The sequence below is a fragment of the Callospermophilus lateralis genome, chromosome 2 (assembly GCF_048772815.1).
Source record: "Callospermophilus lateralis isolate mCalLat2 chromosome 2, mCalLat2.hap1, whole genome shotgun sequence".
NCBI classification, from domain to species: domain Eukaryota; kingdom Metazoa; phylum Chordata; class Mammalia; order Rodentia; family Sciuridae; genus Callospermophilus; species Callospermophilus lateralis.
In genome coordinates, this window is record NC_135306.1 from 208,139,029 (window position 1) to 208,260,924 (window position 121,896).

Genomic DNA, 121,896 nt, shown 5'->3' on the forward strand with positions numbered 1-121,896 from the left:
GCTTCAGGGACACTCTGCAGACTACTGGCTGTGGCCTGGAATCAATGGATCAGTCAGTCTACCGGACAGTGTATAAACAGGTGACACGGTGGGTGCACTGCGCTTTTGAGGGCTGTCGGTTAGAATTTCATACACACACAGTGTTGGACAAACAGAAAGGATCAGAAAAATGATATTTTCAAGGATATTTAGCAATGAGGAAAGTGTTGATAAAGGACAGCCTCAAAAATAGACTCAGTACCTTTTTAGATGACACGTGTATGTCTGTGTTTGATATTAACTGTAGTCTTATAATTACTGTGGTGGAGGAAACATACCAGGTCGACAGCAGTTCAGGGTGGGTTGATGCTGTGTGTGGTGCACTTTTTCCTACAAAAGGCAGTTTAACATCATGGTCTTTGGCACAGGGTGACAGGGTTTTGAACCGCAGCTCAGTCAGTTTCTAGCTGTGTGACATCAAGATATTCACTTAACATCCCTGTGCCTTAGTCTTTCCAAATGATCACAGCAACAAGTGCTTTCAGGAGGCTGGAGGAGTGGGCTCACCTGCTGACAGCAAGAGCAGCTGTCTGGTACCCTTCCGCACTGCCTTGTCCTGCCTGCTCCCCTACCCACACACTCCTGAAGCTCCTTATTGGGCTCATAGCGCTCTGCTTTCTGATCTCAGTAGTGGCTTTGCAGCAGGGAGTGGAGTAGCCAGGGACCAAAGTCTAGTGGTCAGTTGGTGCAGCTTCCAAAATAAGAACTAGGGTGTGCACTGTTGTCCCGGGACTGCCATGACAAATTTCACAAACTTGGAGGGTTAAACTGTAGGAATCTATTATCATGTAATCTGGAGGCCAGAAATCTGCAAAGGTCAGGTGTCGGCAGGGGTCACGTCCCTCTGTGGCTCTACGGACCAGTCCCTCCTTGCCTCTCCCAACTTTGGGTGACTCCCAGCATCTTTGATCTGTGGCCGCGTCCCTCCAGCTCTGCCTGCATGGTCACTAGATGTAGGGCTCACCCAGATAATCCAGGTGAACTCCTCTCAAGATGTTCCCCTACATCTGCAAGGATCTTTTTTTCCAAATAACATTTTCAGTTCCAGGGACTTGAGTAGACATAGCTTCAGGAGATTGCCCTTCGACTCGCTGCAGATTAGGACTGGGAACAGCCCCACTTTCTTCTCAGCTCCCCACACCCCTCAGTTCCCCTGTCCTAAGCAGGCAGCTCACTGAGTCCCTTGGGGGCTGCCTTGGGAATTCAGGTTAATCTCAGGCTCTCTGTGACAGCCCCTGAGCTTCTCAGTGGCTTTCACCTCCGTGCAGGCCTTGTGTGTAGGTGATCTGCCTGCTCAGCACTCGGGTCAGCCGGAGAATCCTGTGGGGGTCAGGGGTGCTCCCCAAACTTCCAGTAAGTCTTGTTCTTTCCCGCCAGATCTGCACGCAGCCTTCAGCATCATATGTGATAATGTGGGGAAAGACTGGAGGAGACTGGCTCGTCACCTTGGAGTTTCTGACGCCAGGATCGATGGAATTGAGGAGCGATACCCCCGCAACCTGGCAGAGCGGGTGCGGGAGTCACTGAGAGTGTGGAAGAGCAGCGAGCGGGAGAAGGCCACAGTGGCCGGCTTGGTCGAGGCGCTCAGGGCCTGTCGGATGAACCTGGTGGCTGACCTCGTGGAGGAGGAGCAGCTGGCCCGGCGGCTCCAAAACGGGAGTGAGGCTGTGTCCCCAGTGCAGTGGGACTCAGACGCTCACAACTCAGAAGCTCCTTGATGGGGCTGCCGTTCTCCTTGGGGATCATGGGACTTGATTCTCTGTACCATGCCCAGCACTGGGCAGTCCCGTCAGGAGCCAGGCAGAGGGCTCCCCCTCAGAGCCATGCTGCAGCTTCACAGTTAAAGCTGCGTTTCCTGAGACCTTCCTCTGCCAGGCGGGGCCTGGAATGCAGGTGAGGAGGGGGCTTCTGACATCTTCACTCAGGGAGTGCCAACCAGAGACTCGCAGCTTTGGGCACAAAGGCACTCGTTCGGACTGCAGTTCTACCTGTTATTCTTCAGGTGAAGAAAGGGGCTGGAGGGAGGTCAGAACCGGGACAGCGCACCTGGCTCCAGAGAACGGCCTCCTAACCAGCGTGTCCCACTGCTGACTCCACCGTGGACAAAAGGCACATTTGGTCCCATTCTTTGAGGCGACAGGGTAGACCTGGACACCAGCAGGAGTGCTGTCCTGGTCCAGGAGTCAGGACACCTGGCTGACCACAGTGACGCCTGTGGGGTGCTCCCAGGAACTGGTGCACAGCCGGGCTCCGCAAGGGTCGGTTCTCGTGAGGAGCTGGTTCCCAGGTCACAGGTGGCTGTTCTGTGTCAGAATTACCATCCACGTGGTCATTGGCCTAGCAAGGGGCAAGACCCTGGACTTCCAAAGCCCTCCACTGAAGCCAGTGCCTTTACCTGGAGCCCTCCAGGCGCCTCTGGAAACCCAGTTAGGTCAAGAGCCTTTTTCCTGAAAAGGTCACGTCACAAAGAGCTCCCACTCCTGCCGATGACTTTCTCTTGTCACGTATTCTGAGGGGTCGGTCCAGCTGGTGTCAGCAGCTCGTCCTGGGCGCTGCCTGTGGAAATGGCGGCAGGATTATCTAATAGCTCGCTCACCACTAGCCAGAGTATTGATCTAAGCAAAAGGTGATCTGCAGAAGGCAGGTCTGCCACCTGTGGGACCTGCCTGCGCCTGCCAGACATTGCTATGGTTCTGGAACGTCCCCCAGGAGCTCACGTTGAAGACTGTTAGCAGTGTCCAGGAGTGGTGCTTTTACCAGGAAGGGGTCGGCCAGGCGTGTGGCGCAGGCCTGTCATCCCAAGGACTTGGTGGCGGAGGCAGGGTTGGAAGCTTGAGACCAGCCTCAGCAACTGAGCAAGGCTCGAAGCAACCTAGGAAGACCCTGTCCTGAACTAAAAGGGTGGGGATGCGGCTTGGTGGTTAAGAACCCCGAGTTTGAGCCCAGTACCAAAAAGAAAAGTGGTGTGGATCATGTGGCTTTAACCTCATCAGTGGATCCATCCCTTGAGCGTGTCTAATGGTTCAGGGGAGAAGGGTGCCCCCAAGCTCCTGTGTGAGACAGTGCAAGGAAGTTCAGAGGTGAGACAGTTGGGTCCTGTGAGTTCTGACCTGATCAGTGTGTTGATCCCCTGACGGGGGTTGACTGGTGACTGTGAACAGGTCGGGTGTGGCAGGACAGGCAGGTCCCTCAGGGTGGGCTCCTGTTTGGCCCTTGGTGAGAGAACTTCTCCCTGCTTCCCGACTGTCCTCTCCTGGGCTGCCGTCCTCCGCCATGTCCTGCCTTACCTCCACCCAGAGCAGTGGGGTCCGCTGTCGTGGACTGAGACCTCCTAACCGTGAGTGCCAAATAAATTTTTCTTCCTCTAGAATCGTTCTCGTCAAATCTTTTGGTTGCAGGGCAAAAGAGCTTGACTGAAACACATTGGTACCGAGAAATGGGTTGTTGCTGTGATTAATTGACCATGTGGTTCAGAAGCTTTGGAGCTTTATGGAATTTGTGGGAGCAATTTGAAAAGTTTAGAGATGCAAACTGGAAAAGTTTTAGATTGTTGTAAGCCAGGCTCAATATGTGGTTCTGGTGGGAGCTCAGAAAACCAGGATGCCAAGAGGCTGCGGGCAGCGAGCCTGCTCAGGAGGTCTCAGAGCAGGAGGAGGACTCTTGGAAATGGGTCTAGAGACCATTCACAGGACGCCCTGGCTAAGAAGACATCAGCATGTGTCCAGTGTCCTGAGACTTGGTGAGGTTGAATTCCATCTGGCAGAAGAAATCTCTAGGCAGCACAGCTTTCATGTGGAGGCGTGAGTATTGCCGGCAGCTTCTAGCCAAGTTTATTGTGAAAATCGGGAACAGAAAGCAAAAAGATTTTAAAAACTTGTAGTTTGGCCAGAAAACTGAGTAAAACCGAGGTCAAGGAAGGTGTGGTTGTTGAACACAATACAGCCGCTAAACACTAAATATTTTACCTAGAAATACTAGGAAAGATGGTTCGAGGGCATCTTAGGAACTGGCAAGATATCACCCATCTGAGGCTCAAGGGTATAAAAATAAAAATTCCTTTGAGACCAATGGGACACCCTGCTTGTACAGGGCCCTGGGAAGTTTTTCAACATGCTCAGCCACCCAGCACTCAGGCTGCTGCAGCCAGGATCCCTGGAGGCTCGGCTGCTGCTTGAGGTGGTGGCAGACCTTGGTGTCAGCACGTGGTGCTGGTTCTGCAGGATGCTGGCGTTGGGGTCCTGCAGGCTTCTGCTGAGCTTGCACGTGGGAGGCCAGGCAAGGTGCCGCAGGTCAGAACCCTGTCACTGTGCAGGGACGAGAGGGAGGCTGTGGAAGTGAAGCCAGCGCTGCAGTGAGGACCCAAGATAGGCCAAGAGTGGGGACTGTCTGCCGAGAAAAGCTGCAGGCAGTGGGTAGAGGCAGCCCAGCAGAGTCCCCACAGGCTGCGCCTGCTAAGGCCAGGAGCCGCGCCGCACCAGCCCTGTGGAGCCCACATCCTGCCGCCACATGCCTGGGTGCCAGGCATGGACTCCAGGGTTCCGCCTTTGCACAGCTGGGCTTCAGGCTCACTTGGTCCCGATCTTTCTCCATCCTCTCTTTTCTTTGGAATAGCATGTCGACTCTGTGCCATTGTGTATTGGGAGCATTTGACATGCTTTTTGATTTTTTCTTTACAGGCTCACAGCCAAGAGTTTGCCTTAAATCTCAGAGATGACTTGGACTTTTCAGCAATGCTGAAACTATTAAGAGTGGGGATTCACCAGATGTCGGGGTGCACACCTACAATCCCAGCAGCTTGGGAGGCTGAGGCAGGAGGAGTGCAAGTTCGAGGCCAACCTCAGCAATTTAGGGAGGCCTTAAGCAGTTTAATGAGACCCTGTCTTACAAAACAAAAAAATCAAAAAGGGCTGGGGATGTGGCTTAGTGCTGAAGTGCCCTGGATTAATCCCTGGTCCTAAAAAGAAAAAATAAAGCAAAAAGACCTAGGATTCATGGGAGTAGACTGATGTTGTGTTTTTTCAGGACAGAGAGAGTGTTACAGTCTGAACCTGGGCTGTTCCCAGATGCTTAGGTGTTGAGAGCTTGGTCCTGGGGCAGCAGTGTTCAGAGGTGGGCTCTTGGGAAGTGACTGGATCCGCGGGCTCTGACCCCGTGGGTGGAATACTCCATGTGATAGATTATGGGGAGGAATGGAAATTGTAGGTGGGTGTAGTGGTGGCTTGGGTGGAGAAGTAGGTCCCTGGAGGTGTGTACTGGGGACTGAGTTTTTTGGTGTTTTATTTCTTTATTGTACTAGGAATTGGACCAGGGGCACTCTACCACTGAGCTACATCCGAGCCCTTTTTATTTTTTGAGACAGGGTCTCACTAAGTTGCTTAGGAACTCACTAGGTTGCTAAGGCTGACCTCAAACTTGGAATCCTCCTGCCTCAGCCTCCCAAGTCACCAGTACGACAGGCATGCGCCCTGAGCCTGGCCTCGGAGACCGTGTCCGTCCCTGGCCCCTTCTCTCGCTTGCTCCCTCCTGCCTCCCTCCCGCCTCCCTCCCGCCTCTCCCCCCAGCTGCCCGGAGCTGAACAGCTTCCCCCAACTGTGCCCTCCCGCCATGGTGTTCCCTCAGGGGCAGGTGTTGGGTCATCATGGTAAAAAGCTGACGGACACAGGTGGTGCACCCTGCAGTCGCAGCAGTCAGTGAGACCCTGTCTCAGGACTGAAAGGTGGGAGCACCCCGGGCACAGTGCAAAAAATTTTAAAAAGCTGAGTGGCCATTCTTTGTCCCAGTTGTCCATGTATGACCTTGGGGAAGCCACATGTGCCATGCTGTGCCACCTTGGCTTTGGAGGGCTGAGATTTCAGCCAAGGTCCTGCCCCACTAAGCTCTGGGCTCCTGCCCTTGCTCTCCGGGCCTCCCAGGATGCAGTTAGCCCAGGGGAGGAGTAGGACTTTGGAGCAGATCCGGGCTCCCTCCTGGCCTTTGGTGACCCGTCTTGTGACTTGAGTCCACCCAGGATGAGGCGTAAGGTGAGTCCCCACACTCAAGTCCTCTGCTGGGCCACACTGCTGTCCACACTCCCAGGACGGGGAGGAGATGGGCCAGCTCCTGGCAGCAGAGCAGGGAGCTTGGTGACGTGGGACGGGCTTGCAGAAGACACTGCCCAGAAGGTGGGACTTAGAGCCAGACGGGAGCTTCCCCTCATGCAGCCACCACCACTGGGTGCTGCACACACAAGGCTGCACTGAAGGTACCCCAGGCACAAGTCCCGGGGAGGGCGAGTGTTAGGACCATGTGGCTCAGTGGCAGAGGCCGGCCTGCCTGCCAGAGGCCGAGGGTCCCTCTCCAGAACGGCCAGGGAAGCCTGGGAGAGTGTAGATGGCGGTGACGCTGCCTGCTACGTTTTCATTCTCTAGAAAGTGCTCCACAGGTGGAGAAATTGGTGACACCTGGCCGGTGTGGGACGGGAGCCGTGGAGCGCATGGCCTGTGGTCTGGCCCGGTTCAGGTCCAGGCTCTGCCCTCGGGGGTCCTAAAGGGCCGCACTAAATAGCATGTTGCTTCCCACAATCTGTACGCCTTGTTTCTCAGACACCTTAAAAACGAGGGGTTGAGGGGGCTGGGTTGTGGCTTAGCCGTGGCACTTGTCTTGCTCGTATAAGGCGCTGGGTTCCATCCTCAGTGTCACATAAAGATAATAAAATAAAGGTACTGTGTCCATCTACAACTAAAAATTAAAAAAAAAAAAAGCAGCGGGGCCTCCCCTGACCCCCGTGGTCAGCCTGGGCAGCTCTGCCTGGTTCTTCAGCCCGCGTCCCCCTCCGTCTGCACCAGCCTCTGACTCACGTGCCACCGTAGCTCTTGTGATTACTTTGAGCATCTGAGTGGCCTGGGATCCTCTCCCCATTTCCACATCCATGACTTTACCCTGCCCCGTCAGGCCGTGCTCACAGGTCCTAGGGACCGGAGCCTGGGCATCGCTGGGGGCCACCAGGCCTCCAACTCCGCCCCTCCCCCCCGGTGCCCAGCCTGTCCCTGACCCCGACCTCACCTGCTGCCCACAGGCCTTCCTCTCCTTGGGCTCACTCGCTTCCCCCTTGGCAGCAGGGACCCTGGACCTGTCCTCATGGTGGCCTTCCCACCTCTCCTGTCCCCACCACCACCCAGTTCCCAGCAGGGCCTCACCCCTACTCCACCGTCTTGGGGAGAGGCCTCCTAACCCTTCTCCAGTCTCTGCTGCCCTCCTCGATTCCCGCTCATCCCCTCTGGTGGCCAGGCTGCAGACCCCTGCCTCGTTCCTGGATGCCCCCCCCGGAAGCCCCCCGCTTCCCAGGCACATCCTAGCTTCCTGTTCCTCTTTCCACGGTCACTGCCGAGCCATCCGGCTGGCCGCTTTCTGACCACATAGTCCCTCTGTGGACCGAGTTTGGAACCAGATGGTAACCGTGACTAGGGTGGCACGTGCATGTGCCACATGGCTGGCCACCCTGCAGCTGCTGACGCGGAGCAGGGCCCGTCCACCGGAGCCTGTGGTGAAGAGCCATTTCACCTGGGAAGCCTTCCTCTGGAGTCGTGCACTCCGTGGAGACCCTGTGGGGAGTCGCAGGTGCCCACCAGAGGAATCACCACCAGCAACGAGGCCAGGCCAGGGAGGAGTGGAGCCTCGCCAAGCAGAAAGCCAAGTGACAGGGTAGCAGTGTGTGTGTGTGGCCGTGTGAGCCCTCTGGACTCCAGGCCTGCCGGTGGCACACAGTGGGTACAAGACTTCGATTCTGTCTCACTAAAATCAGGTCGTGAGCTGGCCCAGGGCACGCTCCCTTGACCCCAGCACCTCAGGAGGCGAGCACCAGGTGGAGCGCTTGAGGCCAGCTGGGCAGCTGAGGGAGACCCCAGTCAGATAAAATACAAAGGCACACGGTTAGCAGGCCCGAGGCCCGGGTGCCCCCTCTGCACCACAGAGAAGAAGTGCAGCACTAGTGGGGATAGCCACGTGGTGACTCGAGTGTGCAGAGCTGGGGACCCGTGCGGAGAGCAGGAGGGTGCAGCATGTCATCTGACACCTTCCACAGGCTCCCTCTGCTGCTGGGTGGCCTTGTTGGTGACCGATGGTTGGCGAGGGCTGAAAGCCTACACCTCCTGGTCTGTCTGCGGTAGTGAGGTGTCATCATTAACAAGCACCTGCTTGTCACCGGAAGCTGGGACCCTGCTGCTCCTTCCAAAGGGCTTCTGGCTGGAGGAGCCGGGCCGCCCAGGCCCCGCGTCCACCCAGATGAGACCCTCAGCCAAGCCCAGCCCCCTGTGCTCGTCCCTGCCGCAGGCTCCTTGCCCCTGCTGCTCCCTGCTCCAAGATGCCGCTGTGGCGCCAGCCTTGCCCGCCCTGCCCAGCTTGAGGCCCTGGGGCCGTGCCCAGTGCTGCAGCAGCCCGGGGAAGGCGCTCTGAGTGCGTGAGGTTCAGCTGGCGGTAAAAAGTTCCTCGGGCGCCGGGGCTGAGCTGCCTTCAGGCAGGAAGAGCAGACGGTGCCCAGCTTTCACTCCTGGCCAGGAGGGCCGGCCCGAGCACATCCCTCAGTGTCTTGGTCCCCAGGGACCACAGTGGCCCAGGTCCAGGGTTTGCCCTCCATGCTGCCCAGCCCCCGTGAGGCACAGCCAGCCACCCCAAGGATCCCACCTTGTAGGTGGCCGTAGCCCCTTGGAGCCACACCCAGGCAGGGGTGCTGCTGCGTGCCCCGCCTCTCATTCATTCCCTAGGTGAACTCTTGGCAGAGGGCACGTGGCCACCTGGCACTGCACCCCTGCCCTCTGGCCGGCCCCACGCTGGGCCCCTGCTCCGGCACCACATTTCCTCGCCTCTCAGCCTCCTCCTCCTCCTCCAGGGCTGCTGTGGAGAGGCCCGGGGTGACCAGCCATGGTGCAGGCCACGCATGTCATCTGAGGGGCTGCAGGTTTAAAACAACTGACCTTCCGCCAGCCGAGTGTGACGTTCTAGGGGCCCAGCTTCACCCCCAGGTCTTGGGAGGTGTCCAATGACTGGGAACCCCCTCCCCTCCCTGAGGAGCCGTGACCAGCTGGCCATGAGTCTGGGGCTTCATAGGGCAGTGGAACAGGCCCCCCGTCACCTGGCCCCAGCAATATCCACAGCTCGGACCATACACCGCAGGCTGTGGCAACAGACCGCGGTAGACTCACCTCCGCACAGATCGGAATTTGTGTAGCCAAAAACCTAGATGGCGGCAGGGGGGCCCCGGGGAGCGGGAAGGGACTGACATGGGTCTCACAGAAGGTGAGCTGGGCTCCGGAACCTACGGCATGGGCGGGTCCAGCCCAGCCAGTCACCTGGGACAGGTGAACTCCAGGACTCACCTGGGGAGGGGCCAGAGAGGACAAGAGAACCTGGGGCCTTTCAGCCCAATGACGCGGGGGCAGGGGAGGGACACGGGGCTTTGGGCCAGGCAGGCGGCTCTGGTGGGCACAGTGCTCGGCCACAGGTGCTTTGCCCTTTGTCCCTGCAGGCCCCGTGGGGGTGAGCGGGCTGGGCCGCCCTCGTGTGTTCCTACCCTGTCAGCAGTGGGGCTCCCCCTGAGCCCCCGGGGCCTCCACTGGAGATGTTTCCATTAGGTCAGTCCCCAAGTGGGGAAAGAGCCTCCTCCCCTCCCTGCCACCAGAGTAGGCTCCAGACGCACACCAGGTGGGTGGGAAAGGAGAAGGCCGTAAGAACCCAATTCCCGCGACTGCTGAGGTTGAGAGGCGGCTGCAGCGGAGCCCTTGCTCTGCACAGCCGAAGCCCTGGGTTCCAGCCCCTGTGCCAAAACCAGAAGGTCACTTGTCAAAATTATTAAGATTAAATTTAAATGAAAGACGACCACCCGTGGAAGGCTTGACCACAGACTTTTCGTTGCCAGATGGGGGCAGGAGATCTCAACAAGCACCTACTAAGTGCCAGGGCTGGAGGTCCTCCAGGGCCACAGGACCTTGTCCCTGTCTCCATGCTGTCTCTGGTCCCCAGGAGAGAGAGACATCACCCTGTAACCACACAGGCAGATGTGTGGTCACCCGTGGGGGGAAGGTGCCCAGGGCTATGGGGAGACCTGGCCAGGGCTGGGAAGGTGCTAGCGCTGAGATGCTAGGGCGGGCAGTGGTAGTGGGCAGAGCTGGGCTGGGCAGGAGGAGGCGCTTTCTTTCTGGTGGAGCTGGGGGTGCCCAACCCTGAGCCAAGCCAGGAGGTAGCAGGACCTCTGAAGGGCCCTCAAGGCTGGGCAGTCTGGGGAGGGGCAGGGTGGCGCTGGCGCAGCAGGCAGAGGCTGGAGGGCCCCTCCACCGGCTTCGGGAGCCCTCCTCCTCCAGGGCTGAGGCAGCCCCCCCCCACGGGCACCTTCTTCCCGCGGGGCGGATGCGCCACCCTGCTTGTGGCCTCTTGTAGCTGGAGTGGCCCAGCCAGAGCCCCAGGCAGGGCTTGAAGTAGTGGTCAGACAAGCTCTTGTCACGGGCTGGCAGCAGAGATGCCCACTGCCCAGGGCAGCACAGCAGAGGTCTCGAGGTGGCATTTGGTGGCCAGCCTCTGTGGCCAGCCTCAGCGCTTGTCCTGAGAGCCACTGGAACCGGGGCAGGCCTCCTGCTCTGCTTCCCCAGGGGGCAGCTGTCGGGCAGGGCTCCGTCCTCGGAGTCAGGTGGGGGCTGCGGAGGCCGCGTGTGAGTCGAAGTTCTGGGCTGAGGAGCGAGGGGCCTGGGGCCTGTGGGAGGCGAGGAGTGGCTGGGTGTGATGGTGGGGAGGCTTGCAATGGGTGTGGGGGCGCCTGGGGCCTCATGGCGGAAGGTGGCAGGACCCAGCCCCCTGCCCTGGCCTGCAAACGACCCAGGGGACTGCAGCCTGGGCGTCTCGGCCTGCTTTGCTCTTCCTTTCCTCCAGGTCGCCTGTTCTGATCCGATCTGGCCCACACCCTCTAGAGGGCGCGCCCCACCCCGGGCAGTGGCAGCCTTCCTGTGGGGACAGGCCCCGGCCCATCCCTCCTGCAGAGGCACTGCACTGGCCGCTGTGCAGACCCCGGCCTTGCCCCATGCCCTCTAGAAATCCTCCAAGTCACTGCAGCCTCTGTGCCAGGGCTGAGGACAGGTGCCCAGGTTCTGGGTGGAGCTGCCCTGGTTAAAGCTCCTCTTGTGCTTCCCACGGTGACCGTTCTGCTCAGCTTTGGGAACAGTGGCCAGACCTGATTTGTTGGATCCCTGGGTCGGGCCTCTGGCCCAGGACTCCGTAACAGTGGCAGGTGAGGACAGAGAGAGTCTGAGCTGCGGCTGGTTCCTGATGCCCGGCGTGTGCAGAGGCCCTGGCTCCTGTGGGAGGTGCCTGGTGGGTGAGGAGGTGCTGGTAGGGGTGCGGAGGGTTTCCCGAGTGCAGGTGGGACTGGAAGAGGCCAGCGGGCAGGGGCCAGGCCTGTGAGGACATGAGGACCAGGGCCTAAGGCAACGAGTGGGGCAGTGGTGACTAGTCCTGCCTGTGCCCTCCCCGTCCCACAGCACACGCACCCAGGTTGCCAAACGTGGAAAGCCTTCTGGAAATATGCTCAGAGATACCCAGTCCCTCCAGAGTGATTCAGTCCTGGGTGGAGCCAGGACAGGTCACCTACCGCCCTGGGCAGAGGGCCATTTCCACGCCTCTGCTGAGCACTAGAACTAATTGTCCTGTGTGGCCTCCCACCACTGCTCAGGCCAGGCCCACCTTTCCCTCTTCCTTCTTCTCAGGTGAGGAGAGGTGCCCATCACGCCTAGGCCACAGGGTGGTCTCCTCCTCAGCAGGGCATGCGTGTGGCTCCAGCAGCCACTCCAGGGAGTGCTGAATGTCCCAGTGAGCCCTGGGTTTCAGCCTGCCTCCTCCAGGGAGGAGCCGTGGGTTGGAGCCCATCTGTCTCAGTCTGCTGGGCGCTGCCTCGATTTGTGAATCCGCATGATTCCCAGTCCCCACGCGGTCTCACAGCCTGCAGCTCCTTGGGGGGCGTGTGCCCCTCTGTGTTCCTGGCAGGCCTGCGGCCTTCACCGGGCTTCCCTGCCCGCCAGAGGGGTGGCACTCTGCTGGCCGTGCTGGTCCTGCCCCCTGCGTCCTGCTGCCTTGGCACGGAGCGAGGGCAGAGCCAGGCAGAGAGAGGAGCCAGGTGGCGGCTGGGGGTACTGGTCTGTGCGTGGTCATGGAGGGTGGGGGCGAGGGGAGGGGCAGGTGGGGCCCCTGACCCCGGGCCCATTCCATCTCCAGGACACCAAACCGCCTTTTTTTTTTTTTTTTAAAGAGAGAGAATTTTTTGATATTTATTTTTTAGTTCTCAGCAGACACAACACCTTTGTATGTGGTGCTGAGGATCCAACCCGGGCCGCACGCATGCCAGACGGGCGCGCTACCGCTTGAGCCACATCCCCAGCCCCCAAACTGCCTTTTTATAGAGGGCCATTGAGTGGGGTTTCACTGTGGGAGCAGGAGTTCTCCAACTGGTCCAGGGCAGGGAGCCGCAAGCCTGGAGGCCAGGGGCGGCCGGCGGGCCAGTGGGAAGGGCTCCAGGCAGGTCCAGGAGAAGGTTTGGAGTGGAGGTGGGGAGGGGTCTGGATCTCATCGTTTAGACAAAGAGGAGCCATAAAGACATTTTAAGCGGCCAGGGACGGTCGGGTGTGCCCATTCTTAAGGGTCCGGTGCGTGTGTTCCTTCTTCAGAAAACGAGGGACCCAGCAGCAGCTTCCCGGGGCTGGGCTCGCCTCCCGCCCAGCCTGGACTCCGGTGTCCTGGGAGGCCGGCCCTGGTGGTGTGGTCCCCAGAGTTCTTGGGGGCTCGCCCCTTGCTGCAGCTGCAGGACCTGGCCCGGTCCTTCAGGAGGCTGTTTCCCCACCCGATGGACACAGCAATGGAGGCCTGCAGGGGTCGGCGGTGGGCACGGAGCCACTGTGGGTCACCTGCACCCTCAGCCAGGCCCATGGCCTTGGGTTCCCAGACAGGCATGGCAGGCCCAGAGCGGGCGCAGCTGGGGAAGGGTCACGGTCCACCCAGGCCACAGTCCTGGAAGCTTCCCATCCCCTCCCGAGGGCCACCCTGGCTCCCACAGCGGGGAGCAGCCTGAAAGCTGGCCGCAGTGTCCGTGTCCAAGGGCATCAGCTCTGGGCGTTGGAGGTCAGCCTGCCTGCAGACCCGCGGCAGCCAGGCAGTCAGGGTGCGGCCGGACACCATGCTGGACCCCGCACCCATCCACCTTGGGAAATGTGCCCCTGCACCGTGGCCGGTGTGGGTGTGGCCCGAGGCCGGCCTCACTCTTTCCCCCGGGTGAGTGCCCGGCACCGTCGGCACCCACACGGAGCAGGTGGCTTTGTGAGCAGTGGGGACGAAGGACGCCTGCAGGTGTCACCGACGTGCACAGACTCATCCAGGCCAGGGGGCTGGGCCGCAGACACCTGGACCCTGTTACCACCACCCCCTGCCTTCAGCCCCTCACAGGCCTGCGCCCCACCGTCCTGTAGGCAGGGCCCTGTCCCACCCTCCTGCCCCCTGAGCTTTCCTGGGTGGCCTGTCCCTGCGTCTCTCCCAAGGCCATGTGCCCAGCCTTCTGGCCTCCCAGGGCCTGCCTGGCTCGGGCGTCCCAGGCTGTCTCTGGACCACCTTGCTTCCTCCTGGGCTCCTGCTGGGGCTCTCCCTCCCAGACCCCCGCCTTCCAGGGACCAGAGAGCTCCTACCAGTGACCCCTGGGCTGGCCCCAACCCGGGCAAGCTGCCCCTGTGCTTCCCAAACCCTGTGAGTGGACAGTCAAGGGGCCACTTTGGCCTGGACCAGGCCCCGCCCAGGCCTTCACTCACGTACTCTCTTCCTTAATCTTATTAATTTAACTCAGGTTTCATGGGGCAAGGACCCAGGTGTCACCCACGCTGCCCAGTGCCGTCCCACTGAGCTCCACCCCGGCCCCAAGTTAAGTTAGAAAAGTAACTAAGTGCTCCATCCCGCAGGGAAGGTGGTAGGGGCAGAGACACCAGTGTCCTGTCCCTGTCCAAGGCTTCCTGCTCCACGCCAGGTCCCCAGGGCTAAGTGGAGCAGACAGCCCCCCAGATCCAAGGGGTGTTCCCAACTTCCCTTCGCAGTGTGGTGTGGCCATTTGACCGAGTTCTAAGTGAGCTGAACTGGTGGTGTGTGGAGTTTCCCAGAAGTGCCCTTAAAGAGAGGGGGTGTGCCCTTCCAAATCCCCTTCTTCCCTTCTACTGGAATGCAAGCATGAAAGCTGGAGCACAGGCAGCTCTGTTGAATAAGGAGGAGGTAAACCAACGAGAAGGAACCTGGCTCCCTAAGAACCACAGAGCCGCTGTCAGCCCTTGAAGGCCATATCAGGACTGAGCTGTGCAGGAGAAGTGCAGTTCTTTTATTGAAGACACTGCCTCTTGCAGATTTCAGATGCTTGCCACAAAGTTGAGCCTGACTGAAACACAGTCTCCCTTGCAGTGAATGTAAAAATAACAATGGTTGTCATGAAAAAGTGGCGTTCTGGAGCCCTCAGGGGCAGCTTGCTCTGTCAGAGGACACAGAGGTCATCCGCCCAGGTGGATTTCCTCAGTTTGTTCTGAGGGACCAGCGGGAAATGGAAAGGTAAAGATGTCCTCACCGTGTGGCTCAAGGTGACAGCGCCAAGCTGCTCACCACACTGCAGCACTGCGCCTGGCGTCCCCGCTCCTAGGCCCTGCTGCCCGCCTCTACCTCCAGCCCCAGCCACCGTGCACCAGTCTCCCTGGGGCAGTAATGAGCGTCCGGCGTCCACCAGCAGATGGTGTTTGTCACCGCGCTCAGCCTCTGGGACTCCGTGGCCGGCTTGTCTCTGCTCCTCACATGGCGCAGCCTCCCTGTGGACCCTGGTCAAGCGCCATGCTCAGGTGGCCGGGGACCGGGCGTGTGAGCGCCTCAGCTGCCCGCTGTCCTCCTCCCTGTGAAGCGGGGGCCGGAGCGCCTTCCTCCAGGGAGTCCACGTGCGTCAGGGCCAGGAGCTGGCCGCCTGCGACTGCTGCTGAAGGAGCCCCAGCCTTGTCCCCTCGTCCAGCAGGTCCCTCCCGGGTCACGGCCTGACTTCCTTGTGGACTGGCCACCCGTGGATTCACCTTCTGCTTCCACACCCCAGCAGGGAGCTGGGCCCCGCTGGGCTCAGGACACCGATCGCGGGAGGTGACGAGTGACAGCAAGACAGGTGACGGGCACCCCCTGCACCCGAGCCACACCCTCGTCTCGGGGTGTGCAGGCTCAGGGCGGGGGACCTGGGACCAGCGCTCCTGCGGCTTCCTGATGCTGGCGTCCTGGGGACAGGCCACACGAGGCTCTGAGCCCCGACCAGGAACGAGGCCTCCTGATTCTGAGCCAGAGGGCCCTGCCCCTGCCCCTGCCCCTGCCCCTGCCCCTGCCCCTGCCCCACAGGCCCCGCGAGAGTCAGTCCCAGCCTGGGCGCCCGCGTGTGCCAAGGCCAGCAGGAGGAGCCGCAGGGCACTCCCGCCACCTGGCCCTCCTGGCCGGCTGTGTGGGCAGGATGGCGTGTTCCTTCCTGGAGCCAGGGAGTGACTAACGCCCTGCAGCAGGACCAGCAGGTAGAGCAGGCCCGTCCCGGGCGGGGCCTCACCGGCTCTCTGCCCTGCGGCCTGGCCGTGCCGCCCCTGTCCCAGCACCCAGGGCCTCAGCGCCTCCCTCGCCAGGCTCCTCCCTGCCCCCCCACCCTGTGACTGGCTGCCTTCCCGCCTGTGACCCTCCCGCGGGCTGCCCTCCTCACCCCTCCTCCTGGGCCTGGCGCAGGCTGTGAGGCCCCGGGCGACTTCCCGAGCCTCTCTGGGCTTCATGTAAGATGCCCCTCAGTCCAGCCCCCTTCAGTGAGTCCCACCAAGTCTGCAGCGTCTCCGGAGGAGCAGTGGGGACGCTTACTTGTCCCTGTCTGTTCTCTTGTACCTTGAAGTGTCCCTCCATGTGTGAGGGGACATTTAGACTTTATTAGGATAATAATGACCAATGAAACGAGACTTCGGAATGGGGAAACCTGTCACCCCAAGCCGTGAGGACGAAGGGTCAGGTGTGGGGCCCGGAAAAAAGGAAGTGCTCACTCAACCCCACCACCTGGGCCGCTGTCCCCGGCTCCTCCAGTGGCCTCCCTGGTCCAGCCTGGCCTCCTGGAGGGCCGAGGCGACCTGCTGCTCCTCACCGCTGCCCACTGTCCGTCCAGCACCCTCCCCTCCGCCCTCTCGCCCACCCCTCCTCCCCCCGCCACCCGCCGTCCTCCCCGTCCATCACCCACACCTCATCTGCCCAGTCACTGCCCGTTGTGCACCTGCTGTGTGCCGGGGGAGGGGGACAGACGTCCCGACCTCCGCCTCATGGAGACCACTTTCAGGTGATGTTCGGTTTCAGATGTGAGTGTCCCCAGAAGCTCCTGTGTGAGACAGCGCGAGGAGGTTCCCGAGCCTCAGCCTGCTCAGTGCCTTGGTGGCTGTCAGGGACGGCCGGCAGCGGTGACTGTGGGCAGGTGGGGTGTGGCTGGAGGAGGCGGGTCACTGGGGACCTGCCTTGGGGTTTCTATTTTGTCCCTGGGGAGCGGAGCGCTCTCTGCGTCCTGGTGGCCGCGGCCTGAGCTGCTTTCCTCCGACACTGTCCACCCCGGCGTTCTGCCCCGCCTTGGGCCCAGAGCACTAGTCGGCCTCTGTGGCCCGAGACCTCTGACCCCAGAGACCCCGTGAGCCTTTCCTCCTCCGCACTCGTTCTGTCGGGTCTTTGGGTGCTGAGCCCCAACGTGGCCGGGGAGGCCCCCAGAGGGCCTCTGCTCCGCAGCGTGCGGCTGTTGCTGGGCTGGACGCCCATGTCGAGGCCCAGGGTGGAGAGGGAGCGACGCGGGGCACGCTCCCCGTGGGCAGGAGGCAGGGTGGCAGGCCAGCCTGGAGCCGGAGCCGAGCAGGGGGAGCCCGGAGGACCTCAAGGTCACGGAGGGAATCTGAACTCGGTCCTAAGCCAGGCGTTGGGGCCTGGCACATTCAGGTGTGGAGGGACCGGGGGACGTGCCCTGTGTGTAAGGCGCTGGGGGAGCCAGCCGGACAGGAGGTGGGTGTGGGGCACCGCGGGCCACAGGCCAGGCCATGGGGGCGGAGGACGCCCCCAGCTGCCGTTAGATTCTGGGGAGACTGCACCCTCCAACAAGCAGCAGGCCGCAGTTTCATCACAGACACAACGCTTGGTCCCTGAGGCCACCGTGTGCCTCCCAAGAATGGGGACGCTTTCCTCCCAGCCACAAAGTGTCACACGTTGGGAATCCAACAGGACAGCATCTGCCCTCTAGCCGCGTGGCTCCCTCTGGCTCCAGGACAGGGGCCGGGGAGGCTGAGGGCAGGGTGGAGGCAGCAGGAGTCTGGTGGCAGTTGGTTCAGTTTGGGCCCCGGTGGTGCAGCCCCCCATGAGCCCTGCTGTGGGGAGAGATCTGGGGGGGTTCTGCAGGAGCCCAGTGGGAGGCAGGGTCTGGCAGGCGGGAGGGGGTCCTGCTGGCTTTCCACGCGCCGACTGCGCCCCAACCAGGAGACTTGCAGCCGGGATCTGCTCTTTCAAATCTGGAGGCGGGTCCCAAATCCTGGAGTGGCAGGCTCCTGCTCCCTGCAGAGGCTCGGGGTCCAGCTGCCTCGTCCACCACTGGCAGCTCTCAGCAGCTCTTGGCAGGCCACTACAACCCCTGCCCCGGTCACAGTGGCCATGGCCTGGTCCCTGTGTGTTTACCTGGTCCTCTTACAAGGTCACCAGTCACCCAGTTAGAACCCACCCCCGTGCAGCATGGCCTCAGCCAAAGCTCTCCCCGCAGACCAGCTCATGTTTGATGCTCCAGGTGGACATCACGTTTGGGGGACACACTCTTCACCCCAGCATAGGGGCCAGCAGCATCTAAATGGTCATGGCCATTCGAGAGAGCAGATGGTGGCAGCCCTCAGCAATGTGTAAGGGGTTGCCAGAGGATTAGGCGCCCCACAGGTCCAGCTGTGGATGCCGAGTAACAGAATCGTGGACCTGGACTCCTGGACCCCAGGCCTCCTGGGGCACCTGTGCCCAGCCTGGCAGCCTCCCGCCTCCCCTGGCCGGCCTCCACTGTGAGCTCAGCTGGCGGCCTCGGCCCCTTCAGGTGTGCCAGACCTTCCCCAGCCAGGCCCAGGTGCCCGCAGGTCCAGCCCACAGCACCCTGCTGGCACTGAGGCCTGTGGTCACTCCTACATCACAGGAGAGAAAACCTGAGGCCCAGGAAGTGGGGGTCCAGGGTCAGACCTGGAGGGCTGGCCCCTGGCTAGTCACCGGGTGGCTCCAGCACCACCGGGGGACATTCAGGCCAGGCCTGGGCTCTGCTCCCGGGCTCCCTGAAGCTGCCCAGTCTGGCCCTGCCTGGGGCCGCTGCCTGCGCTGCCCTCTGCCTCCTGGGACAGAGCAGGTGTGGGCCTGAGCCCTGGGCCGGCGGCAGGAGGTGCCCGCTGGGATGGCCGCCACTGTCTCCTGCCTGGAGCTCTGCCCCTGCGAGGCCCCCAGGCCCAGGAGGTGACCTGCAGGCCGGCCTCGGATGCCCACTGCCCTGCCCTCCCTGGCCCCGAGGCCACGCCCGTCCCGCCCACCACTTGGAGGTTTGCTGCTTTTGGTCTGAGTTTTCCTTAGCGGTCTTCACTGTCCTTCCCAGGAGAGCCTGGACCCATTATTCTTGGGCAAGTCCCTGCGAGGCCAGCGAGGGGCCTGCCAGCTCCGCTCCCACACAGCCCTCCTGAGCTGACGCCACGGGCGGAGACGCCTACCGGTCAGGCCGTGGGAAAGGGGCAGGAGGCCCCACTGTCATGACCTCATTAGGGAAGCCCGGTGGGTGGCGGCTCTCCCCCTGTCCCCTGGTGCCCCAGAGGCCTCAGGCTGCCCCTTAGCAGAGGGGTGGGAGGGATGGCTCCCTTCTTCATTCTTCAGGGCTTTTTGTCTCTGGCTGTGTGAGTCCTGCCCCCAGGTCCTGGGGCCCAGGGACGGGCCTGGCAGCCTCTGGACTGGCTCGGCCAGCACCTGGTCACATGCCCGTCCTGATCCCTCCTCACTGTCTCCCCTTCCAGGAAGACCACCCGCCTCCCCGCCACAGAGAGGGCGCCTCCCACCCCGCGCCCTACCTCTGCGCGTCTTCCTCGAGGGCCACCTGTGTGCTCGGCCCCTGGCCTCACAGACCATCCCATGTAGTGGGACGCGAGAGAACCTGGTCATCAGGTCCGGGCCCTCCACATCTGAGCTCACTGCCCAGGGCCCTGCTTCTCCCTGCCCCACCTGCCCCTGGGCAGGAACACCAGGGAGGGAGGAGGAGGAGCCCGCTGGGGCTGCTGGCAGGGTGGCTCCCGGAGGAGGCCTGGGGACCCACAGGCCGGGAGCCATCAGCTTCACGAAGGCCCGGAAGGGTGCTCTGGGCAGGTAGCGTACAGAGGCCCTGGGCAGGAACAGTGTGGCAAGTTGGAGGGCCACACGGGGCCCACGCACGGAGCTGTGAGCTGCAGATGCCCTCTGCAAGCTCTGGAAGCCGGGAGTGGTGGTGGGGGACCCCACTGGGCCAGCGGCGCGGGGAGGTTTCCGTGATGCAGGCCGCCTGATGAGCTGGGCTGTGGGGCAGGGCTCTGGAGACCAGGACCCCCGCGCCGCCCAGCCGCCTTCCCGCCTCGCGGACGCTGCCAGGACTGGGAAGCTCTTCTGGAACGCAGAGCAAGGGACGCAGCCTGTGTCCAGGCGGCAGGAGCCTGTCCCGGCCAGTTCCCGCAGTCGGGCGTGAGTGGTGAGAAACGGGCCAGAGGCCGGGAGGACCTGTTTTTCAGCCACCAGGACTCGGCAGGGCACCCTAAGCTCTGGCCTTTAAGCAAAAGCCACATCACCCCCCAGGGTCCAGGTCACCCACACGGAGGTTCAGGGAGTGTGCAGAATGGTGTCCGGTGCACGACAGGAAGGTCACTTGTTTTCTCTCTGGAAAGGACTCGTCCCCACTAGGACCAGCCGGCTGCACATCCAGACGGTCCCACGGTGCGTGCCACACGGTGCGTGCCACGGCAGGGACACCGAGGCTCCAGAGGCCTTGGGGAGCTCCCAGGTCCCGGGATGGCACAGCTGACGGGGACTTCCGGGACAGCAGCTGCCCCCTCGATAATGCCTGGGGACCTGCTTCATGCCCAGGATCCACACGGATGGACACGCAGACGACAGACTATGCCCTGGTCCAGCTCATGGGGGAGGAGGGGTCCTGCCTTCCCACCCAGGCGGCCCCTGCTGGGCCCCTCTTCTGGGCCGCTGGGTCCCCCTGCTGGCTGTGTCCTCTCGTGTGCAGTCCTGAGGAAGGCCACGTTTCATCTGAAGTTAAAGGGTCCCCTCCTGTTCCGGATGCCCCAGCTCCCGGTGCCGTGACTCCACGGGACAGGCCCTCCGTCGAGTGGCAGCACTGGGTTACCACAGCGTTTCCCAGCTGTCCCTCGGGCCCTGCCGGAGGGACTGTGGCTTGACCCCGCGCAGCCCGCACTGCCTCTGCAGCTGGGGACCCGCTTCTGGCCTCTGCCTCTGGTGGCCGCGCCCACCCCTGCTTCTTTCCAGGCCTGTTCAGACCCACCCAAGTACAAAGAGGGGCCGTGGGCAGCCTGGTGCGTGGACACCTGAAAGTGTGGGAAAGTCTCGGGCCCCAGCAGGCCCCATGTGAGCGCCCCAGGTGAGGAAGCCGCACAGGCCCGCGAGGGCCGAGGCTCAGGCTCGGGCTCAGGCTCAGGCTCTGTCGGTGCGGAACATCTCTCACCGGGGTCTCACCAGGGTCTCGCCCTGTGGTGCTGGCTGACGCTGGTCTGCTGTCACACCTTGGGAACAGGGATGTCGTAGGCAGGTGGTGCTGAGGGCGGGCAGGCAGGTGACCACTGTGTCCGCGTCAGAGGCGGCACGTCCTGGGCTGCCCCCTGTCCCCGATCCTCCCACCTCAGCCTCCCAGTCCTTGGGATCACAGGTGTGTGCCCCTGTGCCTGCTGGAAAAGAGGTGACCAAGATAAAGTGAGGTCAGTGGGTGGCCCTCCTCCAGTAGGACTGGGGTCCGTGGAGGAAGAGGAACCAGGACACAGATACACAGGGACACCGTGCGAGGACACAGGGAGACACAGCCCGTCTCGGAGTGAAACTCTCATCAATGGCCGGTTCTCACAGGGAACCCTCAGCCTGGGGCTCCACCAGCACACGGGTGGCACAGAGGACCGACGCCCAGGCCCAGCGCCAGGGCCCGGCTGGGCATCGGTCCGTCCAGCCCAGCTGGTCTGTCGCCCCCTCTGGTTCCCCCTGGAGGACGTTCATTTCCTCCCTGTGGAACCAGAGGCCATCCTCCTAGGACGCCTCTGGGCTTCAACGGGCTCCCGCCCAGGGCACCTCGCTGGGCACAGCCCAGCTCTTTTCAACCAGATGTAGATTCCTTGTCCACTGCTCAGCTCTTCCGCCTGGACCATGCATTCTGGCGCCTGGACTTACTGATGTATTTCCAGCATCTGGCCTGGTGCCCGGCACGCAGCAGCAAGTGAATGAAATGTGTAAAAATCACACTCTGTCCGAGCTGCGGCTGGCGAGGGGACGCTCCAGAGCATCCCGGGGCCTTTCTGCTGCCCTGCCACAGCGGTGGAAGCCCCCGGAGGTGCTCAGAGCACATGCACGGTGTCCGTCCCCGAGGTGTCCTCCAGGTGGCTCAGGAGGCACAGGCTCCCCGTGCTCTGCCTTCAGGGTGGCAGTAAGCACAGCTTCCCAAGAGCCAGCGGAGGACTGGGTGTGGCTCAGTGGCCAGTGCTTGCCTAGCAGGTGAGAGGCCTGGTGTTCTGTCCCCAGCACGGAAAAAATGACACTGCAGTCGCCCGATTCCCAGCTGATGTCAGCCTCCCAGCCGGGGAATGAGGACCGGGTTCTCCAAACCTAGGTTGTCCCCAGGTTTTCAAAACACGGTTGCTATGGACTTTTAATAATGATGAGTGACCATGAGAAGCAGGTTCGGAGGTTTCCCTTGAATACACACATCACATGTGTCTCGTAGGTACGTGGTTTCCACTTACTGCCGACCGACGCATCTTGTGATATGGTATGACCTCTGCTCTAGCTTTTGATAATACAAGACATTTAAATAAGTGGACAGTTGCAAAAGAAAAAAATGTCAACTAATATAAAAATTTAAATGTGATTCTATAAATATCTAATGTTTAAAAGATTAGTTGTCCAATATGATAATAGTTTTTTTTCTTTTTTTTTTTGTTATGTTTTGGGTACTGAGAAATGAACTCAAAGGCATTTTGCCACTGAATTACATCCTCAGCCTTTTAATTTTTTTAGAATTTTTTTAAAGAGAGAATATGAATCTTTTTTGTAGATGGACACAACACAATGCCTTTATTTTTTTATGTGGTGCTGAGAATCGGACCCGGGTCCCGCCCATGCTAGGGGAGCGCTCTACCCCTGAGCCACAATCCCAGCCCCCCTCAGCCTTTTTAAATTTTTGTTGTTAGACAGGGTCTCACTAAGTTGTGGAGGCTGGCCTCGAAACTCACAATCCTCCTGCCTCAGCCTCAGTCTGTGGGGTCACAAGCGTGCACCACCACGCCCGTCCCAATCTGATAATCTTGATTTTTGTTTCATGACAGATATTTCAGTTGCAGAAAAATTCCTTAGGAGCGTCCACAGGCACGTTTGAGTTGGGCAATAGGGAGGTCTAGGTACCCGTTCTAATCGTGGTGAAATCTACACAACTTGCAGTCTCCCACCACAAGCATGTTCAGGCTCACAGCTGGTGGCGCTTAGAGCATCCCTGGCCTTGCGTAACCCACCCCAGAACTCCCTTGCAGCCAGCTCCAGACTCGTGAACACTGTCTCCCCCGCCCCCAGCAAGGACTCCCACCACCCTGCTTCAGAGTCAGGACTCTCTCCACAGGAGACCACTAGGTCTGTCCCCTGCTTTGGCTGGTGGGGCTGGAGGTCTTGGAGGGCCACCCGGGGTTCCTTTTGTAATGCCGAAGGATTTCACCGGCATCCAGGAAAGCCACAGGCCCAGAGTGGAGGCGGGGTTGGTGGTGCCTGCCACTCAGGGTGGGCAGGGAGGAGGCCCGCCTTTCCAAGACCCCCCCCATTCCTCTCCCTGGTGATGCACACACACAGGGGTTTGTTTGGTTTGCAAGAAGGGCTCTGAGCCAGGCCAGACTGTCACCTGCCCCAGGGCTCGCCCAGGAGCCAGGCTGGAGGCTGGCTGGTGCTCTCCAGGGGCTCTTTCCAGAGTCCTCAGCCTTGACCTTGAACGCTGGTGACGGCATTTTCCGCCCTTGTATTTGACTTGACGTCAGTGGATTCCTTTGAACCAGTGACCTCTCCATGTCCATTGTTAAGTTAGGTCTCCAAGGAGAGTGATAATACCTCTCTCTCCTTCCCTCCCTCCCTCCCTCCCTCCCTCCCTCCCTCCTTTTATGGTACTGGGGAATCAACCCAGGGGTGCTCTATCACTGAGCTGTACCCCAGCCCCCTTTTCTCAATCTCTTGCCTTATTTTTATTGCGATTAGGGTTGGGAAGAACGTAAATGTCCTGAGAAACAGTAGGAAGGAGTTTTATGGAAAGATAAGGAGCAAAGTCGTCCCTCATGATCTCAAGATGGCTGCCACAGTCCCAGTCCTCAAGGGCAGAGTTCCAAAGAGTGAGACTTTCTACTGCTCTCTCTTTTATCAGAGATTAAGATCCCAGAACACCTGTACATTTTCCCTTGGGTATCTATCACTCATGAGAACAGGGTCTCAGCTCCTAGCCTACCAAGGGCAAAGGGAACAAGATGCTGGTGGAGTGGGACCAACACTGGTTCCCCTTGGGGCCGGTGGGATGAGCATGAACCTGATAAACAGGGCTTCCTCTAGTGATAAGTGTCCCCACGGAAGCTTCCCACCCCACCCCACCCCATAGCAATCGGAGATGGGCTGCCATCCCTGCTTCACAGCCGGGGAGACCGCGGCCACTTGCCTGAGAGGACACAGCCAGCGACAGAGGAAGATGCGGAGCCAAAAGTCCAGTCAGGCAGCTGCCCTCCAGAGAGGTCACTACTGAGTGGACGACCCCTCCAGAGAGGGCGAGGTGGCCAGAGGGAGCCAGCGGGAGTGCCCCGGAGCCCACAGTGAGCGCTCCAGGGGGGTGTCTGGCGGAGTCCCCTCTTGGACGGGGAGGAGGTTGGGGCCCAGGTAGAGGTGAAGGGACACCCAGGTTGCGCTGGGCCAGCTCTGCCTGGCCTTCCCTGCGGAGGTCCTTTGTGAACCCAGTGAAGCTGCCCAGAGCCGCAAGCAGCAAAATGTTTGAGACTCTGCTTTAAAGCAGGTTACAGGTGGAGTGAGGCCAGGGCAGCGCCCCCCAGTGGGGGCTCTGGGGGGGGCCCAGGAGCAGGCATCTCCCGGCACCTGGAGAGGCACCTGGCGGTGGGTGACAGGTCAGATCAGGTGGCGGGAGCCAGATCCCGCTCCCCACGGTGGGCACTGGGGTCGGTGCTTTGCAGCTTTGAGGGCCTGGAGACCCTGGTGGCTGGAGCCCTTCCCTGCTCCCACAGTCGTGAGCTTGGGGTGCAGGACGCTTGCCCCCGTCTCGGGCTCCGTGGTCTCCCTCGCGAGAGAAGGCAGCTACGCTGGCGAGGACGTTGAAGCGCTGCAGATATGGTCTTCCACCCCGCCCAGGGGTGCCCACGTCATGGGACTGACCCCAACAGGGCCAGGCCCTGACAGATGCCCATGACCCCTGTTCCCACTATGTGACTTACCATGACAGCAGAACAGCCACAGAGACAAGGACACTCGGGCCCACGATGTCCCCAGCCCAGCAGCCACCAGGACCTCTGATCCAGGGCTGCCACGTGAGAAGAGTCGAGGACAGCTCGGTGGAGACTTATGCCAGTGACAAAGCCGGGTGAGACCACTCCCTGGTCACTGCAGAGGGATAGCCCGGCAGTGAGGGATCCCAGGTTCACTCAGAGCCCCAGTCCCAGCTCTGCCACACAGTAGCTGAGCCATCTGTTCCCTGAGAAATCCTGTTTGCATCCCTGGGCTTTGGGCTCCATCTCTTAGGGGGCCACATTGTCCAGTGCCCACCCCACTGGGCTTTCCCAGTTCAGAGCAGCGTCACTACAGACCTCCTGTTCGGGAGTTTCTCGGTTCTGGATGGTCGGGGCCCCTCCCCAACCTCAGCAGGGTCCTCCTTCTTGAGCTGCTTATGTCTCAAGAAGGGAGGAGCCTCCGGTGACCTGCAATGCTCTTGGTTGATAACTGCATTCAACCCTTTTCTGTTGCTATAACAACATGCCTGAGGGTGGGTGTTTTGTAAAGAAGAGAGGTTGATTTAGCTCACAGTTTCGGAGTAAAGATCTGTAAAGGTTCATAGTGGGTGGCATTATAGTAATAGGAATGCGTGAAGACACCGCTGGCCAGCCTGGAAGCCAGAGAGTGGGGAAGGGCTTACTCTTTTTTTCCCCCTGGTACTGGGGGTCAAACCCAGGGCCTCAGGCATGTTAAGCTAAGGAGCTCCATCCCCAACCCTTTCTAAAATTGTATTTTGAGACAGGGTCGTGCTAAGTTGCCCAGACTGCCCTCCCACTTGCCATCCTCCTATTTTGGCCTCCAGAGTAGCGGGGATTGCAGGTGTGTGCCACAGTGCCTGGCTGCTCTTGCTGTTTTTTGTAACAACTCACTGTCTTGGGAACCAACCAGCATCTCAAGAGAGCAATGTCACCCCTCCAGCCCCCTCCCCCCCTCATCTCCTCCCACTAGACCCTTTGAAAGATTCCACCATCTCTGAAGACCGCCAGGCAGGGGACTAAGCTTCCAGCACATGACCCTGGACAGAAAGCTTCTCCATCTTCATTGTTTTGTTTTGTTTTTGAGAGAGTGGGAGACAGAGAGAGAGAATTTTTTTAATATTTATTTTTTAGTTATCGGCGGACACAACATCGTTGTTTGTATGTGGTGCTGAGGATCAAACCCGGGCCGCACGCATGCCAGGCGAGCGCGCTACCACTTGAGCCACATCCTCAGCCCCTTCATTGTTTTCTGATAGAGCTTTCTGAGGCTACCACCCAACTCCGAAATGTGCTTCAGACCAAAGCTTTTGGGAAGTGTTTATTGGGTGGTGTGGAGCAAAGCCTTTCAGCTTCCTGAAGGAAATGCCTCACCATCTGTCTCGCCTTGGCTTTATCAAAGTAATGTGCTTGGGAGGTTTTCCTAAGGATAAAAATGATGCACATTCACAACGAGGTATCTGGAAGACACAGATCAGCACAGAGGAAAGGAAACTCTAACCACAAATGTGTGTGCGTGTGCGTGTGTGAGTGTGGAGAGAGAGAGGAAGAACCGGAGAATGAATTGAATACAGAACACTATTTTCATCTATAGATATGGTGACAGATTTGATATGAAATTTAACTTCACTTTTCAAAAGTATATCATACAAAACTTATTTTGTTAAAAAGTTCTATTTAATTAATAAGTCTAGAGCTTCCAAATACAAGATGATAAATTTTAAGCAATACATTCTTTACCTCAACAGGCTGTTTTTAAATTTTTTCTGTTTAATTGTAGATGGACACAATACCTTTACTTTTATTTATTTTTATGTGGTGCTGAGGATCAAATGCAGTGCCCCACAGCTCCTAGGCAAGCGCTCTGCCTGAGTCTGCAGAGGCTGTTTTCTGAATTAGGTACACACTGTGGATACTTGTTTTGATCTTGATTTTTTGCAGGATTTCCCTCCATTTATAAAAACTAGGGCATGCTTGACATATCAGCGTAGTTGGGTGAGTTTTGCCAACAGTACACAATCGAGTCACTACCACCACGATCAGGAGGCAGAATTATGCCTGTCATTAGGCAGTCATCTAAACTATGACCGTGACAATCAGCCAGATTTTCTGTGGCTTGCAAGTGCGTGATTTAAACCATCTCTTTTTGTGAGACATTTAGGTTGCTTACAGCTTTCCTCTTACTGATTTGCAATCTGGGGGAACAAAAGTTCATGGGAATGAATGAAGCCCAGGATTTCCTGAAGCAGTACCGATAGGGCTTCTCCCTTCTCTGTTGGAAAAAGTCGAGTGTTTTTCTACGTGAAGCCCCCATCATGCGATGAATGAACAGTTTACTCTGTTCAACTACATTTTGGCATTGTGCCACCTTCTTAGGAGATAGAGCCTGATAGAACCTTCTGGGCTCTACGAGGACATGGGCAAGATGATTAAGCAGGTATCTGTGAGAACACCTGGGATTCTTCTTCCCAGGCCCTGGACCAGGGGAACTGGGGACTTGTACAGAATTGATTGGAGGTACAAGGGGTACCTGCAGAACACCTCACAGAATATTGGTACAACTTTAAAATAGCAAAAAGCTGAGGGCCTGAAGTGCATTTATGAATGCACATTTATGCAGTCAACATATAATGAATAAATATTCCATAAATACTGAACAAAGTGCACCGAGCCTGGTGTGTAGGAAAGTCGAGCACACTCGGTGCCTGTTCTTGGCGAACTCGCAGTGTGGGAATCACGAATCGATCTGGGAAGGGATCACTCCGGCCCTCTCACCCCATGCTGCCTCCCTCAGTTCAGGGGCTCTGGCTGCTCACCACCAACTGCACACAGTGACCCCTGGTGAACAGCAAAGATGCCTTGACATTTGGGTTTGCAAAGAGTGTGTGCTCTTCAACTTATTAAAGGTGCATTTATTCATCTCCATGCCTGCAAGACTTAGCCCAGGTCTTGGCACACAGTAGGCGTTTAGAAATGTTGGCAGGGAGGGTAAAGACGACCCGGACACGCAGGGCCTCCAGCCACGCTGTCAGCTCCTCGGGTTTCACTTCCACCTCTCAGCACTGCGTCGCAGGGATGGGTCACTTTCCCATCCTACAGCGGAGGCCCCGAGTCCCAGGCGAGCTTCCAGGGTTGCCCAGCTTCCTGAAGCAGGGGAAAGGGAGCGGCGGGCAGGGGAGGCCGCTGGGCCTGGGCCCCGCAGCCTGCCTCTCCACACGCCGCCAGGAGCCTCCAAATCGCGCGCCGCTCATCTCAGCCTCCCCAGGTACAGCAGGCGGCGCTCAGTGAGTGGGCCTGGCGTGGACACCGCGTCCTTCCCAGCCTGAAGGAACAGTTCGCAGGAGGCCTGGCTCGGAGGGATGGCTCCGCGCGCTCCCGACTCTGCGCAGCGGACCGCAGCCCCGACCGGCTCTCGGTACCGCTCGGGAGAGCCGGCTGGACGTACGTTTGCGAAGTCTGTTTCAGCGCCTGACGCCCGCAGACGCCGGCTAAGTGCCTCGTGACCCCGCGGCCGCCGGGGCAGACCTGGGACAGGGCCGAGCGCCCGGGTTCCGCGGTGCGAGGATCCCAGCGACCACCGGAGTTCGCACCTGCGGCTCCGCCAGCCACCGCCGGGGCGCGGCCTTAGGGCGGGGCTCCGGGCCAGCCCAGCCAATCAGCGTACGCGAGGCGCAGCCCGCCCTCTCCCGCGGCGGCAGCGCGTGCGCACTCGGGCCGCAGTGCTCCAGACCCCCCGGGGCGGCGCTGACGCTCGCGCCGACGCGCCCGACGTCGGGCACGTCGACGCCGGCGACGCGCCGCCGGGCCCGCTCCTCTGCGCTCGCCAGTGTCCGGCCGCGGGCCGGCCTTCGTGACTGGGGCGGCGGGCCCGGCCGCGCGTGGGGGCGCGGACGCCGGCCGCGGGCCGCCTTCGTCGGCCCCCGAGCTCGTCCGGAGTGCGCCGCCGCCCGCGCCCGCCGCGGAGCCTCCCGGCCGCGCCCGCCGCCGAGCAAGGTGAGGAGCGGGAGACCGAGGCAGCGGGCGGGCGGGCGCCGGTGTCAGCGCGGACGGCGGGACGCGAGGCTGCGCACCTGTGGCCGCTCGCGCGCACCTTCGGCCGGCGGGGACGCGGAGGCCCCGCCAGGTGCGCGTCCCGGAGGCCCGGGCGCCCACACAGCTCACCTTCCCCGGGGCGCCCGCCTCGCCGGCCCGGCCCGCGGACCCACGGCTCCCGGAGCGGACTCGGTCAGTTCCGTGGCCGGGAGCTTACGTAAGTCAGGCCGCCGCGGCCGTCGGAGAACACCTCTCCCGGCCCTCGGCCAGTCCCGGCCCGTTGGAGCCGCCGAAGTCCGCCCGAGAGTCCCGGGAGCGCCGGTGCCGGGCCGTGCTCCGCCTGGGAACCGCCTGGGCGGCCGGTTCGCTCCCCGGGACGCCGAGAGCAGGAGGGCGGAGGTGCGTTGTCTCCCGGCACCTGGGGCGACGGGCAGTGCCCAGAACCCCGGGGCGGCCCGCTGACCCTCCTGCCAGGTCGGCGCGGGGCTGGGTGCTGCCGCGGGAGCCGCTGCCCAGGTGCGCGCCGCTTGGCCGCGCTGGGAACGCGGCTGCCACTCGGGACGCGCGGCAGGGATCCTGTAGGTGCACTTGTGGGGACCTTGTTCTGCACTTCGTGACTCTGCTCGGGTCTGTGGTCCCCAGATGATGTGCGAGGTGATGCCGACCATCAGTGAAGCAGAAGGTCCACCCGGAGGAGGCGGGAGCCACGGGTCCGGCTCCCCCTCGCAGCCAGACGCGGATTCCCACTTTGAGCAACTCATGGTCTCCATGCTGGAAGAGCGGGACCGGCTCCTGGACACGCTGAGGGAGACTCAGGAAACCCTGGCGCTGACCCAGGGGAAGCTGCACGAGGTTGGCCACGAGCGAGACTCCTTGCAGAGACAGCTCAGTACCGCACTGCCCCAGGTAGGCCCCAGCGCTGGGCTCCCTTGGTGGTGTCTACTTGGTGAAGGCGGTAGCTGAGTATTCCTGCGACCTGTGGAGTGGTGTTCCTGGTGTTCCTAAGCACACACAAAGTCCCCAGGGATTAGACTGCTTAGGGAGCGCAAACTGGTGTTCTCCGAAGTCATGTGCAAATACCTCATTGCTCTCATTCCTGTCTTGGGGAGCCGCCTAGATTTGGAAAAATGGTTGGAAGTTTTTATAAAAAGGCATGAAGCAACCAAGCTCTGGGTGTCTTCTGTCCGTCAGGGCCTTTTCTCCCTGAATGTGGCTCTCTGTGGCTTCTACCTGAGGGACTGTGTGTGCATTTCCATGGTTTTTTTCCAATTTCTAATGAAGTTGGATGGACAACCGAGTTCACAGAGATGTTTTCACAGTCCATCTTTGTCAGACATTTGTGCTTTGTTTATTGACACTGGGGATTGAACCCAGAACCCAGGGGTGCTTTGCTACTGAACTGTGTCCCTGACCCTTTTCATTTTTTATTTTGAGACAGGGCTCTATAGTTTCCTGAGCCTGGCTTTGCAGGGGCATTCCTCTGCCCTCAGCCCCTGAGTCGCTGGGATCACAGGACTTGCATTGCCTGGCTTACCTTTGTTTTTGTAGAAGATCAGAGGTTGATTTCTTAGGATTTTTTTTTTTTTTTTTTCCTTTGCAGGTGAGAATTTTAAAGCTTGCGACAACTAAGTTGTTGCTTTAAGAATGTTACATTCAGGCTGGTGTTTCAAAGCCTTCTCTTACAGAGTTAAATGAGAATTTAATGGTAGGAGAAGGGAGAGAGTGTTGAGGAGAGATATAAGGTGTGTGGCACGTGGCACCATGGGAGTTAAGTAGGCTGCTTGGGTGTTTGTGAGCTGCCTGGGTGCCATTTTACTCATTCATAATAGGTGCCTTTATGGTGTATACGGTAGACCCGAGCCGGCATAGGCTGGTGCTCCCGCTGCAAATGAATGATTATTAGCCTTAATGTGTTTCTTGGCTGTAGTCAAGTCTCCTGAAAGATTAATAAGCCAATGAACTTCCTTTTTAGAAATGACAATTTGATGTGAGTGCTATATGTTCCCTTTTTGTGGGGTTAGAGAATCATTAAGATTTTTCTAACTAAAATCTTATAAATTAAAAATTTATTTGGGTCAGATTTTATTATTGCAGGCCTAAAAGTATTGGCCAGGATTTTATTGCCCATATTTGCAAATTTCTGGTTGTTTTGTTTTTGTAAGTGTAGTTTTTGGTGGGGAGTACTGGAGCTCACACCACGCGTGAGTACCCTACCACTAGGCTACATCCCCAGGGCCTTTTTATTCTTAGAGGGGGCTCACACTTGGGATCCCATGCCTCAGTCTCCTCGGCAGCTGGGATCACAGGTGTGGGCACCACCTGCAGCTTTGTGTTTGTTTTAATGTCATCTGAGGTGCACACACTAAAGCATTTGTCTAATACTTGTGTAATTGGTAGGGTACTTTTGGGGAAAAATAGGTGCCTAGGACGTGGCAGGGAAGTGACAGGAGTTTTATAGTCTCAGGCTGTGGGCATTTCTACACCTGCTGGTGAGATGGTTGCTTACTGTAGCAACCTGGAAATGCCGAGCTGGGTAGATAATCTGATGATGCCAACAGTTGATGTCACCACCTGATTCCAGCATTTCAGAAGTACAGGAACCATGAAGTAAATTTCCTGAAATTGGGCTCATCTTTGGGTGGCTAATAGAGTGACCACCTAGGTCTATGCATCAAGTGACTGCATGTGTCTCTTTGCATGTCAGATGGGGAAGTCAGAGTGTAACATCACCTGTGCTATAATCCCAGAAATGTGGGAGCTGAGGCAGGAGGTTTGCAAGTTCAAAGCCAACCTAGGCAATGTAGCGAGACCTTGTCTCAAAGTGGAAAAAAAAAAAAAAACAGCTGGGGATGTAGTTCAGTGGTTAAGCTCCCCTGAGTTCAATTCCTGGCACCAAAAAACCAACCAAACAAAAAACCTGTGGCATTCATCAGAAACATTCACAGATGTGAGTGTACATCTCAGTGAACTTTCCACAAAGTTAACTCTGTGGATCAGTAGCCAGATTAGGAGGTGGGATGTCACCAGGCTTCCTGCAAGTCTCTCCCGTTATTCCAGTGACCCTCCCCCAATTCTAAAAAGGATCTTGACTTTTTTTGTTTGGTACTGAGGATTGAACCCAGGGATGTTTTATCACTGAGCCACATCCCCAACCCTTTTAATTTTTTATCTTGAGACAGGGTCTTGCTAAGTTGCTGAGGGCCTTGCTAAATTGCTGAGATTGGTCTCAAACTTGGGATCCTCATGCCTCACCCTCCCAAGCTGCTGAGATTACAGGCCTTCACCACCCCACCTGGCAGAATGATTTTGACTTTTTATTGTTGATTATTTTTACCTGTTCTTGGTTTTTCTATAAGTAGGATGACATGTATATTTTCATTTATTGATTTGTTCACTCAACGTTATGAAATGCACTTGGTCATTTCCTGTAGCATACTTGTTGTCAGAGTATGAATATACCATGATTTGTTCTTTGTACTGTTGTGAATGTTTGGTTGTGCTTTTATAAATGCCACCCTGAACGTGCTTGTTTTGTGTGCAGGTGTGGTAAATTTCTGTGGCGTGTGTATAGGGAATGTACTTTAGAGTGATGGTGTATGCTTTGCTCAGCCTTGGGATATACTACCAAAAGTGGCAGTGTGACTGTTTGCTGCCACTCGCAGTGTGAGCAGGCAGCTGTCCACAGGTTGGTCACACTGGGTGTTGTGTGTTCCTGTGGGTAAGCTGTCCTGTGGGTGTCTGGGTGTCTAGCTCACGCTCTCTGGATCTGCTGCTTCCTGGTGAGCAGAGTGTGCAGGGGGCAGGAGCTCTGCAGTGGAGTGAGTTCAGTGCGTGTGTTGTCTGGGCTGTGTATTTTGTTTGAAGGAATTCTTTACGTATCTCAACACACACACCAGACTGTTTTTTTCTCTTATGTTTGCTTTTTCACTCTCAGTAGTGTCTTCTGAAAAGCAGAATTTAAAATTTTAACATGCTTTAGTTGATCATTTTTTTTAGTGATGTTTAATGCTCTTTGTGCCGTTTAAGAAGTCAGCTAGGCTAGGTTTGTGAAGATACTATCCTGTGTTGTCTTGTAAAAGCTCCACTGTTTTATCTTCTGTCTGAAGTTGATTTTGTTTGTGGTGGGAGACGGGCCAAAATCTTTTTTCACCTCTGGATATCTGGTTGACACAGCTTTGATCTATGAAGAAGAACATCTTTCCCCCAGTGCATCACAGTGCCATCTCTTTTACCTCATCAGGTAACTGTGCACATATGATCTCTTTCTGAACTCTGCTGCATTGACCTTTTTTGTCGTATCTGCACAAGTACCATCCTGTAAACTACTGTAGATTTACTTGGTCTTGAGAGTTGGTCATTTAAGTTCTCTACCTTTACTCTTCAGGATTTTCTTAGCTGATCTTGGTTCTTTGCATTTTCAGATATATTTTAGAATCTTCTTGGCAATCTCACTGCAAAAAAAAAAAAAAGTGCTGGGATTTTAATTGGGACTGCATTTAATCAGCAGACCAGTGGGGGAGAAATGATATCTTTTTAAAATAATCACAGACACATAATAGCTATGTAATTATTTATTATTTTTATAGAGAGAACTGATTCTTTGTTTAGCAATTTTTGCCCCCCATGTGCTATAACCATTTTTCTTTTTCTTTATTATACTGGCTGAGAAATTTAGTACAGTGTTGAAGTGGTGAGCATAGTGTCCTTATCTTCTTCCCAATAATCAGGGAAAGCTTTTACTATGTCACCTGTAAGCGTGATCATTATTGTAGGGTTTTTGTAGATATTCTCTATCAAAATATAAAAATTCTTCTTTATTCTTATTTTGCTAAGAGTTTTTTTTTTTTTAATTATGAGTGGTTATTGAATTTTTTACATTTGTTTTTCTGCATCTTTTCAAACAATCGTGCTTTTTCTGTTATTTGATGATACAACTTTTTAAAAATTTTTGCAGTGCTGGAGATTGAACCCAGGGCCTTTTATTTGGCAGGCAAGTGTGTTGCCAGTGAACTCCCAACCCAGTTTGACGTTTTAAATTTGCAATTCTAGAACAATTCCAACATGATCTCTAGCTTGTTTCTGTTTCTGTTTTTGTTTTTGCTTTGCAATACTGAGGATTGAACCTAGGGACACTCTACCACTAAGCTACATCCTTAGACCTTTTTATTATTTGTTTTTTGATACTAGAGATTGTACCCAGAGGTGCCTTACCATTGAGCTACATCCTTAGCTCTTTTTATTTTTTATTTTGAGACAGGGTCTTGCTTAGTTGCCCAGGCTGGCCTTGAATTTGCAGTCCTCCTGCAGCCTCTTGGGTAGCTGGGGTTACAGGCACGCGCCACTGTGCCCAGCTTGTAGTCTTCTTTTGCTGGGTTTATTTGGTGAGAACTTATATAAGATTATTGCCTCTATACTCATGAAAGAGACTGACTGATGATTGTGCTTCCTGTAGAGTCCTTGTTTTGTATCAAGCTTATGCTGGTCTCATGAAAAAAAGGTGGAACATTTCTTGGAAGACTTCCTGTGAACTTGGTGTTTTTCTCTACAGATTTTTGGAAGAACCAGCTGGTATAGCCGTATGAGAAAGAAAAATTTTAGAATCAATATTATAGGTAGAGGTCATTAGTCCTACCTATATGCAGGACATTTGTCATTTTAACTTATAGGGCTTTTCACTGTATCCCTGGGTGTGATCATATATGGCAAAAAGTCAAATTAGGAAAAACTATTATTATCGTCTCAAAATATCTCAAAATACATTTAATGAAATACAAACATACTTTTGTGTGACAAAAGCCCTTTACCAAAAGGATGAATATGTTATTTCCCAACATAATGAAGGATGTGAAATCCAAGACAGGAGCTTTCTCATTTAGCAGGGCATGGTGGCGTATGCCTGTAATCTCAGTGGCTTTGGGCCTCTGAGCAGAAAGAAATAGGTGAGATTAAGTTTAATAATATATTTTATTTAGCTCTCAAATCCTGTCATTTCCACGTTGTCAACATTAAGCACAGGCATTTTGTGCTACCTCTTTAAACCTGGCGTGTACTGTGTGTCTGTCGTGCAGCTTCAGGTGGAGCAGCTGTTTAGTGCGTGTGTGGCTGCGCACAGGCAGCATGGTCACACCGACTTTCTTGTGTATTCATTCTGTTAGTTACCGAGAGATGTATTACTGTGATGGTGGAGCTGACTATTTCTCCTCTTAGCTCTTCGTTACTATGTGTCTTAAGATTGTTCTGGGTACAAACTCAGAACTTTGATCCCCTTGGTAGAGGCAGCATGGTCATCATGAGGAGTTCCCTGTCCCTGGCACTGTCCAGCGTTTGCCACATCAGCTTTCTTCTCTGGGTGTTTGCCTGTGATCTTGTAAGTAAGGTGTGCCCCTGTGAACTGTGGGTGGGTGGTGTCGTGGTCATTCTGATGATCTTTGTCTTTTAATTAGAGTCTGCTTCACTTAAATATAAGTGGTGAGCCCCACAGCCCCAGGCATCGACACCGTCGTGCCCCTGGTTTCCTGTCTTGGTCCTCGCCTTCCTGTAGAAGCTCCAGGTGTTTTACAGCTGGTCTTCCCTGTTGGGTGGGGTGCCGTGCACTCTTGCCTAGGTAACGGTATGCTCTGGATTGAAGCTCACCTTCGCCTTCCCTCCTCCCTCCTTAGGCACTGCAGTCAGTCTCCCACACCTTAGTGTCCCGCAGCTGAGCTTTAGATGTGTTTTGGCACTGTCAGGTGGTTCCTTGCTCCTCACAGTTGGCAGGTGACGTCTGCGGGGACTGCCTCTTCCCCCGAAGGAGGACCTTCATGTTTCTCAGTCCCATCTGTTGTTGCCTGAGTGGGTTCTTTTTTATGCATTTTCCTCGTTGTTGTTTGAGTTCCTCTCTGGGTGTCCCCGCTCTGGCTCCCATCCTGGCTCCTTGCTGTCCTTGTGGGCTTGAGCGTGCTCCTAGGGTTGTCCCAGTTAGGTAGAGCCTCCCTCCCTGGCTTTTAGCATTTTCTTCCTGGAAACGTTTTGACCATGGACTGTGGACACTTCCTACTCGTGTTTTGGCTCTGCTGGTCTGAGGGTGTTTTTCTCTGTGTTCCCCGGGCTTTTACCCTGTCCAGGGTGCTTCCTGCGCTCCTTCCCATATGTCTAGCCTTTTCTCATACTTCTGTTTAGACACATTTTTGGTGACCTTTCTTCCTGCTAGCCGATCCTCTCTTCAGCTGGGTCCAGTCTGTCCAATTTAGCCCTAGATTGAGTTTTTAAATTCAGTTCTAGAATTTTGGTGCTTGTCTTTTAGTTCTCTAGTGAAACATTTCCTTTTGTCCATATAATTTTGAACATTCATAGTTTGTACCTGATAACTCTGATATTCAGTGCACCGCTGGGCCTGTGTCTAGTTTTTTCCCCAGTCCTATTTGTTGATACATACCTTTTGTATGCTGCCTTCCTCCTGTCACCTGAAGCCCTGGAGTAGGGACAGAAGACCCCAGTTCAGGCTGGGACTGAGCCTTGTGAGGCTGGGATTCAGGTTCTGTGAGCCGCAGCCTCAGCTGTCTGCACCCCATTACCTCCAGATCTCTGAGACCCTGGGGCATTGCCCCGTGGGCCTCCTGCTGGGGGTGCTGAAGCCCAGTTCTCATCTCCCTGGCCTCATGAGACACCTGGAAGCCTGCTTCCCTGCCAGGTTCCCATAGGATGGGGCCCGTTTTCTCCGTCTGTCTTCCCCTGGAGTCCTCTAGCTTTGGCTGTCAGCCTGTGCTCCAGTTTTTGTCGTCCAGCTCCTTGAGGTCATCCCGCGCTCTCTTAGCCAGTGCTTCCTAAGGCTGTCTGCTGTTTTCTTCCCAGCTTATTGTTGTGCTGCCCCATGCCCTGAGTGTGGGCTCAGCCATAGTAGGCTTCCCTTTGGTGTAGACACAGTAGGCTGCCTAGGGAACGTACGCTTTGGATTGAAGCTTACCTTCGCCCCTCTGGTTTGTGGCTGCCTGTCCAGCAGACTTAGCAAGTGCATTCAGCTTTTCTACTCCTTGGTGGGTTGACACACCACCAGCTGGCTACCCAGCGCGCTCTCCACCTGCAGCCGTCTGTGAAGGTCCCAATAAATCTGTCAATCATCGCCATGCCATATGGGAGCAGTGCCAACCCGTGCTTGGCACTCATTGTTCAGTTTCTAATCATAATCCTCACTTACCCCATCGAAGGACTGTCACCAGGGGGCCCAGCGCAGGTCCTTGGCTCCCCCGCTCCTTGGTTGTCCCCTGTGTGGGATGTCCCGACCTGTTCCCCTGCCCCGCCCGCCCAGGAGAGGGATGCAACAGCAACTTGCCAGTGTGCAGAGGGAGAGCTAGGGACCTAGACAGGTTGCCTTGTGCTCTCCTGTGAGTCAGTCACTTGTGGAGTTTTCTTAAAAAATTACTCCTTTTAGGTTTTGCTCCAATTTCAATTTGAAGTTTCAGCTGTATTGTTTTTATTTTTTGTAGTTGTAGGTGGACATAGTGCCTTTTTTTTTTTTTTTTTTAAAGGCGGTGTTGAGGATCGAACCCATGCTAGGCAAGCGCTCTACCACTGAGCCATAGCCCCAGCCCTCAGCTGTATTTTCAAATGTAGATCTTATTTTAAAGTCTAGTGCAGTGGCTTTATGGTCTTTTTGAAAGTAACAAATGAGATTTTTTTTTTTTTTTTTTTTTTAAAGAACTCTCGCTTGGAGATTCCAATATATAAAAACAAGGAAAGACGATCTGTTCAGGCTCTGTTGTAGATGGGGCCCATCTGGGTCTCTCACAGCGTCTGCTCATCCTCGAGACAGGAGTCCACAATTCACAACTGTAAGGAATAAAAATAAAGAGGAGTCTACTACGTCAGTTGTGTCCACCGTCCTAGTGGTAGTGGGGGTGTGCTGATGGCAGTGTGGAGTGTGCTGGGCAGGCTGGAAAGGCATGCAGGCAGAGCCTGCTGAGAGGTGCTGTCCCAAACTAGACTAGCACTCTGGGGGGACCCCAACAAGCACTGCACAAGCGGGCAGGAGTGAGGACTCTCTGGCAAAGCGCAGTGGGAGGCCAGGGAAGGTGCTGGTAGTGCTTGGAGGTGTTGGGCTGCCCAGCTGGGGCAAGGGTGCTCCCCAGCACTCCGCAGTGGTGCTCCCACAGTGAAGACTCATCTGCCCCAAATGTGGGGAGCAGTTCTGGTGTGAAGAGCCAGAAGCGCTTCACAAGCATGCCTGCAATTCAGAGTTGGCTGCAGCACTTTTTCATAGTTTAATCCTCAAGTGCTGTTGTCACTTGCCACACTAGATTAGTGAATAATGTGGGGAGAATCAGGTAAAGGTAGCTTACTCTATTATTGACTCTTCCCTGAAGGTGGATAGTGATGACCACCGTGGGTCAGAGGGTGCCCTGCAATGTGCTTGACTACTGGCTTTCAAGACGTAGTTGGCAAAACCCCTCTGAGAATGTCATGCTTCTTGCCACGGTGTTGGGTTTATGAAACAATTAAGTACACCTTTTGAAATACTACTGGCCATTTACATCCTTGTTTTTTGCACATACTCAGCTTGCCATCATTTACGTGGTGGCCCTGCACCTCTGCTGGTCAGCAGAGAGACAGAGTTGTCCATTCTTTGTCTAGCCCTGTGTGCGTGTGACTGTTACAGGCTGCCAGAGAAGTGGTGGTGGCAGAGAGGACCCTGCCCTCAGCGGGCTCTCACAGCCCACACCTGTCTCAAGACGTGTGCAAACTTGGGACAGCCTGACAGGAGGAGATGGCTAGAGGATGGATGATGTTGGCTGTGTGGGTGACAGGCCGTTCTGAGGGGTTGCTTGCCACTAAGCTGCACCCACAGCTCTTTTCATTTTGTTTTGAAATAGACTTAACAAAGTTGCCCAGGCTGGCCTGGAACTTGCCATTCTCCTGCCTCAGTCACTGGAATTATGGGTGTGTGCCACTGTACCCGGCTTCCCCCAGCCCTCTTATTTTTTGTTTTGAGAGAAGGTCTCACTGGCTTGTTCAACTTTTGATCCTCCTGTCCTAGCCTCCTGAATAGCTGAGATTGCAGGCGTGCACCCCCACACCTGGCCGGAGGGATTCGCTTTCAAGTTGAGATCTTGGGACCAGGAAGAGCAGGGTATGGGCATAGGCTGCAGGCAAGGAGGAACTTACCTGATTCAGGTCCTGGGAATGGAGCCATTGTTCTTGGCCTGGACAGAAGGTAAGCTTGCAGGGGGAGGTAGGATCAGACAGTTTCCAGGGCAAGGCCTTGTCTGCTTTCTTTCCGAAACCTGAAGGCTTCCTTCCTTTGTGCTTCATGGGAGGTTGAGAACAATGGGCAGGGACGAGTTTTGTGTGGATGTGGCTGAGGGTGGAGGCACAGGATTGGAAGCCGCTTTAGGAGAGAGCTGTCTCCCTGCGAGCTGAGCTGCACTGGCCGTGCTGTGGGCGAACATCTGGACTCCTGAGCATCACTGACCCCGAGGCACAGAGTTGCACGCCCTTCTGTGTGCCATGCACGTAAATGCATGGTATTTTTTAAAGATATAATTTATTTATTTTGTGGTACTGGGGATTGAACCTAGAGACACTCTATTACTGAGCTACATCTTCAGCCCCCACCCTCTTTTTTTTTTTTTTAATTTTGAGACAAGAAAAATGTTGCTGAATTGCCCAGGCTGGCCTTAAATTTGTAATCCTCCTGCCTCAGCCTCCTCAGTGGTTGCAATTATAGGTGTATACCACCATGCCTGACAATGTATAGCATTTTGATGTGATAGACATAATGTTTATGTGTATGTGAGTGAGTGATTATGCATATAATCATATTCTAGTGTTTTACTGAGGCCTGTTTTGTTTCAGGAACGAGGTGCTGAATATTCAATAGGTAATAAGGGTGACATAGCCCACATATTTTAGTAGTTGTGTAAAGAGGTGGAAGAAAGAAAGAGCCTGTTCAGTTTGGTTTGAGCAGGAAAAGTGTAGGGCTCATGCAGCTGCGGGAACCCTTGCCACCATCTGTGTGTGTGTGTGGGGGGGCAGAATTTAGGCAGGTGGCTATCCACTCTCCCCTACTTGCATAGCTCTAGCTCCCCACTTCTGGACTTGTTTGGGTAGCCTCTAGACTCCTTAAATTCAACACGACCAGATCTGTGTTTCCCTCAGATCTGTCCCTGCTCCTGTGCTATTTCTTGCCTGGTCAGGAAGGCCAGAATTTGGGGGACAGCTGTACCAACTCCATCCTACCCATCTCCAGGTCCTATGGTATGGACTTTGCCATCTCTCTGATCTCTTCAAGAGACCCCTGGTGTGATCTGGGCCCTGGTGTCTTGGTATCTTCATCCAATGACCTTGGGTAGCTTCTAAATGGAGGTATCTAAAATGCAAATGTGCCCTTTCTCCACTTAAAGTGCTTGTCTCCATTTCCCTGAGGCTGTACCCCAGTCTCCTGGAGTGGTGTACTGCATCTCTCTGACTTTGTCCTGGACTGGCCTCTGCCAGCTCTCCCGATGATCAGGGTGGTGCCTTCACCATAGGTACCTCATGTCTTACAGCTGGCTTCTGTGCCAACACACTGCTCTCTTAGGCTAGGCTTCTTCGTCCTATTTTCTGCTTTTTAGCTCTTCCTGTTAGCTACTGCTAAGTAATTTGGCAAAGTCCTTGTGAAGAACCAGTTTTGCCCTGTCTAGAGGTCCTCAGAAGTGCTCCTGATCTGGCTGGGGTGTGACTCAGTGGTGGAGCCCTTGCCCAGCATGCACAAGGCCCAGGGTTCCATCCCCAGTACTAAAGAACCAAACAAGCTCAGATTTTAACACAGAAGCTTGACTTCTGCTAAGGAAAGAGTTCTTACCTGGAGTACTTTGAACTGTTCCTGCCTCGAATGTGAAATGTCCCTGGTCCCTTTCAGGATCCTGTTCCAGGGTCAGCGTCTTCAGGTTCCTGTTGGCAGGCTGGAAAGAGTAATTTACGGGAAGAGCCATCCTGATTATTTCTCACTTGAGTTCATTTAGTTAGCATCTCTTCGTCCTTTATTTTGTATATATATTTCTTTTATTATCCTGACCGTCTTGATTTCTAATTACATTAACATCATTTTCTTTATCCTATGGTGTCTGTAAAGTGGTTTCAACATTTTAATACCTTGTTTTTATAATCACCTTTTGAATGAAGCTTTTGGATTTCTTAGCAATTCTTTTGGTCCTTAGAATAAATGCATCTTAAGAATACACAGTTAGGGCTAGGGATGTGGCTCAAGTGGTAGCGCGCTTGCCTGGCATGCGTGCGGCCCGGGTTTGATTCTCAGCACCACGTACAAACAAAGATGTTGTGTCTGCCAATAACTAAAAAAATAAATATTTAAAAAAAAAGGATATTCTCTCTCTCTCTCTCTCTCTCTCTCTCTCCCCCCCCCCCCTCACTCCCTCTTTAAAAAAAAAAAAAAAAGAATACACAGTTAGAGGGGTTGTGGTTGTGGCTCAGAGGTCGAGTGCTTACCTACTGTGTGTGCAGTGTGGGTTCTATCCTTAGCACCACATATAAATAAAAATAAATAAATAAAGGTATTGTGTCCAACTACAACCAAAAAAAAAAAAAAATTTAAAAATACAGTTAGAATAATGGGGTTTAAAGCAGTTTGATGTAATAAAATAATTATCAATTTGGTATATATATTTAGGTTTGTTTGTTCCTGTTTATTTTTGAGTCTCATCGTGTTGCCCACGCTTAAGCAGTCCTCTGCCTCAGCCTCCCAAGTAGCCAGGGCTGTAGGTATGTGCCACCAAGCCCAGCTTGTTTCTGTTTATATTTATTTTTATTTTTTTTGGGGGGGGTACTGAGGATTGAACTCAGGGACACTCAACCACTGAGCCACATTGCCAGTCCTATTTTGTATTTTATTTAGAGACTGGGTCTCACTGAGTTCCTAGCGCCTCACTTTTACTGAGGCTGGCTTTGAACTCGTGATCCTTCTGTCTCAGCCTCCCAAGCCACTGGGATTACAGGCATGTGCCATCATGCCTGGCTGAGTTTTTTCTTTTTCAAATATACATCACACCAGGCAGAACTGAGTAAATATGTGTGCTGAGAAGTCTTTCCAGCCCTGTCCCAGCACCCACTGGAACTGTGGGTCCCGGTTTCAATGGAGTAGTCCTGTTTGTATGTGTTGTCCAGGAGCAGCTGGTGATAATACCCCTTCCCTCTCAGCTAATGCTAATTCAGAAATGCGGACAGAATGTTTCCACTGTGTAGATTTTTCCCTGTAGCTAACAGTGAGGACTCACTGGGTTCTGCGGGCTTGTGGAAGGCGGCTGTCTTGGCAGGGGAGATCCATCCCAGAGTTCAGATTCTTGCTTTTCACAGAGTCTCATTCTTATTCAGAGGAGGAAATTTCATTTTGCTCCAAAAATAAATTTGGGAGCTTGAGGCATATCCTGCGTTTCCAAGTTTTTCTGCTTTGCTAGTGGGCTAATTATCCCTCCTGCCTGCAGAGTTCTGAGTCTTTGCCAGGACTTATGAAAAAACTGATTTAGTGTAGCGGCATTCTGACACTGGTGACTCTTATAAAAAAAAGTCGAAGCTCTGCTTGGGATGAGTCAGTATTTCTGAGCAGCTGAAGGTGCTCATAGGGAGCCAGGGCCCTTTCTCTGTCTACCTCAGAAATGGCTTTTGCCCAGTTGGAGCCTAAAATGCCATGGAGATGTGGCAAGACTTCATTGTTTAGAGTAGTCAGAGCATGGATTCGAAAAATCTGTGTGGTATTTCTTATGCACATTAAACTAGCTGGGTGTGGTGGCACACACCTGTTAACTTAGCGAGACCCTGAATCAAAATAAAATTTATAACAGGTTGTGGACAGCTCAGTGCTAAAGCGTCCCTGGGTTCAGTCCCCAGGACTGTAAAATAAAAGGGACTTGGTTTGTGACTAAATGTGAAGTCTAGCTGGCGCCCAGAGGTTAAAGAGGTCTGTGTAGAATTTTGCTCTGCTGTGTTACGCTGGCTCCTCGCCTCTTCTAGAGACGCTGGCTCCATGGGCTCCCGCTGCAGGGAGGCTGGAGGCTGGCTTTCCATTCTTCATGCTGTTTGAAGGCATGCCGCCCCCACCGTGTCCCCATCCTTTCTGTCTTTAAGATGCAGTCCGCCACCCTTGCCTCCCAAGATCCCCATCCCCTGGTCGCTGTGGAGAGCGCTGGTGATAGGAGGGGTGGAGTTTGTACTGGAAGCCAGCGGGATTCACGGGCCAGCTTTCCCGTGTCACTTCTGTCATTTCACCTCATCTCTGAGCTCTTGGTCTTCTCATTACTGATTGAAGGATGATAACTATTGGTTTTTACATAGTAAATGTTCCTTGAATGTTTGCCATGAGTTAGGCACTGTCCAGGGCGTGGTTTGTGGGTGATTGGGAGAGATTATGAGGTGAAGGTTAACAGTGATGCGTTCAGGTCTCTATGGAAGTGGTCTCATTGACGCCTCATGGAAGGACTCCTTAAAACAGGGCGACATCAGTATCGTTCACCAAGGCAGAGGTCTGGGCACTTACTCAGCGTCTGGCAGGTACTGAGTAGTGGAGTCTTCTTGGGGCACGGCAGTACCCCTCAGGTGCTGGTTCCAGAGCAGAGGCTCCTTGTTTCCTAGCCTGCTGCCTCTCTGCCTCTCCGCCTCTCCATACAGTGGCAGGAGTTTCCTCTGCTCCGGGGACAGGGGCCTCTGGCTAAGCAGGCACCTTCCCACGAAGCCGGGCATTGTTGGGTCCCCAGTCCTGAGCATAGTGCCTGGCACATAGCGCCTGGCGAGGCACTGTGGAAGGATGGACTGTTGCAGTGTCCAAGGCTGGTTTCTTTAATACCCAGAACCTTTAGCAAGCACCTGTTCTTAGATGTCTTGTCTAGTTCTGTTTCTAGCTCTTCTGCTTGATTTAATCCAAATTTCTGCTTTTTCTTTCTTGCTTGCTTTTCCCAGAAGCCTTTTCCCAGTGCAGAATAAGGGGACTTGGTGTGTTGTGCACTGGCCATTCATCAAGTGTGGATCACTGTGGTTTTGTTTCTGGTCGGTCGGCTCTTGGCTCATCCTAAAATTAAAATTTGTAACCTGCAACCCTGACAGTATGTTTAAGATAACAACATTACATAAATCAAAGAAGAAACAGATGAAAGTAGAGGTGACACTTGGGAATGGGACAGATCAGCCAACCCTGATTTGCCTGTGGCGATGGTCAGAGCCTCTCCCTGGTTTCCTGCTGCTGTCCTGCACAGACTGCAGAGCCATGTGTAGAGGCCTGTGGCCTGGTGCTGGAAGGTAGACGAGGCTCTGGCTGTCACAGTTAACCTCTTGGGGCCTGGGGTACTTCGCAGAGTAAGGGAGTGGATAGGCCCTGCCGCTTAAAGCTGTTTGGAATTAGCCATCTCTGAGGGGTCTTAAAGCAGCCAGCACAGCTGGCCCAGAGCCTCTTGGACTGCTGCTGTACCCCGGCCCTTGAAGGGGTGCTAGGAGGACATTTAAAAGCCCAGGACCTAAGTGATCTTGGACAGTGCTTCTGATTTTGTGCTTGGGGGGATGATCTGGAGTCCTGAACACTCTTTTCTGCAAGTTACAGAAAGGCCAGCATTGAATTCCAGAATTCTGCAGAAGATCTGAGCTGGTGGCTGGAAAAGGTTGGTGAAGGTGGCATGGGAGGGACACTGGGAATGAAATCCAGCCTGAGGGTGCTGAGGTCTGTCCTCTATGGCATGTTCTTGCTGGAGTGGTGTGTCCTTGTCATTTGGTTACTGACAGTGGGATTTGGTGCCCTTGAATGAGGGTGTAGTTCCTACATATCTAGTGTAGGAGGAATGGAAGTTTATGAGAAGGACTGAGAGTCAGAAGGGCAGTTGGAAGACTTTTCTTCTTGGTGTTGGTCTCTGTGGTGTCTGGGGAATGGCTGGTTAGTGCAGAGTAGCTGTGAAGGTGTGCCTCGGGGCAAAGGCCCTGAGTCTGGGTTGCCCCCTCCACTCACCTCTCACCAGGAGACCTGCCTCAGGAGTTGTGGGGAAGACTTGTGGGGAAGACGGGTGAGATTGCCTCCAGGAGGCCCTCTGCAAGGGGCCTATGTGTCACAGGTGTGGCCATTTTGGTGTCCCCACTTGAGCTAGGGAATGGAGGGTGGGGATGGGGAAGAATGCTTCTCCTGTGATTCCAAAGCTGATCATGACCAATGGAAGAGAAAAGGAGAAAAATGGGGGGAAGTGCGAACACCATGGAAGTGCCTGCAGTGCAGCTGCTCCAGGAGCTGGGTCCACAGTCTCAGGTGTTGTCTGAGGGTGCATTCATACTGTCTGCTCAGAGTGGACGAAGGTCTTGGCTGTAAAAGTGTAAGTCGTGAGGAAAGCACTTCACACTGCCTGTGGGATCTGTGGGAAGCAAGTTCCAAAGGATTTCAGTGGCTCCCAGTGTCTCTGGGAAGCTGGGAGAGCCAGGCTTGGGGGCCACAGGCCCCCATCATGCTGAGCAGGTTTGGGGAAGCTGCTTGATCTGGAAACTGCTGTGGGCTAGGGCCACTTTCACCCCTCAGTCAGTGCTGAGGGTGATTGGCAGATGCAGGCAAGGCTGGGAGGACAAGTGCCGTGGCTGCCCTGCAGGCCACTTGCTGTGCTTCAGGGCTAGACCGCTGGCTGTGGGCGGGGCTCAGGTGGTGGGAATAGAGGACCTAGCACAGCTGTAGTTTTCCACAGGCCCATGGCCCTGAATGAATCCAGGTCGGCCTGGATCCCCGTGGTGGGTAGCACTGCTGCTTCCTGCCGGTGATGGGCCTCGTCACTCCCCCCCCCCCCCCCCCCCGCCAGTTCTCCCCTAGAAACCCTATTAGCTGTTTGGATTTCCTTTCTTCTTTCTTTTTAAAAAATATTTATTTTTAGTTGTTGTTGGGCACAATACCCTTATTTTATTTATTTTTATATGGTGCTGAGGATTGAGCCCAGGGCCTCACATGTGCTAGGCAAGAACTCTACCATTGAGCCACAACTCCCGCCCTGGATTTCCTTTCGTCCATCAACTTTCTGTTGATCTTTGGCCCATCTCGAGGAGAAGAGTAGGAGAAATGTCAAAACAAGAAATGTGTGTGAGTCTTATGGGTGCCTCACAGTCAGTAAGAGGTAGAAAGGCCCTTAGAATAATGGTTTAAAATTGGAAGTATGTATATTCCAGGGTTATTTTCTTGTACAAAACTTAGAAATGCTTGTTCCAGATGTTGTTTAGTGATGAATTAAGAGGTGACTCGAGGCCGGGCACGGTGGTGCACACCTGTAATCCTAGCGGCTCAGGAGGCCGAGGCAGGAGGATCACAAGTTCAAAGCCAGCCTTAGCGATTTACCAAGGCCCCAAGCAACTCACTGAGACTCTGTCTCTAATAAAATACAAATTACGGATGGAGATGTGGTTCAGTGGTTGAGTACCCCGAGTTCAATCCTTGGCACACCCCCTGCAAAAAAAGAGAGGTGATTGGAAAGTGCGCTCTTCTGCTGGACTTTGGTGTGTTTGTGTGTCGCAGGTGCCTGCTGTGCTGCTTCTCTTCGTGCCCCGCAGCATTTCTGCTGTTTGTGGAGATTGCAGAGCGCCAGATGCTGCGGGGAGCGGGCTTTCCCACAGTGCACCTGCTGCACACCATGGGGGCCTGAGCACTGCTGCTGCTACACGACGGCAGCACAGGTACTGTGATGGCCACTGTGAGGGTCACTTGGTGTCTCCTGGTAGAAGGCATGTGTCTTGTGCTTGACACACAACCTGTGGTGCTTCCGTTAGAAGTCTATCTCTAAGAGCCTGTTGGGTGTGTCGCTGTGCCACTGTAGGAAGAGATGTGGATATATGCAGTACTAAGTCAAAGTCACTCTGAAAACTATCGGCAGTGTGTTGGCAGGTGTCTAATACTGTTGTCCTTTCTTCTCTCAACACTTAATTTTACTATTGCCAGTCTGTTTAAATAAACACCGTCCCACTCTAGACTCCAGAGTGGGACGGTGGCGGTCCGTTGGTGCCCTCCTTCGCGGCTCCCTGGTGTACTCTGCTGCTGGATGTACTTGGAGGCTTTCTCCACATTAAGAAAACTCTGGGGAGAGACCCGAGGGAGAAGCAGCACTTGCTCTTTGGAGGTGTGTGGACTGGGGTTGGGGTGTACCTGTGGTGGAGTGTTTGCCTCGCATGCAAGGTCCTGGTTCCGTCCCGTACCACAAAAGAGCAAACAGAGCCCACATGTTCAGGCAGTCATCTTCATGTGAATAGAGCAGCGTGACTAAGAAGGCCCGTGAAGTCGTTGCCACGCTTGCCTCGCTCCTGTGGTCCTTACCCTGCAGCTCCTTCCCTCTTGTCGGTGGTGTAGCTGCCTCTCTGTCTTCAGCCCCTTTTGAGCCTGGCCCCACATTCTGTAGTGTCTTCCAGATCTCGCCATGCACATGTCCCGCTGTGCCTCCCTCCTTTGTGGTGCTCACCTTCCCCCTGGGCCAGCCCCTTCCTCCCCGCCTCCCTCCAGCCATGGTGTGCATTCTCAGTACCACCTGCACCCCGCACCCGGGTGTCCTTTGTGTCCTGGCCTCCTTCCACCATCTGCACACCTCAGACTGCCCCAGCTTGACCTCTTCCGTTGCCTGGAGAGCTGTGCTTCCGTGCTGCTGGAGGCAGGAAGGCTGGAACCCCATTCTACAAAGAGAAAATCCCCAATGAAGGACCTTCAGTGAGTTTTGTACGTAGACTGATTTGTTCGGAGAGACTTGCTTGTTAAAGTAGAGGGGAAAGCGGTGTGTGGTGAAGGCTCTCTGGTCACACTGCATTGCAGAGCCGTGGAAGTTGAAGGAGACTAGTGCAGTAGCATTAGCTGCCACCTGTGATGTGATACTGCCTGACTCCTATACCCACACACTGTGGGGACCCTTGAGCTGGGCTGGGTTCTTTGCCAGGGCACAGAGTTTGAACAGCCATGGAAAAGTTCCTTTTCCCTAGGGAGCATAGAGTCCAAGTAAACTCAGAAGGGTGCCATAAAATGTTGGCAGTTACGGCTCCTGTGGACAGAGTTCATGTCTGCCTGGGGAGGACCTGGCGGGGTCTTCCTGACTGGAAGGGCCATAGTCTTCCCGAGGATGGGGTGGTGAGACTCAGTCTGTGAGGTGAGACCTGCATGCAGGAGGTCATGGTGTGGGCAGCAGTGGGGAAAGGACCTCAGCTGGAGGAGCAGGTGAGGGCTAGCTCCCTGGAAGGGCTGCTGCCCTGGAAGCAGTGGGAGGAAGAGGGTTTTAGACCAAGGGCTGTGAGCTCACAGGAGTGCAGTCACCAGGGGCTGGAGGGGCCTCCGAGAACCTTCTGTGGGAGGATGGCTGGGGAGGGCAGCATGGGGCAGGGAAGCGGGCGTGTCCAGACTCTTCCTTGGTTGACAATAAACCTTTTCTTTTTATCATTTCCACCAATCAGTTGTGTTGTTTTCGGGTAGGCGGGCAGCATCACTCTTGTTATGAAAACTGCATGAGAGACTGAAAAGCCTTTTCGCGGGTGGCTATATTTATTCCATTCAGCCCCAGCTGTGTGCTCTGAACACTGGAGTGCCTGTGTTTCTTTGACATGTCAGCAGAGCATTAGGAAGTTGCTGTCACTGGAGCACAGGTGCTTGGGAACCACTCGCTCTGGGCCTTTCCGTTTTCTAAGCTGTGGAGCCCATGAGGACGTCCCTGACATGCCTTTCAGTTACAGCTTCATGCCTAGACCTTTGATTCATTCCGGAATAAATGCTTGTCAAGTTAGATAGCTTCCTTGACTCCATGCTTCCAGAACCACCAGAGATTACAAGAAAAGTGACCACCCAGTCCCCCTCGCCTTGTGTGCTAAGGCTTGAGTTTTCAGTTCGGGTCTTCCTGGCTTGTTGAGGACTGTCCAGCAGCCTCCACCAGTTATTGAGACCCGGGGGTGGGGCTGGGGGGGGGGCTGCACTGTGGCTCTAGAGCCTCGTGGGAGATCATGGGGGAGACCCTGTTGTGTGTTGAGTGCTGTCTTCAGTGGCCCCTGCCGGGGACACGTGGTCATATATGATTCTGTCAGCAGGCACTCATGAAGTGCATGGGTGCCAAGTCATGTCTTCAGAACCTCTTCTGGGCACAGGCACTTGATGAACAGCCTTGAGAAGGGTCAGACTATACTACAGCTGGGCATTTCTGACCTAATATTTTGCAGGTTGCTTAATCATTTGCAGAAGAAATAATTGTGGCTTCCTTTGCAGATTTGAAAAGTGCAAACTGAGCTGGGTACAGTGGTGCACACCTGTAATCCCAGCTACTCTGGGGGCTGGATAATACAATCTCAAATTTGAGAAGTTAGCAGCTTAGGGAGACCCCATCTCAAAAAAAAAAGGGGGGGGGCTGGGGATGTAGCTCAGTGGTCGAGCATATCTGGGTACCAAAATGGGGAAAGGGAAAAAGAAAAGAAAACTGAAGCTGGAACTGAATTAGAGAAATCCTGTGTGTACCCGAAGACTTTTTTCTAGAGCTTTTCTAACCTGTAAACTGTAAGGCAGTTCCTGAGTGGTGCCAGTATGATATTGTGATATAAGCTGGCAAGTGGTGCACACCTGTAATCCTAGTGACTTGGGAGGCTGAGGCTGGAGGATTGCAAGTTCAAGGCCAGCTTGGACAACTTAGTGAGACCATGCCTCAAAAAAGAAAAAAGAAAGAAAGAAAAGAAAAAAAAAATTAAAAGGACTGCGGATAGGGATGTTGCTCAGTGCTAGAGCAATCCATGAGTTCTATTTCTAGTACTGCCCTACTGCCCCCCATATATATATATATATATATATATATATATATATATATATTTTTTTTTTTTTTTTTTTTTTTAAGGGACTCTGCCCTGGCCTACAGCTCCCCAAATCCTCCTAAAACTCTCCAGAGTGGCCAGAGTGTCTTTTCTATGAGTTGACTGGTGTCTGAGGGTCCCTAGATAGGTTGAGGAAGGGATGGTCATCAAAAATTCCAGGGCAGAATTAGAAGGTTGGGAGTTTCAGTCCTAGCTCCCAGGCTCCAGGGAGGGAAAGGCGGTCATAGGCTGAGTTGGTCACTAGTGTCCGGTGACACCCACATAATGAAACCTCCATTAAACTCTAAAAGACAGTCTTGGAGGAGCTTCCGGACCACTGGACACCAGAGAGGCCAACTCAGTACGCCTTCCCAGGCACCCTGTCCTGCACTTTTCCGACTTCATGTGTCCCTCGTGTTGTCCTTGATGATGAATGGGCTCTGAGCTCTGAGAGCCACTTAGCAAACGGATTAGATCCATGAATGAGGCGTGGGAACCTGTTTCACAGCTGTTTAGTTAGAGGCACAGGCCACAACCTGGAGCAACAGTTGGCTCCTGCCTGAGGGTGGGGCAGTATTGTGGGACTGAGTCCGCACCTGGGGGGCCCAGCACTACCTCCAGGTTGGGTTAGAGGAGGCTGCTGGAGAGATGCGCTGTGCCAGAATGGTGTGGGGAGTGGGGCGGCCAGCACGGCCTCATTCCACCAGAGCAGGGTGCCTACCTGAGGGCCTGCCCCGCTCTCAGGGTGGCTCAGCCCCCAGTTATGAGGAGCTGCAGGTGCTGGCACCTCCTGAGTTCCCATGCCTTGCTGCATGCTTCGAGTGTCCCCTGCTGCCAGCATCACAAGACACAGCCACCAGGTAGGACATGGCAGCAGTGTTGAGGCCTGGTGTCCTGCAGGCAGAGCAGATGGTTCCCTTTCAAGGTGAGGATGTGGTGACGGTACCAGCGATGGTGTCACAGGATGCCCAGATGGCTCACCAAAAGGTGCTGTTGACACAGCAAAGAGGAGAAAACAGTGTAAGGATTTCTCCGAGGTGTTTTAGATGCATGGAGTAGGCGCTTGCCTGGCACGCCAGGGCCCCTGGGCTCCATCCCCAGCACCCCTGCCCCCACACAGGGTGACACACACAGTGAGTTAGTACGCTACTGGGACAGAGAGCTCCGTCTGCCGACCAGCCTGCCTGTTTTTCTTGCTCAGCATTCAAGGCAGAGTCTGAGTCAGTGTGACCGTGCAAGCTGTGTCCTGCATTTATTTATTTATTTTACACAAATGGAGCACGGCTTTTCATCTCTGGTTGTACACGATGCAGAGTCACTATTCATGCAGGCACACACATACGTAGGGTAATAATGTTTGCCTCATTCCACCCTCTTTCCCACCCCATCCCCTCCTCTTCAAGCCGCATTTCTAAATGTACATATTAAAGTGGCCAAAAAGTGTTTTTTTTTTTTTTTTTTTTTCTTTTTTGGTGTGGGGGAATGCACTCAGGGGTACTCGATCACTGAGCCACATCCCCAGCCCTATTTTGTATTTTTTAATTGAGAGACAGGGTTGCTTAGCGCACTGAGTTGCTTAGTTCCTCACCATCGCTGAGAGGGTGGCTTTGAACTCTCGATCTTCCTGTCTTAGCCTCCCGACCCACTGGGATTATAGGCGTGTGCCACCACACCCAGCTCCAAAAAGCTTTTTTGGTAGTTGTTTTCATAAGAAAGTAAGAGAATTGCTTCTTACTCAAAATTGTTTTGTATGTGGACTTAGGTAGTATATATGTGATGTTTAAATAAAAGTAGTTGTAATATCAAGCTAACCATTCATAGGTTTATGGTTATTTTTACTGTTGTATGATAAGATAATAAATCTCCCTTTTTGCCACAGGAAGATTTAAAAAGGCAAAAATTTTAAATGGAGATAAATTGTGTGGACATTTGAATGAAATAACAAATAAATTTTATGTTTAAAAAGTAATAAGGCAATCCTGGTGTGGTCACACATGCCTGTAATCCCAATGGCTCAGGAGGCTGGGGCAGGAGGATTGTGGGTTTGAAGCCAGCCTAGCAAGTTAGTGGGGGCCTAAGCAACCTAGTGAGACCTTGTCTCAAAATAAAAAAAAAAATTAAAAAGCCTGAGGATGTGGCTCAGTGGTTAAGTGCCCCTGATTTCAAGCCTGTGTACCAAAAAAAAAAAAAAAAAATGTAATAAGGCACAGTACTGCGGGGCTGTCAAAATGGCCTTGAGGCTGAGCTGGTGGAAAACCATTTTAATCATCCATGGGGAAATGCTGACCTTTCAAAATAAAAATTTAAAAACTTTTGTACCATAAATTAAAAATGTTTGGGGAAATGATGAAAACAGTAAAACTATATTCATTTAGTGCAGTGTAATTTATATCATTAGGCACATTGACAATTCAAAGTACCCAACCCTTTGAGCCAACAGCTCTCTTTCTCTAGGTATACCCCTTAGAGAATCCAGGCCTCATTTTATAGTATTTTAAAATGTGTTCTTTGTTATCATGAAATGACGTTCATTTAAGAAGCCTACCCAAACACATGATTTTAGAAAACCAATACCGTGCCCTAATTGCAACATAAAATAAACAAAAGGAGACTGGTCCAGAGTGACATGCATATCACATCAGTGTTCGGCACAGCCATACTCGAAGGCACCAGGCAGATGTTTCTACCTCCTGGGAGTGAGTGCTTAGGACTATGAGGTGGTGGTCAGAGCCATCAGAGAGAGCCATGGGAACAAAGCAAGGTGGCTTCCCTGTGGACAGGAGTGGGTTTAAGTGCCAGCAGGCCGGGATGTGGTCAACGAGAAGTCTGTGACCATGTGTGCTGTGGACCATCCCTGGAGGAGCCTTTTGAGGTGGACAGAGGTGTTGGTAGCACCTTAGGGTGTTCTAGAGACCCCTGAGCCTTACACTTTGAAATAGTTAAGACGGTGATGCTTTGTCTTTATGAACATTTTAAATAATAGAAACAGTATGGCTATTATAAGTTTGAGGAATGCGAATGATGCAGACTTCAAGTACTCGCATTAAATATTCACATCCATGTTGCACTTCCTGTGAAGTAACGCAGCTCCCCCAAGAGTGAAACACGGAGATGTCCAGCAGGCTGCAATGCGGGGCCACAAGCTGGTGGCTCTAAGCTGTGCATGGCTGCCCCTGGCAGTGCCACTTTAGCGGTCACATCAGGCATCTGACGGAAGCTTTTGGGCAGGCCCAGAGCAGGGCTGTGGGAGTGGGAACCCCGCCCTCTTTGATTGTTGGGCCAGAAGCCCCTCAGCTCACCCTTGAAAACACCCAGGGCTCTTAAAAACTTTTTTCTGCTCCAAATGAAAATTCAGTTTTTGACGGTAAATTCAAGCTGCTTTTGGCCTCAGTGGACTCCTCAGCATGTAGACAAGACTGAACCAGCTCTAGAAGGTAGCCCAGGCCTGGGGCCGGGTGTGGGTGGCCATCCTCCCACAGGTGCAGGAGAGTCTGGTGCACAGGCGCTCAGAGGCGCTGGGTTCCTTCACCCTTGGGAGCAGGAGCACCCAGAAAAACAGGCCATTCTGGGAAGACTTGCTTAGCCAAGATGGGTCAGGGTGAGGGTCGGTTGGAAGTCCAGAGAGTGGCCTCTAGACTACGAGGGATGGGTGCGTGGGTTGTGTGTTGGAATGTGTTTATTTAAAGAAAATGCTGCTGTGAACAGTGGAATTAACACTTGAAGGTTAAAGTGACTTCATCCTAGCAGTATGGCAGAAATCACCAGCATGTCCCAGCCGGTGAGCCACCAGGCTCTGGGAGAGCTAGTGGGACTCCTGCTGTCGTGCCTTCCAGCATACCACCTTTCAGTTCCACATCTGTGACTTCTCCCTTTGACACTTGGCAGAGTGAGGTACTGAGGTCATAGAAGTCATTTGTTTCCAAACATGCAAGGATGGTGACTTAACCTGGGGAGCTTTGAGAACGTACGCATTTCCAGAAAGGTTGGTTGAGGAGGGTGAGGCTGGGGCTTGCATCTGCACCCACTTGGTGCAGCCCGTGCTGGGCGTGGCCATGCCCTGCCACCTGTGAACCTGAGTGCCCAGATTGAGGTTTTGCTTGCCTCCTAGACAGTGTTCTTCCTTGGGAGCGCACGTTTCTTGCTGCCATTGCTGTCTCTTGGCACACATTGGCTGGGTACACCCTTGTCAGGCACTTTCCTGTAGACCTGGGCTTCTGCTGTCAGGAGCCCCCATCTAGCGGGGAAGGCGGCTCCCTGCAGCCAGTGAAGGCTAGACTGCTGCTGGGGGCGGGGGCTGCATGAGCGCCTAGCAGGGAGGCTGCAGACTGGGGAGCTGGAGATTTGTGGGTGCACGTCAGTGGGAGTGACCGTGTGTGCAAAGGCAGCAGAGGAACACAAACTGGGTGTCCTTGACAGGTGTGCTGAGTGTGAGGCCCAGTGATGAGAGAGAGGCGGGGCCAGCATCCAGGGGTGCCTGCTTGAGTGCTGCTCTGACGTGCACTGGGGGCTCTGTGTGTCCCCTCTGTCCCTCTTCGGGGTGCATTTGGTGAGCTGGTCTGTGCAGGTGCTCCACAGGTGTGTGCTCTTCTCATTGGTGTCGGGGGCCTCGGGCTTGACCGTGAGGGCAGTGGGAAGTTCCTGAAGGATTCTGAGCAGGAAGTCACAGAGTATGGTTTGTTTCAAATGGTGTAGAGGACAGATTGTCGGGAAGCAGGATGGAGGCCGGGTGAGTAGGCAGCTCTGTGGTGGGCTGAGGAGCTACGGAGGCTGGTGGAGCAGGGGCAGGGCCATGGGAAACACGTGGTCCCCACTCGTGGGGTAGGATCAGCAGTCCCCAACTGTGGTTGCTGGGAGAAGGAGGAGGCAGTGTGCCCCTTGGGCGCCTGACCCATACAGTGGGTTCGGACAGTCCGTGGTGAGGCCTTAGGAGTTGGCACCAGGGTTGGAGTGAGCAATGAGCTGAGGTAGGGAGAGTGTTTGGGGCCCCTATAAGAACTGTAGCTGGGCATGGTGTCCATGCCTGTAATCCCAGCAGCTTGGGAGGCTGAGGAAGGAGGATCATGAGTTCAAAACTAGTCTCAGCAACGGCGAGACACTAAGTAACTCAGTGAGACCCTGTCTCTAAAAAATACAAAATAGTGCTGGGGATGTGGCTCAGTGGTCCAGTGCCCCTGAGAGTTCAATCCCCGGTTTAAAAAAAAAAAAAACGAGACCTGAGCTGTGGGGTGAATAATACCCTGGAGAAGCCCAAAGGCTCCTGTGTTCCATCAGGGCAGGAGCAGGAAACCACAGCTGCTGTTCCCTCTCAGGCCAGTTAGGGGAGACCAGAAACTGCCCTGTGGGTGTAGCAGAAGGGAGTGAGGTGGTTGTCAGTCATAGGTCCTGCAGCCAAGGCTGCAGTCAGACTACAGAAGTGGGCAAGGAAGCAAGGGAAAGACCTGAGGCCCCAGGGCTGAGAGTTGGGGGTATTTGTGAGCAAGTTATATGTCCATGTGGACAGTTCCTGAAGTTTTAGAAAGGAGGATGTGTAGTTACTGTTTTCACGTGTTTAGAAATTAAATAATAAAGGGTTACAAGTGATCTCCCAGCCCCTTCCCCAGCTGCAGTGTAGCAGTGTTAGCAGCTTGGCCTGCATTTTCTGTGTTTCATGTATGAATGTCGCAAAAATACACACAAGTGTGCATTTGCTTTTAACCAAAAGGGGCTGTGTGCAACACTGGGGTGTGCAGGGCTTTTACTCCATGTGTGTGAAAGTGTTGGTTGTGTGGAGTGAGTGTCTATTCACTCAGTAGAATGATAGCATGCCAGAATTTTCTCCTTTTTTTGTGGCTGAATAATATTTCAGGCAGTGATGTTTTCTTCCTGTTTGAGCGATTGAGTGACTAAAAGCAGTTGAAACTGAAATGGAATTACTACTGATGAGGAATAGATTAGAAATGTCCCATGTTGTGATCGTGGGAGAGAACGGGAGGAGCCAGGGTCCACAAGAGGAAGGGGGTGATGAGTCTCTGCTACCTCTTCCCATAGGAGCACCTGGAAGCCACCGGAAGTACAGGAGGGAAGGTTTTCACCTTTGGAGATAAATGTCACATGTCATCCATAGGACTTAACTAAAAAATTGGCCTGATTGTGGATTTGATCAATCATGTGGGGTTAATATAATCTGTACCCATTATCCAGATCTGAACCTTCCGGTCAGAAATACCCATAACAGATAAATACCAACATTTTTAAGCATTATTTGAAACCAGGTTCTCGAACCAGTTTTTGTAGTTAATGTTATTTTCTCTTGACCCCAGATGAATTCAAATGGAAATACAAATTTGGACTGCTCAGATTTAGATTTTTAAATGAAGAATCCTAGTGATTATTATGTCTGTTCAATTTAAGAAAATACTTGAAATTTTAATTCCAGAAAATATGAGTAAATATAGCATCACCTTAGACTAGTGGTCTGCTTGGCATACAGCATTGTTTTAGTTGACATTTTAAATTTAGATTCCTGTACAATAATAAAGTGGGTTGTTGGTTGCACATAGTTGAGGTTCATACCCATTTTTCCTGCAGTAATAATTTAAGCACAATGTGCAGAGGAACATTTTTGGAATCCTAAACTTTGGAATTTCCTGTTCAGTGTTTATCTCAACTCCTAAGTTAAAATTGCTTTGATGCATTTTTAGCTATTGAATTCTTTTGAGCAAAGAGAAAGGTTTTCCTTTGAGTGAAATGCTTGTCAGTGCTGTAATGTGTTTCCTACCATAGCCAGAGCAGTATACCCTGGAGTAGTCTCCACTGTTGAATCCAGTAGGTGAATGAAGACAGTTTGCTGGGGGCGTGCATGGTGAAGGGGGTGGGTGGGTCTCAGGAAAGTCCTCAGGAAACTTGAGGAAAGGGGCTCTCATCTGGGGATGAGAGACCCTGAGGAGCGGAGGGGGTGCCGTGGGGAAAAGGGGAGCCCATGCCTGTAGCCAGCATACCACCCACACCCAAGTGCTGACCCAGCTTCCAGGTCCTCCTGCTGTGCCTGGTCTGGGTGTTTTGTTTGAAGACAATGGTGTTTGTTCACAGTAGACTTTAGAACAGAGCTGATGCTCAGCCCTTCTGTGACCTGTGTTCCCGGGACCCTGCTACCTTGTGGCAGTGCCTCCCGTTCTTCTTGCCCACCCAAGTCCCAGTGCCTGTCGTGCCATCACAGCCCCGGTGCCCTCTGTGCTGCCTCCTGCCCCAGTGCCCAGGCCGGCAGTCCTGTCTTTCCCCAGGCCTCCTGCCCTCCCCGGGCAGTCTCAGGCCTCCTCTTCCTCCACCCCCTCCTCCAGGCCCAGGCCCAGGCCCAGGCCTGCGCCTGCGGCCCTCTGTTCTCTTAGGCAGCCCCTGTAAGCTCCCCATGCATCAGACCTGCGCTTCTTCCCTGCCTTCTTCCCTTGCTCTCTGTAGAGGCTGTGCTCCCAGAAAAGCTTGTCTTCTCCTCCAGGCCACTAGATGCCACTGCCTGCACCTTCTCAGAGCCACCACTCTGTCCTTTCCCCTCGCCCCTGGATTCTCATCCACATGCAGACATCTGCCTCATCTTCCCAAGGGTCTTTTTGGACCCCACATCTCCTGACACCCCCCTTTTGTCCTCTACTACCAAGGTTCGTGGGGGGACCTTCTGCCCGCATCTGTCCTTGCTCCTCCCTGTTCTCTCTTGCACTCAGTCCGGCCAGCATTTTGCCTCCCTGAGCTGAACTGCTGTTGTCGCACTGTTGTCCTCCACTTCAGCACCTTGCTGTCGGTGAGAGTTCAGATGGCTTGACGTGCCAGTGCTGTGCGTGACGGTGATCATCTCCTGGGACAATCCCAGTGAGGTTATAATGGCTTTTTATGTTAGCCTGTCCAGGCCTTGGCCCTGAATGTTGTCCACATCCGGTGCCTGGGTGATTGGCATGGAATGAATTTCATGCCGGCCTCCCTTAGCATAGCACCTCACTACAGGAACCCAGTGTGGGGATCGCAGTTTCTGTGTGGCCATGCTACTCGTGCTGCTCCATGTGTCTGGCAGGTGTCAGGTGGTGTGCTTGTTTTGAGAACTCTCTCCTAGTGGCTGTCCTGTTGCGGAGCTCAGGTCAGACCCCCTCCTTCCGTGGGACCTGCAGCTGTGTGCACACCCTTCCTCACCTCCCGTCCAGCTGCAGGCTGCTCCTGCATGAGAGCTCTGGCCGAGGCCTTGGTAGTCTGGCCCACTCCAGTTCAAGGCCCTCAGTGTATAGAGCAGGCAACTCCTGGTGCCCCCAAGGCCCCCAGCCTCCTGCCTGTGTCCAGGGCCTCACCAGCAAGCCCTCCCACCTGTCCCCACACCCTGCCCATGGCCCAGCAGCAGGGCTCTTCCTGCTTTCCTGAGGGAGGTTCTCACTGGCCAGGTGGCTGGTCCAGACTCGGCTCAGGGACCTGGCACCTCTCCCTCTGCGTGCCCTCCCCACAGGTACTTGCCAGCCTGTTGCCTGACCTGTAGAGTGCCCTCAGGAGTGGGCAGCCCAGTGGCTGGTGTAGGCTAGGTGTGACGCCTCCTTGAGTGAATCGTGGCTTCCTGCCAAGAAGGAGGTGGAACTCACGCTGTGACTGACAAACCTCGACTGTACACAGTAGTGACCAGGCAAGATTTAGAGGCGCAAACTGGCCATATGCCAGCCAGGCCCCAGGTAAGATGAAGACCCTCTAGTACAGAAGCAGCTAGAAACCTGCATGGGCAGCAGGAGGTGGCTGATTCCACACGGCCCCAACAGGCAGTGCTGGCAGGCACCTTGGATCCTCAGGCAGGATGGCAGGGTTGAAGGGCTCTGTGGGATTGGAGCTTAATGGAGGCTGTCTCGCGCGCGCGCACCTGTGTATTGCTGGGGACTGAACCCAGGGCCTTGTGCATGCGAGGCAAGCACTCTTCCAACTGACCTGTATCCCCAGACCCTGGAGGCTTGCTTTTTGAAGTTGGGTTTAGATGAGGTTTCCTCAGGAAAGGTCACTTGGCACCGTAGACACCCTTGGGATTTCTAGAGAGTGGACAGCCACACTGTCCCATGGTTCTGTGACAGAAACACGTCACCATAGAACACTTAGTTTGGACTAAGGCCTGGGAAGTTGTGGAGGACAGCAACCACAGAACACTATGCTGAGTCCCTGAGAGTCACTTTGAAATCCTCACCCCAGGCGATAGTGTTGGCAGGTGAGGCTTTTGGAGTGATGAGGCCTGAGGGTGGAGTCATCCTGAGGGTGGAGTCATCCTGAGGGGGTTAGTGCCTTGTGGAAAAGACCCCAGAGGGCTCCGGGCCCTTCCACCATGTGAGAAGTTGGCAGTCAGACCTTCGCCAGACACTTAATCTGCCAGTGCTAGGACCTCAGACTTCAGCCTCCAGAACTGTGAGAAGCGCATGTCTTGTTTCTTGGCCACCCACTCTCTGTAAGTTATTTTTTCATTTTTCATAGTAGTTGAAAGTGGCTAAGACAGCTAAGCAGATGAGGGGTGCTAGCAGATGAGGCCTCATCAGGGCAATCCTGCAGCCACACTGCATGGAGCTCGAGGGCGGATCATGTGAGGTGCCCCACAGGGTTACCTCCTTCAGAGAGGTGCAGTTGCTCCATCTGAAGTGGGTGGAGAGTCTGGCAAAAACTGCCAAAGTCAGTCTGCATGTGATCATTGAAGATACACGTTAATATACCTGAACAGACAGGAAGGCGTCCAGCAGAAACAGAAAAGGAAGAAATGGCAGAAAACCAAGTTGAATTCTAGGAAATGAAAAGGACGGTAGCCGGGATGACAGACTCTGGTCTGGACACAGTCAAAGGCAAGATTCCTGAGTGAGCGGTAACTTCACAGAATTGACCCAGACTGCAGCACCAGGGGACATAGTGATAAAATAAACATTCAAGGTCTTGAATTCAGGCAGGCCCAGAGCCAGCTCTGTCTTGGATGTGACAGTCATGTGAGTAATAATAATAATTGCCTTTTTGTTTAAGCTAGTCACAGGCTAGTTTTCTTTCACTTGCCTCCCAAAGAATCTGGTTTTCGTGCGAGACCCTGTTGAGGAGTGTCGGTGCCCTTCTTGGTGGTGGGCTCCTGATGGTGAGCTGGAGGAGCTGCCAGTCAGAGGGCTTCCCACAGGACAGCATTGGCATCTACAGGAGAAATCCCACGGAGGGGCGCATGGAGTGATAGGTGAATGCGTCCCATGCGTGGGCCTCTGAAGAGTCTTGCTGCCTGGCCAGGTCTGTGCTAGGCTTTAAGGCCCAGAGGAAGCGGGACCTCCAGTGTTGGCTGCCAGAATCTGGAGGAGCCTGTATCTCTGAGCTGGGAGGGGGACGCTCCCGTTTTGCTCCTCCTGAAGTAGTATTCGAGGCATAGCATGTACATCTTCTCTTTCCCTTGTTGACGGTGGCAGTGTTGCATATCTGTGTCCCTCAGGAAGAGGGTTTTAGCTCTCACTGTGGCTCTGACAGGTGTCTGTTGCCAGCAGGTAGAAGCAGACTCCCAGGGGTGGCGGGTTCCTGTGGGAGGCTGAGCTGGAGTGGGAGGGTCCTGGGAGTGCCCTGGAGCACCGCCTGCTTACTGACTTCCAGGACCACCCCCTCAGGCTCTTCCACTGTGAGCAGCGGAGGCACTGAGTGTTGGGCTCATCCCAGAGACACTACAAGTGACTTGACTGAGTTTCAGCTGTTTTGCCCCATGTGATGACTGGCAGGAGAGTGTCCCAGTCTTTGGGCTCAGCTTGTCTGCAGCATCCATGGAGTGCCCGGTGTGGCAGTGCAGAGCTAGCCCAGATCAGGGCCGGGCAGATGCTCAGGGGCACTCGACTCCGAGCCACATCTTCAGCCCCATTTTGTTTTTGTTTTTTTTTTGTTTTTTTTAATATTTATTTTTTAGTTCTCGGCAGACACAACATCTTTGTTTGTATGTGGTGCTGAGGATCGAACCCGGGCCGCACACATGCCAGGCAAGCGCGCTACCGCTCGAGCCACATCCCCAGCCCCCCTATTTTGTATTTTTATTAAGAGATAGGGTCTTGGGGCTGGGGTTGTGGCTCAGCGGTAGAGCACTCGCCTCGCCCGTGCTAGACCCTGGGTTTGATTCTCAGCACCACATAAAAAATAAATAAGTGAAATAATGTGTCCAACTACAACTAAAAAATAATTTTTTTTTTTTTTTTTTAAAGAGATAGGGTCTCACTGAGTTGCTTGGGGCCTTGCTAAGTTGCTGAGGCTGGCTTTGAACTTGCGATCCTCCTGCCTAAAAGTCATTTTTACAGTTGACTTTGAGCAGTTGACATTTTACAGTTGACTCCCCAGGGGAGTCTCCAGGGTCCTGTGATCCTCCCAGGAGCGAAGCCTGCCTAGGCGGAGGCGGCCAGCATGTAGGCCTGTTTTCCCCTCCCCCACAGGTGTAGGTCATGTTGCTACAAGTCATTTGAAAATGTCGTCTGCTTCATCCCAGGTTCCCTCCTGGTTCAGGACATGTGTGACCTCTGGGGGTGCTGAGGTGTGGGCTTCCATCAGCACTGTGCCCCCGCCGACAGTCTGGCCTGGGCTCTGATCCATGAGGGCACCCCTGGTCTCTGGAGGACCCCAGGGCTCACTCCTCCACACCCTGGGTGGGTCACCCATACGTGTGGACCGTGTGGACCGAGGAGGTGATGGAAGTCCCCCCCAGGAGGGCTCGCTGTTCGCTCATGTGCGCGTTTACCCTCTCTTTACCTTCCCTTTGCTGCTTTCCAGGAGTTTGCAGCACTCACGAAAGAGCTCAATGTCTGCAGGGAGCAGCTCCTGGAGAGGGAGGAAGAGATTGCTGAACTGAAGGCAGAGCGGAACAACACCAGGGTGAGTCAGTGGGCACCTGACTGCTGTCTGCCTCTGGCCACCATGTGGGGACCTCCTGGTGCTGCTATCCCAGAACTGCAAGGCCATCTGTGCTGCCTTTAAACTCGTTTCACACTTCTCATGCTGAGCAGTGCGTGCTCAGTCGGCCCAGCACCAGAGTTGCTTGAAACTTGCAGTGGGACCGAATGATGCTGTGGTACAGCCGAGGGGGGAATTTCTTGCTTCCCACAGAGTGGAAGGGATTCTGACTAGTTTAGCGTGACATTGTAAGGGACTCACGTGTGAAAAGTGAGCTCCCACATGTCTCTCTGGCCTTCTGCTTCAGCTGTTGCTGGAACATCTGGAATGCCTGGTCTCCAGACACGAGCGCTCTCTCAGGATGACAGTGGTGAAGAGACAGGCACAGTCTCCTGCAGGTGTGTCCAGTGAAGTGGAAGTGCTCAAAGCGCTGAAGTCACTGTTTGAACACCACAAGGCTCTGGATGAGAAGGTACTGTTAGCCCTGGACTGACGGTTCATCCTGTGTGTGCCAGTGCGTTCGTTCTGTCCTCATGCTACAGAGATGGCAGATAGCTTCTTGAATTCTAAGAGCTCGCTGGCCTAAGTGTCTTAACAGTGATTAGTTCTATGTGTTAATTTTCTGTTAAGAATTAAATAAGCTGTTTATTTAGAGGCAGAATTTTACTGGGATTTATCTCCCACTGAGCCACATCCCCAGCTTTTTTTTTTTTTTAAGCCATTAAAAAGGAAGTTTTCTTGATAGTAATGGCAGTGAAAGACATTATAGGTCCTCTGTTGTACTCACTAACATTAGGGTGACTGTACCCTAAGGACAAAATGAATGCATTGGCGCACACAGGAGCCCGTGCTCTGGTTCACAGGTGAGAGAGCGCCTGCGAGTGGCACTGGAGAGGTGCAGCCTCCTGGAAGAAGAGCTGGGAGCGACACACAAGGAGGTGAGCTATGCCGGCACCATGGTGCTTGGCCTCACCCTTTAGTCTGCAGAGGAGCATGGGGCCTGTCTAGTGGGAGTCGGGTTTTATTCACTTCTCTGATGGAGGTCGTGTGAGGACCAGGCCATGAGACTTGGTGCCATTGCAGGATCTCTAGTCCTCGTTGGTCCAGCAGATGCAGATTCTGATCCTGAGGCTGCCCTGGGTGGCATGGGGAGCAGCTGAGGGTCACGCTTTTCCAAAAGGCCTTTTGCTGCTGTCACTTTTCTTAGAGTCATCATATTCTTGTATCTTTTTGGTTTCAGCTGATGATTCTAAAGGAGCAGAATAATCAGAAGAAAGTGGCGGCGGGAGGAGTGCCTGACGCAAGCCACGAGCAGGAGAGCACACCCAGCACCAATGGAAAGGCAAGTCCTGCGTTCCCTGCTGTGGCCACCGCATGCGGGGCTTCTGGGAGGCTGTTGCCAAAGTGCCACCACAGCTTGAGCAGCTGGAGGCTGTGCTGCCAGCAGAGTGCACGGGCCTCTCTCTCTCTCTCTCTCTTTTTTTGGCTGAGCAATTCCTGGGACTGAACTGGGATTTCTCTTCCACTGAGCTGCACCCTTAGCGATAGTTAGTTTTCATTTTATTTGAGGCAGGGTCTCACTGAGTTGCCCAGACTGGCCTTGCACTTGTGACCCTCCCACTTCAGCCTCCTGAGTAGCTGGGGCTACAGGCCTGCGCCTGGCTTGTAAATCGGTTTCGATGGTCCCTGTTTCCTAGAAGCATTTTATTTCACAGCACACCAAGCAAGGCTACTTAAGGGAGTGGGTCTTCCTGTAGAGATCTTCTGACGGCTCCTCCAGCCACGAGGAAGACCTGGCTAAAGTCATCGAGCTCCAGGAAGTCATAGACAAGCAATCACGGGAGCAGAGCCAGATGAAGGAGCGCCTGGCCACCCTCTCCAGCCATGTGGCGGAGCTGGAGGAGGATCTGGACACAGCTAGAAAGGATCTCATCAAGTCTGAGGAGATGAACACAAAACTGCAACGAGATGTCCGTGAAGTGAGTGGTGCTAGAAATGGCAGTGCTGCCGGCACCTTTGGGGCGTGTGGGACACTTGGTTTCTCTCTGCTTCTCCCAGACCCTTCCAGCCTCAGGACTGGTGTAGAGCAGCAGGGACGGAAAACAGCACTGTGTGCCTGGCGTCCACGGTGGGAGGGCCTCCTCTCTACGGCCGGTCCTGGCGTCCCTCACCTGACCCACTTCCTTTAGCCACTGCTTAGCCGGTGTGCGCAGGCGCTGCTGGTTGTCTGCAACTGGCCGGGGAGGGCTGCGGACACTCCCTCCTCTCCCCACCTTCCCTCTGTCTCAGGAGGCCAGAGGCCAAACAGTGGTCCCACTTGGGTCACGTTGGGATCATCGTGTGAAAGCACATGCAGCTACACTAATTTCTGACAAATGTCTGTGTCTGTGCACCCGTGAGAAACCAGGGACTCTTATAAATCAAATGAGGGCTGGATACTCTGTTGTGCCACCTTTTGTCATTTCCTAACCTGCTCTTTGTGCCTGCACACGACCATCCAACCATCCTGACCCTTCAGTGTGGATGTAAGAACAGGGACCAGTGAGCAACTTCATGGAAGGGTTGAGAACAAAGGAAAATATTTGCTCATATTAGATCCTATTATATTTTGGCTACAGTAGAAGATTATGTGGCAGAAAGAGTAAAATTCTTTTTAGATTTTTTTTATTTCTTAATTTTTGGTCAGTCCTGGGTATTGCGAGTTGAATCCAGGTGCTCTCTACTGCTGTCCTCTGTTCTTTTCATTTTTATTTTGAAACAGGTTCTCGCTAAGTGCCAGACAGACCTCCTACTTCAGCCTCCCAAATTGCTGGGATTGTAGGCTTGTGCCACTGTGTCTGGCAAGACCTATCTTTTAAATATTAAGACTTTGTCATCATTAGTGACTTAGTAAACAGGGAAGGACCTAAAAATGGTGAGTTTGTTGGCGGTATTGTGTGAATAAAATTCTGGTCCTGGTCTCAGCATTGGGCAGTGTGTAGGATTCATTTTGCTACACACTTTGGATGGTTGCGTCCAGTTAAATTAGCCTGTGATCTCTGTTTGCATTTGACAACACGGTTGGATTTTGTAGTTACCTGAGGTTTTATCCATCTAGTAAAAGATGGAGAAGGAAGGCTGTGTGTGGCTTGACGCAGACGCTTTCCTCATCTGCCTTCCTCCCTCTGAAATGTCTCTGTAGGCCATGGCCCAGAAGGAGGACATGGAGGAGAGAATCACGACCCTCGAGAAACGCTACCTCGCTGCACAGCGTGAAGCCACATCTGTGCATGACCTCAATGATAAGCTTGAAAACGAAATCGCAAACAAAGACTCTCTGCATCGGCAGGTAATGGGTTTCACAGGCCTTCGTCTGGCTTTAATTATTAATGAAGATAAAGATATTTTTCCTAAGTTTCATGTTGAAAATATAAAGTCCAAATATTACTTTTCATGATCTTACAATACTGCGATCAAGAGGGAGGGTTATTGCAGCCTACGAGGAACTGAGGCTTCACCACTTCATGGAGCGCTTGATTCTGCTGTTCCCATGACGAGCTGACCTGGTGCTTGAGAGCTCATCTCGTAGGAAAGGAGTAGAGTGTTGGACAACTCCAAGGCTCTGGCTACCAGTTGACAACAGGGGTTGCTGGCAAACTTAAAAGTGAAGTGCGTAGAATCAGTGTCTCCTATAGTTTGAAAACCTTATTTACTCCTGTTTCTCTGTAGTCCCAGGGAACTGAGAGCTAACCAGAAAATCCTACATCAGTCTTCTTGAAAATAAAGTATCCGGTATTTAATAAGGAGCATTGTTTAACCAAAAATAAAATATTAGGCTGTTATTAAAAGGGATATTTGGAATAACTTTTACCAGGCTATGCTAGTGTGATATATTTTGAGGGTTTAGAGCATGTATGTATGTCCATACGAAGGAGATGTAGACAGATGTTAGCTGCTTAGCAGCTAAAAACTTTTAGGTGCTTTAAAAAATTTCTTCTATGTTCAAGTTTTTAGAGTTAAGAAGTTTTTTTTTTCTTTTTTAAACCTTTGTTCCATTTATTCTATTTTTTATGTGGTGCTGAGGATCAAACCCAGGCCCCCCACATGCTAGGTGAGCGCTCTACCGCTGAACCACAACCCCAGCCCCAAGAAGGTTTTTAAAAAAGAAGAACTGTGCCTTTAGAAACTCCGCTGAGCAGCTATCTGGCTCACAAGAGCCCTGGGCCACACACAGGCAGTTTGTGGCAAGAGGCACGGCCTCCAGGTGTGGGCTGGTTGCTTTTGGCGTGGTTGGTACTAACCCCTCCCACCTTGATTTGTCACTGAGAATGAGGGGGCTCTTAGAGAAAACTTGTTTCCCTTAAGGTCAGGGACCTTCATTTGTTCTTAAAAAATCACTTTCTTAAGAAAATAGCATGGGGCTGGGGAAGTGGATCAAGTGGTAGTGCGTTCGCCTGGCATGCGTGCGGCCCAGGTTCGATCCTCAGCACCACATACAAACAAAGATGTTGTGTCCCCCGAGAACTGAAAAATAAATGTTAAAATTCTCTCTCTCTCTCTCTCTCTCTCTCTCTCCTTAAAAAAAAAAAAGAAAGAAAATAGCAAATAGGTTGTCAAGGGGAGTTTGGGGCTTGGAGGTCAAACCTGATAAGCAGGGCCAGAGAAGCAGGGCCAGAGAAGCCCGGCCTGAGCCGGCCACCTGAGCAGCGGGGGTTCCCTCGACAGCCCAGTCTGCCAAGTGGTGACAGAAAGCACTAGACGATTCCCACGTTCTGACGCTGGGCTCTCTTCCACAGACAGAGGATAAAAACCGGCAATTGCAGGAGCGCCTGGAGCTGGCGGAGCAGAAGCTGCAGCAGACCCTCAGGAAGGCTGAGACGCTTCCGGAGGTGGAAGCGGAGCTGGCCCAGAGGGTGGCGGCACTCTCCAAGGTGTGCGGGTGGCTCTGGTCCCATGGCAGGACTGTAGCTGTCAGTGCAATTGGACCCATGTGTAGCTCAGATTTGCTCTCAGTGCCTTACCTGGACGGGATGCCTTTTAAATGTCAAACCTGTCCTTCTTGGTCATCTCCTGAACCTCCCTCCAGTTCCTTCAGGTACATACCACATAGGCTAGAGGTTTTCATAAAAGAGGATAGTTTTTTCTCAGAAAAAGAAAAATGCCATTCTCTTTAAAGACAAACTTGTCAAACTTTTAATTTTATTCTTTTGGAATAAAAGTACAGTTTTTGTTTGTTTTTGGGGTTGTGCAGGCTAGCCCTGAACTCCTAGCTCAAGTGATCCCCGTGCCTTGACCTCCCAAGTACCTGGAGCTATAGCCACGGGCCACCATGTCTGTCTTTAAAAATGACTTTTTGCTGGATGTGGTGCCTGTAATCCCAGCAACTCAGGAAGCTGAGGCAGGAGGATCACAAGATTGAAGCTAGCCTCAGCAACTTAGCAAGACCCTGTCTCAAATGGAAAAATAAAAAGGGTTGTAAATATACTTAGTGGTTAAATGTCCCTGAGTTTAATCCCCAGCACCAAAAAAAAAAAAAAAAAAAGTTTTTTGAGTAGCAGCCATTCCTCTGTTGACCAGCTCTTGGCGAGGCACATGCAGGAGCACTCCTTGCCCTTGGTTCTCAGGTCCCTCCAGAATGATGTAGTAGGTGCTCAACTCAGGCATCTACACAGGCCCTGGGAGGCCTCCCTGCCAGACCCCCGGCCTTCCTGGGGGTAGGAAGTACTTAGTGCTGCAGGGCAGGAGGCACCAGCCAGCCTTCTTGTCCCCTGGCAGGGATCCTGCTCGCCTTGGCTAGGAGGCAGTCTCCTACTGGGGAGAGGTGGGGAGAGGGGTCCTGGGACAGAGGTGCAGTGTCCTATTGCTGAGGCAATCTTGAGGCAGGCAGGTGGCAGCCAGACTTGCCCGCCTGTCCCATGAAGCAAGAGTATTGGCCCACTGTGACCACCTGGCTCCCTTGGTGATCCCCTTTTAAATTCTCGGTTTCTTCTCTTCCTGCTTTCTCTCCTGTCCTTGTCGGCTTTGTAGTCTGACCCTTTGTCTTCTGGGAGCTCTGCTGCTAAGGAAGCTAAAGTGTTGGAACTTACTTCCAAGCTTAGGAAGGTAGACGTGTGCCTTGCTCCTTCCCGTGCTTGCTGCTTTCTGCTTTACGTGCTGACTGACCAGCAGTCTGAGGATGGGGAAGTCACGGGTCGCTGAGGTCAGGCACGTGGTGGGGGGCACTGAGCCGTCGTCAGCACCGCGGGCTTCAGAGACAGCGCTCAGGGCCGGTTGTCTCATGGTTAGCCCTCGCAGCCGCGGGGCCGCGGGGACAGTGTGCACAGGGTGTGCCTCACGTGAGGCCGCCCCACCGAGCATGCCACGCTTGCTGCTGTTGCTGCAGTGGGACACAGCATGCCACCCACAGAGGTGCGTGTGCGACACTCACGGCGTCTCTGACAGGCTGAAGAGAGACACGGTAACATCGAAGAAAGGCTGCGGCAGATGGAAGCACAGTTGGAGGAGAAGAATCAGGAGCTGCAGCGGGTGCGTACACGCTAGAGCCGCGAGGGGCGCAGAGGCTGCCTGCTGATGTGTGCAGCCTGGCTGGCAGCAGGAGTCTGTGCCCATAGGCAGGTCTGTGGAGGCAGACTCTGCTTCTCTCGCCCACAGGGAGCTGCTCCAGGCACATGTGGGCTTCATGGGTGTCCCTCAAAGCCGTGTGCTAGCTGGGGGTGCCTTGAAGTGTAGAGCCAGGTCCCCATCCAAGGTGAGGCACACCTGTTCAGGGTGTGACACTGAAGTTCCCAGTTCAGGTCAGAAGCCTGACCTCTGTCCCAAATCCCGGGTTATCATTCGCCACAAACGTTAGGTGGACATTTCAGGGCAAGAGGAACACCGAGATGGCCTGTGGTGAGAGTGCTAGGACACAGTGCCGCAGAGGTGTGTCTCCGAGGCCTGAGTTTTCCTGGAACTGGGGGGTTGGGGGTACGTGTAGGGCAAGGTCAGGACGCAGGAGGCCTGAGTTCAGGCTGGATTCTACCTGTGTAAGTGAGTGGAGGAGGCACGGACATCTGAGTGTCGAGCCGATGCACCTCACCTCAAGCCAACTTTTTGACATTAATTTAAGGCAGTTAGGTTTTATTTTCCCAAAATTCTGTGTTCGTGGCTGTGCGCTTTAGAGCATTGGAAGAGCTTCCAGGAGATGGTTTTGATGCCTGCCTAAAGATTGCATCCTCCCGCCACTCACGTGCACACTTTGATCCCATGGGTAGAGTGACATTATGTATTAGAGGACGTACATCATTACTGTCAAAACCCGTTCATGAAGTTGTGAAGGATAGACCTTGGGATTGGAATATTTCTACCAGTTAAAAATAAACATTAAGCTGTTTTTACTTTAAAAATACTCAGATGTTGTTAGATGCCGTGGTCGACCCCTGTGATCCCAGTGACTTGGGGGCTTAGGGTCTCAGGTTTAAGAACAGATCAGCAATCTATCGCGGCCCAGTCTCAAGATAAAAAGGATTGAGGAGGTATCTCATTGGTAAAGCATCCCTGGGTTTAATCCAACCCACTCCACCCACCCGCCAAAAGTTAGATGCTGACAGGAAACAAGCATCTACCAAAAAGGAATCCCAGGTATTCTGTATCCTGTGTGATGTGTCCTCCTTTAGGTAAGGACTGTTGCTCTATGTGAGGCACATTGTGAGGACTGTATATCTAAGGTTTGTCACTGAGTTTTCCATATCTGTGAGTTGTTCTGATCGGCACATGGAAGTCCACAGGATTGGCAGCCGGAAGGAGCAGCTGAAGCGTAATAGCAAGTGAATGGCTCACGTTGGTCCTTGGTACTTTTAAAGTAATGGTCCTACGTCTGCTCAAAGTCTCAAGTCTTTGTTGGTCCTATTTTAGGCGAGACAAAGAGAAAAAATGAATGAAGAACATAACAAACGTCTCTCAGACACTGTTGACAAGCTCCTTTCAGAATCCAACGAGAGGCTGCAGCTCCATCTGAAGGAGAGGATGGCTGCGCTGGAGGACAAGGTGGGTGCTGGGCAGGCCCTGCAGGGCCTCCCTTCCAGAGCAGCCATTACCCTCCTCTCCAGGAGAAGGCAGTGGGGCTCGGGGTTCTGCTGTGGGGGGAGGGCATGGCAGTCTCCGGGCTGCGCACAGCCTTACTCAAGCATGAGTGGCCAGTTGTCTGTCACTCTGACTCCAGGACAGGGGTAGGTGAGCAGTTTCTATAAAGGGCCAGATGGTGAGCATTTTAGGCTAATTTTGGTAATCATGAATAATTTAGTAAAATAACTTCACACTAGTTAGTAATCAGCACAGAAGTAGCCGCGGACAGCTCACAGGTGAACAGTGCAGCTTTTTTCTGATTGGCTTGTATTGGGCGACAGGCCTGCATCTCACTGAGCCCCAACTCTCTCCTCTGCTCTTCTATAGAAGTTGATCTGGTCTTGTTCATACACACAACGCATGGTGTGGTAGGAGAGATGGAATCAACTAAAACCAGACACTCCCATCCCAGGCTCCACCTTTCGTCTCCTCACCTGCTTGGAAGGAGGTCTCAGCCCTGCCTCTGGGCTCACATCACCCAGGAGCTGTTCCCTGCGTCTCCAGCTGAGCTGGGATTGGGTGTGCTAGTGGGCATGTGCGTCCCTGGAAGTGCAGCTGGGAAGTGTCCCTAGACTGGCACTCAGCTGGGTCATGCAATTTGAAAGGATCAGTGGTGATTACTCCTCATTAGGGGACACGTTTATTTTACACAAAACTAGTTATAAAATGCATTATTAGATGCCACACAGAATGGCTCACTTTAAGGTAGAGGAATGTTTTTAGCTTTGATTCTAATTTTACATTTGAAACTTGACTTCAGGTTTCAATTGACCACTACATTGTATAGCCTTGTAGTCGGTATAAACTAGTTTATCTGATAAAAGTGAACTTGCCCACGAATCTGGCTAAGAGCCTACCTACATTTAGCAGCTGGATCAGTAAAGGAGGGCATTTACATGGCGAGAAGGATTATCAGGTGCATCCAGCCCTGGGCCTGGGCACTGCTCCCTGGCACACCCAGCAGTTCCTTCCTTCCCTGTGCTGCTTTGTCTTTTAGACAAAGACAGCTGTAGTGTGTCACCCGGGACATTTTAAAGTCTCAACTGATGGATTCTCTCTTTTTCAGAATTCTCTACTGCGAGAAGTTGAAAATGCAAAAAAGCAATTAGAAGAAACGCAACATGATAAGGTATTTAAATGCTCTGATTCATTGAGAAACCCGTTAAGAGCTGAATTGAGTTACTGTTATCACAGATATGTGGTGCAAGTTGAGAGAAGCTTAGCTTACAGCTCTCCTAGGCTACTAACACAAGATGTGTGCCTTTGTATTTGAGATACAAGTGTATGAGGCTAATATATTAGCAGAGACCTTTCATCAGGAACAGAGCTGTTGCTGGGTATGGTAGCACATACCCAGAATCCCAGCAACTCAGGAGGCTGAGACAGGAGGGTTGTAAGTTTGGGGCTAGCTTCTGCAACTTAGTGAGACCCTGTCTGAAAAGATAAAATAAAATGAGTTGGGAACATAGCTCAGTGGTTTAGTGCCAGTGGGTAAATTCAGCCTCTAGAACCAAAAAGAAAATAAAAATATACAGTGTGGGCTGGGGTTGTGGCTAAGGGTACAGCCCTTGCCTAGCACCTGTGAGGCACTAGGTTCGATCATCAGCACCACATTAAGAAAATAAAGGTATTGTATCTGTCTACAACTAAAAAAATTTTTTAAAAAAAGTGCTGTTAGTGCTGGGGGGCCTACTTAGTGGCAACACATTGCCCAGTATGCTCCAGGCCCTGGGTCCATCCCCAGCACTGAAACAAACCAGCCGACCACACTGCTGTCCAGCAGAAATACAAAGTAAACCACTTATGTAATTTTCAACTTCTTGGAATCCACGTTCGAAAAAGTATAAACATGTAAGAGTAATTTATTTAATAGTGTGAGAATATCACGATTTTGTTTATTAATGAAAAACTACTTATGTGAGCTACTTATGTTCGTCTCATGTTCCAGCTTTGAATTCTGGACCCCACAGGCACAGCAGGTCAGTTGGGGCTGTGTTTTGAGGGCTCCATGGTCACCAGCAGTCAGTGGCCACTGTGTGGCTGTGCAGAACTGGAAGTGAGAGAAGGCCTGCAGGGGTGGCCAGCTGAGTCCTGGATGGCCCCCGCTCCCTCCTGGGAGTCCTACTCTCTCTCCTCAACCCTCCTCTGGTGGTCTGCTGTTTATCCCCTGTGTGACTTTGTAGTCACTGAGCATCACTTTCTATTCATTAGGGTTTACCTCACAGGCCATCTCCGCATTCACATTTACTGTGGCGCTCTTGGAGAAAATTTTCCCCGAAGGAAAATGTTAGGCAGTTGTAACTAGTAATTTAGCCCGTTAGGGTTATGTTTGATATCTGAGCACATTTGTTGCAAATAGTTTGAAAACCTGAAAGACATCCTTGCAATGTGAGTCCCTGACTGTTTTATAGGACCAGCTCGTCTTGAACATCGAGGCCTTGAGGGCTGAACTAGACCAGATGAGGCTGAGAGGTGCTTCACTTCATCATGGGTATGGTATCGACAGACCTGCAAATGTGTTCTAGCCTGTCCCGGCCTGTGGGTAGCCGAGCTGGGTGTAGCGCCAGCCTCACTGCAGGAAATGGGTGGCTTAGTCGCAGCAAGAGTGCAGAGGGACTGTGTCTCCAGAGGTGGGACTTGAGCCAGGAGACACGGCCTTAGCAAACCTGGACACACAGGAGGTGGTTTGGAAGGTGGGGAATGCCTGGTTCGTCTTTGGGCATATTAACTTAGGTGCCTCAGGGAGGGTGGCACTGATGGTGTGGGGACCAGAGGACAGAGCCCAGGGTAAGAGGTGAAGCACTGCTTTCCCCGGAGCAGAAGCCATTCACTCAGGGAGACATGGCCGAGGGAGGAGATGATCCAGCCAGAGCTTGGGTTCTTTGACCTTCAAGGGTTTGCGGAGCATTTCTATTTATTTATTTATTTTGGTACTGGGAATTGAACCCAGTGTCACTCTACCATTGTACTAAATCCCCAGCCACTTTTATTTTATTTATTATTTTTAAAAAAATGTTTTTAGACATTGGTGGGCCTGCATGCCTCACACATGCTAGTCAAGTGCTCTACCACCGAGCCACAACCCCAGCCCCAACCACTTTTATTTTTTGAGACAGGGTCTTGCTAAGTTGCTTAGGGCCTCACTAAGTTGCTGAGGCTGGCTTCAAATTTGTGATCCTCCTGCCTCAGCCTCCTGAGCCACGGGGATTATAGGTGTGTGCTACTGTACCAGCTGGAGCTCTAATTGTTTTGAGGCACTGAAGTTGTGAGATACAGTCATTTTAAAAGCACTTGAGGTAGGACTTTGCTTTGGCCAGTAGAGGACTAGGTCACCTGTCTTGGGAATGACCCCAGTAAAGTGCTCAGCACACAGAGCTTCTTGTCTTTTTCTTTCTCGTCATTCAGAGGCAGTTTGATTAAGAGTATCTTTTTTGGGCCATTGTTTCTTTGAGGAAAATGGTCATTGAGTGAAAGTTAAACCTCAGCTAAAGTTTCTGAAGCGGTCAGCTGGTGTCAGGCAGGTGCAGGAGACAGCACAGTGGTGGTGTGGGGGAGCGCAGAGCCTGGTGGGAGTTCCTGCACTTGCAGACATTGGGCATCGTGTACCATGGCCTGGCCCACAAGACATGATCAGACAGAGCCAGAGCACGCTGTGTGGAAACCAGGGGCTGGACGTCCAGGACGAGGCCACCTACCCACAGAGGGACGTGCTGTGGCCACGACAGGAGTCGGGGAGAGGTGCTGTTGCTGGTTGGAGCCAGTCAGCCGTGTCTGACTCTCGGGAGGCCACTGTGTGTGTGCCGCTTTCTGGAACAACAGAGGGAAGCAAAGAGGTGGACAGGCAGTAGAGCCGGCAGTAGAGCAGGCAGTGTTTCAAGATGGAGAAGGGTGCCTGTGTTTGACATGGGAAAGAAGATGGGGAAAGGACATGTTTGCTCAGGAGCCCAAGGGGCCAGGCAAGGTAGACCGCCTCACACTGAAGAGGCGAGGCAGAGAGGGTCCTGCTGTCCCCAGAGGCTGGCCTGCAGAGTCCACACCTGTCAGCTTAGAGAGGAGCAGTCACAGTGGGGATGGTTGGGCCAGGAGGAGGGGTAGGAGAGTGCCTGCCCGGGGAGTGCCAGGCCCCAGAGCTTCCCCAGGGGCATGGGAAGTGCCTGCTGTGGGCTGTGTGGAGGGGAAGGTGAGCCAGGAGAAGGGCATCGTGATTAGGAGGCGCAGTGGCTCCCCAGGATCTATGTGTCACCTAGAACCGCCAGCAGATTGCCTGCAGAAGGTCTGCAAAGAAGGAGCAGGCCGATGGTCAGGAAGCAAGGGAGCAGGTGAGAAGCAGCTGCATGGCTCGACGTCTTGCCAGGACATAAAGCAGGGAGAGGCTGTGAGCCCTGAGAGGAGCTGGCCTGCCTTTCAGGCCCTGTCTGCAGGGCTGCTAGAGGGTCCTGAGCCTCGCCTGCATGACTTCCTGTGAGCAGATATTTGCCTCTCAAGGATTTCTGAAATGAAGGCACAATGCCTTTGTTTGACAAGGATCCAGAGGTTCCGAGGATGCGGGCTCTGGGCTGCTGCAGTGAAGGCAGTGGTGGGCTCTGCCTGGTTGACCCCTGATGCTCCCTCCTCCTCCTCAGGCCTTGGCCAGTGGGCACAGCGGGTCTCTTAGCTGCTTCACCCAGTCACCCAGCCTGCTCCTTCCTGAGGACTCTGCAGCCCAGGGTGTTGGTTTTGTCACCGGACCTGCATACAGGTCTGGAAACAGACACACAGCAGGCTAGGCCACACAGATGTGCAGCCAGGGCCTCCCAGGAACGCTTGTGTCTGACAGCTGTCACACCATGGATCTTGGCACAATTGGGGAAGCCACAGAGCACTACAAGGCCAGAGTGGTATCCAGGTGCACCTCTTGCCAGCTGTGGGAAAGTACGGTGGAAATGCAGCCCCGAGGCCTTGTGCTGGAGAGGGGTTCTCTCTGCAGACGGAGGCTGGAGGCCTGTCTTCCTCCATGCCAGTGGCCTCTGTGTGGGTTTTCCTGTGGTGATTGACGTTTTCCACACGAGGCCTGAAAGACTGGGGTGGAAATGCTGGCTGGGAGCAGGCAGCATGTAGCTCTGAGGGCACACCAAGGAGGTGCCTGCCTCAGTCCACCTGCTGACTGACGCCTTGCGTTCTTGACAGGAGGCGCTTGCTAGGTCCCTCCTCTAACACCCTCCTTTGTTTCCTATTTCAGCCGCCCCCACCTGGGCAGTGTCCCAGACTTCAGGTTCCCTGTGGCAGATGGGCACACAGATGCCTACAACACCAGTGCAGTGTTACGGCGCCCCCAGAAAGGCCGGCTGGCAGCGCTGCGGGACGAACCTTCCAAGGCAAGGCCTGGTGGGCATGCCTCTGCTCGCAGGGGCGCCTGCTTGTCCTGAACCGGAGCTCTCCATAGGTCTCTCTCTCCCTTTTCCTGCCTCACTTTTCTCTTTCTGGCTAAGAGTCTACTTTTAAGTTCCTTGTGCCCTTTTTCTTTCTTTTTAAATATTTTTTGGTTGTTGGTATATCTTTATTTTTTATTTATTTATATGTGGTGCTGAGGATTAAACCCAGGGCTTCACGCATGCTAAGCTAACACTCTGCCACTGAGCCCCAGCCCCCATTACCCCTCCCTTTTTTTTTTTTTTTAAAAAGAAAAAAACAATCTACTCGCAAGCACAGTGCTGATGCTTGCCAGTTGAAGGGTGATTGAGAGTTAAAGGGTGCACTTGTGTTTCTGGTAGTGTGATGCCTGGGGTGATGGACTCACAAGAGAAAAGGGGTAACTTGGCTCATGGTCTTGGGACTTTTAGTCCTTGGTCCTTGGCCCTTGGCCCTGTGGCTTTGGGTGAGGGGCACATCACAGCAGGAGCGTGTTGGAGCAAAGCCACTCACCTCAGGAACTGAAAAGGAAGGGCCAGGTTCCCTCAGTCTCTGTGGAGGGCAGCCCCCAGTTCCTGAATTCCTCCCACCCAGCCCACCTCCCAGAGGCTCCTCCACTGTCCAGTGCACCAAGCTGGGGGGCCCACACCTTCATCCTGTGGTCTGTCGCACAGCCTGCATCTGTGAACTGCTGGTAGTTGAGCACCACTTCCATGGACCCTCGACACAGGGCTGCTGTATGCACAGACAGGCACAGTGCCTGTGCCAGGGCATAGCCCAGTGGGGACATGCAGGAAAAAGGGAGGTGTGGCGGTGCTGGCCTTGCCTTGCTGTGTGCGGGTCAGACAGTGAGCATGTCTTGCTCAGTTGTGGGGCCAGGCGCGGCCTGGCAGGATGGCCTCAGCTTGGGGGCACGTGTGGTCACAGGTTGCTATCTGTACAGGCTCCAGGGGGGATCCTGTGCTTCCAGGCGTGCTCACATAGCAGTGGGCAGAGGCCTTAGGCCCCTGCTGTGTGCGCCCTGGGTCCTCAGAGCACCTTGCTGGTTCCCTCAGAGCCTATGCTCTTTCATGTTGTGGGAATCTCGCATCATCGCTTTCCACTTTGCTTTCCTCATTCCAGTGAGCTACTGAGTCCTGCCCTCACTTGGGGGTGGTAGGAATCATCTTCCACCTCCCGCAGAGAGGAGCAGTGGAGAGAGTGGGTGTGTTCCTGAATTGTGCCAGCATGCTGGTGGCACGGGCCAGAAGCAGGGAGGGGAGCCAGGCTCTCCTGAGTTGTAGAGTGAGAAAGGGAATTCTAAATAGCATAGCCAGGGGACTGTCACCAGGGCTGTAGAGGAGGAGGAAGGAGAGGGCCCCTCCTGATGTGTCATTAACACCAGCAAGGTTTGCTGAAGGGTTGGATACAGTGAGGGAATGAGGAGACACACGTGTCCCAAGGTCTGGGCTGCAGCACTGGGAAGGACAGGATCTATTTCTCAGGTGAGAAAAGCTGCAGGTTTTGGGGGAGGGTCTCTAAGTTGAGCCTTGTTGAATTCAGGTTGACAGACCTGTCCTGCATCCAGGAGGAAGTGTGGGGCAGGCCATTGCGTACAGCCTGGAGCCCAAGAGAGTAGTCTAGAAATAGAGAGAAAAAGTTAGGGGCTCGGGCTGGGGCTCAGGGGTAGAGCGCCTGCCTAGCATGTATGAGGCCCTGGGTATCCTGAGCACCATATATAAAAACAAATAAGAGTATTTTGTCCACCTACAACTAAAAATATTTAGCAAAAAAAAAAAAAAAAAAAAAGACCTTAGGTGTTATGAGCAAACAGCTGGTAGAGAGAAGGCATGAGACAAGTTGAAGTCATACTCAGAAGCTCTCAGGTTGCGTCACTATCAGGGATGGACCATGGCGTGCTCCAGAATGACAGGTTGAGCAGGAGCTGCATGGGACAGAGTGGCTCACCACCTTGCAGGCTCCAGGGTGGGAGGGGTGGGGCAGTAGAAGTGGCTAGCTGGGGAGGCTTCACTTCAGTGGGGCACAGTGGACTGGGGCCACCAGGACTTGGGGATAAAGGTCTCGTGGCTTCTGTTTGGCGTTTTCAGATGGGAGTGAGAGAGAACTTCCTGATGCTGATGGGGTGATCCAGAGGGAGGGCGCAGTGACGGCAGATGTGTTGTCTGGGTGGGGACAATACTTCAGAGGAGGGTGGCAAGGGAGGGGTCTGGGCTTTGTGTCCGGGGCTGGAATGTGTGTATGGGGATGACGTCATCACACAGAGGGGCATGACATGCCCCGTGCACATGCTTATCCTGTGTTCTGGCCGCAAGAGCCTTTTCTAGGTTTTCCGGAGAAAACCCCACCCTCAGCCTCACCATAGCCTGGGTGCTGGGAAATGGCACCTACAGGGCTTGCTCCTTTCTCCCTGGGGTTCTTCCCTCCTTGTGCTTTCCCAGTGCTCCTTAGCACCCCCTTTAGAAAGAGGAGGATCCCTGGGAACTCAGATCCACTCTGTCATTGATGCCACTTGTGAAGTGTGAAGGCTGCCGACTATACCCAGCTGCTGAGCATTTAGATCATTTTCTTCCCATAAGCCGTTTGGGGCATTGATACCACTGCGCTCTTAACTTTCAGTGTTTGTCTCCCACTTGTGGGTCATCGTAGAAACACCCCCCACCACACACACTCACCTGGACCTTAGTAGCACCAGGCAGTCTAGGGAATAGGGTGTCCTCCTGCTCCCCGTTTCTGTGCCATGGGCATGACCTATTGTTCCATAGGTTTTGGTCCTCCATAGGTTTTACATTTCTGTTGAGTGTCTTTCAAGTTCCTTGATGAGTGTGGTTGCTCTCAGTCTGCTGAGCTTCACTTTTCTTGCTTACAGGTACAGACTCTCAATGAGCAGGATTGGGAGCGTGCCCAGCAAGCCAGCGTCTTGGCAAATGTGGCACAAGCATTTGAGAGTGACCTTGATGTGTCTGATGGGGAAGATGACAGGGACACTATGCTCAGCTCAGTCGACCTGTTATCACCCAGCGGGCAGGCTGATGCGCAGACGCTGGCCATGATGCTTCAGGAGCAGCTGGATGCCATCAACAAGGAGATCAGGTGTGTGAAGGAGCTCGTCAGCTCAGAAAAGCCAGGGAAGTTGGGACTGGCATCTTGTAGGTGTTCCGCTTTAAGAATTTAAGTTGTAGCCTGGCTTGCTTGCTGTGGGAGGTGAACGTATTAAATCTCTTCCCCAGATACCCATGAAGCACCTGGAGAGAGCCGGGGTGCAGGGTGCTCAATGCCCCTTGGTGGGGGTCCTGAACCGGTCAGCTCCCCTGCTGTGCAGGAGTATGCCTGAGGGATAGATCTGCAATTGTGCAGGGGCTGGGTGTGCCCCGGGGAGGGAGGGACTGGAGCCTTCTGTTGCCTCACGCCAGGCAACAGGGGCACTGGGCAGGAGCAAAGGCAGAGGGTGAGGCTGGTCGTGAGAACCCCCTCCAGCCTGAACTCGGGATACCTCAGCGCCAAGCGGGTGCGGGTGCCCGTCGTGTCGCCAGCAGGCAGTGGAGGACTCGAGGCTGTGCATTCCCACTCCTTGCCTTTCCCTGGGTTGAGTTGCACAGCACATGAGGACGAGGTTCAGTGGCACCCTGAGGTACACCATTAGTGTCTCATCACACATCAAGTTAGTGGTGGCAGCAGGAAGTTTACAAACCAGCGGCTGGAGTGGAGTCCAGGAACTGCCCCTGATGATGCTGCTCACAGGGCCCTCTGCGGGGCTCAGCAGTGTCAGGGCCCACAGCCTGGCCTGGATTGAGATGGAGAGCAGCATGTGGCCCTGTTGGGGAGGGGTGGTGTCCTCTTGGGTGGTGGCTGTCCTGCTGCCTGGACACTGGGCTGCCTGTGATCCGGACACAGACCAACCTGCAGGTGTCGTGTTCAAGACCAGAGGGCTCAGAAAGAGGAGCGCCACCCTGGCAGGAAGCGAGAAAGGAGAGTGGCCTTGACCTGGCAGGAAGTATGAAAGGAGAGTGGCCCTTAACCTTTAATTCTTCACAGCGTGCTGCTGGGTGAGAGTGACTGTTCTCTCACTACAAGTCGGCCTGGTGTAAATGCTAAGGTCTCTCCACTGACTTGTAGATTTCCTTCTGTTGATAGTGACTTTTTTTAGAATACCTAAGAGAACTTGACTCTGGAAGGGTTACTGTAAGGTTTCTGTGTTAGCATAGTCTGATACTAAAATTGCTACTCCCTCATGCACAGTGCTGTAGAGGAGAAGAACGTTAATCTTCACTTCCACATTAGTGTAGCCTGAGACAATGACACAGATCCAGGAACCCACACAAGGCTGATAGAGAGGTTCATTAGGCAGGGACATGTTCAAATTCAGACTTGAAAAGCCCAGCCTGTTCTTGTTTAGTCTGGTGGGTTAAATGTTGGGGACTCTCATTGCCTTGGGCACCAGTTCTTTTGATCAGACTTCCTGACTTCAGTGAGGGTGCGGGTGGATAAATGGACAACTTCCCTCTGGGGACAGGAAGGTAAGAGCTGTGGAGTCCAACTGTCTCAATTAGGGACCGCCACAGAAAACGTCACCAGCCAGCCTCCCCCAGAATTGTGGAGTGGATAAGTCAAATGACCCGTGGTGCCACTAGACCCAATCTAACAAGACTCAGTGGAAGATTTACCTTTCCTTGCTCTAAATCCAGTATGTTACAAAAGATAAAAAGTAGATGCCAGAGCAATTAGACAGACGAAAGAAATTAAAGGCATAAAAATAGGAAAAGAAGAACTTAAATTATCACTATTTGCGGATGATATGATCCTATACCTAGAAGACACAAAAGGGTCTACAAAGAAACTACTAGAGCTAATAAATGAATTCAGCAAAGTGGCTGGATATAAAATCAACACGCATAAATCAAAGGCATTCCTGTATATCAGCGACAAATCTTCTGAACTGGAAATGAGGACATCTACCCCATTCACAATATCCTCAAAAAAAATAAAATACTTGGGAATCAACCTAACAAAAGAGGTGAAAGATTTATACAATGAAAACTACAGAACCCTAAAGAGAGAAATAGAAGAAGATCTCAGAAGATGGAAAAATATACCCTGTTCATGGATAGGCAGAACTAACATCATCAAAATGGCAATATTACCAAAAGTTCTCTATAGGTTCAATGCAATGCCAATCAAAATCCCAACGGCATTTCTTGTAGAAATAGATAAAGCAATCATGAAATTCATATGGAAAAATAAAAGACCCAGAATAGCAAAAGCAATTCTAAGCAGGAAGTGTGAATCAGGAGGTGTAGCGATACCAGATTTCAAACTGTACTACAAAGCAATAGTAACAAAAACAGCATGGTACTGGTACCAAAACAGGCGGGTGGACCAATGGTATAGAATAGAGGACACAGAAACCAATCCACAAAATTACAACTATCTTATATTCGATAAAGGGGCTAAAAGCATGCAATGGAGGAAGGATAGCATCTTCAACAAATGGTGCTGGGAAAACTGGAAATCCATATGCAATAAAATGAAACTGAATCCCCTCCTCTCACCATGCACAAAAGTTAACTCAAAATGGATCAAGGACCTTGATATCAAATCAGAGACTATGCGTCTGATAGATGAAAAGGTTGGCTCCGATCTACATATTGTGGGGTCGGGCTCCAAATTCCTTAATAGGACACCCATAGCACAAGAGTTAAAAACAAGAATCAACAAATGGGACTTACTTAAACTAAAAAGTTTTTTCTCAGCAAGAGAAACAATAAGAGAGGTAAATAGGGAGCCTACATCATGGGAACAAATTTTTACTCCTCACACTTCAGATAGAGCCCTAATATCCAGAGTATACAAAGAACTCAAAAAATTAAACAATAAGAAAACAAATAACCCAATCAACAAATGGGCCAAAGACCTGAACAGACACTTCTCAGAGGAGGACATACAATCAATGAACAAGTACATGAAAAAAATGCTCACCATCTCTAGCAGTCAGAGAAATGCAAATCAAAACCACCCTAAGATACCATCTCACTCCAGTAAGATTGGCAGCCATTATGAAGTCGAACAATAACAAGTGCTGGCGAGGATGTGGGGAAAAGGGTACTCTTATACATTGCTGGTGGACTGCAAAATGGTGAGGCCAATATGGAAAGCAGTATGGAGATTCCTGGGAATGCTGGGAATGGAACCACCATTTGACCCAGCTATTGCCCTTCTCGGACTATTCCCTGAAGACCTCAAAAGAGCGTACTACAGGGATACTGCCACATCGATGTTCATAGCAGCACAATTCACAATAGCTAGACTGCGGAACCAACCCCGATGCCCCTCAATAGATGAATGGATAAAAAAAATGTGGCATTTATACACAATGGAGTACTACGCAGCACTAAGAAATGACAAAATCATGGAATTTGCAGGGAAATGGATGGCACTAGAGCAGATTATGCTAAGTGAAGCTAGCCAATCCCTAAAAAACAAATGCCAAATGTCTTCTTTGATATAATGAGAGCAACCAAGAACAGAGCAGGGAGGAAGAGCAGGAGGAAAAGATTAACATTAAGCAGAGTCATGAAGTGGGAGGGAAAGGGAGAGAAAAGGGAAATTGCTTGGAAATGGAAGGAGACCCTCATTGTTATACAAAATTACATATAAGAGTTTGTGAGGGGAATGGGAAAAAAATAAGGAGAGAAATGAATTACAGTAGATGGGGTAGAGAGAGAAGATGGGAGGGGAGGGGAGGGGGGATAGTAGAGGATAGGAAAGGTAGCAGAATACAACAGTTACTATTATGGTATTATGTAAAAATGTGGATGTGTAACCAATGTGATTCTGAAATCTTTGTAATGTTTTGAATAACCAATAAAAAAATAAAATAAAATAAAATAAAAAGCCAGACTCAATAGGAAGGCAGCATTTTTAATGTATCTGAGTTATAGCAAGCTGTTGTGATAAAAGTGCTACGTGATATTGGAAAATTTAATGCTGGTTTGGTTATGAGCATAAAAATGATAACATGGTTAATGTCCACACTAAACATCCTTCCAATAAATTTTGGAAAAAAAAAAAAAAAATAGTAGAGGATTCTGCTGGAGCCCCTTCCGACTGGCGATGGCTCGCAGTCATCAGCGTATGAGCAGAGTTTTCTTTCTTTTTTTTTAAAGAGAGAGGGGAGAATTTTTTTAAATATTTATTTATTTATTTATTTAAATATTTTTTATTTTAGTTGTACACATTTATTTTGTTTATTTATTTTTATATGGTGTTGAGGTTCGAACCCAGGGCCTCGCGCATGCTAGGTGAGCGCTCTACTGCTGAGCCACAACCCCAGCCCCTAATATTTATTTTTTAGTTATTGGCAGACACAACATCTTTGTTTGTATGTGGTGCTGAAGATCGAACCAGGGCCGCACACATGCCAGGCGAGTGCACTACCACTTGAGCCACATCCCCAGCCCATGAGGAGAGTTTTCATCTGACTGTTTGCTAATAGAGGGAGGTGACCACTTTTGTTTTTGTTTTAGGTTGATACAGGAAGAAAAGGAAAACACAGAGCAGCGGGCAGAGGAGATCGAGAGTCGAGTCGGCAGTGGAAGCTTGGACAACCTTGGTCGTTTTAGATCAATGAGCTCCATTCCCCCCTACCCTGCTTCCTCCCTCACTGGCTCCTCCCCCCCAGGCAGTGGGCGCTCCACCCCAAGAAGGGTCCCTCACAGCCCCGCTCGGGAGGTGGACAGGCTGGGCGTTATGACGCTGGTGAGTGGGGCCTTCCGGGCTGCCCGCCCTAGCGCACCTGTGTGACTTTTGCTGACTGTGCATTTGCCTCTTGTATGACAAAGGAGGTCGGGTATGATTGTCACCCTAAGTGGTTCAGGATTTTTCAAACTAACTAGTACTCAGTCATTCAGCTTCACCGAGTGGCTTTAATATTAGGTGGCCAGTTAGCCAGCCATCGTGTGTTGGTGTGACACTGGGCATGGGCTTTGTACAAGGCGGACAAAAAGGCACTTGTCCAGCTCTGGAGGTCAGACAGTTAACAAGAAAGAGGAGCGCAAGAGCCCAGCATGGAGCCACCATGCATAGCACGAGGTGTGACCCTCACAGCTGACTGCCTTCTGCTTTCCAAGATGCAGGTAGGCACCTTCTGTCCTGGAGGTGCAGGGACCGTGTGCTGTTGGCAACAGTCATAGACCTGAAGAGCATTAGTGGCTCTCCTGTCATCTGGGTTGCCTGAGGCCTTGCTTCTTTGTGGCACTTACACAGTTTTTCTGTTGCCGGCCTTTCCATTTCAGTTGCCCCGGGAGCCAGCAAGTGGTTAGCCAGTGGTGGGCTAAGTGGCAGCCTGACTGGTGGTGTTTGACACAGCTTGCACACTCTGCAGCCCTGACTAGTTAGGGATATTTTAAACTCCCTGACAGCCTCATCCGTGGTTCTTCTCAGCTTTCTCAAGCGGCTTGTGGCCTGCCTCCTAGTTCTGTAATCCAGGGTGCTGGCTGGCAGTCTCTCTGTCTCCCTGTTGGTTTTGATTTCCTGTGTCATCTTGCACTGTCGCATCTGTCAGTCTGTAGTGGGTGGGTCCATGTAGCTCTCCTGCTGGCCCATCCCTATGCCCTCGCAAGTGCATCTGTGCTGGACGAGGGTGGCTAGTGCATGGTTGGGCTTTCTCTTGTTTTTTTTTTTTTTTAAATGGGTATTTTTAAGTAGATGCAGGCATAGTGCACGTGATTTTTACTCAAACTGCTTAGGAGCTGCATGATTCATCAGTGAAGTATTTCCTGAATTAAGAAGCAATCTAAGTGTAGAGTGAGCAGAAATTTTACAGGTACACTTTCTGGCTGTGGTGGTTGTGCTCAAGATAGGAAATCTCATCAACTCACTGAATACATCCCACTGCCTGTGTTAGATGTTTTAAAATTAAAATATCTTCCATGAGTCATCAGATATGAAGATTCTACACAATACCATGCTAACTTTGGCTCTTATATATTTGCACAGAATACCTTGCTTTAAATAATAGATTTATTTATATTTTAAATATTTTTTTAGTTGTAGGTGGATACAATACCTTTATTTTATGTATTTATTTTTATGTGGTGCTAAGGATTGTACCCAGGACCTCACAAGTATGAGGCAGGTGCTTTACCACTGAGCCTCAGCCCCAGCCCCCCAGGGTAGATTTATTTCTGAGAAGTTGTAAATCAAATTTTAGGTAAGGATTTTACATTAATGTCCAGTACATGATTAGGTTTGTTTGATTTTATAATAGGTCTTGCAGTGACTTCTTGTCAATTAGAATAACACTTTTAATTACGATGTTTCTTACTAAAGAAAACTAAGTGGTGGAGAGATTTGGCTTAGAATAGGTGATTATCAGGGCCCTCATTATACAGAATGCCAGGTTTTAATAAATTGCACATGTTCAAATTTAATTTTACCCGGATACTAATTTATAATGTTTCTCTGATGACTCTCAACTGGTTTATGTTTAAATTCATGGTGGAAAATGTTCTATCTCAGCTGTTTTTCTCTGAATTCTCTCATGGATGCCTTTGCTATTATTCTGTCTTACTCTGTGCTAAACCTGGAGTCTTTGGACTGTGCAGTAAATCTGGCTTCTCTCCATTTCTTTGCACGCATCCGTCAGCCTAGCGACTTACGGAAGCACCGTAGAAAGGTAAATCACTTGTAACCTAACGTGCCATGAAGAATATCACATTTTACATGAGTGTGATGCTCTGCCATTGTGTGATAATGAATAATTTTTTAAATATTTTTTAAATTGTCAATGGACCTTTGTTTATTAATATATTTATATGTGGTGCTGAGAATTGAACCCAGTGCCTCACACATGCTAGGCACATGCTCTACTACTGAGCCACAATCCCAGCCCACCCCCCCCCCCACGAATAATTTATGTTTTAATAGACATGTTTAAGCCAACCCAGCACTTCACATGGGACTGTTCTATTGGACATAGTCTGTGGGACCCTGGGAAAGTAGAAGGGTTTGCTGTTTTCCTAGTGTTTTTAGTCTGATTGTTGCATGCTTTGCTCTAATAGACATAGCAGTTGAGATTTAAATACACGGCCCGATGGGAGCAGAGCCGTAGCACGTAGATTTGGGGTGAACGGTTCACCGACAGCGTTGCGAGGCAGCAGTCAAATTGGCCTCCACACTGTCTTACTAACCCTCATGCACATCCCTGAGAGGCAGGGACCCTGTTGGTCCCCAGGTCCAGCTGTGAAAACTGTGGGAAAAAGTAGTGCCAGAGGGTGACTGCAGCCCATGGTGAGAGGAGGCGCTCCTACTAGCCACCACGCCGGAGCACACCCCCAATTCAGCTGATTTGCCCTTGGGTTTGGGTTTTGGCAGCAGGACCTGCTTAGTGAGGAAGCAGCACCCAGGGCACTGTAGTGTGCAACCTGGAGCTTGGAGGGATTCTGAATGGGTGGCTGTCAGCTCAGCCCAGGTGTGTGTACAGAGAGCTGGGAAAGGCCAGGCACTGCTCACATGGATTGCTTCCTGCTCTGCTGCAGTGTCACTAGTCAGACTGAGGTGACTCCCACTTTCCTGGCGCTTGTAGAAGAGGCTGAGGTGAACTGGTGGGTGTTGGCACCGTGCCCTGCTGAGGAGTGCAGAGGGCAGAGTGCAGCCTGGTTGTGAGCCACAGTGTTCCATAGGGTGCTACTGTTAGCAGCTCTGCAATGGGGCAGGCCTTGCGAGGGACCTTGTCAGGCCATCATGTCCTTTCTTGGCAGCAGGGAAAGGGTGCTAGAAATTGAACCCAGAGCCTTGGGCAGGCTGTGCTTAGCCTATGCTCTGCCACTGAGCCACACCTGAGCCCATTCTGGCTTTTTCTGTCTTATGATTACAATTGGAAATTAGGAAAAGATGCAGAGTTTACCAAGTTTCTGGTAAAGATCATGTCTTAATGAACTCAGCTCCATGTTGCCCTGATCCACTTGGTTTATTGGAGCCACTCTGGAGCTGTACTGGGATCAGTGCACTTTACCCAGTCCCATTATGAAAGAAACTCGCTGTTCAAGTCCTGTTGTGTGAACAGACCCTGCCTTGTATGTTCCAAGGACTCTAGTCCTACTTCAGGCCCAGAAAATGCAAACCGCAAAGCAGGACTGCCTGGACCTCGAAGGGCTTCACCTGTCAATATGGTCACCGCTCTCTGGTCTCTTTTGGTGCGTATGCACACGCAGTGGTCCATTTCAGAGAACCCTGTTTTAGAGAGACCCTGTCTCATGACGTACCCAGGATTAGTTTACCTAAGCCACAAGGAGCAAGCGGTTTAAATTGCTTTTCGGTGCTTCTGGTTCCAGTGTCCAGTCTAGACCCTGAGAAACCCATGCCACACATTATCTGGGTCGTGTTCCGGCTGTTCGTTGCCTTTTTTCCCCTCATAAACAAAAAGGTACTGACACTTGACACAAACGTCTTTCCCCTCCCTCGAGTTCCCTTGGACGGCACAGGGAGATGAATACACCCGTCCTGTGCTCTTCCTCACTGAGGGTGATGTTTTCTTCTTCAGTGGATGAGGGCGTGGTTTGCAGGCAGTGACCAGGTCCTGGCTGCTCCTCGGTGATTGTCCTGGATGTGCCTCGGGCTCTGGGGAGGGCAGAGCCTGGGGCTGAGGGAGGAGGTCGTGGCAGCCCTGTGTCTGCCTGGGTCCCCAGGCTCACTGTCCTGGAGGCAGGCTCTGAGTCAGTGGCTCTGTGCTGTGGGTGCTCCGTGGTCCCGCTTCTCCTGGACTGAACAAAGCCTTCTCTGCTGGGTAGAAAGTATAGCTGATGGGTTTTCAAGTAGGTTTAGGATTATCATTTAAGGCTAAGGGCTCTGTGATTTTTTTTTTTTTTTTTTTTTTTTTAACAAACTACTGTTTACTAATCTTGCTCTTATTTTACCCCCTTAGTTACCAGCTTCCAGGGAAGAGGTACGAGATGACAAGGCCACTATCAAATGTGAAACCTCCCCGCCCTCTTCCCCGCGATCACTGCGGCTGGACAGGCTGCACCGAGGGGCCTTGCATGCAGCTAGCCAGGAGGACGTCAGGGACATACGAAAGTAAGCAGAGAGCTGGGCACAGTGGCACATGCCTGTAACCCTGTGGCTCAAGAGGCGGAGGCAGGAGGATTGCAAGTTCAGAGCCATAACTTGCTAATTTAGAGAGGCCTTAAGCAACTCAGCGAGACTCTGTCTCTAAATAAAATACAAAAAAGTCTGGGATATGGCCCAGGGGTTAAGCACTCCTGGGTTCAATCCCTGAAACCAAAAAAAAAAAAAAAAAAGTAAGCAGTGGGGTCCGGAGCCACACCTAAGCAGGGTGCACTGCCTGGTCCCCAGCGCCTCTGCCTACCTGCTTTGCTCGTCATCCCTGAGGAGATGCCTCCAGAAACCTTAGTGTATCCAGGTGTGGGGGCATAGCCCACAACCTCAGCTGCTTGTGAAGCCCAGGCAGGAGGATGGCAAGTTCAAAGCCAGCCCCGTCTCAAATAAAAAAAAAAAAAAAAATGAGTAAAGAGGGCTGGGCATGTAGCTCATGATAGGACCCCCTGGGTTCAATCCCCAGTATAAGAAAATAGGCCCACTGAAAAGTAAATACAGCACATGGCATATATGATTGTTATACGAATACACTAAAACAATCATGATATAGAAGTTCTGTTTATGATTTCCAAGCTGTTTTAAATGCACCTGTGTCAATTTCATTGATAAAGTCACACAATTGAAAATTTGGGACTTAATGGGTTAATTAATCTTTTCTTGAAAAAAAAATGTGAATTTAGAGAATTACCAATGAATTCTAGTTGACAATTATTACCTAAAAGCTTTACCTACAAGCGATTATTACCTAAAAGCCATAGGCCCACCCAGCAGAAGAAGCCATGTGTTTGGACAGAGTCCCCTAAGATCAGCACTTTTAGGAAACTTCATTTCTCAGATTCTAGTAGGCTTCTGTCCTGATGGAATGTGCTAGGGAGATGGTAGGTTCTGGATGGTGCCCTCTGCACCCAGGTCAGATGCCATGTCATCCTTACCCTTGACTCAGTGCTTTCCGTTAGGAGGTCAGTAAGCTGGTGGCTCAGGCGTTCCTCACACTACCATTTATGGAGCCTCTGCCCTGCGCCAGGCAGTGTGTGCTGGGGGCGCACATGTGAGCCCAGACCACAGTCCCACAGGTAGCTGGCACTGCTCCTGCTTCCTGGCTGGGGGGAGCGGTCCCCAGGGAGCCTGTGGAGCTGCTGGGAAGGTGGGAACTCACAAGGGTGTACTCTTCCTTCTGCTGCGCCCCCTTTCCTGCCAGCCTGGAAGTGTCCTCAATGGCTGGAAGAAGCCTCTGTGAAGGAGGCCAAGTGCCACATCACAGTGCCTCATGGCTTTGCAGAAACGGGTCTCACAGAGCACCGTGGGGAGCCTACGTGACTGCATTTGGCAGCTGAGTGGGAGAGGGCTGGAAAGGTTTCTGGGAGTGTGAGGAAGAAATACTGCAAGTGCAGTGTGTGTGTGGAGTGCTGGGTCCTGCAGGTCCTTGATAAAGAGCCTTGTCTTTCCTTGAAGCTCCACTGGCTCCCAGGATGGCCCTGTGAGCAATCCCAGCAGTAGCAACAGTAGCCAGGACTCACTTCACAAAGCCCCAAAGAAGAAGGGCATCAAGTCGTCTATTGGCCGCTTGTTTGGCAAGAAAGAAAAGGGCCGACCTGGACAGACTGGCAAGGAACCTTCAGGACAAGGTTGGTGTTTGCAGCAGCCTTCCTCACAGCCAGGGGTGGGAAGGTCGGTGAGCTCTCGCTGTGCCTGCTGGGTGACCAGGAGCCCCACACCTGTCCCAGCAGAAGGTTCTCCAGGGGGCGGTGGTCGCTCTAGGCCACGTGCTCACAGAGACCAGCTTACCGCCTGGAGTTGTATGCGCTGTTGAGGTGCGCTGAGAGCGCCTTCGGAACTCTCCACGTGGTACTTGCAAGACTCAGCCTCTTGTTGAGAACCCGCAGCTTTGCCAAATGGACTCGCTCTCAATGCAGGACTTCTCTGCTTCCTTGCAGCTGGTGTTTCAGAGACAGAAAACTCATCTCAAGATGCACTGGGACTTAGCAAACTGGGAGGACAGGCTGAAAAAAATCGCAAACTTCAGAAAAAGTAAGCTTTTTATCATTCCCCATCTCACAGTTTCCAGGGTTGACAGTGTTTGTGCTTTAGCTTTATCAGATACCTCTAGCCATGTGTGTGTGTGTGTGTGTGTGTGTGTATCTTTTCAGTAGATCAGCCTAAAGCCTGGGTAAGCCACACTTTTTGAAGGACAGAGCATTTATAAAACTTTGAAAGAACGCACCTGTCAATACTCAGTCCACTTGGGAAGGTGGACTAGAGAGGGGCAAAGGAAGGGTTGGCTCTGCCCTGCACCCTTAGAGTCTGAATCCTGGCTCTGCCCGGGTCAGCTCTGTGGCTCTGGAAGTTTCAGCCGCATTGTACTTCCGTTTTCTCATCTGTAAGGCAGGATTAACCGGTGCTCATACCTTGTTGAGGGCCACAGCTGAGTCGGAATGGCCCCTGGCATTTTGCCAGAAGTAATGGTTGAGAGGCGAGCCATTAAGATGATGCTGGATTGATTCAGTTGTATATAGACCCCTGCTGTCCGCCTGGGGGGCGGGGGGCGCTACTTTGGAGTTCCCGTTGAGTTCTCGAGGGGTTCAGAGGGTTCAGAGTGGAATGGCTTTGGACGGAGGCACAGGAGTTATCGGGGTGCCCTAGAGCAAGGGCAAGGAGGAGCGGTGTGTTTGCAGCTCTGGCTCTTCTCTGATTGGAGCAGGTGTGTGTGTGCTGACCACGTGCAGAACCAGAGTCAGGTGGGTGCGCTGGCTGCCTTGACACAGTGTTGCCATGCGCTGATGAGGGAAACGCAGGACTAAACCCCTCCAGCAGTGAGACAGACAGTGGGACTTGCATGTGCCAGGAGCTTGAACTGCAGACAGCCCAGCTGAGCTGTCAAGTGACTGTCCCCAGGGTAGGTATAAGTGGAAGGAAACTGAAAGTGGGGTGGGGTGGTCGTTCCAACCTTGGGACAGGGTGAAAGTTGACAGGTTCTTTGGGAAACATCATGTGGCCACTCCTCAGCGTCCTGAGGAACCCACAGTGGCCTGGTGCTCAGGGCCAAGGCCCCAGGATGGTGATGAGGCCTATGGATCCTTGGCCAGAGGCCAGGTGGCCATTAGCCCCTAGAGTTTCTCGTTGTAGAATCTGCTTGCTGTCTTCCTGTTACTCAGAACTGGGAGGACTGTCACACCGTGGATGTCACTGCAGGTGAAACAGCATTCTGCTAGCAGCACTGCAGGATGCTTAGACGTTGGCCCCTGTAAGTGGAAACTTGTAGAACCCCTTTGAGCACAGAGTCAGATTTGAACATTCTACCTTGAACTATGGAGAATGGTTCTGCATCACCTAGGTAGTCTCGCTTTGGCTATGTGAAGCTTAAAATAAATACTAGGTCTTTTGCCTCTGGAACTATGCTAGGAAAATTTGCCCCCTAGATTCTGCTCATGAGTTTCATTTCACATCTTCCTACTTAGTGTAATAAAAATGGCAAGTCTATGGTGGTGCCACTCGTCCACCCCCCTGCCCTCATCCCACCCTCATGTTCCACATGCAGGAAATCATGTAACTTTCCCCAAAGTTTTCACTGTTGTCTCCGTTTATTCTGTGATTCCCAGGAGGTGTCTGAGCACTTAGATTCAGGACAGCCTTGGTCTGCACCAGTGTGTGCTTACAGTTAGGAATATCAAGGTACCACAAGAAATAAAGCTCTTGCTCAAAAGTGGGTGGGCAAGGTGAATCTTGACTCCTGCCAGAGGGCTAGCAGGTGCACCAGGGTGGCATGCCACCTGCTTATATCTCTAACCTAGTGCATCGCTGCCCTTCATCCTGATTGGAGGAGTTCAGGTTATAGTCTATGTGTGACTGGCTAATTTTAAAATTGTGACAGGCAAAGGGAAGGGCTGTAATTAAAATGGCTATTGGATTAAATTAAGGCTGAATACTATATTCTGAAAATGGACCACTGGACTTTCTGTTTCTCACAGATCCCCCCTCTCCTCACCCCTCCACCTCTCCTCCTCTCCCCTCCTCTCCCCCATCTCTGTCTCTCTCTTTTTTTTTATACCAGGGATTGAACCCAGAGGTGCTTAACTACTGAGCCACATCCCCAGCCTCCTCCCCCTTTTTGGGTACCAGGGATTGAACTCAGGGGTGCTTGACCACTGAGCCACATCCCCAGCCCTATTTTGTATTTTATTTAGAGACAGGGTCTTGCCGAGTTGCTAAGCACCTTGCCGTTATTCAGGCTGGCTTTGAATTCACAATCCTCCTACCTCAGCCTCCTGAGCCCCTGGGATTACAGGTGTGCACCACGATGTGCCCTGCAGCCCTTTTTATTTAGAGACGGGCTTATTAAGTTGCTTCAGACCTCACTACGATGCTGAGGCTGGCTTTGAACTTGTGATCCTCCTGCCTCAGCCTCCTGAAGTGCCGGGATCACAGATGTGTGCCAACCGCATCCATCCCCTTCTCTTTTTATCCCTCTTAATTTCATTTTCATTGTATACTTTGGTGTTGCCATCCATCCTAGACTTCTAGGTGGAAATCGTCCATGGTAATGAGCTCTCCCCTTCTAGCAGTTTGGTAGCCATCTTTGATCAGGCGTACTTGCCAAGGTCCTTTCCAGCCTAGTTGAAGCTTCTCTTTCAGGTTTTGATTCAGACAAAGTCTCCAGGCTGGCAGTGATAAATTGCAGACTCCAGAAGGGGAGTCTAAGCAGCAGCTCATAATAACCATACGGCGGGGGTGCGGGGACACTCAGATAGGTCTCAAATTGACTCAGAACAGACTGTGACTCTGACAGAGCTTTTTGTGGTATTTGTTAAGCACCCACATTTAAAAACCCTTCCTTTAAACTTTCAAGTTTTACTTACTTTTGGGAGGACTGACACAATGTACATCTCCAGTTACATTAAAAGAACCATCGTCTTCCCTTTTAAATGCCCATGGATGGATGTGCTTTGGTTATACCCAAGTGATCAAGACCAAGTTGGTCAACACTGACCTTGTCCTTATCTACTCAGGCTCAACTGAGATTTCACGGGGAGGACTCTTGGGAATGTGTGAGAAGCCTCTAGGCTCCTTAAGCCCTTCCTCTACCAATTGTACCATCTGCCAGGATGGATCAGGGTCTTGCTGACCACACATGGCTTCCCTTGGAAATCAGGGACATTTCCCCCTCCAGTGACCCTCCTCTTTGTAGAAGCCACTGGTTGGCTTTCCATTCTTTAGGGTCCTCTTGATCTAGAGGTCAGGTGACTGACCAGAGTTATAGCATTCTCCCTTTAGAGGAGTGCCATCTCCCTGGGTCCTGGCTTACCTCAGAGGGCAAGGGCCAAAATATTGGATGCTTTTTCCTTGGCCTTTTATTTCCTTGCCTTTGGTTCCCAAGTTTGCGTCTTAAACATCCAGCAGGTCAGTCTTACCATTGACTTTAGTGTCTGTGATCTTGTAGTTATCTGTTCCATCTAACTGGGGCTAGGGTTCATAAGGGAGATCAGCCTTATGTTCTGCTCTGTCCTATATGTGATGGCTTATTATCTTGAATTAACTCAGGTCGATCTCCTAGGAGAACCTCTTTCAAACCACTGACATCTAAAAGTTACAAAGTTCTATAAGGAAAGTACAAAATGAAATTAACAAGACAGAAAAATATACTCAGTTTGTATAATAGCTTTAAACCAAGAAACATAATTTCTGTAATAACAGTGATATAGCTTTGGTATCTATTTTGTCTCCACAACGACATATAGATTTATGAACTCAATCACATATGAGACCCTTTATGAATTTTACTTTGTTTTAACACTCTTTTATCTTAAAACCTCACATACCTTTTATAATTTTCCTAAGCCTTTACTTAGTTTTGTATTGTATCCCTTGGTTATTTAGAAATCACAGTGATCTTTCTTTCAATAAGTCTAGCCTCTTTACATGGAACCCTCCTGACACAGGGCAGGGTGCAAGGCAGAGCCTCATCTCAGGTCAGGTGGGGCTCTTGACAAATCACGAAAGATTACATCTAAAACATGAATCAGAAACTAAGACAACTCCTAATTTTATTTTTGTGGGAAAAGTGGCAAAATGCTTTTATGTTTTACAAGTCAGGTCCTTCTTATTACCTTTCAAAAATCCATTTAGGGCTGGGGACATAGCTCAGTTGGTAGAGTGCAACTGGGTTCAGTCCTCAACACCACACACACACACACACACACACACCAAAAAATAAATAAATAAAATAAATTCCCATCGCAGTGTAAAGAGTAACACAAAAATTTATATATAATTTGATAATAGGTTACCTTTATCCAGTTACAGAACATGAAATTATATAAATAAATTTCAACCAAATTTGATACTCTTATATAAATCTGAAGGAGGTCATTGCCACAGACGGTCTTAGTCTGGAGAGCACCGACTTGGTAAGTACTCTCACAAGCTTTACTTTTTTTGGTACCAGGGATTGAACCCAGGGACCCTTAACCACCTAGCCACACCCCCAGCCCTTTTCATTTTCACTTGGAGACTTATCCCACTTCATTGCACTGCTGAGGCTGGCTCCCGCGAGTCTAGCTGTAAGGTGGAGGTGGACTTTGTGCTTTCCTCAAAAGCCGTCTCTCCCTGTCCTCCAGTTGGCTGGAATTGGGTATGGAAAGTTTAGGCCTTTCCCCAGGGTTCGAAGGTTAAGGCATCCGCGTCTGAGTGCTTGAGCCAGGTGGAAGGTCACCATCCAGAAGACAAGGGGACAAGGCTTCCCTCGATCTGCTGTGGACTTCGGAGTTGTAGGTGATCACCCCTTGAGGCCTGACGTGGACTCTTGCGTTGGCTGCATTAGTTGCCCCTTGTTGATGCAGCCCTCAAAGTCCCCTCACTCAAAAGTTTCCTTTATCTCCTGTGATCCGCAGGACACTAGCAGCCACAGCTGAGGCCTGACTGGGGTTTGGGCAGGTTAGATTTAGACACGTCTTATCAACACATGACCTAAAGTCTCTTTCTGGGTGTGGGTGTGGGTGTGGGTGTGGGTGGGTGGCCGGTGTTTCTTTTCCACTTAAAATGAAGAAACTCTGATTTTTTTTTTTTTCTTTGTACTGTGTTTACCCCCAACTATGGAAGGGACTGCAGGCAGTGTTGAGCATCCCAGAGAAGACAGGCCACTAGCTTTCTTGACTATTGTGCTAAGGCAGAGATGTGTTCCTGGAAGCCACGTGCCCTGGACAAGTTTTAAGCCTTTCCTGGTGTTTCTATTTGCCATCACCCACAGAATTAGGGCCACCAAAGTTCTATCTTAGGGGCTGGGATTGTGAATCAGCGGTAGAGCGCTCGCCTAGCACGGGCGGGACCTGGGTTCGATCCTCAGCACCACATAAAAATAAAAGCATTGTGTTGTGTCCATCTACACCTAAAAAATAAATATTAAAAAAAAAAAAGTTTTATCCTAGTTGTTGAATAAAGGAATCTAATTTATATACCCAGGTGCCGGGTTTCTGTTCTCGCGACTAAAAGGCTCAGGGGTCACTCCAGTTGAACTGGGCTGACTGGGCTGCACAAAATAACCACACAAGAGACACAAATACCTTTTTCTTTGGGGTTGCTGTGACGGTTCCTCTGACCTTAAGGGTCTGCAGAAAGAGAGAGAGCGAGAGCACTCGCTGACCCCTTTTATTGAGGGAAGCTATTCAAATGAGGCAAGGGGTCAGGTTTCAGGGAGCTGAGTCTATCTTCATGATGTCCACTGTCAGCAGGTTGACTGACACCTGGGTAGGCCACACCTAAGGGCACAGTAAGAGGAGGGGACACACACAAGGCACTTCCATGGAAGATTCTATCCTAAACAGGGCAAGGGGTGATATTACAAAGGAACAGGTGAGCATAGCTTCACCCATGGGGCTGTAGCAAGACACACCCATTTCTGTGACTGAGCGCCTCAGCACCCAGCTGGGGAGTGTAACTCAGTCACCCATAAGGTTGGCCTCCCACACCCAGGGATGATGAACTCATTGTAATAGATCCAGAATTTGAGCCCTTTAACTTAGTATGTAGAAGGGCAGTGGACAAAATGTCTTAGAGCAACTGAAAGGAGAGCCATGAGACGGTTCCATAAGGGAAACTGGCAGGGTCAGAAACCTAGGAATTCACTATCTTTCCTAGGAGATTAAGAACATTTTCCCCTGTAGTCTGATGAAGTGTAAGTGGGCCAAACCCAGGGCCAGGGAGGCAGGGTCTGAGCTGAGCTCAAGGGGAGGTTGCTGCAAAGAAAGAGAAAAAGAAGGGAACGATTTGCTCACGCAGGGGTAGATCGATGGGCAAGGTCCTTCTTGGAGTTGTCAGGTCACTCTGAGAAGCCACCTCAGCCGGTGATCTGAGGAGCTGTTCAAGTGAGGCTCTCCCTCCACCACCCAGTGTGAAGCCATGAAAGGGGACGGAAGCAGAGCTGGGGCCTCCTGTGTGATCAGGTGGCTGTCTCTGGAGACCCTGTGTTCACACCAGGGAGTAGTCTGGCCGGAGACTTGGGGTGCTTCTAGGAGAGACCTCAGCTTCTCCAACAAATGGATTCCCGTGAAAGGAGACCGAAGCAAGATGAGACCCACACTCTGCCTGTCAGAGGCACAGCCTTCCAGAGCCTGGGGCCTGGCAGCCGGCTGTCCTCCTCTAACTAGGTCCCAGCAATTTTGATGGAGACAGAATGTACAGAATGGAGGGCAGGGCTCTGGGGAGAAAGCAAGGTGATGGCGCACTCGCCCGCGTCACTCACCCTGCCCAAGACCCCCATGGCCTCCAGGAGGGAGCCGGGGTCTTGAGATGAGTCCCTGCTTCACCAATTTCCTCGTGAGTTCTTGTCTCACAAATTTGAAGAATAAAATCCATGGACAATAACAGAAGGGAATAATAGGTGGAGTAGGAAGAAGAGAGAAAACTCCTGCCACGTGGGAGGGGGCCTTGATACCAGGAAATAAAGAAAAAGAAGAACCACCCACCCATGTTGGTGGGCAAGCTTAGGGGCTGAGATGGTTTTGGGGTGTGAGCATGGCTCAAAATTGATTTACACGGGCATTGAAAAAGGGTCAAGGCTGTGGTGGTGTCCTTTAGGCTGCGTTCAAGTCCTTCCTGCACCTCCCGTCTGGGCTCATCTCCACTTCACCCCCACCCCACCCACCCGAGCTGCTGGAGTGTTCCCACAGGTGGGCCTCATGGTCATCTGCATTGAAAAAGGCCTTGATGGTGCCCATTAGTACTTCCACTGGTCAGCCCCCTGGTGTGGTCTCTGCTCGTGAGCCCGACCTCAGTTGTGGCGCATCACTTCAGATTACTGACCACTGACTGTCATTGTTCACCAGCAATGGATGGCCACCTAGAAAACCATGTGGGTCACTAGTTTCCAAGACATCTTTATTCTTACTGACGTAAGTTGACCCTTCCTGTTAAAGCTGTGTTTAAGTCAAGTGAGCAGAAAGGCATTTGGCTCCACTCCTACATGAGGACTCATTGATCTCTAAGCTGGTTGGCACTATGTTCATGAATTGTGGCACTCCCACTGTCCCCACTGTACATATGGAATCTTTCCATTATTCTTCCCTGTCACTACGCTTAGAATTTTCATTCTCCATTTTTTAAAGGTTTCTGTAATTAAATTTCCCTTGTGTCCTCAGCCCCCACCCCCCACCACTGGAGGGTCTTTGTACACACCCACTGTTGATCAGTCCCCCGAATGGGGAATTTCTTGCACATCCCATTTGGTTCTCCTGGATGTCCCAGCCACCAAGGTTGTGCTTCTCTCTCCAGCTAAGAGCAGATGTTCCCATTGTGGTCTGGTCACAGTGTTACCTGGTCACAGTGGTGCTTGCTTGCTTGGGCCCTCCTGCATTGCCACTCCACTTTGGGTTAGGGTCCCTTGCCAGCCCGAGGGATCACAGTTTCCTCCCCTGCTCCAAAGCCACAGGAACAAGGCCCTTCTCTAGGGAGGAGTGCCAGGACCCCCTGCGCACATGGAGCTCCACGCTGGGCCCAGAATGGTGAAAAATACCAGGGCGCCCCAGGGGATCCACCTGTGCTCAGCAGTGGTGGACAAGCCTTCACCCCTGCCAGGAGGGCTGCTGTGGAACCTGGCCAGCAAGCACACCTGGGCTTCACCTTCACTTGGGGAGTTCAGGGTTACAGTCTGCACAAGTGGCTAATTTTAAAATTGGGGCAGGCAAAGGGAAGGGCTGTAATTAAAATGGCTCGGCTGGATCCAGTTAAGGCTGAGTGCTGTGTTCTGCAGTGGGCCGCCAGACTTCCTGTTTCTCACATTCCCTTCCACACCAGGAGTGTGCAGTCAGGCGGGTGTGCATGATGGTGGGCAGGCCACTTTCTCTGGAGCTGTACTCTTCAGATCTGTGCCACTGCCCCTGGGTGCCAGGCTCTGTGGTGGTGTGCCTATGGCAGGGTGTCTGAGAGTGACTTTCTTTGTGTCCTGTGGTTAGGCACACGGCATCTGTGTAAGTTCTGAAACATCCCATCAAGATAACAGAATTTCAGAGAGCTGGGGCTGCTCATCTGACCACGCGGGCCATTGTGTTTCTGTTGGTAGACTGAGATGAAGTGGATTTTAGGGGATCTGCTCTCTTTATGAAGGTGGACAATATTTGTTACCCAGAGATACCTGTGGTAGAGGATATAGTTTAACACTTTGTTGCCACTGGTTTTTAAAGTTAAAGTAGCTTCTCAGAAGCGCTTCTTGTTAGGAGCGGTTGGACCCTGGGACCTGCTTCTCCCTGCTGAACCAGCATGCTGCTGCTGCTGCTTTCTCGGGTCATTCCAAGGACACTTGGCACTTGCTGGTGAGCTCATCCCATGCTGCCCGAGACGCTCGCAGAGCTCAGGCAGAATGGGCACTCGAGGTGCTCATCTGGCTATGTGCACAGCTTCCAGAAATCCCCGTGTAGCATCACCAAGACTCGGTCTTGAGGTGCCCTTCCTGCTTTTCTGTGGCACTAGTGTGTGCTCACCGATCGTAAGTCCCTGCTCCAGGTTGCATGGTGTGGGCATTGGTGGTCGCCAGGCTCAGGCTCCAGCTGAGTTTCCCCAGAGGTGTCTCCTGTCAGCTGAGCATTGCCTCCATCTCTTCCCAGGTGCTGTGGTCCCACGGAAGTGCCTGTCACACCAAGAGCTCCCTCTGAGAGAATATCTAGCCTTTGTGCAGAGTACCGGTTGGGAAGGGTGTGTCCCAGAGTGGGGAGCTCAGCATGTACCATGCAGCCCACCCAGGCTTCTTGACACAGACAGTTTTGCCATTTGGCTTATGCCCAAATTACAAAATGTGTGTTATTATCCAAAAATGATACGGTCTTTTTTACATGGTCTGTTCCCCATAGAATTTAGCATATTTCTAAAATATCTGTCTCCTTCGACTGCAGGTATATTTTTGTCTTAATGTTTCTTAGCACCACAGGAGACTGAGCCCAGGCTGGAGGTCCTGTCCGGCTGCATTAGAGCACTTACTTGAAAAATCAGCCTCGGGGCCAGGATGTGATCCGGACAGAGAGGCTGGATCTCAAGAGAAGGATCCCTATATCCCTGTCCATGTGCCATGGGGCCCCGCAGCCTGGCACTCATCATCTGGTGCAGAGGGCCCTGGAGCGAGTCCTGTGTTGAGCGCAGAAAGCGGGGGATGCAGGATCTCACTGTTCCGGAAGGAAGCAATGCCTCCAAGAACCAGTGCACAAAAGCTCCAGCGCTTTGTTCTGGGGTCACAGAATGGAGCCAGTAGTAGCACCTCTTGTCACCACCCTGGAACAGTGGCATATTACTGAGTTTTTTTAGAGCAGAATTGGGTGCTCTTGGCCTGAGGTGCAGAGAGAGCTGGGCACTCTAGAAAGAGTCCTGTTACTGTGTTCCAAGCTTTGGGTCTAATGGCCAGAAGAGTTTTGTTTTCTTGAAAACTGAGCAGTAAAAGAGGAGTTAAATATTGATCATAATGCCAGGCATGGTGGCACTCACCTATACTCCAGTAACTCAGCAGGGTGAAGCAGGAGCACAAGTTCAAGGCATCCTCACCAACTTAGTGAGACCCTCTCTCAAGATAAAAATAGAAAATGGCTGAGGGTGGGGCTCAGTGGAAGAATATCCCTGGGTTTGATCCCCGATACTTAAAAGATAAAGGAACAATATCTGTCATACTTATTTTTGTAATTGTGGTAGAGAAAATGGGTAGTTTTGTTGTTGACACGTGATGGTGTACATAGACGGGTGCTCTTACCTAGATGGGCAGTCAAGTAAATGGGTGTGCTCTATATGTTCTATGTAGCTGTTCAGCCTGTACAAGTCACCATTTTGGAAAAGTCGCTGCCTGTGTTGGGGCACGCTTAGCAGCAAATGACCCAGCTGCCTAGCTCCAAGGCCCACTGCAAAGCAGGGAAGTGGTTGTGGTACCACCGGCACCGCAGGGAGGAGTGGGCTGGCCGTGCCAGTGCCCTTCAACACGGGCCTTCTCCCCGAGAAAATTGGAGCTCTGGTGTTTCCACCTGGGGTGGTAGCACAGGTCAGGTGCCAGTTTGGTTCAGGGAAGCCCAGGAGGAGAGGCAGCCAGGATGGCCAGAGGCCTGGGCCAGCACCCCTCTGGGTTGGTTCCAACTGCTTCCCAATGTCTGGGTGTGTAGTGTCCTACCTCCACTGCCTTCTCCTTCCCAGAGCTGCACTCTTTCCTTGATCCTGGTCCCTGAAGCCCAGAGGGACTGTCGCAGGGTGCTGTAGTCTGCCTAGAGCAGCGCATGCCTGGCCCCAGGGCTGGGGACTACTCTGCCACCTGCTATCTCATCAAAGTCACTGGCAGAGTGCCAAAGGATTGTGACCTATTTAGTCCACGTCATGAAGGACACATCCCAGGGAGTGACCCCAGGGAGGCTCACCCAAGAGTGATCTGCACTGTGCAGTGTGGCTTCCCGGTGACATTAATTAGGTTGTAGCCACTGGCTTGAGGAGGTTGCCTACGCAGGACTCCTCCCCTCGCTGCTGCCAGGTTGGCTCCTGGGGGCTCCACACCCTTCTGTCCAGCATGCCCTCCTGTCCAGCGCAGCACACGTCTGCTGGCCTTGGTTTCCTCTGTTCATGAATGGCTTTCTTGTTTCAGTTCAGAAACCTTGGTGTTTGTTATTCTACCTGAGATCAAAACACTCACTGCTTTCTCTGGTATAATTACTGTTAGCTAATTTAACGCTTATTATCCCCCAGAAGCCTAATGGTGACCTCAGGAACTCTTTTTTTGAAATTTCCTCTGCAGCGTCTCAGGAAGGTGACTGTGATTGTGCCTCTAGGGTGGAAGAAAAGGCCATGACTGTTGAAGGTTATTGACAGGCCAGTGTTTATCTTTAGCAATAAAATAGTTTATGAAATATTCTGCACATATTATTGCAGAAAGATAGCTGACTAAAGGTAACCTAGGAATTTAAAAATGACTTAAGCCTACTGCAGTGGCACATGCCTGTAAATCCCAGCAACTCTGGAGGCTGAGGCAGGAGGATCACATGTTCAAGGCCAGCCTCAGCAACTCAGTGAGACCCTGTCTTGAAATAAAACATTAAAAGGGGGCTGGAGTTGTGGCTCAGCGGTAGAGCACTCGCCTAGCATGTGCGAGGCCCTGGGTTCAATCCTCAGCACCACATAAAAATAAATAAATAAAGGTATTGTGTGCAGCTATAACTAAAAAAATTTTTTAAAACCCACACATTAAAAGGGTTGGGGGATGCAGTTCAGGGATAAATCACGCACCCCTGGCTTCAATCCCCAGTACCAAAAAAAATATGAAAGTAAGTCAAAGGAGGACACTGTGTGGCTCAGTGGTAGAGCTCATGCATGGCCATGGGCTCCATCCCTGGCACCAAATTAAAGGGAGAAAGCCGACTCGGGAGTGTCCTGATGGCAAGCCCACACAGGGGCCCCTCCCTCGGCTGGTCTGTTTCTAAGTGTCAGTGAAGGTGACCACCTGAAGTCAGGGGCTTCTTCATGCTCCTAGAGTGCTAGCTCCAGTGTGGACATGTCACTTGAAGGTGGCAGCATGGCGCGTCGTGACACAGTCCCACCACCCAGCATGCCTGCTCGTGTCATCCTGTCCTGAGTGCTGGAGAGGAAGCCTGCGGGCCAAACCAGGACCACCCAGGGACACGATCTGGCCAAGGCTGCAGAGCCGAATGGCAGTGTGCAGGAAAACCGGCGTCATCGCTCACTTGCTTTAGATCACAGCGTTTTTAGTGTTAAAATCTGTGGTGTTCTCCATTTCCAAGACTCTTCACCAAGCGTGGTTTCCTCTTCGTAGACATTTTTCGTCACTGTTTAGAGAATGGATAAGTGGATCTGAGGACTGCAGTGAAAACTCTTGCCCACTGAGGAGACGGTGGCTCCATGGAATCAGGGGTCGCCTGCTGTTCCTCGCCCCAGTGTCCTTGGTGGCACGTGCAGCTGGCTGGGTGGATGCTGCTGATAGCATCAGGCTGCGGGGGACCGAGGGGAATGAGAATGTCTGCTGCTGCACCTTTGAAGTGCTCAGAGAGGGCTCTTGGCAGTTGGTTCACATGGATGCTGATGGATCACAAGGATCCATCAGTGTCTCCTTGTTCTGTTCGCAGGCATGAGTTGCTGGAGGAGGCCCGGCGGCAAGGCTTACCATTCGCGCAGTGGGACGGACCGACAGTGGTCGTGTGGCTGGAGGTGCGCTGGGGTGGAGCCGAGGGCCTGTCCCAGGCAGGGGCAGCTGTGGTGCTCATCCCCTGCATTAACGCTCTGCCTTGCCCACTCTGTCTCCAGCTCTGGGTTGGGATGCCCGCCTGGTACGTGGCTGCCTGCCGAGCAAACGTGAAAAGCGGGGCCATCATGTCAGCCCTGTCCGACACCGAGATCCAGCGGGAGATTGGCATCAGCAACCCCCTGCACAGGTTGAAGCTGCGGCTGGCCATCCAGGAGATCATGTCACTGACCAGCCCATCTGCCCCTCCCACGTCGAGAACGGTGCGTTTAGGGGGGTTCAAGGGAGGGTCCTCGTGTTCTCCGGGGAGAAGGAACCCTGCCCTCAGAGGCGCTTCCCAGTGAATAAGCACACTACCCAGGGTGGCTCCGATTCAGAGTTGCAGTGTTTAAATACCCCAGAGATTGCCATTGGGGAGCTGAGTGGTCCAAAGGAACTTGACCAAATGTTTTTGTGAAAGCTCAGCTAGAAAGGCCTTGATTAACAAAACAAATATGAATCTATCAAAATTGAATCAGTCTAAGGGCTTCTTGGGGAGGGAAAAAATTAGCCTTTTAAGTACATGCTTTATATAAAACTTGGAATTTCATTTTCTATTCCATAGTGGAAAGTAAATGATTAGCGTTTGCACTGTACAAAAGGACACTTGTGAAAAGCACATGGTGGGTGTGAGCGTTCTAAGGTGTTATTGGAGAACACACATAGGGCAGTACCCAGTAATCCTGGGCTGTGCCCTCGAGCTCCTACCCCTGCGGCTGGACGGCTAGCCGTGGACTGGTCCTGTGCTGCGTGCAGAAGGATTGGCTCCCTCATTCTCGTGTCTGGCTCCTCCCTCCGTGCCCTGTGTGGGAGCAGCAGGCCTGGAGTGCTGCCGGGCTGCTGTGGCACCCTGGCACTTCCTGGCTCCTCAGGCTGCCACTGACCCCAGCGCATGCGTCACTGAGAGTGGGCTGACCCTCCACAAACTGTCCCCCAGAATCTTCACTCCCTGCTTTCTCCCATGGCAGCGAAGAGGCAGTGAGGGCATCCCCAGCCTGTCATTCTGGCTCTTGGCCTACAAGTGTTTTCCCCTGTGGCTGGGGCCAGCGCTCAGGGCCCAGTACAGGTCGTGGCCTGTGGGTGTCTGACCGCCGTGATTGCTGCTCATGTGGTGGTGGGGGGAGCGAGCGGAGTCCCCAAGCAGCGACCCCCTGGTTGAGGAGGTGAGAAGCCTTCTGCAGAGAGCATGGATGGTTGTTGAGTTCGGGGACTGGCTCCTGATTGGCAGAGTTGAGATGTGGCACAGTGGCGGCCCTGCCCTGTACTTTAGCCTACCCTGGAGAGAGGACCCCTGCCCAGAGCCCAGGAGCCAGACTTCTGATGAGCAGACTTCTAGCCCCAGCCTGACTTGAGGCCACATTTCCTTTACAGAAAAATGTTGAGATACTTGTACTTGTCTATGCCTTTTTTAAAATCAAAGACCTTTGGAAATGAGGTAAGGAGGCTTGTTCTTGCTCATGGCTGAGAGTGCTCGTCCTGGGGGAGCACTTTAACCAGATCCAAGTCAGCTTGTACTCAGGAACAGGGACTGGAGTGCACAGCAGGCAGACTGCACTGCCAGCGCCAGCCCAGAAGTTGCCCTGAGGTACTCAGAGGGCCTGCAGCGTGGCCTCCAGCTAGCCTGATGCCCTGCACCTCGAAGTGCCCACCCTGGCCCCTTGGCTCCCTCTGGCTTCAGCCATTGGGCTGAGAGCAGCTGTGAGCCCTTGCAGCGAGGAGCCTTGGGCGAGCTGCGGCACAGCCTCCCGCTCTGTTGTCCCTTGTTAACTGTATCTACGTGGCACTTACGTTTTTTGGTGGGTGGAGGTTGGTGTAGGGTTTCTTTTCTTTCTTTCTTTCTTTTTTTTTTTAATATTATTTATTTATTTTTTAACAATACCTTTATTAGTTATTTTTATGTGGTGCTGAGGATCAAACCCAGTGCCTTATGCATGCTAGGCAAGCACTCTACCAGTGAGCCACAGACTTAGCCCCTGGTGCAGGGTTTCTTTTGGGGTTCTTGGGTCAAACCCAGGGCCTTGCACACCCAGCATACAGTCTGCGTGGGAAGACTGTTGTGAGTACCTTGAGTCATCACTAGGGGACTTTAGACTCGCCAGAAGTGGCAAGTGGGTCTTCCTTTGCCTGTATTTGGGTACTGTGGGGGAGGTGCTGGCATCCAAGCTCAGGAAATCCTGTGCTTCATAGTGTTGCTGACCACATGGGGCAGAGTGTGGTCATTCCTCAGTGGGAGGAGCTTGGGTGTGTGTCCTGCCAAACTTCTGTGGGCTTCTGAGCTGGAGCTATGCGAGGAGCCCCTGCTCGGCCCCTTCTCTGCCTGTGGCTTATGTGTGTGCCTCTCCTCTTTATCACGCTTCCCCCTGCCCTGGACGTGGCTGGTGCACTGGGTCGCCTCAGACCACAGGAAATGTCTGGTTGACACACGAGGAGATGGAGACCCTTGCTGCCACGCCACACACGGTCAGTCACACCCTGCAGCTCGCACCCCATGGTGCGCTTGCCGCTGAGAGCAGCTGATTTTTGCCTTTTTGTTGAAAACTAAAACTATCAAATTTATTTTATATTTAATTGTTTCAGATAAGTATTCCTCTTAGGTTATTAGTTTTAAACGTGTGAAGTAGAATTTTGTGCTTTGTTTTAGATTTTTTTTCTGGAACTTAAAGCTGGTAGTCTCACTCTGCTTGGAGTGATTGTAATTTCTCTCTGCATTTGGAGAGACTGCAGTTTAGCACCGTGGATCGTCTGACCCCAGCTTGCTCCTTTGACAGCTGTGGTGCATGAGAGTCTGTCTGCTCCCTGCATGGCTGGTGTTGGTGGTGCGTGCTGCATGATGTGTGGTGCTGTGGACGTTTGCTCCCTCGTGCTGCACCCGCCCTGCAGAGCTGATGTGGCTCACCTCTACTAATGGTCATGTTCTTTTGCATTCCTAACCACGTGACGTCAGGAAGACGAGGAGGGAAGCTGGGCTCAGGTTGGAGCTTTTCTATGATACCTTCTTCGCTCTGTGTTGGAGTACGAAAACTTATACAGTTTGCTTTTCCAGGGGTCTTAGCGTCTTAATCAACTAGTAGTGTTTTTAATGATCTGAAAACATTAATCGAGTGAAGCATAGGGTTAAAGAGTGCGTCTCATGGACAATTTTGAATGTCCCTCCTGAGGAGCCGTGGAAGCTGAACCTGGGATCTTTCATACTCAGCCCTGCAGGTGGCTTCTGAGATTGTGCACACCTAGCTCCATCCGGGGTAGCACTAGTCAGACCAACTGGCAAGAAACCATGGGACACAGTACAAAAGCCCAGCGCTGGCAAGGTGCCTCCTCCTCCCTTTCTGTTGGCATTTCACTAAGAATATCCTAACACTGTAGGTTTAAAGATTTTATTGATGATCTCAGAAATAAAGCCTCTTGGTCTGGGGGTGTAGCTCAGTGGAAGAATACTTGCCTAGCGTTGGCAAGGTCCTGGATTTGATCTGCAATACCAAAAAAAAAAGGATAGAAATGAGCGCGAGCTGTTTCCTCCTCTGGTACTTATGAAATATAACCAGTGACGCTGGATGCTCCAGCCATGCCTGTCGTCCCAGTGACTCGGGAGGCTGAGGCAGGAGGACAGCGAGTTCCTGGCTAGCCTGGGCAACTAGCGAGACCTTGTCTCAAAGTAAAAAATAAAGAGGGCCGGGATGTAGCTCAGTGTTTGAGCACCCCCGGGTTCCATCTGCAGTGTGCATGTACGTGTGTATAGATGGACGTGGAAAGAGGGAGGTAGGAGAAGAGCACCCGGCTAGCCCACCTTTCGTCCCTCTTACACCAGGGAGGAGTGGCTGTGGACGCTGGGTTTCACCACCCTGGGCTAGGGGTCTGTGGCTTCCTCCAGGCATAACCTCATTAATTATCATTTAGGCCTTTTGTGGGACCAATAAGGACTAACAGTGGATTAAACAGCAATTTCTTAATTGCTTAAATCTCAGGGCATTTTACGGGATGACACTAAACACTGTCAGCAGTTGAATGTGAAATTGCCAGCATCAGAGACATGCAGGAGACATTAAATAGCTTGACACGTACCCTTGGCCATGGAACCATGACTAGGGACTGTGCAGGTGCAGGGTGGCCCACCATGCTGTGGCTGGCCTCTGCTGGTGTTACTTTACTCCAGGCCAGGGCAGGCACACAGCCTGCTCTCCCTGCTGCCCTGCAGTGGCAGCTGCTTGTTCTGTTTCGTTTTGGTGCTGGGGATTATACCCAGGGTCCTCTACCACTGAGCTGTGTCCCTGCCCTTTTTATTTTTTATTTTGAGACAGGGTCTCACTAAGTTGCTGAGACCGGCCTCCAACTTGCAATCCTCCTACCTCAGCCTCCTGAGTCACTGGGATTACAGGCGTCATCAGCTCTTAGCCAAGAGGAGATGTAAACTGCCCCTGGACCCTCAGGGAGGAAGCACCGAGGCGCTTGCACTTAACAGATAGGAGAGTGCTGCTGTGTGGACACTGCCAGCTGCCAGGAGCCTCCATGAGCAGGACCAGCACAGAGCTCCGTCTCGCTGAGCACAGCTGGGCCTGAGGGTGTGAGTGCACACTGTGTGGGGGTGCTCTGACGTGAGCCCCTTCTTGCTGCCGGCAGTTCCGGTACAGCCATGCAGACTGTGAAGAGTATGTGCTACGAGACCAGAGACCGTGGCTCCTGCGGGTTCTGCTTCCATGTACTGCCATGGTTTGGTGTTTTGGTTTGTTTGTTTGTTTGTTTGTTTGTTTGGGGGTACCAGGGTTTGAACTCAGGGGCGCTTGACCACTGAGCCACATCCCCAGCCCCAGTTTGAATTTTATTTAGAGACAGGGTCTCACTGGGTTGCTTAATACCTCGCTGTTGCTGAGGCTGGCTTTGAACCCGCAATCCTCCTGCCTCAGCCTCCTGAGCTGCTGGGATTACAGGTGTGCACCACTGTGCCCAGCTTGGTTTTTGTTTTTTTGGTTTTTTTTTTTGAGACGTTGCAGAGGCTGGCCTCAAACTTGTGATCTTCCTGCCTCATCCTCCTGAGTCTCTGGGATTGCAGGCGTGGGCCCAGCTTTACAATTCTGTAGTAGACATTTTCTTTACTTTTTCTGCCCATTCAAGAATACATAGCCTGTAGAGCAGAAGACGGCCTCCGGCCTCCATGCTGTGAACAGTAGGCCCAGGAGGAGGGTGGAGAGAGTGAACTGGTGGTGAGACCACAGCGTGCCTGTCACCTCGCTCCCAGTTGTTCAGAGGAGCATTGTTTCCTGTTGGAATTTGAGTCACTCTTTCCAGCTTGACTGGAACAAATATCACATTGGATGGACTTGGTGGTGGTGTGCGCGCCTGCAGGGTTGCTGTGAAGGTGACCTGGTCTTGGCTGGAGGGCACCCGGGCTTTCCCTGCTGTGTATGTGCAGTTATGTTTATTTTTCGTTGTACAAACCTCACACACGTTCGATTCATCTGAGAATTTTACAGAGTTGAATGCCAGAACCTCAGTTTCAACTTCACTGCTAGATTTCAGAAACACTTCCCTCTCGCTCTTTCTTCTCTCCTTTCCCTCCTTCCCTCTCTCGCCCGAGCCACTGTATGACTGAGCCACATCCCCAGCCCTTTTTATTTTATCTTGAAACAGGGTCTCACAAAGTTGCCCAGGTGGGACTTGAACTTGGGATCCTTCTGTCTCCGCCTCCCAAGTTGCTGGCCCTGAAGGGATGGCCATGTTGCCCAGCCTAGAAATATGGTTCACTCTCACGCATCGGCCTTGCACCCTGGAGCTCTGCTCATTGCGCGTGTCGGCTCTGACAGCCGATTCGTAGGTCCTTCCTGTCCTGACCCTGGAGTCCTGTCCTCTGTAAGGACTTGGTCTCTGCCCAGCAGTGTGCTCTCTCATTCTTTCCTTGCTCTGTGCGGTGGCAGGCCTCCAGGGTAGCGCTACTTAGAGCTGGTAGGATAGGCGCCACTGCCTGCTCCCTGCTCCCCTGAGGAGGAGGCCAGCTGTAGACATCTGTGGCTGCCTGGCCTCAGGTCAGGGCAGTCTCCGTCATCCCTACCTGGCTGTGCTACACCTCTTTATTTTTATTTTGAGACAGGGCCTCAGTTGCTGAGGCTGGTCTTGAACTTGCCATCCTCCTGCCCCAGCCTCCCAAGTTGCTAGGATTGCACAGGCGCACCACCACGCTGAATGGTTTTCTTTTCCAATCTCTTCATGTAGGGTAAACTTCATTGATTTTTTTTTTTTTTTTTTTTTTTTTTTTTTGTGCCCTCCAAATGTTGAACTAACCTTTGTGCCTGGAATAATGAACCCCATAATATCTTATTTTTTAAATATTTTGTTGACTTGCTAATATTTTGTTAGGGACTCTTACGTGATTGTTTAGTGTTAATTTTCAGCTATTTGGGCAGTTTCTAGCTATCTGCCTCCTTCCTCCACCTCCAGGTGGCTGGCACCACAGCAGCACCACTGCATCTGACCTGTTGAATTCTGATTTATTTTATTAAGGTCAGAGGACACCCTTTGTGTGATTCCTGCTTCTAAATATGGTGAGAGGCAGTGCACCTCAGTGGTGGGCACGTGTGCGGCATGCCCGTGCCCAGGGTGCAGTCCCCAGCACCGTCTGAGGAGGGCTCCTGCTGCACCGGGCCTGGCACACAGCTCCCGCCCTGCTGCTCCGTGGGGCAGAGGCTGCAGGGCCCAGCAGCTCCAGGCTGGGCTGGGCTGTGCCAGTCTGGTATCTTCATCGCTTGGCACTGAGGAGCCAGTGAGCTTATGCCGCTGCCCGGCTCAAGCCCAGAAGCTTGGAAGGACCGTGGGGAGGAGCAGAGGAGAGGGCTCTGTGAGGTGCGACCAGAGCAGGGGTGACGGGGGTCTTGGGTGCGTCCTTCGGAGCACTTCCTTTCCATTACGTCTTCTCCAGCCAGTGACTGAGAGAAGAGTGTCGGTGTCTTCTGACTATAATTGTGTATTTGTCCCGTTCAGTCCTATTAGTTATTGGTTTATTTCTTTTTTAAAACTATTTTTTACTTTTTAGCTGCAGTTGGACACAGTACCTTTATTTTATTTATTTTTATGTGGTGCTGAGGATGGAACCCAGGGCCTCACACGAGAGATGAGCACTGAGCCACAACCCAGCCCCTTAAAACTATTTTTACACTTACTTCTCCGGATTTTGAAATACACAGATGTTTTGCTTAGGAAAGAAAAGGGTTGAAAAATAAAGCTAGAACCAAGCAGGGGTGGTGGCACTGCCATCGGGGAGGGAGACACAGGATCACAAGTTCAGGGCCAGCTGGGCAACATTGTAAGGCTGTGCCCCAAAATGGAAAAGAAAAAGGGCCAAGGATGCAGGGTTCAGTTTCCACCAAGACCAAAGCCCGCCGCCTGCCCAAGGTGTCCTAGCGAGCAGGGCTGCTGTCCTTCAAGCTTGTTCATGAGTCGTTACCTCCTCCCCGGGGGCTGCTGTAGGGCAGCTGCTCAGGGGACACTGCTAGGCCGTCACCATTTTAGTGTGGTTTGGTAAAGAAGTTAAATTTTTATTATAAATGAGTTAAATTTTTAATTACTTTTTGTATGAAATTTTACTAGCATATTTTAAATGTGGGAACAGGTCAAGTTATTTAGAAATTATAGAGCAGTTTTGCCCCTAGTTTAGCTTTCGAGAATATGTAGCAGTGAGAAATCCAACCTGGTATCATCCACTCGTTATGAACAGACGCTCGCATATGGGGACATGAACCATGAGTGGATCGGCAACGAGTGGCTGCCCAGCCTGGGCCTCCCTCAGTACCGCAGCTACTTCATGGAGTGCCTGGTGGATGCCAGGATGCTGGACCACCTGACCAAGAAGGACCTGCGGGGGCAGCTGAAGATGGTAGACAGCTTTCACAGGTAAGCGGCACCACAGGCCCACTCCCAGCCCAGACTTGACGGCCACTGTCTCCTGACCCCTGCTGTTGTTGGTCACTAGGAACAGCTTCCAGTGTGGAATCATGTGCCTGCGAAGGTTGAATTATGACCGGAAAGAACTGGAGAGGAAGAGGGAGGAGAGTCAGAATGAAATAAAAGGTGAGTGCTTGTGCCCAGAGGGTGAAGTGCGTGGGCTTGGATGCCCTTGTGGCCCATATAGCAGCCTCAGTGATGAAAAAAATCAAGGGTAAGAACTTAAAACGACTGGGGCTCAGCAGCAGGTGCTGGCCGAGCATGCTCCAGGCCCTGGGTGCCATCTCCAGCACCCAGAGGAGGGCAGGGAAGGCTTCAGGTGGAGACGGCTGTGCCGGCCTCACCCGGGAGAGAAGGGCGATGCCAGTCCCTGGAGAGCACTGGTGCCTGCGTGAGTCTGGGTCACATGCCTGGGTGGCTTTTCTCCTGGGACTTCAGAGGGCTGAGCCACCTCCCCGGCCCTTCTGATTTTTTTATTTTGAGACAGGGTCTTGCTAAGTTGCTGAGACTAGTCTTGAATTTGCCATCCTCCTGCCTTAGCCTCCTGAGTCGCTGGGATGAGAGGCGTGCGCCACCACACCCAGCTACTTTTCCTCCTATTGCCTATGCCAAATGTGCTGCTGCTCAGCAGTGCTGTTCCCCCACCCCACCCCACCCCATGCTGCGTCACAGGGGTGATGTGTCAGGCACCAGTGCTCTGGGGTTCGCCCAGGGCCACATGCAGAAGCACAAACTGCACCTGCAGCTCTGCTCCCACAGAGCATGAGGCCCTGAGCAGCCTTCAGCCTGTCGGGGAAAAGGAGTCAGGTCCATCAGCCGCAAACGGGCTGTAGCCCCGGAGGCCCTGACTGCCCATGGAGCCAGGAGGCCACTGATCCCAGCAGTGGTGATGGGAGGGAGCCAGCCACCCTGGAGAGCGGCAGCCCCCGCACTGCTCTAGGCCTCCACGCCCTCTCTGCGGCCCTGAGACGGCCTTGTGCATCCCTGGTTCTCCCTGAGAGAGAAGCTAAAGTGCAGTTGGAGGACGCCATTTGGATGCCACTTGCTCACAGTTGTGTCAGCACAAGTCTTGGGAAAGACCACAGGTTGGCGTTGGCACCGAGCAGGTACGCGCAGCCTGGTATCCAGGTGGCGAGAAGCGGACACAGTCCTCTACTGTGTTCTTTGTGTCCCTTCTGCATCCCTTCACAGTTAACAAGAACGGCCTTTGGAAGTGGTTGGTGAGCATCTGAGTGGATTTCTGATCGAGCAGATTTTGTAATGTAATTTGCACAACCTGTCCAAAGTCGTTAATATGCTGGGTGGTGTCTTTAAGTCTCTCTTTTTAAAGTGGGAAAAATGTTTAGGATATTTACCATTAGTGGAAACTTCCAGCCCAGAAGCTGGGGTCTGTGCTGAAGTGAGTGAGGTGTCCAGGTGGTCACAGGGCTGGGGGTCTGTGTGTGAAACGTTGGTCCATGCTGGGGCCTGCTGGGGCCTGTGCTGTCTGGCCTGGCTCTGATCTGCAGACGGGAGCCCTCTCCTGGGGAGTCTCAGTGCCAGGCGTGGCAGTCCTCAGCGTTTCAGGGGTGTGGTGAAGAGGCTCTCTGAAGCCGTTTCAGGGGTGTGGTGAAGAGGCTCTCTGAAGCCGTAGTCACAGGGTCACTCTTTTGCAGATGTGCTTGTTTGGAGCAACGATCGAGTGATTCGCTGGATCTTGTCGATTGGTCTTAAAGAATATGCAAACAATCTCATAGAGAGCGGCGTTCACGGGGCACTTCTTGCTTTGGATGAGACCTTTGATTTCAACGCACTGGCACTGTTGTTGCAGATCCCAACCCAGAACCCCCAGGTATGCCAGGCCCTGGCCACGCCCCACCCACTCAGGCAGTGTTCAGTTGTTCATGGTGGAGAAGAAGGTGACCTCAGCCACTAGTGCTCTCTCTCTTCTATCACGATCCCTCACCCAGTGGTTCGAAATCAGCAGGTGCTTTATTAATATTTTTGTTTCTCATCCTTCCATTTTCTGATGCAAGCATTAGATTCTTGAAGTAAACAAAAGAAGATTATTTCATGGTAGGGCTGGGAGTGTAGCTCACTGGTAGAGCACTTGCCTGGCATATGAGGCACTGGGTTTGATCCTCAGCTCCACATAAAAGCAAATAAATAAAATAAAGGTATCATGTCCATCTACAGCTAAAGAAAAAAAAAATTTTTTTGTAGTTCTGCTTGTCAACGCAGAGATACACGCAGTTGTTACATCACAGAGAAACATCCAGGTGTGCCTCCTGGAGGTCTTATTGACCTTTGTCAGTCTTTTAGACTCATGAGCCCAATGGAGATGTTTGTGTTCTACAGAACGTCGAATGCTTTTGTCAGTCGCCTGACCAGTGCACACAGCACACTTCCTGTGCACTTCCAGGAGGTGATAGGTCCCTCTTTCTGTCCTAACAAAAGCCCTGATGCTAAACATTATCATGGCTCCGGGTTTCCAGGAGTTCAGTTGAGTTTTCGAGTCTCAGTTTCAAAGATAATTGTAATATGCAAACCTTCTTCAAACTAGAATGATGAGAGTTTTGGTGGTGGTTTTGTTATTTCAGGCTCGAGCTGTCTTAGAAAGAGAGTTTAACAACCTTTTGGTCATGGGGACCGACAGAAGGTTTGATGAGGTAAGTTTTCAGTTGTGCAGTGTGTGGTGGGGCTGGGGTGGAACCCAGGAGCACTGTATCACTGAGCCACATCCCCAGCCCTTTTTCTCTTTTGAGACAGTGACTTGCTAAGTTGCTTAGGGTCTCACTAAATGGGTGAGGCTGGCTTTGAACTCAGGATCCTCCTGCCTCAGCTTCCTAAGTTACTGGGATTCTGCATCCGGCTTCACAGAACAGTCTGGTTTTCATTTTTACTCTTTTTGATACTCCTCCAAATGGTTTTCACATCATAAAACTGGTTACAATCTAAGAATGTAACCTATAAGTTGTGTTTCGAGGACAACTGGATCTCCCACCCCAGTCCAGAGCCCTGTGCTTTGCTGCACGGAGGCACGTTTCAGGAGTATATCAATGCGTCAATGCCAAAGGTGACTATCCTCTCACCCAGCCGTGGCTCGTTCTTCCCACACGTTAGGTGCCCCTCCCTGGGCCTTGGGAGAGCTGGGGTGGGGGAGAAGCCATCTTCTGTGACGACGAGGCTGGTCAGCAGTGGCCTGGCGTCAGGCGGGGCTGCTTACAGCTTGCAGCTCTCTTTATGATGAATCAAGGTGCACCCCACAGCTGGAGAGTGACGTCGCACACGGGCAGTGCAGTGGGAGCAGCACGTCCCCTGGGAGCTCAGGGCATGCCCCAGGAAGGGGTGTGCTGCATGGGGACCAGGACACACGCACAGGTCCCGCTTTCCTCCCAAAGACAGTCACTCTGCCAGCTGCACCTGTCCTTTATTTGTGTGTTTATTTATTCATTCAGGCAGGTGGGCAGATACAAAGGTAGGTGCGGGGGACTAGACCTGGGACGCTGTACCCTTGCGCTACATCTCCAGCCCTTTTCGTGTTTTTATTTACCTTTTATTTTGAGATAGGGTCTGGCTAAGATGCCCAGGGTCTTGCTGAATTGCTGAGGCTGGCCTGGAACTTGTGAGCCTCCTGCTTCAGCCTGCGGGACGGCTGGATCCCGGCTGTGCTGCCTCGTTCCCCTGTGCTTTCATTTAGAAACGAAGCTTGTTTTTGGTCGCAGGATGATGACAAAAGCTTCAGGAGAGCACCTTCGTGGAGGAAGAAGTTCAGACCAAAGGACGTCCGGGGCTTGGCGGCCGGGTCAGCAGAGACACTTCCGGCCAACTTCCGGGTTACTTCTTCTATGTCCTCCCCCTCTATGCAGCCAAAGAAGATGCAGCTGGACGGTAGGTGGTGGGCCGCGTGACCCACCACTCGCTGGAGCATGAGCATCCCTCTTACCTAGAATGGCCATCTCGTGTGCTACCAGACGTTTAAGTGTGGCTGCATGCCCAGATGTCAATGTTTTAAAATCAGCCCTAACAAGCGTTCATAAAAGTTCAGCAACAATAGAGGATTTTTAAGAACATCTTGTCTGGTTGAATCTGAGCATATTCTCTCAACTAATAAATTGAAGCCCCGGTGGTGTGCTCAGGCTGTGGCTGCCGTCTTGACGTGGCATGTGGGTGTGGCAGGCAGCCCTGGCGAGCAAGCTCTTGAGATCGCACTGTGGCAGCTTTCAGACCACAGTGTCTACTTCTCTCCACCCTGGGAAAAACGGTGGAGTAATTTTAAACCTGACAGTTTTCAGTTTCTGCAAGCCCCGCCTCTACTGCCTTCTGCTCACAGCCATGGCCTTTCTGTGTAAGCCCACGTGTGCCTGTCAGGAAGGGCTGCCAAGGAGCCGGGACCCTGCTGGAGGCTGGGTGGAGCCAAGCTGGCCAGCCCCAGGCTTCCCAGAGAGGCCTGGGCTGCTCCCTGGGGTGGCCTCTCTGGCCCCAGGACTCAGCTGGTTGTGTGGCTGGGAGGTTCCTGGGAAGGCCCTGCTCTGACCTGGGCTGACTAATGGGAGGCGGTGCGGTGCGGAGAGGAGAGCCACCCTAGGGTTGAGCCCACTTCCACTGCTCGGAGGTCACGACCCTGGCAGCATTTAGCTGTGCCCTGCTTCAGCTTCCCTGTCTGTGAAACGGGTGTCACATGGATTCTTCTCACGGAGGCTTGGCTGACTGCACGAGTCGGGGTCATTGGCAGCCCCTCTACCGTGCGTGGGCTTCGTTTGCTCTGCTTCTTGGTGCAGACGATGGGCTGTGGAGAGCAAGTGGCTCTCAGAATGTCCTTTTGGGGTTCAATGTCGTCTGTCATTAGCACCTCCCACAAGGAGGTTTTGCTCTCACGCCATACGTACAAATCAGGGAAAAGCACGTGTATAGGAAGTTTTATTAGCTGGACACTCTTGGTAAGAAAGGCTTAGCACAACATTTTTGGTAAAAACTGGATTTTCTTTTGTTGGAGTTTAGTAATATACTTAAAGGGCAAAATCCAGAGTGTGTTTTAACTGGCAGCTTTTGGAGGATGAGCGTCTTTTTTCTGAGGAGCATGCGGATGGCTAACCCATGCCCACTGTGTCGTGGCCCTTGGCTACTGGTCTGTCCACTAGGGACAGTCCCTATGGGCGCTGGGCCTGTGTTTTCATTGTACATTTCCTCCTCACACTGCATTTCCTCTGTTAAATGTTAAGTGCAACAATAAGAGCAAGAGTTTAAACGTTTATGACTAGAAATAAACCGAGGAGACTTTGTCTCCCAGAAACACTGAAGGTGTTGCAGCTGGTGAGATGGGTGGCTTACTGACTGGGGAGGGAGAGCAGGGGCCACTCCAGCAGCTTTCCTGGGCTCGAGATCCGGACGCACAGAGATAGCCAGTCCCATCAACCATGGCAAGATGTTGCTCAAAGTGGTCCCATATACCTATGGGAAACCAGAAACGGCAGCTGGGGCAGCCGTACCTGCTCTAGGTGTCCTACCTGCCTTATGGTTTGCGAGGGGCTGGGCTCACCCCTGGGGCCTCAGGGTATGTTTCTTAAACAAGAACTCAGCTCTGTGGTCTCCATCGCTTCTAGTCATTGTCCTAGCCTGCGCCCTGGCTGGACACCCCTGGACCTGCTCTTTACATCTGACCCACCCCATGAGCAGCGAGTGCTGGGCAGCAGGTTCCACCCCTGTCCTGGGTGGAGTTGGTCCCTTTCTGGCAGCCCTGTCCCAGGGCAGGGGCCATCCCACAGGAACAGGTGCTGGTGCACCTCATAGGGTTCTTGGAGGTTCAGTGCTAGGGCCAAAGGAAAGGTCTGTTTGACCATAAATGCAGAGATTGAGGAGGAGCCAAGTGACTGCTTTAAGTGGTCGTCCTTTATTTATGCACATGTGTGTTTTGGAGTCATTTTCTGTGTGCACAGTGCGCCCTTGCTGTTGTAGAGTAGGTGCCAGTGTCCTTGGGCTCCTGGGAGGTGGGGGGGACCCTCTTGAGCCCCCTGGTGCTCTTGCCCTGGCCGCCGCCCCACTCCAGCAGGCTCCCTCAGTTCCCGGGAGGTCCCACCCTAGGCGAGGAGATGTGCCCTGTGTGAGGTCTCAAAACTAACTGCACGCTGTGTTTGCACGCTTCCTGCTGTGGTGGTCGGAGCAGGCAGTGTATCGGGAGCACAGAGGTTGGATTCTGCTACAGTCAGGACTTACTCCTGCTGAAGCCTCCTCCGGTGAGTAGAGAGCAGCACCGTCCCCGGAATGTTCCGGGCACACATTGGCAGGCCTGGAGCTCAATGCCAGGCGAGGCTGTGGGCACTGGTCCTTGAGAGCCAATTCTGCTGCTGTGGAAGTACACCTGTCAGGTGGCTCTGGTGCTGCGGCTGTCAGGAAGAGGGCGGTGTGACCTCGTCCCTCCTCACGCCTGCGCGCAGGGGCCTGCTGGTGGGGAGCACATCCTCGGGAGCGGGCCAGAGCCCAGTTGGGAATGCGCCTTGTGAGGCTGCTGCATCGAGTGACACCAGAGCCGTCCGCCTAAAGGTTGACTTGGAAGCACAGAGCCACGTCTCTGGGCCAGCTCTGGTGACTGGGATGTGTCTGTGCGGGGGGTCCTGTCCCACAGGTCCAGGGTGCTGCTGGCCTCAGCCTGCCCCGTGAGAGCTCTCGCAGGGGGAGCTGCCTGCTTTGCTCGGCTGGGCATCTTAGCTGGATTTGGGTTGGCTTTGGGTCTTGCTTGCTTAGTTGGTGCCTTCTTTGCATGCCCTCGGGGACAGTGCAGACCCTGGTGAGCTCATAGTGATGCTCGGGCCGGGCAGGGGTGGCAGGGGCGGGGCTGCAGGAGGGCGCGTGCTGAGCGCGGCCTCTGTTCTCTCTTGCAGTGTACCCGCACTACTTCTACAGATGACCCAGCCTTCTGAATCCAGCAGACGACAGTTTAGAATTCAATGGATCTTTAATCTGTTGATACTCCTTATATGGACCCTAAGATATTTTATTACAGAGTTTTTAACTAGTGAAAAATTCAAGAATATCATAGAGAAAATATTTTAGAATTTACTGTTTCTTATATTTATGTGAACTCCGCTCCTCCTGGCGTAGTTACTGCTTCCCCCCGGGTCCAGACTCTGGGTGCCCTCCCGTTCGTGGCTTATCCTAATGGCAGTCCTTCACGTGAATGTACTGTAATGCTTGTATGTATTGATCCTATGAACAAATGTAGGGCTTTTGTAAATTATGCACTTATTGTAATTATACTGTTTAATTTTTTAATGATAAACCAGGACAGAGAGAAGGATTTTACTGCGTTTATAAAATCAACGTGACACAGCAGTGTCATAGCATCGTCCTTTACCAGCTCACACAATCATTTTGAAATAAGCAGACTTAATTTCAAGCGATTACTGTTGGATTTTAATGACCAACCTTAACTATACTTTTTCTATCAAGAAATCTCAGCTTCAGATAAACTTGGGGCTGAAGGGTTGAGAACACTGTGGAAGTCCCCAGCCCTGGCTCAGCTTCCCCGCCCAGTCTCTGGACTTGAAGGCTTGCCCTGGCACTGACTATAGCGGGGAGCCGCAGGGAGCCGCTCAGCCCGACCTGGGGCCTGGGGCGCCTCCGTCCAGGCAGCAGGTGGGGGCGCCCTCCAGCTGCTCTTGAGGACCAATCCAGCACTGTGGCTCGCTGGCTCCCAGAGGTGGTCTCCTGGCGAGGGCAGGGCTCCTGAAACCACGTTCAACTCTAACAAAGGCCTTATTTTTCTTGTGTAAATCTTGTTTTTACATTTGTTTGTACACATGTTTAAAGAATGAACCTCGTGGTGCGTTTTTAGACTTGGATGGTGTAGCCATTTTGCATTGTCTGAGTAGCAGATGTAATGGAGAGTCAGATCACGGTGTTGTTTATTAGCAGCTGATGTGCAGATGGAGGGCGCTGTCTCTTTACATTTGGCTTCTGCTTTGGATTCACTTGTACAATTCATTGTTACTGTTGTGTTTTTCTATTAATCTTTTGTGGACTTCCTGATTATGTAACAAAGTATGTACAGTCTACTTTTGAACTATTTTTATCACAGTATTATTTATTGCTTTCTTTCAATAAAGTACTGAAGCATTTTCCACTGCCAGTGAGGAATGCTGAGAGTAAGCTGTCATCACGCTGAGAACGGGCTGTGGCAGTGTCGCCATCTGAAAGGGACATTGAAGGCCAGAAGAGGGCAGTGGAGGAGCGGGTGTCATCCCACATGAGCATCCTGACATGCGCGGAGAGTCCCCTGTGTCCTTTCCAGCCGCTGGCTCTGCTCTCCCAGCCACACCCACTGCCTCATCTCTGGCACCCTTGCAGGTGCGTGGGTGCTGGGCACCAGGGCGCCTGCTGCCCTCGGGGCTCACACGAGTCCTGAGTCACGGAGCAGCCCAGTGTGGCAGAGGGAGCCAGGCTCCTGGGAGGGACTGTGGGGGGTGCCGAGAGGCTACTCAGTGGCCAACCAGGCAGCCAGAGCAAGTGCCTGTGCGGCCGGGGATGGCATCACATCTGGGGGTAGCACGGCCAGCACTGCTGGTGTCTGCCCCGCTGAGGCCGATGGGCTTTCCCGGAGGGCACCATGCCATCTTGGGACAGAAGTACCTGGCTCGTCTCTGTTGGGGCAGAGCTGACCGGAGTCTGTGTCCTGCCTGGGGCCTGTGTGCACTGGACCTGTTCAGGACCTGTGGTCTCTGGCTGAACTGAGCCCTGCAGGCACTTCATCCTGTCCGTCACTGAGGGCCCAGTGCTGCACCTGCCCACAGCAGCGTCGGCTATGCTGGCTTTGGGCCTTCCCAAGGACGCCGGGCTTGCACTGCTCTGCTGTGTCCCCCGGCAGCTGCCGCTGCTCACTCACCCACCACGTGGCCCATCAGCTGTCCCGTGGCCTAGGGGCCCTGTGCTCAGCTGAGTGCACTGCTGCCACGCATGGCCGCCTGCTGCCCAGGGTGGTTGTGGGCCTCTCCCCAGTCAGGTTTCCATGGTGGTGGGGGAGCCTCCCTTCCCTCTTCCCTCCTCCAGGCAGTGGGTGGACAGGTGTGGTCACTGCTGCTATTCTGGACACCCACATGCACTTCCAAATGTCTCAAATACTTGTGTCTCCCCGTTTCCTGGGCTCCTTCCTTGGTGAGAATGTGTAGCCTCTTCATTCCCTGGACTCAAAGTGCTAGCCTTTCCAAGTACAGCTGTGCCTGTATTCACAGAGTACTGTCCCCAGACCCAGGCACCAGGGTGCACAGCTGCTCGAGTTTCCCGGGGAACCAAGTCCTCTTAGGAGCTCTGTGCAGTGAGGTGTTTCCTGTGTCATCGGGTGTGATGAGAAAGTGCGCACTCTTGAACATTTTCGAGATGCTCAAACCTGTGATGCGGAGCCATGATACAGAGGGCTGCATCGCCGAGGGCTGGCTCACACAGACGCAGCACAGTCACCATGGGAGGAGGAGACAGGACCATCGCGGGGGCTCTAGGGCAGGGCCCCCCTGCCTCCTCCAGCTGCGGGGGGTTCCAAGCATTCCTCCACTCTGGGTCACAGCACTGTGGCCTCTGCTCCGCCTGCCTCGGGGTCTCCTCTAAATGTCTTCTACTTCCTGTGGGGGCACTTCTTCTGGCCCACTCATGCAGTTCATTCAGGGAGGTCTCATTTCAAGATCCAAACTTAACACCCACACAGACCCCTTTTCCAAATAAGGTCACATTTGCAGGTTCAGGATTTGGTCATTGACGTGTCTTGAGGACCCCTTCTGCTCTTCACTGTCTCTGGTAAAGATGGCTCACCCTGCCCTGCCCCACCACCTTGTGGGATCAGAGGCCACTGATATCGCATAAAGGCAAAGTAGGCCAAGAGGAGTGCCCTCAGTGGCCCGCAGTGCTGCTGGAGAGCACCCCTGGGCTGCAGGAGGGAGCTTCCAGACCCTGCTGAGGGGCGAGGTGAGGAGAGGCCACTAAGACTGACCCATGGGGCCAGCAAGAAAACAGAGGACATTGTAAAATAAAACAGCACTTGGCTCTTGGGACCATCTGGAGTGAGCGTGCGAAGCCTCCCTGCAGATCCGGACCCCTGTTCCCGTGCAGCAGCAGCCCCGGGCCCACTTGGTGAGCGCCTGCTGTGTGCCACGTGTTTCAGGTGCTGGGTGACTGCCCTTCCAGGAAAGGGTAAGATTCCAGATTCCATCCGGGTGCAGCCCAGGACTTTGTGCTGTTGGGGAGGGACTGGGTGGAGGAGCTGCCCGGGGAGACCAGCTCCAGGCGTGTCTTCACATTCAAGTGGCATGCACAACCACTTGGGTAACACTGATGCCGTGCCCCGGACTCAGGGCCCTGGTTGGTGCTCGCTGCCCTGTGTCAGGACGAGCTCCTTTTTCCATCTGACCTCTCAGGCAACAAATCCTGTGCCTTGACCCTGATGGAATATTTAAATAGGCCTCACTGTTCACCTTCCCTTCCAAAGGAGCCAACAGAAACCAGTTCTTGACTCTTTTTTTTTCTTTCAATACCCAAAAATTGAACCCAGGAGCACCCACTGACGACTCACATCAACACCCCTTTTAAAAATTTTTTTATTTATTCTAATCAGTTATACATGACAGCAGAATGCTCTTCGATTCATGGTACACAAAATAGAGCCCAATTTTTCACTTCTTTGGTTGTACAGGACGTAAGGTCACACCATTCATGCAATCATACACGTACCTCATTCCACCGCCTTTCCTATCCCATGCCATCCCCCGCTATGGATTAGTATCCATTTATCAGAGAAAACATTAGGCCTTTGATTTTTGGGGATTGGCTTACTTTGCTTAGCATGATATTCTCCAATTCCATCCATTTACCTGCAAATGCCATGATTTTAGTCTTATTGTCAGGTAATATTCCATTGTGTATATATGCCACTTTTTTTTTTTAATCCATCTACTGAAGGGCATCCAGGTTGGTTCCACAGTTTAGCTATTGTGAATTGAGCTGCTATAAACATTGATGTGGCTGAGTCCCTGTAGTGGGCTGATTTTTAAGTCCTTTGGGTATAGACTGAGGAGTGGGATAGCTAGGGGAAATGGTGGTTCCGTTCCAAGTGTTTAAAGCAATCTCCATACTGCTTTCCAGAGTGGTTGCACAATTTGCAGTCCCACCACAATGTATGAGTGTACCCCAACCCCGTTTGAGACAGTCTGGCCAAGTTGCCAGGCTGACCTTGAACCTTTGACCCTGCACTGACACACCCAGCTTACTCTTTACTCTTGGTGAGGGGCGGTCAGCCATCTCCTCTAGGCTCTACCTTCAGAAATTAAAGGAAGTGATCAGCTTAGGATGGGGTATGAACCCTGTGGGGCTGGAGCAGTCCCAAGGGCTTGCACATGCTCCATCCCCAGCCCCCTCTGATTTTTCTTTTAACCATGTACATCATTGTAACCCATTCAGCCCCATCGTCCTGGATGGGGGACACTTATCATAACTTACACGAGCAAAAAATAGGTCACTTATATTATCCTTTGAAAGAAACATTTTTAAAAGAGTTATTTTTTTGAGAGAAGTAATGCGTGAATGATTGGAGCATTTCAAAGTACGTATTTTATAATACATGAAAATGTATATGAAGGTTATATAAGATTTAGGTGAAGATTTCTAACTTAGGATAAATAATGCACTGGGGTCAACTTCACCAAAACATGTGCAGAATTAAAACTTGGGCTTGCTAAGTTCAAATGAAGCACACACAAGTTGGACACGTCCTGCTCGCTTTCTGCCCTGACCATGGGGACTATAACCTGCTGATGTGCTAGGTGCGGCCTCCCGACTCCTCCAGGAGGCCCTGACTTTGGCCTCTCTTTGTGGCTTGGTGAAACTTACAGCACGCAGAACCGTCATTCCCGCTCCGTCTCCCAACAGAAGTAAAGGTGGTAAGATCGCCTGTGTGTTACCAGGGATTGAACTCAAGGGGGCTCTACTACTGAGCTACACCCCCAGCCCTTTTAATTTAATTTAATTTTTTTTTTTTTAAAGAGAGAGTGAGAGAGGGAGAGAGAGAGAATTTTAATGTTTATTTTTTTTTAGTTATTGGCTGACACAACATCTTTGTTTGTACGTGGTGCTGAGGATCGAACCCGGGCCGCACGCATGGCAGGCGAGCGCGCTACCGCTTGAGCCACATCCCCAGCCCCTTTTAATTTTATTTTGTGTCAGGGT

The 121,896-nt window shown here is 52.6% G+C and overlaps 2 protein-coding genes across 7 annotated transcripts in view; both read left to right on the forward strand.

Annotated features, from left to right (window-relative positions):
* Window positions 1-3,380, forward strand: part of Fadd (Fas associated via death domain) — a 4,665-nt gene extending 1,285 nt beyond the window's left edge. The window contains exon 2 of the mRNA XM_076847756.1: window positions 1,417-3,380. Coding sequence (XP_076703871.1) covers window positions 1,417-1,757 — 341 coding nt within the window. The 3' untranslated portion in view covers window positions 1,758-3,380. The remainder of the gene's footprint in view (window positions 1-1,416) is intronic.
* A 25,395-nt stretch (window positions 3,381-28,775) lies between these two features.
* Ppfia1 (PPFI scaffold protein A1) lies at window positions 28,776-117,820 on the forward strand. Of its 6 annotated transcripts, XM_076847750.2 has the most exons (30): window positions 28,776-28,823; window positions 29,505-29,768; window positions 61,359-61,460; window positions 61,786-61,950; window positions 62,342-62,416; window positions 62,719-62,820; window positions 63,236-63,457; window positions 64,660-64,806; window positions 66,254-66,388; window positions 67,485-67,559; window positions 67,899-67,982; window positions 69,351-69,482; window positions 70,627-70,689; window positions 71,972-72,051; window positions 74,779-74,914; window positions 77,815-78,038; window positions 82,469-82,700; window positions 86,866-87,017; window positions 88,512-88,684; window positions 88,994-89,087; window positions 101,636-101,717; window positions 101,814-102,014; window positions 104,188-104,250; window positions 109,490-109,665; window positions 109,745-109,842; window positions 111,372-111,547; window positions 112,296-112,364; window positions 113,421-113,586; window positions 115,859-115,928; window positions 116,574-117,820. In XM_076847750.2, exons 2-29 carry the CDS (start codon window positions 29,505-29,507, stop codon window positions 115,915-115,917), a joined length of 3,747 nt encoding a protein of 1,248 aa, XP_076703865.1. In that variant the 5' UTR covers window positions 28,776-28,823; the 3' UTR covers window positions 115,918-115,928; window positions 116,574-117,820. The 6 variants fall into 6 exon arrangements, with proteins under 6 accessions (XP_076703865.1, XP_076703866.1, XP_076703867.1 ...); XM_076847751.2 differs by lacking the exon at window positions 115,859-115,928; XM_076847752.2 differs by lacking the exon at window positions 104,188-104,250.
* Window positions 117,821-121,896: the final 4,076 nt, after the last annotated feature.

What these genes read in the sequence shown, in the direction of transcription:
- Ppfia1 (XM_076847750.2), top strand. Translation starts at nt 29,505, where the DNA reads ATGATGTGCGAGGTGATGCCGACCATCAGTGAAGCAGAAGGTCCACCC. An exon ending in AGAATCAGGAGCTGCAGCGG is followed by an intron (nt 67,983 to 69,350) that starts GTGCGTACACGC and finishes GTCCTATTTTAG; the next exon opens with GCGAGACAAAGAGAAAAAAT. An exon ending in GCCATCAACAAGGAGATCAG is followed by an intron (nt 78,039 to 82,468) that starts GTGTGTGAAGGA and finishes TTTTTGTTTTAG; the next exon opens with GTTGATACAGGAAGAAAAGG.